General features: G+C 40.8%; 2 protein-coding genes across 6 annotated transcripts; one reads left to right on the top strand and one right to left on the bottom strand.

The window, feature by feature from the left end:
* Positions 1-18,122: 18,122 nt before the first annotated feature.
* On the top strand, positions 18,123-22,194 carry POU3F2 (POU class 3 homeobox 2). The gene has a single exon (XM_059699615.1). The coding sequence runs from the start codon at positions 18,343-18,345 to the stop codon at positions 19,666-19,668; it is 1,326 nt and encodes a 441-aa protein (XP_059555598.1). The 5' UTR covers positions 18,123-18,342; the 3' UTR covers positions 19,669-22,194.
* Positions 22,195-49,067: 26,873 nt separating this feature from the next.
* FBXL4 (F-box and leucine rich repeat protein 4) lies at positions 49,068-106,370 on the bottom strand. Of its 5 annotated transcripts, XM_059700887.1 has the most exons (10): positions 106,222-106,370; positions 99,208-99,288; positions 95,216-95,323; positions 93,990-94,573; positions 83,846-84,212; positions 77,585-77,829; positions 71,017-71,230; positions 56,628-56,699; positions 52,976-53,288; positions 49,068-51,315 (listed from the first exon to the last, which is right to left on the bottom strand). In XM_059700887.1, the coding sequence occupies exons 4-10, from the start codon at positions 94,499-94,501 to the stop codon at positions 51,152-51,154; spliced, it is 1,887 nt and encodes a 628-aa protein (XP_059556870.1). In that variant the 5' UTR covers positions 94,502-94,573; positions 95,216-95,323; positions 99,208-99,288; positions 106,222-106,370; the 3' UTR covers positions 49,068-51,151. The 5 variants fall into 5 exon arrangements, with proteins under 5 accessions (XP_059556870.1, XP_059556869.1, XP_059556872.1 ...); XM_059700886.1 differs by lacking the exon at positions 99,208-99,288; XM_059700889.1 differs by lacking the exon at positions 99,208-99,288 and having other exon boundaries at positions 83,846-84,194.
* Between the last annotated feature and the right edge of the window lie 37,809 nt (positions 106,371-144,179).

Raw genomic sequence — 144,179 nt, 5'->3', positions numbered from 1 at the left:
TCATGACATTTAAAAGAAAATTTTCACAGGAAGTTGTGTATGCAAGTGAATATCAATTGGTATAAAAGCAAATTATAAATTAAAATTAATAAGTATATAAAATAAAATCCAAAACATACAATTAGCCAATTATTTGAATGATGATGATTTCACAGATAATTATATATATGGTGTAAATGTAGACTGGTATAGCCATTTAAGAAAATAATCTGACATAGTATGCAGTCAAATTAAGTATTTGAAAACCTTATGGTACAGGTCCATCTGGATATCTGGAGACAGATAGATACATAGATACAAAGATACATAGATAGATAGGAGAAACTATCACATAAGCTCTTCAGGAAACATGTAATCAGTATTATTTATTTTATTGTAGAATTATTTGAGACTTAGAAGCTCTCTGAGTATGCATAACTGGGGAAATTTAGGAGCAACACAAGAAATGTAAACATAATAGCATAGGTAGATAGCAAAGACATAATATTTAGTGAAAAAAATTCTAATAGCATGATATTATGATAAGATGATCCTTGCTGACCCACACAATTGTATAATTCCTTCCAATTGACTGTGGGTGGGACCTGTGCATATGAAGGGATATTAGTTTTTATGATTATCCTATATAATAAAAACCTAATATGCTAAGTATCCAGTCATCTGGTCAGCCATTCAACCAATCAAAGCATAATATGCTAATGATATGCTAAGGCTGCTCAACCACTCACTATGACGTGCACTGACCACCAAGGGGCAGACGCTCCAACTGGTAGGTTAGTTTGCTACTGGGGTCCGGCCAATCAGGACTGAGCAAGATGGGCCGGACATGCCCTGGAGCCCTCCCACGGTCCCTCCCCAGCTGGCGAATCTCCCGCATCCCTCCCTGGCCCCAATCGTGCACCAGTGGGGTCCCTCGGCCTGGCCTGTGCCCTCTCGCAGTCCAGGTTGAGGGGCCCCCCTACCCTGTGCAATGGGCTTCTAGTCCTATATGATAAAAACCCAGCGACCGAACTGCAGAACGACCAGAATGACTGGTCAATCAGTCACTATGACACGTACTGACTACCAGAGGGCAGACCCTCAATGCAGGAGCAGGGATCAGGCCTAAGCCAGCAGGTGAACATCCCCTGAGGAGTCCCGGACTGCAAGAGGGCACAGGCCGAGCTGAGGGACCCCCACCCCCCAGTGCCAGAATTTTGTGCATCAGGCCTCTAGTCTTATATAACAAAGGTATAGGGATTGTGCTGATGTAATTAAGGTCCCTATCAATCAGTTTTCATTAAATAAGAAAGAAATGAGTCTAAGTAGGTATGGCCCAGTAATCAGAGATTGATACATTTAACACTATAGCTCCAAACAGGAGTGTCCATGAAAGACAATGGTGAAAGGAAATCCTAATAAAAAGAAATGAGAGGGGCCCAGCCAGTGTGGCTCAGTGGTTGAGTGTGGATCCATGAACCAGGAGGTCATGGTTCAATTCCCGGTCAGGGCACATGCCCGGGTTGCTGGCTCCATCCCTGGTGGGGAGCATGCAGGAGGCAGTCAGTTGATGATTCTCTCTCATCATTGATGTTTCTATCTCTCTCACACTATCCCTTCCTCTCTCTGAAATCAATAAGAACATATTCTTAAAAAATAAAGAAATAAATGAGAGTGGTATATTTGCTGCTTTTGTCAGAACTGGATATGGCCAGAGATATGGATTTGACTCATAGGCAGTGGCCAATAGTTTGGTTTGATGGTCAAGGACAAAGTAAGACCAAGACAAAGTAGGGGCAATGTATATAAACAGGTGATTTACAGAAATAGAAACCTCTTTCTCAGCCACTCAGGTGCTTGCTGAATGAATGTACAAAGTGGCCATGAATGAATGTACAAAGTGGCCATGACAGTGTAAGTAGAGGCTAGGCCAGGGGTGGGCAAACTTTTTGACTCGAGGGCCACAATGGGTTCTTAAACTGGACCGGAGGGCCGGAACAAAAGCATGGCTGGAGTGTTTGTGTGAACTAATATAAATTCAAAGTAAACATCATTACATAAAAGGGTATGGTCTTTTTTTTTTTTTTTTTTTTTTAGTTTTATTCATTTCAAATGGGCCAGATCTGGCCCGCGGGCCGTAGTTTGCCCACGGCTGGGCTAGGCTTTGGTTCAACAACATCTCTGACCTGATATTGCCATTTCAGAATGCACAAACTGCCAACCACAAGCTCCAGTGCTCAACACCCAAATGGCACCATTCCCTGAGTATACCAGCCAGCTACTCTGTGATACCTGGATTAATCATCAGACCCCTTCCTTCATGGATGTGGCAACAATTCGTTCTAACTGTAATGTTCATGTGTTTTAGAAATGGATTTCCTTTGTCTTTATTCAGTGCTTCTGCCAGAACCACCATTGTGAGCTTATAGAAAGTCTTAATTCACCATAGTCAATGCAAAAGTGTTAACTTTCAGCCCTGGCCAGTGTGGCTCAGTTGGTTGAGCATTATCCCATGCTCCAAAAGGTTGCACGTTTAATTTGCAGTCAGGGTACAGGATCAGCTTACGGGTTTGATTCCCAATGGTTGGGGTGCTGTTTGTGGGAGGCAACCAAGCAATGGTTCTCTCTCATATCAATGTTTCTCTCTCTCTCCCTCTCCCTTCCTCTCTTTCTAAAATTAATAAAAACATATATTTTTAATTGTTAAGTATCACACAATATTACTTTTGACCAAAACAACCTAACACAACAAAAGAAGTACAATAATGACCTCATATCCATGGAATTCATTGGTCTTACCACAATCCCCCATCACTTAGATATAGCTGATCTAACAAAATAGTGGAATGATCTATGAAGAATCATTACCACACCAATTAAGAACATCCTGAAAGTTTGGAGCTATGTCTTATAAAATGTCATCATATGCTTTAAATATGTGACCAACACATGGTGCTGTTTCTCCCATGGCCAGAATACAGGGATCTAGAAATCTTTGTCACTATTCCAGCTGGTAACCCCCTGACAGAAGTTTTTCTTTGCATCCCCACAACTTTGTGCTCTGTTGGTTTAGAGGTCTTAGTTCCCATGGAAGGAATGTTTGTACTAGTAGGCATAATTGTTCCATTGAACTGAGAGTTCACACAGACACTTGTCCACTCTGGGTTTCTCAGGCCATTGAGCCAATAGGCAAGGAATGGGATTACTCTACTGACTAGGATGACTGATCCTGACTAACAAAAAGAAATAGGGCTGTTGATAAATAATGCAGGCAGTTAAAACAGGGGACCCATTGGGATGGCTCTTAGAACTTCCATTTTCACAAATAAGAATTAATGGAAAACTAATTGTATTTTTTAAAAGGAAGAACCACTAAGTATTAAAACCTTTCATAAATGGAAGTGTGGGTCTTTTGGCCAAGAAAAGAACTAGCTGAAGTGCTGGCTGAAAGTCAAAGAAACATGGAATGGATTGTGGAAAAAGAAAGTTACAAATAACAACAATAGTTCTAGAAACATTGACTAATATGTTTTCTTCCTTGATTATTAAATGTACTAGAGGCCTGGTGCACGAAATTCATGCACGGATAGGGTCCCTAGGCCTGGCCAGCGATCAGGGCCGATCTATGGGGCAACCAGTGAGGCGACTGGGGGGACCCCCACTGGCACCCGCCTTGGCCGACCTGGCACCACCCGCTCGCCGGCCCCGGCCCCCCACTGCCATCACTGGTCAACTCCCTCTGAGAGGCAACCAGCTGGGCAATTAGGGGACCCCCACTGGCATCCCCCTTGGCAGGCCTGGAGCCTGTGGGCTGGGGGCAGCTCCTGTGTTGAGTGTCTGCCCCCTGGGGGTCAGTGCACATCATAGTGACTAGTTGTTTTGCCCGTCATTCCGCTGTTCAGTTGATTTGCATATTAGGCTTTTATTATATAAGATTTCTATTTCTCTTTTACTACTATTTTATATAATGAGTGTTCGTATTAGTTAAGTTTATAACTTAGTGTTTAAGTAACTGAAATATAAGAGTAATTAGTTGTGCATCATGGAAACAATACCTATTGGAAAACTGGGTCTCCTTTGGAGGGGAGGGAGAATCTTGTGAAGGATAGTTGCAACTTACTAGGCAGAAGCAAAAAGTTCTTGTATAAAAGTTCTGTTATGTGTAGAAGAATATTATGTTATTATCCTTTAACTCCAAATTTCATCTTTAGACCGTGCTTTGGAAAACTAGCGCTGAGACTCCAGACTATTTTGTCAGCTGGATCCTTATTAAAATCTGTCATAAAGGGGTCCTAGAGGGAGCCTGCAAGACAGGGAGAGGGCAGAGGCACTTGCTCCTTTTTATTTGCTTGTTCTTCCTGTCAGTGTCACCCAAGCACAGGTACTTGACCTTGGCAGCAGCATTGTGTTTCAACCTCCAACTGTTTTTGGCACCCGAAGCAGCCTCATCAGCTCCCCCTGCCCTCAGAAGCACCAGCAACAGCTGCCAATGCCTCCCAAGGTCTGAGTCTCAACTCTTCAAGACCATTCCTCTGATTCTAGGTATTAGTACTAACTGAGTAGCACTCCCCCTTCAGAAGTCTGAGTCCCAGCTCCCTGGGACTCCTCTTCTTAACATCAAAGTTTTAATCACCCAATCTTTTCTATTTGTTCCATTAGCCCTATTATTTACTGCAATTACTTCTATTTTTCTTTATGCTTTAACTTCTGTATTTTCAGCTGGGTAATCAACTCCTTATGTTAAATTCTCTCTGCTGAAATACCAAGTGTGTTTTTGTTTTTACCTACTGGAACTTGGTTGGTACACACATGATGGAGAACTATGCAGCAATTAGAAGCAACAGATTAGATGTACACATAGCAACATAAATATATACTAAATACATCGTACTGAGTGAAAAAGCAAGAGACACACAAGATATTCAATGCTATGTAATTTAAATAAATTAAAAATAATTCCTTTAGAAAAGCAATATGCATTTTAAGAATACATACAAACATATTAGAATGGTGACAGAGACAGAAATTGACATGATATCTACATTATAAAAGGCCAATGGCCGTAACGCCGTAACAACCAAACGACCGGTCACCAGGAGGTGCATTGATGGGTCTCACAGCGCGGCGGGTCTGGGTCCCACCAGCGCAGCGGGTCTGGGTCTTGCTCGATTTCACGCGCTGGACCTCTAGTATAAGAATAAAGGAAGAGGAAGAAAAGGAAGGGAGGGAGGGAAGAAGGAATGATTGAGAAGGGTTTTGCATGAACCAATGATGATAATGTGCCATGAACTGAGAGGTATGATTAACTCAACCCTTTGCCCTTAAGAATATGAGAAACATATTCTTGGCTGTTTCAAATTCAAGTGACAGAACTCAAACTAACTTCAGGGCAAGAGAAGTGATTTCTTGGCTTACAAAACAAAACAACAACAAAAAAAAAATCCAAGGGTAGACTTTAGGCACATCTAAATTTAAGAGCTCAATTATATCATCTTTTATTACTCTGCCTTTTGTTTTTCTTTGTATTGGTTTATCTTAAGCATATTCTCTGTACAACAGAACTCCTAGATAATGAAGGCTTATACCTTAATATATGTGGTAATCAGAAGTTTAACTTATTTTTCTTATCATTCTGGCCAAAATTATGAGGCTAAAATTCATTGGCCCTGATTGGCCTGCTTAGGTTCGGTGCACTTCCTGAACCAATCACTATGGGATGCAAACACTTTTGTTGGCCTTTCTTGGTCATTTTCCCCAGAGAGTAGGGTTAGATTCATGGAACCTGTTACTAGAAGTAAATTCTTCAATACAATAAAAATCCCATTAAAACATTTCCAACATTGCTCAATTACTAATAAAAAATTCTACAGTGATACTGTTTTCCAGTAGAAATGTTACATTCGGGTGGACTACTGAGGTAGAGCTGGTCCTTAAAGAGAGGCCATGTGACTATATTTTCGGAGTGCCACAAATTCCTTGCCTAAAATATCTTCCCCATCTGCCAACCACGGTCTTAAATTCCAATTTGAGATTCATTGTGTTGGGCCTATGATATGGACCCTCGAAGCTGCTTTGGAAAACATATAAATGCCACTTAGCATTTATCAGCATTTAAGACCTTGGCATCTGTAGATTATCTTATCGGATTGATGACAACAAGGAAGGAAACAGTGAGGAGTCCCTTAGGGGAAAGATTCTAAGCGGGTTAAAATGTCACAAAGGGCAGACTAGGAACTTGTGTGGTCAGGGTGATAGGAAAAAGTGAGAAGGATGGCAGTTGATAGGACACTTGAGATACAACCTATGTGATTCACAATTCCTCTTGGTAACAACAGTACACACAACACCACTTAATTACATCTTAGAATGGGCATCCTGTGAGAGGATGTAAGAGAATCTAATCCCTTCCCCTAACAAGACAAGTTTCATTTTGGAAGCATGGCTATAGAATAGCATTTGTCCTGGGGTTTGAAGGGAGAAGGAAAATTGTTTAGATAGAAGGTAGTCACCTGGAAGAACCTGTGACTCTAAGAACTCGCTTGAAATATTTCCAGCTTCTAATCATCTAATAGTTAAAGAAGAATATCCCTAAGACCTTTGTCAATCTTTTTTAATGACATGAAAGTGCCTGTCATTAGCTTTTTTTCAGCTAATGCAAAACAGAGATAGAGCTATACCCCAAACTAGTTTCCCATATGTCCTTCTTTATAGTGTCCCAATTTTGTATTTTTTTTACGTTTCCTATCTCACCAGGCCTCATCTTTCTAAAATTAATTATAGCAGTGCATAACAAGAAAAACCTTTCAAAACCTTTAGTAAGTAGATAGAGAGAGGAAAGAGGAAGGAAGGAAGGAAGGAAGGAAGGAAGGAAGGAAGGAAGGAAGGAAGGAAGGAAGGGAGGGAGGGAGGGAGGGAGGGAGGAGAGAAGGGAAGAAAGGGGTGGTGAGGGGAGCAGAGGAAGGAAGGGAGAAAGAAACTCATTAAACTATTAGCAATGGTTATCTATGGGAAGGGGAAGGGGATGAAGATGAAGGTAGTAAAAAAGAAAAAAAAATTCTATGTATTTTATCATTGCTTGATTTTATTTACAGTGTTCATAGAATTTAGAATTTAGTAAAATTTTGTGCTTGATTGATTCTACAACTAAAATGAGATTTGTTCTCACATTTGCGATTAAAGTTGAGGGAGACTGTGGCCTAGATAAATGCTGACTACATAGATTTAAAGTGTATTCTACAAATGTTGCTGCTGACTGAATTGAGCTTAAAAATAATGTTCAAATGATATAAGGCCAAGGTGAATACAAAATGCAAAATACCCCAATTCCTCTTACATCTACTTTTTTCCTTATTCAAAAGGAATGGACCGCTGTTCTTGCGAGTGTCATAAAGATACAGGTCGGCTATGCTGCTCCCCTGCATGAGTTTCCGTTGGTAATAAACGGTTTTCTGAGAGGTTGAGTTAAAGCTCTTATGTAAATAGAGAGAGGCTTACATAATGCTCTTTAAACTAGAACTTTGAAGACAATCTGCAGTAGGCATATGAAATCTGTCGGTGCTGCAAATGACATCTGAAAACTAACAGAAAACCTCCAAGATGTGATTTAAGAAAACAGGGAGAATAAATACCCACGGTGCAAGCTTTTGATCATTTAACCAAACCCCAACCATGTCCAAACAGCCAGTACATAAGAGGTGGGTCTTGGGCTTACAGTAATGCTACTAACCAACGCAGCCCTGGAGCGCCGTTCACTGCAAATTTCTATGTAAAATTCTCCAGGGGCTGGAGCCAGGCCTTCGGCCGGTTCCCTCCCCGTAGGGTTAGTGCATCATCTCATGGAAGAAGCTAAACTAGTATTGATTTTCCAATTTCTAAAAGGAGTAACCATTTCGAGCAAAGGCACGCTGGGGGCGTGGGGGTGGGGTGTCCTTGTAAACACCGTCTCACCCACCGCGCGGCGGACGAGCGAGCTGGGGGGGGGGGGGGGGGCCGCGCGGCTTCTCTGACCAAGTCGTGGGGCCGCGCAGCAGGTGCTGCCACCGCAGCCAGGGCGGGGCAGCTCTGCGGAGCCGCCAAAAGAGACCTTCCTCCGCCCGGAGAGCGGCCTCTGTCTCCTCCCGGAAGGCGGGACGGACCCGCTACCCATTTGCCCTTCAGCGCGCCTCCTCCCCCGCAGAACTGCCCTCCCTCGCCCGCCCACCCGCTGGGGCCGAGTGGGGGAGGGAGGGAGCCAGGGCGGGGTTTCCAAAGTCCTCAAACTTTCCAGAAGCCCCGGCCTCCAGCTGACTCCGCGCAGGCGCCTCTCCTGGCCCCAGAGTCCAGCCCCGCTCCCCGCCCCGCGGTCCACCCGCCAGCGAAACGGAGCGGAAACTCGCCGGCCCCCGCGGGGGGGTGGGCCAACTTTCCCGACGGCCCCGAGATGCGATTTCACTGGGGATCGCAGTCCTCTCCGCACCTGCGCCTGAGCGCACGCGGGGCAGCGCGCTGGAGGCCCGTGGCTAGAGGGACCTGCCCGGCTCCGGGATTTGGGGAGCCTCTCCCCGCCCCCGCCCCCACCCCCACCCTTCTCCGCCGCCACTCCCCCTCCTCGCCCCCTCCCCGCCCCGTTCTTGACCGCACTGGGGAAGGGGAACCCGCTGAAAGAGCCCCTCCTCTGCTCGCAGCTGCTACTGCTCTAACACCCCCTTTCCCCGCCACTTACACACGATTTACGACCGCGTGGACTTCGCGCTCACGCCTGTCTGCCCTTTCCCCAGAAGTCTGCAAGTGGCTGAATGGAAACACTGACACGTAAAAACTCTATTCTGAGTGATTTAGCATCTGCCGCCTGGAGGTTTTAATCTCGCCGGGCTCATCCCGCCGGTGCCCAGGGCAGCTGCCGCCAGGTCCCCCGCGCTCTTTGCTGTCCCTCGGGAAGGTGGGGCCGGGAGGGGAACGTGAGAGGTCTGGGGCCACGCGGAGTATCGCCGAGGAAACTCCGAATCCTAATCCCAGGAACTGAAGTCCTCGTGCATTGTTTCCAAAGCCGATGCACACGGCAGCTTTCTCTGGAGTTCTGGGACCCCAAGTCGTGTCTTAGGAACAGAGAGAACGGACGCGCCACCACCGACCATCTGTCCTGGGACTTGCGGCTGAGGCCGGGAGGGGGGTACTGTTCGACCTAATCCTGCCCCTTTCCTGCCCCCTTTCATCAGCAACAAGTTTTCAAATGTGAGAGTCCTCCCCCCACCCCCGTCCCCTGCCCCCCCCCCCCCACACACACACACACTCCTCACTCTGTGGCCACCAAGTGTTCACCCCTGACAGGGTCAGACAGAGGCTACATCGGCCTCACCGGGAGGCGTGGGCGCCTGGTGTGAGAGGACAGACAAACCTCTTACAAACCTCTTCACGAAGGAAATGAGGGCTCTTGTCTTTGGTTGTTCCTTCCCTAAGAAAACTGTTTTTTCTCTTTTCCAAACACAACATGGAGAATCACTTGCACCCTTGCTCTTCTAGCTCAGACATTTCTACTCCCAAATGGTCCATGGTGCGTTTGGGCTGGACTTTCCTCCCTCCCGTCCCGGCTCGGGTCTTACTGCCTTGTTTTCATGGCCTGAGACACTGACTGGCGGCCCTACCTTCTTGGGGCAGGGCAACAGGTCCCTCTAATGCTTCAGGTCTGCTTGGACCGCCCACCATGCTCTCTGCTCTCCGGCTGCCAGTCAGTAGGAAGTAGAGAATGAGCTTAATTCTCTATAATAAAACCTCCAACCTGAGGGCTCTTCACGCTGAAGAGCCAATGGAAGAAGCAAAGGAAAGCAATGGACATGGTGGCTCGACACCCCCAAACTCTGACCTCAGACAAGGAAAACCCTCAACAACTGCCCCTCCCCATCTTGCATTGTATTCCCAAAACCTGGAAATGAAAATGGAAATGATTTGATGTATGAGAAGAAGTTATCTAATTAGGGCGTAAGAAATTTAATCTTTCCAGCATGCAGGTCATATAATTAATGTTAATTTAACGCTCAAATTCTCAGTCATTAATTTTTATTCTCTTAAATGCAGTTTGGCAGGGGCCCCTGCACCATGGCAATGGATTTTACTGGATGTGAGAGCACACTTGGTCTTAGGAGTGACTCACCGCAGACCTTCCCATCCCAATAACAAGATCACATCATGTATGCATTATTAAGCCTTGTAATTGAACGGTCCATAGTTTGCATATCAGACTATTAAAATAATGTGTTTTGCTTTTCTCCGAACACGTATTGTTCAAGCCTCTGCGAATATGTGGCAATTCAGATAATTATCACCAAATTACTGCAAATGTTCTCTTCATTAACATGATTTCTTTCAAGCATTTTTTAAAAATGTGAATATTATTACATTAAGGAAATTCTTACAAAGTTATGTGAACTTTTTTTAAGGGACTTGTCCTTGGGAAGGAAAGGAAATATTTGAATGGAGGAAGAGAAATGCTTTTCAATATGAATTTCAAATGGCTTTCTCTAGTCAAATAAGCTTTCTCTAGTTTTTTCAGGCAGCTTCTAGGCAAGAAAGAGAGAAAGACAGAGAAGAAGAGAGGATGGGGGAGGGGGAGAAAAAATTTAAAAGTCGCAGGAGAGTAAGAAAGAATTAATTTTTTAAATTCCCTACTATCCGGTCCTTTTTTGGTATAGATAAGTTGTCCCCACAAATAAAATTCTAACTTTTTACCTGACCTAGAGTAAACTAATATCCCCCTTTATAAAAGTACCAACTCAAAATTTTCTAAAGCTAACAGCTCTCAATTGACCAAATATTGCTGTTTCCTTCCAGTTGTTCTGAGCCATACAGTTGGAGAAATTATAAGCTGCAAAGAGCCTTTATTGTAAGCTTCCCTTCACACACTGTTTTCAAAGTTGAATAGCAAGACTTAAAAAGAAACAACACTACTGCAAAATAAGAGTCTCTTTTAAATGTGAGAAATTTGCATCTGCACTTCTTTCTAGCAAAAGTTCCTTTGAGTGATATTTAAACTCTAACAAACAGGTCATTCTGCCGCTGGTATTCTCCCTCCTCCCGGGTCCAGCGTGGGCGGCGCTCGCAGGTCGCCGTCCTCGACGGCGCTTCCTACACCCAAACCCTGCCATCAGCCCCACCAAGAGGGGCTTTCACCCACGGGGCAAGTGTCACGCGTTTGAGAAGGTTGTGAGATTTTTCCCTAAATAAAAGATAAAATACGCTAGGAAAAGTGAAGTGTGGGCCCGGAAGCGAATGGGCGAATGAGGAGAGAGAGAGAGAGAGAGAGAGAGAGAGAGAGAGAGAGAGAGAGAGAGAGAGAGAGAGAGTTGTGGCTGGTGCATTCGGCCCACTCCAGCAGTAACCGGCTTGGCCTTTCTCTGCGTGGCGGGACCCCTTCCCCTGCTCGGTGCCGGGACCCTCTGGGCCCTTCCTACAGCCCGCAGTCAGCTGTCCGGGGAAGAGGTGCCAGGCCCCGGCAGGCACTTTTATTTTGGCTGAGAGGAGGGAACACTGCTCCCAGGCCCGAGGGAGGCGAACTGAGCCCTTCTGTTTGGATTTCCCTCCTTGCTATAGCAACCAGCAGCGTCGGGACAAAAATGCGCCCTTCCTGGACAATGGCCCGGCCTCCCGCTTCTCGCCCTCCGTCTTCCTCCCCCGGAACGCAGCCAGGACCTGCCTAGAAGCTGAGTGGCTCAGTGGCCGGGAACGGCTCCACCCCCACCCCGCTGCGGTCCCTGGCTGTCCCTCGGGAGGTCAGGCCGGGGCGCGGGACGCGGCCGCCGCTTCTCCTACCCTGCTGATCCCCCACGTAGGCCGAGGCCGGGACACGGAACCTCCTGACGGAGCTCAGGGCTCCCACTGTGGAGTTCTCCGCGGGATTGTGTGAGTGGTCGCGTGGCCCTGAGTGTCACAAATCCCAGCTTTTTCCAGGGTTGAAAATTATTAGTATAATGCACAAAGCAAACTCCTCCCCCCCCCCAACACAAACACCTTCATGTAAATATAAGCATCCTAAACCAAGGTCCTAGGCATGATCTCTGACTTTCTTTCACTCTCCCAAGGTTAATTAAGTTCCCTTCCAGGAACTGAGCTCCGAGCCTATTCATTATTCTCTCCCTCTGACCTAGGGCATTAATGTGATCAGGCCTGTGACTGGGCCGAGTCCTCTTTTCCTATTTTGCATTTAATGCTGGGACCCAGCTGCCCTAGATTACCCTCGAAAAATCGCAGGAAAGACAAGAGGAGTGAGGTGTTCTCTTTGCTTCATCCTGCCTAAGGCTTCCTCTTTCTGCATCTTCTTTCGGACAATGTCAGCCTCTGCATTCTCAGGATCCATATTCTGGAAATCTGTCTTCAAAAAATAATCATCTCTAATTTCATTCAGTCCAAAGGTGCCTACAATGACAGTTCCAACACTCAGAGACCTTAGCAGACGTCCTGGCCCACAGCTATTACCTCTGTGGTTAACTGCTCTCAAGAAAAATTTTGCCCCGTGCATCACCCTCCCCCGCCCCCCCTCACTCCCCACCCCCCACCCCCGCTGCTGTCCCCAAGACCCCCTTAACAACACAACTGTTAAGTGCACTGGTACACTTTAGAAGAGATTTACATTCGCGTGCTCTGTGCAGCCCTAATAAGAAATCCGAAGTTCAACCTCCACCAAATGCAACCTGAGTCCCCAGCGATGGAAACCCAGTCCTAGCTCTTAGACACCGGACCAAAGAAATAGCTGAGGCCGTCCTTCCCCAGCGCGTCTGTGAGCTGATATTTGCGGCTGCTCTGGCCCCTGGCCTTCTACTTCTTAGATTGCTCCCAAAGATAAGAGAGGGAAAGGACCGCGGCAGAAGCTTCATCTTAGTGCATCTCCCAAAGCTTTAGAGCTAAGGTGGTTTCGTTGAAATCACTTTAATTTATAAGAGTTGTCCTTTCCTCCTGGTGGCCACCCACCCACCTGCTTTCAGAGGGGATAGGGAAATTGGGGTGGAGAGGGACACCTTCATTGTTAGGAAGTCACGTAACTGTTACTACTTTGAAAACGAATTTTCAGGAAGGGAACTAGGAGCCACCAATCGCCGTGAGTTCTTTTCCTGATATTTCAGTATAAACAACTATATTAACTCCAAATAGAATTTATCTTGCACATTGATGAATTATGTCCTTTATGCTTTCTTCCCTAAAAGGCCTCACCACTCAAAATTTACCAGGTTTCCTTTCATAAATTACTCAAAAGAATCTCTGAAACAGCTAGACTGTCTGGGTGATATGATTTTAGAAATCTTCATGCCTTGCCTGCCTATAAAATATTCACCTTTAGACTACAGATGGGGGTCATTTTTAATAATAAGATTCAGAACTGGAATAAAAACAGAAAGAAATTACTATCCACGAATTCAAGAAATTTTATTTCAAATAGTCAACTTACAACATTACATCTCACTGGTTGACACAGTAGTCAAGATAAAATATAATCATTTGTATGTGATGCATGGACAAACAGAAGTGCCAAGCATATGAAGAATGAGAGTTTAAACTTCCAGAAAACTTTTCCTTCTTCAAGACCACTTATAACATGGAGACAGATGCACATTTGGAAACTTGTAAAATGTATGAATAGATAGTAACATATAAACCTATATGGGATATTTTTTAAATTTAGGATACGCTGTGCTGTTACATAGTTAAAGATGTTAATTTCTGTCCTTTTTAACAGTAAATGTTGATTGTGTTTCTCAAAAGAACTGGCAACTTGGAAAAGCATTTTTCATGCTTATAAATGCATCCCAAGCCTGCAGTTCTTGAAGCTTTAAGGAGGTTTCTATTAAAGCAGCCAGCTGCCTCTTTGTGTGCCCTGGCTGTTTAAAGCTGCAGCTCTGAAGTGGGAGCCTCAGTTTGACGTTCTGTAGGCCCTTAGCAAAGAAGTTCCATTCAAATATGGGGGAGCTCTCCACAAAATCAGACAGCTTCTGGAGCCAGCAGGGGAGAAGAAAGATGGAAATGAATGACTGGGACAAGGCAGAAGATGGAGGAGAATGAGAGGGAGGAGAAGGGCTTCAAACAGGGTGGATACATTTAAAAGAAAGCACCAGAAGGCAGTTTTACCTGTGTATACCAGTAGCCACCTCCTAAGAAAATTTCCTTTGTTTCTCTATTTCTATTATCGCAGCAATACATAAATAATAAATAAAGATCTATCAAGTGAATATCATCTCACCTCTATTTTAATAACTGTTCTGTCAGCTCAATGTGTGGTGGTTTTTCTGTCAAATCCTAGGATATAGGAATAAATAAATGACATTTTACATATGGTGTGAGTGTGTTTGCTAGATGAACGGGTTAATAAATTAGAGTTCAAGTTGGAGTGTGCAAATCGGTCCCATTAGGGCTACTCAGGTGAGGTAACGTTAGGGGCCTTGGGTGAGGATGCTGGGGGCTACTGACACAGGCCCGCCTCATTCTGAGGTGTGACAATGTGGGATAAATACGGGTCTTTGGGGTTAAACTCGGATTAGCTGAGTTCTTTCCTCTCCAAGCGAGCAGGAGGGAGTTCTCACCATTTCCTCAGGCGAGTCCAAGTCAGGATACGGGCTGAGTAGAGAAAGTCCACTCCTAGGGAAAGGGAATGGACTGGCACTCTTGCCAAGATCTCCTCTCAGGTGCCCAGAGCCAGTACTTGAGGAAGGGGCTCAGGGGACCTCGCAGTCTGTTCCCGAGGCAGCGAGGCCCGCAGGAACCGCCTGCTCATCCATTGTCCTAGGGAGTGGTCTCGGGGAGCTGTGCTGGAGTGAGGGAGACATGGAGACACCCTGTCAGTTCAAAGCATTTTAGGATTGTTTGAAATCCTCTCCACGTCAGCGTAAGCAGCCTCTGTATTTGTACAGCTGCTTTGAACAGTGAAAGGGAATGAGCTAAATCAAAACCTGGAGATGTCTCTCTGAGACACCTTCAACGTTCTTTTATGCGTTTGGGGGGAAAAAAGCAGGCGGACCAGTCGATTCTGCCCTGGCGGGGTCAGACGCAAAGGAAGGCGCCGGCGCTGGCGCTGGGGGCGGAGGGAGAGCCACGGACGGAGAAGCCCCCTTCTGGAGGTAAAACCTCCTATTGCCCAGGTTTCCGGAGCCCCAGGGAGACACCGAGCGGAGGCAGACTGGAAGCCAAAGCTACTCAGTACCCGCCGTTCGCGCCAACCGGGCCTCCGGCAACTGGCGGGGAGGCTGGGGTGGTTTGGGGGGAGGTGGTACCCAGAGCCTCAGTGCGCGCCTCCCGGCGATTGGCCCGGCTCCCGGGGTCGGGGGTGGGATAAGGAGTCTGAGGCCCGGGGTAGATCTTGCTTCGTGTACTCCCGAGGATTTATGGGGTGTGTTAACCTCATAGAACTACCAGAGTTTACCCGGTTGGGAACGTTTCGGCTCTGTCGCCTGCAAGTAAAAAGAGGCGGGGGTGGGGGTGGAGTGGAGACTCGAGACGTCAAATGGGATGAATCGTGGCACAGTAATCTCCAGTGAAGTCCCATTGCAGACAGGAAGTTTGCATGTACACGTGCAGCCTATTCTTGCCCACCTCCACTTACACATATCAGCGCCCTAAGCCCGAGTTGGGGGCGGGGGTGGGGGAGCTTTTAAACTGACTCCAAGTCCTGCTGCTCGGTTCCCTCAGAGATGCATCTGGGAACCTTTCTCTTGGATCAAGTGTATCACCCCCACAGGCTGCAAAGGGGCTCGTCCCTAGAGAAATGTGAAATCAAATCTAGAGAAAAGCAGACACCTGCCCCGGAAGGGGGAGGAGGAGCTGCTGGGTGTCCGGACGCGGCCCTTCCCGGAGGCTGGATTCTTCAATCTGTGGGAGCTGGAAATCTCCCAGCCGGAGGTGGGGAGGGAGAGGGAGAGGCGTGGTGGGGGGTGGGGGGAGGAGTGAGAAGGCCGCCGAAGGCCACGACCTGACGCGGCTGGCAAGCGGCCAGTGCGCTCCCAAAGCCCCAGGGGAGCCGTGCGCCCACAGTTGGGGAGGCTAGGCAGCTGCCCAGTCTCGTCGCTCCTAGTGGAGGAGCTGCCGGGGCCTGCCGCGGAGTCGGCGCGCTCCGAGCCTCAGACTTTTTTCCTTTTTTTCCCCCAAGCTGGACAAAGTTAACGGATTCTCAGCAGCCCCTAGGCGCGTGGCCAGAGTGGCTCCATGCTTTCGCTGCGATCTTGCAGCACACTGTGTGTGTCCTCGCCTCGCCGCGCGGGTGCGCGCGTCGGGGCTGCAGGTCCGTCCCGCTGGTAGCCCGTGGGCTCGACCCTCCCCTCACCATTTCGCTCTCTCCCACCCACACGCTCATAAACACAGGGCACGTGGAAATTCTCAGCCAACGTGCCTCGCCCCGTCGGGCGCTCAATGTGGTGATTTATAAACAGATCAGCCACTCCCCAAAGAGCTCCGCTCCTCGTTAGTCATGATGAATTCTCTGGTCCGCTCTACTTTGGTGTCTCGATGAAGATGCTCAGAAGCCTCAAAGTGCTCCCCTTGGGCGTTGATTCGGTCTCCTTCACAAACCCATGACTGCTGGCAGCACCGGCATTAGCGCTGCAACGCGCGGGGCCGAGGGGGAAAGGGGGAACGCGATCAAGTTCCTGGAGGTCTTTTTGCCCTTCCCCGGCAGCAACCTGTGATTCGTTTTGAAGAACAGGCGCCGCCGTGAGCTTGGCTCTGCGCGGCAGTCCCGATGCTTCCGCCTGGGTCCGAGCCCAGGCCTATCCTGGCGGACTCACAGGCTCCAAACTGCTGCAGGCACCTGCCCGGGCTCGGTTGGGAAACTGACAGCGCCTCTAGCTCGTGCTGAATGGACTGGCGCCGCTAATGCACCGTCCCGCAGTCTCTCTGTGGAGTTCATGACTGAAGACGAAGTAGGCAGCTTCGCCAGAGAGCGCCTGAGAGTTGAGTTAGACCAACCCCACCCACTGGCGTCCGCAGAAGTTACTGATTAGGAAAGCCCCTCTAGCATCAGCCCATCTTCCGTCACACACTCTTCCTCCTCATCGAAGCAGCTAACGGGCAAGTGGCATCGAAAAGCGCCAGGATTGCAGGGGAGCGCTCACGCCGCACCGAAGGCTCGGCTTCTCTGGGGCGGCCCTCGGTGCCTCCATCACACCGGGAGGCTGAGCACCCCTTGCCAGCGCTCCTGTAGCCTCGCACAAGGCTAAGGTCTGCGCGCAGACTCCCAGTTTTCTAAACTAAAAACTGTGCGCGCGCCCTAGTGTGGGAATCTGACATAGACTTTCAGAGTTTTGTTTTGCTTTCAGTCCGGCCCGCAGCGCTCTCGAAGGCTGATGCGCGGGCTAAGCCTGCCTCTCGTGGGGGCCTCTGGTGGAGGGGCTGGGAGACAATTGGACCTGGGACCTAAAAAAAAAAAAGAGCCTGCGCTAGCGTCGGGGTGGAGGGGGAAAGACCTTTATTGAGGGCAAAAGTGTCCGCACCCCTTGGAGCAAGAAGCACCCGCGCACTGAAATTCTAACCGTGTGGGAAAAGGAAGTCTGGCGTCTGGTTGTAGGTTTAAGAGATGCTGATATGTATATGTCCCAAGGTGAATAAACATCAGACGCCTCCTGACTCGGCGCAACTCAGCCTTTCTCTTCCTCCCTTCTTCTCTTCCCCCCCCCCGCCCCCCCCCCCCCGCGCCTAAGCACTATAGGGAAAAGAAGGTGGACCGACACCCCCTATCCACCCACCCAATCCTTCCAAGTGGTTGTGATCCCTAGTGCGCAGGGGCCAGCCCCTGCCCCCAAACCCCTACCCCCTCCTGGCCAGTCGGCTGGGGAGACAGATGGGGGGCGGGGCCCTTTGGAGAAGGGCGGTGGAGGCCCCAGGGTGGAGAAGGAGGGGAGGTGAGATCTAAGAGAATCTGAATCAGTGGCGAGGGGGCACTGGAGGAGGGCTAGGAGGACTCCGCGCCCGGGAGGGGGCAAGGAGGAGGAGTAGCTCTGCGCCAATCAGCGGCGCCGGCCTGGGAGGTTGCTAGTGGTATCCACGTAAATCAAAGGGCGCGGAGCCAATGGGAGGGGGCGGAGGGGGCGGGGCCCAGGCGCGTGCCGCTGCAAGCCGGCTCTGCCAAGAGAGCGGGAGAGAGCTGGAGAGAACAGGGAGAGGGGGGCGCGCAGAGCTAGTCTGAGAGTGAGCGAAGCAAGAAGGAGGGAGAGGAGAAAGAGCGAGGGCGGGCGAGAGGCAGTGGCGGCGGCAGCAGCAGTAATAGCACAAGCAGCTACAGAAGGCGTCGGAGCAGGCGTCGTCGAGCTGCCCGCTGGGGGAGAGAGAGAGCGAGGGAAGAGAAGAGCCCGAGGCGAAAAAGTAACTGTCAAATGCGCGGCTCCTTTAACCTGAGCGCTCAGTCCGGCTCTGAGAGTCATGGCGACCGCAGCGTCTAACCACTACAGCCTGCTCACTTCCAGCGCCTCCATCGTGCACGCCGAGCCGCCGGGTGGCATGCAGCAGGGCGCCGGGGGCTACCGCGAGGCGCAGAGCCTGGTGCAGGGCGACTACGGCGCGCTGCAGAGCAACGGGCACCCGCTCAGCCACGCTCACCAGTGGATCACCGCGCTGTCCCACGGCGGTGGCGGCGGGGGCGGCGGTGGAGGCGGCGGGGGCGGGGGTGGCGGCGGGGGCGGCGGCGACGGCTCCCCGTGGTCCACCAGCCCCTTGGGCCAGCCGGACATCAAGCCCTCGGTGGTGGTACAGCAGGGCGGCCGCGGCGACGAGCTGCACGGGCCAGGCGCCCTACAGCAGCAGCACCAGCAGCAGCAACAGCAGCAGCAACAGCAGCAGCAGCAGCAGCAACAACAGCAGCAACAGCAGCGGCCGCCGCATCTGGTGCACCACGCCGCCAACCACCACCCGGGGCCCGGGGCATGGCGGAGCGCGGCGGCCGCAGCGCACCTCCCGCCCTCCATGGGAGCGTCCAACGGCGGCTTGCTCTACTCACAGCCCAGCTTCACCGTGAACGGCATGCTGGGCGCCGGCGGGCAACCGGCAGGGCTGCACCACCACGGCCTGCGGGACGCGCACGAGGAGCCGCACCACGCAGACCACCACCCGCACCCGCACTCGCACCCGCACCAGCAGCCGCCGCCGCCCCCGCAGGGCCCGCCGGGCCACCCCGGCGCCCACCACGACCCTCACTCGGACGAGGACACGCCGACCTCGGATGACCTGGAGCAGTTCGCCAAGCAGTTCAAGCAGCGGAGGATCAAACTGGGATTTACCCAAGCGGACGTGGGGCTGGCGCTGGGCACCCTGTACGGCAACGTGTTCTCGCAGACCACCATCTGCAGGTTTGAGGCCCTGCAGCTGAGCTTCAAGAACATGTGCAAGCTCAAGCCTTTGTTGAACAAGTGGTTGGAGGAGGCGGACTCGTCCTCGGGCAGCCCCACCAGCATAGACAAGATCGCAGCGCAGGGGCGCAAGAGGAAAAAGCGGACCTCCATCGAGGTGAGCGTCAAGGGGGCTCTGGAGAGCCATTTCCTCAAATGCCCCAAGCCCTCCGCCCAGGAGATCACCTCCCTCGCGGACAGCTTACAGCTGGAGAAGGAGGTGGTGAGAGTTTGGTTTTGTAACAGGAGACAGAAAGAGAAAAGGATGACCCCTCCCGGAGGGACTCTGCCGGGCGCCGAGGATGTGTACGGGGGGAGTAGGGACACGCCACCACACCACGGGGTGCAGACGCCCGTCCAGTGAACTCGAGCGGGGGAGGGGCAGAGCATGGGGCTCCCCCTCCCCTTCGGCCCACCGCCCTTTCCTGGCCCCCTTGTTCCCTCTCTAACTTCTGATTGTTCTTTTATTTTTAATTATTATTTCCCCGTCCCTTAAGAAGAAAAAAAAATAAGGAAAGCAACGAAGGCACTGGGTTATCCAAACGGTAGCAGGTGTAATGATGTGTTTTGACCTTTACAGGCTAGTACCCAGGCAATGGAGTGTCTCACAGAGTAAGGAGAGAGAGAGAGAGAGAGAGAGAGAGAGAGAGAGAGAGAGAGAGAGAGAGAGATACCTGGCAAAACTAAATAAATTACCAAAAACAAAAATCTACCAAGCCGTGGTAAATACAAAACACAGCTTCCTAATGCCGGGAGTTGGCACATGCTGCTGTGTTTATTTAATGTGGATCCCCATCAGGAAAGAGGAAAAAATACACATGTTCTTTGACGTAGGCAAAATCTAACCACATAAATTTGCACTGCAAGAAAATTGAAGTTTACATGAACAAATGCATGAACACATTTTTCTTTCTTCCACCGTTAATTTTGAAATTGCCGCGGTTTGTGTTTTGTTTTGTTTATTCAGAGGAAAGAGTTGAAGCCAGCTCTTGGCCACTCTCCATTTCTAACCTTCCCGTGTAGCCACTTGTTCTTACTGTTTGTGAACTTTGGTTACCTTCAGATCCCCTCTCCTCCCTTACATTGGTGTAACTTTTATTTGCTTCTTTTACCAAAGCAAAAAACGATTGGCTTCATTCAAAATAAATAATTCTCTGCTTTCAGGAAATGTGCATGGTCTACCCTCTTTAACAAGGCAAAAATCCACTTTGGAATACAAAAATGAGAGCCAAACATTGTTTGTTTTTTTTGTTGTCAGCCACAAAGTAAACTTCGTTTTCAGGCAGTGTTCCTGGGGGAGGTTGCAAAGGGGAGAAGAAGAAAAATTGATAGTGAGTGACCGATTGTTTCATTTTACCAAGCGGGGCCCATTGTGATAGCGCTCGGAGGATATGTGGAGGTTAAGTACATTTTCAACAGAAAGAAAGTGGCACTTTGAAGAGAACTAGGGAAATACATATCTCCAGACACCCCCTGTATAGTTCTCTGCCTTCAGTTTTAATAACTTCATTTAGAAGGAATTATTTGTGCTGACAGTAGCAGTTAAACTTTGTTCCTTTAATAGCTTTAAAAAAAAACATAAAGAAAATAATCTGGGAACTTCATGGTGTATGCCTCGACTGTGTTTCTTAGCACACAAATACCCACATGCATACAGAGAACAGTGTTTCCACTCTAGACTGGTTTCGTTTTCACTAGCTCATTTGTATATCAAATTATAGCTAAGGTCCCATACCTTCTTCTCCTGTAATTCACTACAGAAAATACCAGTTTGACTTGGACAGCCTCACCCACCCTCTCTTTCCCTAAAGAAGCCAAATGTAGAAGGGGGAAAATGCTATTTTCAATCCTTCCCTTTCTCCCTTTGTTAATAGTTTCAAGTGCATTTTTTTTACCTTATCTTGATGGAAAACGGATAACTCCCATAACAAAAGAATCTACTGGGAAGTGGAGGTGGAAAAAAAAAACACAAAACTGTAATTGTATTGAAAATAAATGCCATTAAACTGTGATCAGTTAACATATTTAAACGTAATCAGCACAAAAGGGCGCTAAAAGGGAAAACACTTTTTATTAATCTTAAAAGATCGGGGCTTTTTTTCTGGTTAGGTATTAGGTAAATTTTTATTTAAAAAATTAAATCTCAATACCATAAAATTATGGTTCAGCATCAGATTAGCATTGCACTTAGTAGCTAAGGTTTTAGGAAATATGCTTTAGATTGTCTTTTCAAACACCAGTGATTGTTTCATTTTCAATGTTTTTGCAAGATAAATGATGACTTATAATGGGCATATTTACTTGCCTGTATTTCATTTCCCCCAATGAATGTCACAAGGAGATGGGCATGGAGCTGCTTGGGGTGCATCACACTGCTTGTTCCTGAGGTGTGGGGACTGGCCTTTAGTGAAGCAATCCAGAGCAGGGCAATAGCCAAGGGTAAAGGGAGGAAATGAATTTTCAGATTCTTATTACCAAGTGGGTAAGGTTAGAAGCTGGGGTTCAGGGGATGTGTCTATAGCTTCTCTAACTCTCAGAGGTTTACTAAGATGAAAGCTACCACTGAACCTTCCCACTATGTATATATGTTTAATATCTGTCTTTTGAAATGCAGAAATAGTTTAAATGTTTCTTTGTCTATTTTTCTTTTTTTTTTTTAATGCTACCCAGGGAAATATTTTCATATCATTTTTAAGTGGCCTGCCTCAATGTATATTTATTTCTTTTAAAGCAAAAAGGTTCTGGAAACTGTTTTTCTGTAGCTTTAAATGAGTAGGTGAGCAAAATCTATATGGGATGTAATTTTTTTTGTTCAGTCTCTTTAAAAATACTTTGTTTTGGTACATTTGGTTGTGCTTGTGGGGAAAATAAAAACGCAGAGATCCTTATATATTTATGTTAAAGTAATATTTTATTATCTACATAAAACAGAAATGCACAATACCTTCATAGTTTGTTCTAATTATTGAAATATCTTTATTTTATTTTTAAAAATAGTGCCAAGTTTTAAGGGGAAAAACCTAGACCTTATACTGACTGAGTTGAGTTGTATGTAAAACACTTCCCTTCCTTTATACTTCATAAAGTTTTGGAATAAATTTTATGCATATACTGCCAGGTTTCACGTTAATAACTTTCAGAGGCTTTTTATTATTATTAAGTGAGACTACTATTCTCATTCACTTTTCTTTGCAAACCACCTCCCCTGCCATCAATCCCAAACCATTCAGCTACTATGCCTATAGCATTAAATTGAAATGGTCATTGGGTTTGAGCTTCAATTTGCTTGCCATTTCATGGTCTGACAAAGAGATGTTTGTCCCCTCTAAATAAACGCAGTTCTCCCTGCATCTTCTTTCCAGGTTAGCTTTACCTGATCTGATTCTAGTTTTTTGGAGAGTATCAATGGAACTAGGTGGACTTTAATCTGTACCCACATGCCCTCACATAATTTGGATCTACAGGAAAACGAGGCTGAGTTAAGGAAACTATTCTTCTTAGTGGTTTACAAAGATCTTTCAATAAACAACTCTGATTGTATGCAATATGTGTGCTTACCAAGTGATAGAGGCAGGTCCTATGTATTATTCCTGTTAGGTTTACAGAGAAAAAGATGGATTTTGCACTCTTTTATACAATAGTGTCTATTTCTCATTAGGCAAACAGACAGCCTCTAAAACAAGGAAAGAACCTAGGGCGCACTCAAGACTGTGGTGCTAATAACAGATTGTTTCACAGTGGCAGATGAACATTACACTTACCAAAATCAGTTCGACCTTAGTGAGACATCCAAGCAGTGTTGGGTTAGTTTACAAGTTTGCTGATGTACTTCGAGTCCTCCTTGGAACATTGGTTTTAGTATAAATGTCCATTTTGAAAGGTAGTTTCTGGGCTTATTACATCTGATCATCTTTTCTAACTCCTAGTCAATATTACACAGGTCCCAAACTGATTCAGCCAAATGATCTTATCAATAGCCTGAACGCAAAGTGACAGAAAGAAGAAGTGTTTTGTGACCGCAGACATGCTGATGGGTGAAATGTTTAAGCTGGGTATAGATTTGAGTTCTGGGTCAATATCCTCCTCCATTGTAGGCAGAAAGCAAGCAGCATCTGCCCTCTGCAGGCATTTTAGTGGACCTTGAGAAGGCGTTTTTTGTTCTTAGCCACGGGGGCTACTGACTGGCAACCATCACGTGTTAAACGGACGCGCCATGGTTTTGACCCATGCTTGCCGCTCAGATTCTAAGCTATTCAAGCGGTTTCCATGCCGTGTGGGGGAGTGTATTACAGGCTAAGGTGAAAAAACTCCATCGCTGCCTCTGGGAGAAATTTGTGGGGCAGTCACCCCTAAAATGTTGGCTAGTCACAATGACAAACCCTTTCTTTTCCCTAAAGACAATAACGCAGAAGACAGCCATCCTGAGAGCGCTCCTGTGTTTCCTCAAAATACGTCACTTTTTAAATTGATGGTGTAAGGTGAGGGAGAAAGGATCATGTGGGAGTTATGTGAAGGTCGGACGGAGGGAATGGCCACTAATACTGTTGTGCTTGGCACTTCTAAACATTCTCGGTTCCCACGAAGTTACCTCCTCTATATTTCAGACGCAGCAACAAAAGGACTCCTCTCCTTGCCCTCCTGCTCCTACCAGTGGGAGCCACACACCGGTTGGCAATTATTTTTCTGGTGAAATGGCTTTAATAAAGGCGCTTATCTTTCTACTTATTTCTCCAAAAACAATTAATAAAGAGATGCATCAGCAACAATGGGGGGAGGGGAGGGAATGGCACTGGTACCTGCACATGTAGGTCTAGATGTTGCATTCATTTGCCTTTCATTTGCCTCACTATGGAAGCAGCTCGGAGTGCTGGGCTGCTGAGTGGGAGAAATTATCTTTTGATCATTGGCCTCTGTGATTTGTCTTTGTTGGTTTTTCAATCAGTTTGTAGGACTCTGTTCTAGATTCTATCAAATTCCTAGACAAGTTAAAGAATGAGGTAAAGAATGGAGTTTGTACCAAAAAAAGATGGAAGGATGGTAAAGTGAAGGTCAAAGGTAAAAGTGTTTCTTTGGGCCTGCTTGTTTATTTCAGTGAGGCAAAGGGGACCGTGTCCATTTGAAATGAAAGTAAAAGATGCATCTTGAAATATTGGGAATGAATCTTGACAATAAAACTAAATGAGATGTACAGCTAAATTTTATAGAAACGTTTTCTCCATTCAGGAAAGTTTACTTTTTCAGTGAAACATAATCTATTAACAGGGGGCAGTGGGTGGTAGGAGAGAACCAGGGCTCTGGTTCCTGTTCCCAGCACTTGATTCAGGATGGGGAATAATTCAAAGTGGCAGGGGCTCACCACTAGCAAATCATGGAATAAACTTGCCCACCTTTGTAGAACTTGGGCTGGAGCTATTTCAATACCCCCTTGTCTATGTGGGCACAGGAGTGCCAGAAAATGGCTTTTCTGTTTCCTTTAAGGCTTTGCTTAGTTATGGAGATAAAGAAACAATCAGAATATTTCCACGTTGTTCTTGTATTTGGTGGGAAGCTAGGAAATTTGTTTCTTTTTTTAAAGAAAAAAGTTAATTAACTTTATCATGTAGTACTTTTCCTTTACCTTAATAACAACTCTGCTTGGCTTAGCTGTTAGAGGTTTTAGAAACAATATTATACCCCATCAAAACAACCCTGGCCTCTCTTATTGTTCCTATAATTCTGGTTGTTGATAACATTAAGATGTATTTCTTTTTAAAAAAATGTCTGAAATGTTATTTAATACACCAGTAAAAGTGCACCTATATCTTAAAGTTTATTCCTTCCACGTCTTTCTGAGTTTTTATAGCTCTTTGTCTGGGGTTTGGAGGGTGGGGGATTCCATATGCGGTTCCTGCAGGAAGAGCCCGGGCTCTGGAGTGGTCGGTAGCTGCGGCAAACCGCTCGCTGCTCTCAGAATGGGGAGCTGTCATCTAGAAAAAAGGAAATAAATGCCCCACAAAGATTCACTTGTCACTGATTTTAGAAAGACAGGGGGGCATTAGGACCCCATCTGAGCAATATGGAGAGGATGTTGATTGTTATAAATTGTGTGCGATTAACTCTCGGTGTACAGAACTCCAGCGATAGAAACCTTGCTGTGGAGTAAATTTGAATCTGCATCCTTTTTATTTGGAGCATATACTTTTCCTCCCACCAATGTTTCCTCCGGGTTTGTTTAAAAAGAAAAAAAAAAAGCCACCTGGCGAGTTTGGCCTAGGAGAGTAGGAAGAAGAAAAAGTTTCTTGCGGGTGTGTAACACAAATTAGCCATTGTAAGTCACCAGGCTTGAAGGTTCAGGCAAACCCTGGTACAGAGTGTTGGGAGTTCTTCCCCTCCTCCTCTTGAGAAATCTCATGCCTTAATAAACCTCAATTTTTATCACCCACAGCACATGATTTAGAAGAGAATGATTTGGCACTCATAACTTTTTGTTTGTTTGCTCCCCTAACAAAATATTCTTTCAAAGTTGTTGGAGCCCCTGGCCCAAGCCGGTGAGTGCTGCGGGCTTGCGAACGAGGCACCCCAGCCTGGCCGAGCCCCACCTCGGGGAACCCTGGCCGCTGAAGGAAGTCCCAGACGGTCCTGCAGGCCCGGCCGGGAGGGGAGAGAAGCGGGAGGACCCGGCGTCCCCAGTACTCCAGCCCAGGTCCCCGAGTGTTTGCCCAGAACCCGGATTCTCTGCCGCCCAACTCCTAGGGGGAAGCTGGACAGCCCCAACGTCTTTGGCCATTCCGGCACTTTCCCTCTCCAGGGAGGTGGGGGGAGGGCATGACGATTGGTAGAGGTGGCTGTTGGGACAAGAGTGGAGGCCGTGGGTTTGGTCGCCACCCCTGGGAAGCTGGCTAGAGTCGTGGTGAGCTGGCTGGGCCTCGCTGGGGACACGCGTGACCGGGGGTAGCGAGGCCTGTGGGACGCGCGGTGACTGAGGGCTGAGTCTCCTAGCTTTCTGTCTGCGTGGCTTTTCCGTTGGACTCTGCAAAGTTGGTCCCAGGACAGTGTTTTCTGCATTCGAGAGGCAACCGTGGAGGAGGTGCCCCAGGAGAAGTGGGCAGAGGAGGCAACTGCAGGAAAACTGGGGAGGAAAGAAAACCGGGGCCCCTGGACGCATGTGTCCGGTTTCTGTTTGTTGGGGGCAGTAGGGGTGCGAGGTCGCTGAGGATCAAGGGCCGGGGCGAGGGAGCGCGGCTGGCACGCCAAGTTCCGAAGCCCGTTCCCCTCAGCTCACACCCACCAAACTTCTGCCGCTCGGGACCTCAGCTCCCTGCCCCCAGCGGAGAGGAACCTACCCTCCAAGTTCTGCAGCATGAAGGACCAGGAGCCCAGACACCCTCGCAACCCATCACTCCCTGCTGGGCCTCAAGCCGCTCTTCTGTCCACACTGGAGGACGGGCAGTCCCTCTGGACACCCCATCATCCCAAGTCAGAGCTGGGGGCAGCGAGCAGGGGGGAGCCGCTTCCCACCAGCCGAGGCCTGGGGGTCTCCGGCCTGGGCACTAGCCGCACTGAAGCGCCCTCCCTCCCCCGCCCTCATCCTTCCCACGTCCCTGGGAGCAGGCGCTGGTGGTAGGAAATCGATTCTTAGGACCTTCGCCGGGAGTTCTACGGCGGCCTCTTGCCTCCGGAGGAGGTGAGGCCTGATGGGGGACAAAGGGCTCTTGGGTCCTGGGGTGCGCGGTGGGGCCTCCGAGGCAGGAAGCTGGCTGGGGAGGGTGGGCAGGCGGCCAGCGCAGAAGCAGGGGTCCCGCCGGGGCGCGGGTCTGTGCTGGCGCCGGGCCGGCCTCCGCCCCGTGCGCCAGGCCTCCCGCCTGCTCCCCGCCGAGCCCGCCTACGGCCACTCACCGGCCCCGCGGCCGCCGGGCAGGGACGCGCGCAAACAAGGATGCTTCTATTTACTCGCCTCTGCCGGGAAGATTTCTAAGACATTCAGCAGGCACAATCATTAAACTAATTTGTATTTGATTGTTTGGGCGGACGGAGGGTAGTTTTATTGCGCTAAGCATTCAAGCAGGCACGCATCGCTGATTACCAGTATACATTAAATAAAGTTGTTTGTACACATTGTCTTACCACATATAGGCAGAGGCTTATTATTCTAATTACTCTAATTAGTGCATTGAAATGTTTTCTACTTGATTTGAGGAGACAGTGATTAGTTCTATTACTTCTTTTAACTCGTATTTTATGGAAAACTGTTGGTGCATGTTCAAATTACTTTATTTGCCCCTGGAATATAACGCTGACCCAAACGCAGTGAACTGCGCGGCCCTTGTAGGGCCCCAACTTTGATGTGGGTCTGGGCTTGGAAGAGGCGCCCGTCATTCCCCTCCCCACTCCGAGGTCCCGTCCCCCGGCTTCAGGCGGCAGCCCCGCCCCAGCCCCCGCCCCAGCCCCAGCCCCAGCCCGCACCGCGCACCGGCCTGGCCTGGCCAAGTCCGAGCCGAAACCCGCTGTGCCTGCTGGTTCCCTGGGTGTGATTACTTTTAAAAGACGCCCTTAAGCATATTTTCTGTGAATCTGTTTCTTGAGCTTTAATGTTACTATTAATTGATAAGATCAGCTCATCAAACATACTATTTCGATAGGGAATTGTAATTAAAACCTTAATCCTGTTTGAGACTTTTTCCCTTTAAATTCCTTTTTCTTATGGAAGGGGTGCAAAGTTCACTATAAAAAGTATTATAACAGGGAGATTAATTCGTTATCTAAATAACAATCTTTGCTATTGATCCAACGCACTTTCCGCCACCTTTTGTGTGGGTCGGGGAGGCCCTTAAAAAGAAGAATATGACGAAGCAGAAGATGTGGCCTGCACCCCGCAGACTCCCATCGACTTGGCCGAGCGAGGGGTCCGAGGCCTCCCCCTTAACCACCACCCGAGGAAGCTCCCGCGTGGGTCTGGGTCTGACAGTGGTGCCCCCGGGCAGGGCCGCGCCGCGCCGCGCCGCGGGCTCGAAGCCGGCCGCCTCTCCCCTGGCAAAAGAGATCTGCTCCGTTTCTAGGTAAATATTCCACCGGTTCTGCTTTTACTGTTAATATTTAAAGTCGGATTATCTCGTCTCTAGATGCGCCTTCCTAACCTTTGCCGGTGGCTGGGATGTAATAAACCCCGGTGGGTCGGGGTGTTCAGCTTCCCCTGGTCGCGTTGGGCGCCTCCAGCCCGCACCCCGCCACCCCCTAACCCCCCCAACTCCCCTCACCCCCACTCCGCCGGCCTCCGCCCTCCGCCCTTCGCCACCCGCAATGGAAGCCGCTCAGGAATGAAATCAGCGCCTCCCGGAGCTGAGGGCTGAGCATCCAGGGCGCTCAGGACCCGGGAAGCCGCCCTTGATCCCGGCCCAGGAGTCCTCCGGGGCTGCAGATGGAGCTGGGCAACCCCGCGGCGCCTGCAGGAGAAATAGCCGGCTACCCTGAGGCAGCAGGGAAGACCCCAAACGGGGGTGGGAAGCGGGGACGTTGGGCGAGGGAGCTGCCGTGCTTGTGGGGAGCAGATCCTCTCCAAATCTATGCCCCCTCCTCGCGTGCCCCTGAAGAGGCCAGGGCCCAGTTTGAGAAGCCCAAGGATTTCCGAAGCGAAGAGGAGCATCTGTGCTCCTTGGTCAGCTCAGCGGTCCCGAGTTTCTTCTTTCCTAAGAGCTTTTCCCCAACTCACACCCTCCTTTCCTTCTAACCAAGGCTTCTTCCTCCACGCACAGGCGTTGTTAGATAACAAAGTCTCCCGGGCGACTTGAACTGGAGACTAAAGAACACCCTAGCCCCACCCCTCCTTCCTTGTCCCTCCCCCCTTTCCTCCCCCTGCTTGTCCCCCAGCGCAACTGTTCCCCAGGACTTCAGTCCTGGCACCCAAGACAGCCGCAGGCCTAAGCCCAGTAGAACTTTGGCGCCCCACAGTGGAGTTGGCTCGGAATTACTCCTGATTTTACAGACTAATCTGTTCAAATGTTTTGTTTCGGATTTAAGTGTCCTGCCCCCTCCACTCCCTCTCTCTCCTCACTCCGCATTTCCGCCCCCTCAACTCCTCCTAGACAAATACTTATGAAGGTGACTCTATTCACATGACTCATTCAAAGGTTTCTAAACATCCAGGTCTAGGTGGCTCCTGAGTAGGGATTTGAAAAGCTTTGACTGGATAGACCATACTTTCTACAGCAGAGAAGTTCCCAAAGGTAAGAGGAAAGAATAGCTCCCCCACTCCTTGTTTCCTACCTGTTTGAACTGTGACAGGTAAGTCTCCAGTCTCTCAGAGAAGCCCCAGCTCTTCAGGGGGCATGGAGACCGAATAGCAGGTTAGAAACAAAGCTTTAACAACAAGCAGAACGCTCCAGCGGGAAGAAGGGAGCCCAGGGAGTGCGGCTTTCATTCAGCCCAGGGCCCACCCGTGACTTCTTCCTGTAGAGTAGCTTTGTTCCGTTTTGGGGTTCAAAACGGAGTTTCCAGCTGTCACTGCAGAGGGACCTATCCATGGGAAGAACTTGCCAGAATAAGCGCCCTCCCTCCTCCGCCAACATCTGCCAAAAGTATCAATTCAGCAGGTGGAGCTGAACTTTGCCCCCTTCAGAGCCTGGTTAATTAGTCCTTTTCCCACACTGCAGGCATTCTCACCACGAATGATTTCTCCCTCTGCCTGTATCCCACCTAACATGACAAGGAGAGAGGAGAGAACGAGGACCACAGCGCGCACCCTGCAGTAGTAATGGAACTGGGAACTGGACTACAACCGGAACACCCACAATTGGGTCCCAGCCCTGCACGCAGGTGTGAGGGGGGGGGGGGTCAGCTGACACCTGCAAATTTCAGTTTCTTCATGTGCAGAATGGGGATCATACTTCTTTCTTTCCAACAGTGTTTAAGTAAAGCTCAGGCGAAGTAATGGACATGAAAGCACACAAAGGCAGCCCAATGGGAAGCGCTGTCGTTGCCACCCCCAGTGGAGGCCTCTGCTGTGACTGTCCAGCAAGAAACGTTCTCAGCTTAAACACAATGGTGCTGCCTGGTGGCTACCAGCGTGGGGAAGGAGAAGTGTACGCACAGCCATTTCATTGTCCAGGAAAGGCCCCGGGGGTCCTGATCAGCTTTAAGTCAGGGCTGCCACGCGCGGGATGGTTTGCATGTAGGTTGTCCAGGCCCTGGCTTGCAGCTTAACTATCATCAGCAGTGATTGCAGCGATGGCAGCGCGTCTGTGGTGCGCGGACTAGCCCCATACTCCTGCGAACCACTCCCTTCCTTTTAACTTCTCACTACCTCTTGACGTTTATGGCGTCCCTCGCTGGGTGTCATTTATGGCAGCCTGCATTAGTCCAGAAGGGAATAATGGGACCACACAGTTAAAACCGACCACACACACACACACACACACACACACACACACACACACACACACACACAGCAATGGCCTATCCAGGCCTCCCACCTGTGGAGAGCTCCAGGGGTCCAAGGCCACATCCAGGCTCTGGGCTTGGAAATACAGTTTGGATGCAATAGGCGCTTGGCGACACCCCCGGAGTCGCTCGGAGGGGCGCTGTGGCAGAAGGCAGCCCCTCACTCTTGGGTACACTCCGCCACTCAGGGGGTCCCATCCCACTCAGAGCGTCCTTCCAACGTCCCTCCACCGGCCGGAGTCCCTGCGCCACCCAGAGGAGGAGTGGTTCCCGCCAGCCCCTCCCTTCGCTTGTGCCAAGAGGTCCCCTTCGGCACCTACCCGGGTGCGGATAGAGGGAGAGGTTCTGAGGGTCCCCCCCCCACCCCCGCGGTGCTGAAGCCCTGGACCCCTGCGCGGGTGGGGCGCAGGCGAGGGGAGGGGAGCAGCTACGCGTGAGTCCCCGCGCCGGCGCCCGAGGGGAAGCAGAAATGCAGCGGAGGAAGGGGTAGCCCGGGCGCTCCAGGGCTGACCTCCCTCTTCTGGCTGGCATGGCGGGGCGGCGGGGCTGTGCCAGTTTGTTTCACAAACACGTTGTCCCCCCAGAAGTTCTCCTAGGGAGGCCAAAGGCGGTCGGGGATGGAGCCGCCACACCATCACGGCACCCCGGGACCCAGCCGGACAAGGGACAACGAGGTGGCCCGGTTCGGAACGCCTTGCAGCCTAAGGTCCGGTCCGCTCCACACCGCGCTCCACCTGGATGGTTTCCCTCTGACACCCGGAGGCCCCAGGCTCTCCCTGCCCAGCCGCAACCACCCCCACCCCCCGGGGCAGGGGGAGAGGGCAGCCCCCAGCTTGACTGCCCAGGCTAGAGCCAAGGACGCACCTTCACCTGCTGGTAGGAAACGCCAAACCACCAGCCAAAGGCCTGGAGCCCAGGCTGTGCGGGTGCTGCTCCCCGGCACAAGGCGCTGATAAGGCAGGTACACGAACCCACAGGCACTTCCAAAGGACAGACCCACATTTAATCCATTAGGAATAATCCAAGTTGGACGTTAATTTAGTTTTTTGTGTTTTTTGTTTTATTTTGTTTTGTTAAAGAGAGAGGGAGTACTTTGGCAGGACGAAGAGAGAGGTGGAGTGGGCACTCTCGGAAGGAGGCACCGGCACAATGAGGCGGGGAAGCAGGAAAAGGCCGAGAGTGAGCGGGGTTTGGTCCGCTGGGTGGGAGAACACAGCCGCACCGGCAAGGAAGGCTGCTAAGGGGCCCTGCGTACAGAGTTAATTGGTAGAGGGTCTTGAAGTTTTAATTAGATTCAAAAGGCAATTAAGGGCCATTGTGGAGGAGTGATCCGCTGAAAATCATGCTTCAGGGAGGGAGGTGGTGCAGTGCACCCGGAAGGTTGGCGGGAATGAAAAGCTGGGAGGGTAGGTGAACAGTCCTGACAGAGTGGTCAGGGCAGTCTGAATAGAGAGGCAGATGGCGGTGCCAGGATGGCTGTAGGGGGCTAAACGGGAGATGGAAAGAATGGTGAGACCATGATGACCTTTGGACAGGGATCGAGATGGGAACAAAGGAGAATCGTAGACACTGTACTCAGTTTCAGATGTGGTGGCTTCACTAGTTTCTCTGTTTCTTTCTGTCTCTCTGACACATACACACACACACACACACACACACACACACACACACACACACACACCCGAGTATCATAAAGCCATCATGACAGCAGGTTTTCAGCAACGTTTATCTATTTATTGAACCTAGCTGTAAGGCTGAGCCTAGTAAAAATCAATTTAATTTCAATTCAGGAAATTGTTATTAAGTAGCTACCGTGTGCTAAACCCTCTCCTCAGTGGTGTTTCTTAAACGGGGATGGAGAAAATAGGAAGGGGGAGAAAATGAACACAAACCAGAAGCCACCTTTTTTCGTGTGAAGTGGGCACTGTCCACAGTGTTGAGAAACCTGTAAGAAGGGCCACAGCCAGTCTTGGTGTAACTTCCCAAAAGGAGGCCTGCTTGAGCCACAGTACTTCTCGTTTCAAGTGTCTTCTACCACATATTTTTATCCAAATCTTTGCTTCTAAGGGAGTTAAAGGAAGGAATCCATTTTAAAGAAATTTAGATAGTATACATTAAACTTTCCTTATTTAACATGTCAAGTAAAACTATGAGGGGTTAGATTTTGGGATAAGATACTTGTTTATATAAATATTATTTCCCAATTAAAGTGCAAAACCCCCTCTTTAATATTTTCTAATCTTCAAAAGACCGGAACACTGGATGGTACACTGGATTACTCTGAGTTAGGAAAAAAGGAAGGCAGATGTGAGCAGAGGCCAGTAGAACACAAGTATGTCAATATTCTCTTGAATACAGTGTAAAGTAGCAGACTGCCAGCTTAAAGACAGAGCATGAACTGACGGCATATAATTTCTCTTCTTTGGTATACCACAGATAGTCACCTTGCATTGGTTCTATCTTCTACTTTCCATTTTAAGTCAAGCTAACTAGGGGACCTTGTTTTGTCTTGTTATTGTCTGTTTGTTTTAAAGGTTCCTATGTAGTATTCAGAAAAGGACTTTTCGCCTGAAAATGTTTGTCAGAAGTTATTATTTTTGGGGATCCTGGGAAAAAATTAGAAACTATTTTCTGCAGTAATTGTCAGAATGAGATTTAGCCTTAATTAGTTAGGGAATTAAAGTTTTCTGGAGTCCTTTTTCAAGCATTTTTTTCCCACTTGCAGACACACCACTGCCAGCCCACCCACCTGCCATATTTTACAAAACGTACCACATAAAAATCCTCTTTGGTGCCACAGAGTGGACTGCAGGGGCCATTGGCTCCGAATTAGAAGATGTATGTGAATAGCGGGGGAGCTGCCGAATGCTACCTAACTCTGTGCTTGTTATTATCATAATTGATTTGGAAAGAAGAGAAAAAAGTATTATTAAATGGGCCTGCATGGGGGGCTGAGTTATCAGAACTACCAGTATAGTAAGGCAACATTTTAGAAACCAATAAGAAATTATTTCTGAAAATCTCAGGTATCATAGATTATAATGGTACCTTAATCAGGTAATAAATATGAAGTATAAAATTCTTTTTTATAATTTGCAGCATTTCATCTAAAAGAAAATATAACAAATACCTGAATTCCTACCATACCATTTAAGAAATAAAACATTGTGCCAGGCTGGTATGGCTCAGTGGTTGAGCGTCCATCTGTGAACTAGGAGATCACGGTTTGATTTCTGGTCAGGGCACATGCAGCTCAATCCCCAAGAGGGGCATCCAGGAGGCAGCCAATCCATGATTCTCTCTCATCATTGATGTTTCTATCTCCCTCTCCTTCTCTTTCTCTCTGAAATCAATAAAAAAATATTTTTTCTAAAAGAAGAAAGAAAACATTGCAATCTGTTATTTGCTCCTCTGTTATGGCTCTTTAATGGCTTTTCTCTCCCCTACCAGAGATAATCACCATCCTGAATTTAGTATTTATCATCCATGGATTTCTTTATATCCTTATACATATTTTTATTCTTAAGAGTTTTTCATATTTTAAAACGCTATGTAAGTTACATAAAACTGCTGGATAAACCACATGTCATAGAAACAATGTTAACTATCTCAAATATAAAAGATAGGCATCTTGGATACACGGCTACACTTTTTAGAGCTACATAATGCAATATATAGACTCCACGGCCTGTATGGCTCTTATGTTCTTAAAAACTGAAGCTCTATAGAGGAGAGTAAAAAACACACAACATTTATGTTTTGCCTTTTTCAATAAGAGCAAAACCTAAACAATTATCAGCTTAGTTTTGTATATAAGCCAAAGAAAATAGCCTCGCATATGTGTGTACTTGTAAATGACTGTGTCCTACTACTTGCCACTTCAGAAATATTTGCTTCCAATGAAAACCATTTCTTTTTCATTGTGAGTACTTTTATAAGTACTAAATGGTTCAGAAAGGATTCTACTGTATGCATCAAGAGCATTTGGAAATAAAAGGCATACTGGTTTTATTCTCCAATAATAAAAAACAACAGTGAAGTAGATTGTTTCCAAAGATGGTCACTGTAGCCCTTGTCCTGCACACGTTCTGCAATGAGATTTTGCTACTCCTCTCATCAAGTGGTAGCTATTCCTTCCTCCCCCACCAGTTCTATACAGGGTGGGCAAAGGTAGGATAATAATAATTAATAATACAATAATTAACAAATAAACAATTCAAGAATAAACTGTTTCATGTACTCAAAATTGTAAACCTACTTTTGCTCAGCCCTGTATAAGATGGGTTGGTCCTCACATTCAAGAAAATGCAGCCATAGAAATGAGTACATGCCTGCAAGGCTAAACTTTAAGAGACCTTGAAACTCTATTGTTGCACTAGTGGAATCACTGAGGGAATGGGAGAGACATGCCTCAACCAACAACCTAGCTGAACCTCAGGCCAGCCAACCAGCTAGCTGAAGGCAGCCAGGAGTGAGCACAGGCAAGAACAGCATTGTCCAAACAATCCACAGAATTATGGAAAATAATAAATCATTATTGTTTTAAGCCATACATTTTGAAGTGGTTACAATGCAATAAATGACTGAGGGAAAAGAATAATATGAGACAGGTTTGTGCTGTAGGTTCTGGCATATTTGCACTGTAAGGTGAAGTCATAAGAAAGTGTCCACAAAGGGAAGGCTTAGTAGTTCTGAATCAGTAAAATTTAGTATTTAAAGGTTCATGGGTGCCATTGCTGCCCAACTCACAGTCCCCCGAGGTATAGTATGTCAAATATCAATGAGGTACTTTACACTAAATGAAAAATTTCAAGCAACCAATCCAAATGACACTGTACTTGTTACTAAATATCTGGAGAACCCTGAGCTACTCTGATATCGGTATTATTTATAATTGCCAGTTCATAATCCAAGTATACAAGTACATAACAATTTCCAGCACAACAGAAGCATATGAATATTATGTGTAAGTTGAGTCAATTAGAATTCTTAGTTGGAGGATCAAAGCTGGAAAGGGTAATGCAAGAAAATGTGTTATCAGTGCTTAATAAAGCGAGAAGATGTAATCTGGCAGGAAGAAGAGGGATGGTACTCCTAAGAGCGAACACTGGAATAGATAGAGGGAACCTACCCTTTATAGGAAATGGGTGAGAGAATGAGTTGCTTGTAAGAATATATTTTTAAAAATAGTTGTATATGAGCCCAGCTGGTGTGGTTCAGTGGTTGAGTGTCTACCTATGAACCAGGAGGTAAGGGTTCAATTCCCAATCAGAGCACAAGCCCAGGTTGTGGGCTCGATCCCCAGTAGAGGGTGTGCAGGAGGTTAATGGATCAATGATTCTCTCTCATCATTGATGTTTCTATCTCTTTCTCCCTCTCCCTTTCTCTCTCTGAAATCAATAAAAATATATTAAAACGTTTTCTATGACTAGTAGGACTCTTTCATTTGCAAGTAACTGAAACTATATCTAACAGCTTAACAAATAAACAAAAACAAATAAAACAAAAAGGGAATTCATTGGCTCATGCAACATAAAACTTCTGAAATGACTTGCCCCATGGGGACAAATGGCACCATCAGGACTGAGCCAGGTTCTCTAGATCTCCTGGCAGGTGAACTCTCTCTGGTGCCTGGGACTGCTGGCTCGCTCTTAAGCATGTTAGGTTTGTACTCTGTACTATAAGATGCCCCAGCTTGAAGAGTTCCACATAAGCCCAGAATTAATCTCATTGACCATCTTTTTAAATAACCAGGATGTGCATGTACCTTTGTTTACCTGTGTGTGAGGTTGCAATGCTCTGATTGATCAGTCCTGAGTTCACATGCCAACTTTTAAAACCAAGGCATCAGCTCCATTCAAACCACGTGTCCTGAGAGTTTGAGAGGGGTATTTCCCAAAAGAAAGTGAGGGCAGTGGTTCAAGATGGGTTAAAGAGTGGCTGGATAGGCAAAAAATAATAAATATTTTTAAAAAGAAAAATGTGTCTACTATAATTAATGTACTTTTAATATAGTAATGCTTATATTTTACACACCTCTAGTCTAAGAACTAAAAGTAAGAGTACTTGGGGAGCTCTTTTTCTTTTCTATCTTGACTTAGCAACTTAAATAGGTTATATCAATATTTAAGTGAGCTACAAAAGTGAAGATTGTTAGTCTCAACCTATAGTTCCTTTATATTTTACAGTAATAGATCTTTATAGGAAACTACTCTAAGAAGATTAAAGATTTCATCTAAAAATGTACTTATTTGAAATTCCACAACATTCTTAATGAAAAAAATATTATCTGCATAATTACATTAAATGGCTTCTGGAATACATTACCACTAATGATGCTAATAGAGTTAGACCAGATGCAAACTATAAAAACATCCATTATCTTTTGTCCTTGAAGGAACTTCAAAAATTGCTTTTTTTTTCTTGTAGGAAGCCTACTAATGCTATACTCTAATTTCTTGTATGTTGTGTTGTCGTAAACTGTTATACAGAGCCTCAATATCCCACAGAAGTTTCTGAAACGATCCTGAAAGTATATATCATTTTGTACTTTCTTCTGTGGCCCAATTTCATATGTAATTAATTTAATTAATATAGTAGCCAACATATTTACATGATTTTTCTTTTTCTTCCTGGCTTTGTAGTCAGCCTACAGATACTAGGTAGCACCATAAACAACAAAAACATTTTGTACTATTTTATAAGAAATAAATTATCATTATCAGTAATACATACTGAAAATAGATTTCATTGTGCATCAGTGTTATGTTAACTAACAGAATTTACAAAAATTGTTGTCAGTGATAACGTATTTAATTGAAATATTCTGGGCCTCAAGTTCATAAAAAAGCAAAAGTCCTATAAAAGTTATGTTAATTAAAAAAACAAAGCAGGTAACAGGATATTGAAATCTACACTTGAAGTTCAATGAATGACTAGATCTCTTCAATAAAGTATATGTAATGCAAACTTCTACTAGCTTTGATAAAATGTTTTCAATCCAGTTAGTAAAATCTCTTTATTTCCTTTATAATCTGTAGGTCACAAGGGTTTTGGGCCTTGTTGAGAAGTGTATTAGGGTTCTCCAGAGAAACAGAACCAATAGGATGTATACGTATGCATTTATGTATATATATTTATACAATATTATAAGAGATTGGCTCATGGGATTATGGAGGCTGGCAAACCCAACATCTCCAAGGTAGGCTGTCAGGCTGAAGACTCAGCAGAACGCAATGTTCCTTTGAATCCATAAGCAGGTTGCGGTAGGAACAGAAAGAGCTAGTGTTGTAGATGACGTCCAAACATGGCCTGATGGAAAATCTCTCTTGCTGGAGGAAGGCCAAGCATTTTGTTCTATTCAGGCCTTCAACTGACTGGGTAAGGCCCACCTACATGAGGGAGGGCGTTATCTTTAATTGAAGCCCACCAATTTAAGTGTTAATTTCATCCAAACACAGAATACACCCAGAATAATGTTTGACTAAGTATCTGGGCACTCTGTGTGCCAAACTGACACATAAAGTTGACCATCTCAAGTGCACCCCTTGTCAACTTGGCATTCATACATATCTCCTGACTCCCATATATTATTAACCCCCACATAATCTCCATTATTAGTCTTTAAATAAAGAGAAGAGGGTCATAATTCCACCTAAGATACAACTATTCTGCATACAAAGACAAAAACGCCCTAACCCTTTCCCCAGAAGAGGACGCAAAACGTTCTTAGATGATGTTTACTCTTCTTGATGATCATGATTTAAATACTGTGATGGAAAGTTAACAATATATAAACACTATGATAGGTCAATGCATCTGATTTACATGAAAAGGAGATGAAAAGGAAGGAAGACAAAGATATTTGCTAAACAAACACACGTTCATAACAAAATAAGGAGTAAATATTGATGAGAATCAGTCCTTGTTTTTGTAACTGGTTACATGATCATAGCTGGTATTCATGACTACCTCCTTCCACTACTCAGTGCTGGTCCCTGTTCTTTAACTGGTGAGGTAACCCAAACCTTCATTCCTGACAGGCTACTGGCACAAAGGGCATTTCTAGGCACCAGACCAGGAAGTAAGTAACAAAGTAGGCAAGTTTAGGCCAGGGAGGAGAGAATGTCCAAATAAGTACACTGTTTGAATGTGGTTAAATCTTACTTTACTAAAAATGTTGTAAACAATGCAACAGCCACTTTTTTCCCCCTTTTAAAGTTTTCAAAGTGTTTTGAACCTACTGTCTAAATTACCTCAGTTCTGCTCCAGTAGGCATATTTTTATGGCATAAAAGCCTCTACCTGTACATAAGTTGGTATTAGAGGGCATGTATCAGAGGAGGTTGAGGAATATATTATCCTTTAGCTTTGTTTTTCAATCAAGAAGATTTCTAGTTTGCAGAGGAAATCCTGAATGCTATTGCTTATTCATACACCTACCCCATACATGTATCACATGAAGGTAAGTGCTCTGTTTTATGGGGATGTAAATCTGATTCCTTCCACCAAAACTGAATTCTTAGTTGGGGTTTCATATCTCAATTAGGTAATTAAAACTTGTTGAAATAAAATATGAACTTTAAATCGCCGTAATTCAAAACAAAGTATCACACATAATTTTAAAATAGACTAGAAAAACACGGAAAGAAAAGAGTTTGCAAAAGGGATGATAAATCTGAAAGTAATACATTAAAATGACTTTCAAAATAGATGAGAAATTAAAAGAAAATAAAACTGCCTTTAAAAATATCACTTACCTTGTATATTAAAGACAAACCAAGCTGTAGTTACTTTCCAGAAAAAAAACCAAAACACCTGAGTACCTACTGTTAACTGAATACCTACTATGTTCCAGGTATTCTAAGTCCTGGAGATGTAGCAGTGAATAAACCAAAGTCCTTGTGCTTACACAACTAAAAATTATAAAGGGGTAAACATAAATCAATATATAATATGTCAACTAGTCATACGTGCTATCAATAAAAATATAGCAGTGTACAAAGGCTAATGGTTGATGGGTGGAAGGGAATATCCTATTTTATTTTGGATGGTCAATAAGGGTCTCTCTGGATAGGCAATATTGGAGTAGAGACTGAAGGAAGTAAAAGCCAGCATGGTGAAGACATAAGAACACTGCAGCAAGGAGCAAGGTGTAGAGCGCAAGGAGCAGGAAGGGACAGGATCCTACCGGATAAGGGCTTTTAGGTTTTCAAGCAGAGAGATGACATCTGACTGTGTTTTAAAAGGCATATGAAGGCTGTGGGGCTTAGACGGTAAGGAAACCGTCTTTCCTTAGAAGCAAGGAGACTAGATGTAATAATCCAACTTAGTTCTAATTTTGTAATATTTCATTCTGAGATAAATCCACCCTGTATGGACCTGGAGAACGCTAATAGTAATCAAAGCACTTTCACTTCAAAGGAATACTAAGATATTTTGGTTGCACATTTCTAAAATTTATACATGAACCTAAGTCTATCACTTACAGAGGTCCAATACACTAAATGTGGTAACAAAGAAAAAATCAAGTTTCTGAAGACAAAATGCAAACTCCAAATAAATACATTATTTTTTTTTTTTATAGATTTTTATTGATTTCAGAGAGGAAGGGAGAGGGAGAGATAGAAACATCAATGGTGAGAGAGAATCACTGATTGGCTGCCTCCTGCACGCCCCCTATGGGGGAGGGCTTGAGCCCGCAACCCGGGCATGTGCCCTTGGCCGGAATCGAACCTGGGACCCTTCAGTCCACAGGCTGACGCTCAGGACCTCGTTGCGCAACGGTAGCGCGTCTGACTCCACAGGCTGACGCTCTATCCACTGAGCCAAACCGGCCAGGGCCAAACTCCAAATAAATAATGTTAATTACTGATACAGCTCCATAGGGCATTGGAAACTAAAGAGAAAATAAACAAATGGGACTACATCAAAATAAAAAGCTTCTGCACAGCAAAAGAAACCATCAACAAAACAACAAGAAAACCCACTTCGTGGGAAAACATATTTGCCAATGTCATATCTGATAAGGGCCTAATCTCCAAAATTTATAGGGAACTCATACAACTTAACAAAAGGAAGATAAACAATCCAATCAAAAAATGGGCAAAGGATCTAAATAGACACCTTTCAAAAGAGGACATTCAGAAAGCCAACAGACATATGAAAACATGCTCAAAGTCACTAATCATCCGAGAGATGCAAATCAAAACAACAATGAGGTACAATCTCACACCTGTCAGACTGGCTATCATCAACAAATCAACAAACGACAAGTGCTGGAGAGGATGTGGAGATAAAGGAACACTTGTGCACTGCTGGTGGGATTGCAGACTGGTGCAGCCACTATGGAAGACAGTATGGAGTTTCCTCAAAAAACTACAAATGGAACTCCCATTTGACCCTGTGATCCCACTTCTAGAAATATATCCCAAGGAACCAGAAACACCAGTCAGAAAGGATATATGCGCCCCTATGTTCATAGCAGCACAATTCACCATAGCTAAGATCTGGAAACAGCCTAAGTGCCCATCTGTAAATGAATGAATGGATTAGAAAACTGTGGTACATCTACACGATGGAATACTATGCTGCTGTAAAAAAGAAGGAACTCTTACCATTTGCAACAGCATGGATGGAACTGGAGAGCATTATGCTAAGTGAAATAAGCCAGTCAATGAAGGAAAAATACCACATGATCTCACTCATTTCTGGATAATAAAGACCATTATAAACTTATGAACAAAAATAGATACAGAGGCAGAGCTGCCTCAAACAGACTGTCAAACTACAGCAGGAAGGCCGGGGAGGGTGGGAGGGCAGGAGGGGGGTGGGTAAGAGATCAACCAAAGGACTTGTATGCATGCATATAAGCATAACCAATGGACATAAGACACTGGGGGGTAGGGGAGGCCAGGGGATTGTCAAGGGCGGGGGGGGGGGGAAAGGAGGCATATGTAATACTCTTTGTAATACTTTAAGCAATAAAAAAAAGAATGTATAATTTAAAAAAAAAGAATGTATAATTGAGAAACATGATATTAACAACCAATTTTAAATTATCATACTAAGTGTAGAGTATTCCAGTATGTGGCGCTTTATTATTATTATTATTACCAAAATAATTTATAGGGCTTGTACTGTTTAGACTAGTTTAGACACCTTGGCGTGCTTGTTAAAATGTAGTGTTCTGGGTTCTATATAGTCTCAAAATCTCCAAGGGTTTGGGGACTGGAAATTTACATTTTAAACAAGCTCCCAGATGATTCGAACATATAATGACGTTTAAACCAGCAAATCTCAGAGTAATTGAAGAGTATTAGTTTGAAATTAAGATTAAAAACAAGGAGGATTATAGTCTATTTATCTCAAATCCATTTTTGAAAAGGATGGGATATGAATAAAGGAAAATTAGAATTCCATTGTTCTGTGATAATTCTAAGAAAAACAATGAGTTAAACTATAACAAAAATTGCATAAGGATATGCTTAATTAGATGGCAATAAAAAAAGCACTAGAATAAAAGATTTACAGTAAAACTGACCTTAGGAAGTTGGTAGAACAACTCTCTTATTTTACAAATGAGTAAACTGAGACTCAGAAAAGTTAAGTATCAGTCAAAAAGTAGCACAGTCCTGCTTATGGACTCCTCATGACTCCTGTCTCCCCTCTATTGATACCATGACTACACCATTGATTATCTAGGAACATGTCTATTAGTTTATCATATTTTTTATTCACCACAGAATCAGGTAACAGTGATACTTGGGAAAATCTCTTTGTTTTCCTAAAAGTAAAATACAAAGAGTGAAGAATCTTCTAAAAAATTCTGAACCAATCTATTAAGTAGGTTTATATTCTAAAACCCATTATTTATTACATTAAACGAGGTTTATATTTTTCTTTTCAAAAAAATTAAGAGATTTCCTTTCATTATTTTGACATACTTTAGCTACTCAGAGTAAGCTCAAGTATCTGTGATACCCAGGGTATTAGTGTTCAGAATTATTTTTTCCCAATACCTTTGGCTATAACTCATAATGGCCCCCTATATGAAGAGTAGTCTTGTTGCTCAGTGACTGGGCTTGGCCTCATGATTTGTCTTGGCCATCAGATGTGAACAGATTAGATGATTAGTACATCCACTTAAACACTTTTAGCCCCATTTCACATTGCTGCCAATTCTCTTGCCTCTGCCCCTGCCACTGGAAGGGCTTAGCCAGGTCAGGCCTTCTCTTTCAGCCTAGGTCCTGGATGGAGCAGACCTGACCTGGAATCACAGCAACCAACCTCCAGCAGCCAACAGGCCACATGAGTGAGAAATATATGTTACTGAAAGCCACTGAAATTTTGGAGGTTGTTACTCTGCTCTCAAATCTGGACCAAAAATCTGGTACCTGAGCCAGAAAGATATCAAAAGTAAAAATTCTGAAGTCCCCAAGCCAAGAATCTTTGTTATAAAGACATGTAAGTATCTTATCAATGTGCCTGTATAAACATTAGTGATAGAATGTTTTTATGTGTTTTAGACTTTGGTATATGACAGGTATGGATTTGAGTTATGGTCATTTGTGGTTGGAAAATAGAAGTAATGAATCTACATGACAATTTTGTAATGTAAAATTGCACCAATGTGCAGAAAGAAAATGTCACAATTTATCTAGGGATGTAATTTCAAAGTCCACAGAAATATATGGGAATGTGTTTTAAAATTATAATCCCACAAACACATATTTGGGATATCTATCAATTTATGAGCAATGTCAGATTTACACCAGCAAATATAATTTACTTCCCCTTAATTTTTAAAAAGTTTTTCTTCTTATTAGCCTTAAATTTTCTACTAATGATTATTGAATATTTGTTTAGGAAAATTAATTTTATTCTTTTAATATATCCAGTGGCAAGGAAGAATTTCATATGATGCTGAAGGACAATTTGACTACAGATAACACAAACTCGGGGAAATCTAGCTATAGATTATTATGCCTATTTTTTTCAGAAATTATGCAATCAATGTTTAATAATTTCATCTGGCAGTGGTGAGCTAGAGCCAGTTCCTATCAACTTGAAAGAGCAAAGTGTGTGCATCTCATCCCAACTCAGCATTGACTGACTTCACATTGGTAGCCTGAAACTGGTCATGGAGGGAGAATTTACACAATAATTGGAAGGCACACAAATTAGGGCTCTTTCCTCCACCAGAGTTGGTGGTTCAACATTTCTCCATGTACCAGTAGGCTTCAACATTCACCTTCTTTAACATTTGATACTTTAACATCAAAGCATAAAAAACAGATGGCCTAATTTGATTCATGAGGGAGGAGTTAAGGCTACAGAGGTAAAACTGGGGCTAAGTGGCTTCTTAGAGGCCGAGAAGGACTGAAAGCAAGGAGGAATGAGGCCTGGTGCTGGCGCAGGAACACTGCTCTGCTCAGACTCTAGTCTAGGCCCAGGTAAAACAGATGCACCTACAGAAGGAAATGAGACTCTTGGCTTTGGCAGGAGCGTTAGAGATGGCAACTCGGAAGACTTTTGAAAGGCAGAAGCAGAACAGCAGTCAGAGTTGGACAGTGTTTCTCTTCTCTGGGTAGTTACATGTGGTCAGACACAATGCTGACAAACTGCAAGGATAACAAGCGAGGAACACACATTTTAAGGTTTTTCAGCTTTTCTCTTTATAAAGACTTATAAATAGTTTAGGTTTTACTATGTAGATTTTTTCTAGGACTTTTATTTATTTATTTTTTAAAACATTTTTATTTTTATTATTATTATTATTTTAAATATATTTTATTGATTTTTTACAGAGAGGAAGGGAGAGAGATAGTTAGAAACATCGATGGGAGAGAAACATCGATCAGCCGCCTCCTGCACATCTCCCACTGGGGATGTGCCCGCAACCCAGGTACATGCCCTTGACCAGAATCGGACCTGGGACCCCTCAGTCCGCAGGCCGACGCTCTATCCACTGAGCCAAACCGGTTTCGGCTCTAGGACTTTTAAACAAAGAAAACAGGGCTTCAATACTATCAATCCTTTATTTGAAGTATCTATCCACAAAAACATCTCGAGTAAGAAAAACGGTGTGCTAATATATTTGTTCGTATTAACAATTCTCGAGCTTTTGTTGTAATCTCAGCAGCAATTTATAAATATTCTATAGCACATATTGCAGAAATGTGTGCAATAGAATTTGCACTTAAAATGTTTAACAAAATAAATGAAACACATTTATTTGAGAGACTGAAATAAATATATATGTATGTATATATATATGTCACTACACATCTACAGGGTTCACATAAAAGTATGATTCTTGTACTAAATTAACACTTTCCTTCATTCACAGACTTGAGAAAACAAATGCTAGTAATATATTGTACTTACTATACCCATTTTTAAAAAATTACATATCAAACAAATTTAAAATAGTCACTGATCAGAAGTTAATTTAAAATTTTTTTAAATTAATTTATTAGAATAGTTGGTGGACTAGCACAACATATAAATAATAAAGCAATGTGAGACTGGAATCCTACAAACAAATATTAAAAATCACCAGATGGTACAGCTGTTCCTTTAGGCATTCCCAATGACTAGAAATGGTTCATATTTCAGAGAAAAGTAAGCACAAATTCTAAAAGTCTAATATAAGAATAAAAGATGAGTTAGAAATTATGGGCCAAAAAGAGTAATCATGCTCAGAAATATTTTTTTTAAATCACATCACTGAAGTATCATTTAATTTCCTAATCTTCCTAAATAAAAAATATCTGTTAGGAACAAATTACAATGCATAATCTTTAGCAAGTACATTAAAAGTCACTGTAGTGAATACCTTCCATAATATACCATATAGTATTTCTTAGCTGCATTTTCCAAATTGTGCTCTGAGAAACTAAAGTTTTCCAAAGCACATTGACAGGCATTCCAGCAAAAATTTAGGAAACACTACGGACCTTAACTCATCCCACCTTCACAAAGTCCATTAGATATTACTGGTTCTAAAGTTCAGCAGTAAAGAAATATGCCTAACATTGCTGAGTCCATTGCATCCCATGCCTATTTCACCAAAACAGGATTTTTTCTTGGCACTAACAATTTTTGAAAATTGCTGTTATAGATATGCATTCTGTAAACCCACCCCCCATCCCAATCTGTGCCTAGACACAGGTGTCAATACTTATTTGTTGTCTGTATTATTGTGAACTAAATGGATAGATGAGTGTGTCTTATCTGTTGCCATTTATTCCACACTAGCTCCCCAAAAGCAAACTGGGCATGACTAAGAACTGTGGGACAACTTAGGAGCTAATTAGTAATGAAGGAACTGGCTTCTACAAAAAGCAAATAAACACCACAGTACATGATACCTTACAAGTAAAAATAGGAAAACAGTATATCAAACTTTGGTTTGTTTTATGTGACAAGCCAAACTTTAAGTCAATAAATCCCATTTGGTGGAATTACAGAGAAAGGAGAAAGAAGTGAGTAACAGTGGGAACTCAGTTTAGTTTAATTGCAGACTTGTGTAATTTTAGATTTTAAAATGCATCTCAGCTGATGTCATTTCATAGCATGAGGATGGATTGTTAGTGTTCAGCCCACAGATGATGGCTCATCTTCCAGGCTTATCCTCATCTCATTTCATAGAGGCTGTGACACAAACCTATTTACTCAAACCTTCCATTATATACAGCAGTGTCTTGACATGATCCGTTTTGAAAGTGAGCTAATGAGATACTCAAGCTTATCTTATTATTCTAAAGTATAAAATAATACAAACAATGAAGACCATTAGATATGGAACAGCATTTTTATACAAATAAAATTTAAAACACTGTACAGATTCTCACTTTTAACAGAAAGACTACCTACTCAATTTATCTGCATATGACTGCTTTGCTTTTACATTTTCCTTAAAAATTTTATAGTCAAGACTGCACTAATTTACTTTACCAAATACATTGATGATAATCTTCCTTCCTCTTAAAATGTCATATTTCTTCCTTTCTTTTTTAAAGAACTATTTTTATTAATTTTAGAGGGGGGGGGGCAACGATGTGAAAGAGAAACATCAATTGGTTGCCTCTCCACCAGGACCGAATCTACAGCCGGACATGGGCTCAGACCGGGAATTGAACCGGCAACTCTTCAGTGCCCAGAACTATGCTCAACTGAGTCACACTGGCCATTGCACCTTTTTTCTTTCAAACCATTAGTAGTATGCAACTATACTAAAATTTAAGCCAGAAATTCACTTATAGGCAAACATTTTAAGCATTATTTCCACTGTGACCAAAGAAATATCTTGGTCTCTATTCATATTTATAAAAAAATGTGTATCATTATCTAGATTAATTTATCTTTTACCTTTTGACTTCTAGCTATTGCTACCAAACATCACCTCATTTGTTTATTGACATTAATGTACTGCTAGAGAACTACGCTCCAAGTATAAAATGATTGATAGATGCTAAAATAGTGTTTTGGCAATAGCTAATATTCTGTTAAGGGTCAATGACAAAATTTTCAGTGGCTAAAAAAAACCAATGCTCTTCTTAAGTACCAATATTAAATGTGCTAAAAGGGATTGGGGGACTAGATGAAGCACTGATAAATGTGTGTAAATGGCTTTGAAAATGACTGTCATTAATAGTATTCTCTTAATACCTTAAGTAGAAAATGAAAAGCCAAACATTTATTAATAATATATATGGTAACCAAACATAATTTTTATTGACTTCCTGGTTAGTATTATTATACTTGAAAATATGAGTTTTTGGTATTTAATTAATTCCTGGAAAGCACCAAAAAAATAAAAATAAAAATACTTCCGCAAATGCTTTGTTATACATTGGCTCAAAGCTAATCACTCCAAAGGGAAGGGAGAATATTAACTGTCTAAATGTATATATTTTAAGGTCTTATTTCAAGCAGTTTAAATTGAGAGGATCCTGTAATTATACTCACAGAGTCAGGGGCATGTTGTTATCTATTACTAGCCACTGGGAAGATCATTTATCTTACCAAAATGCTGAGGTAAAAGAATTATAAAAAACTAAGTCAGTTGACAATGCTAGTAACAATGGGTCATCTGGCTTCAAATTTTAATGGCTAGTCTGTATGTTCTCTCTTGTTAAGGAAATCCTGGTACAATGTTGGTGGGAATATAAACTGGTACAGCCATTATAAAAAACATTATGGAGGTTCCTCAAAAAATTAAAAAGAAAATACTATATGATCCAGCAATCGCACTTTTGGGCATACATATATATATAAAAAAAATAGGATCTCAAAGAGACATCTACCCTCCCACATCAGACATTTAGTTATGTAAACAACCTAAATGTCAGTCAACAGATGAAGGGATAAAGAAAATGTGGTATGTGTCTGTGTATGTGTGTATGTGAATACCATTATATATACCATTATAATGGATTATTACTCAGCCTTAAAAAGGAGGAAATACTAACATTTGCAACAATATGAAAGAGCCTTGAGAACACTGTGCTAAGTGAAATATACCAGACACAGAAAGACAAAGTGTGATCTCAATTATATGTGGAATCTAAAATAGTCACATGCATAGAAGCAGAGTACAATGGTGGTTACCAGAAACTGAGGGAGGGGGAAATGGGGAGATGTTGATCAAAAGGTACAAAGTTAAAAAAAAAAGGAGACATACGTAATACTCTTTGTAATACTTTAAGCAATAAAAAAAAAGAAAAAAAAGGTACAAAGTTTCAGTTATGCAAAATGAATAAGTTCTGGAATTCTAATGCATAACAATGTGGCTATTGTTAACAATACTTTATTGTATTGAAATTTGTTAAGAAGGTAGATCTTAAGTGTCACTACAAAAAAAAAGTGATATCTATCTGAAGAGGTAAATGTTAATTAGCTTGAATGTGGTGATTATTTCACAATGTAAATGTATATTAAATGATAAAGTTGTATACCTTAATATATACATTAATAGAAATGTATACAATATATACAATTATCAAATATATCTCATAAAAATGTCAAAACTCTTATGTTATGGTAACAAGTTTGGTTTTTCTCTAAGTCAATAAAACACTGTACTTCATTTTAAAATCTGAATGGTAAAATGATAGAGAACAGGTTTGAATATGGTTTATAAAATTAGGAATGGACAAACATGGGTTTACTAATTGATTTGAAAATATCTTAGAACAGGAGTTACAAATTCATTCCACAAACCAAACCCAGACTACCCCTTAAATATGTTTTTTTTTAAATTTTCTAATGGCAAAAAAAAAAAAATCAAATAAAAGGAAGATTATTTTGTGATACATGAAAATTATACAAAATTCAACTTTTCGTGTCCATAAGAAAATAGACCTTTATTGGACCCTGGGCACACTCATTCATGTATGTATTGTCTATGGTTGCTTCCACACTACAATGGCAGAGCTGAGTAACTGCAACAGAGACCTCCATGGTGCTCTCATTGCTTTGCATTGCTGCCTAGCACATTACAAATTATAGAGATGTAGTTTATAACTACTAGCATTTTGAATGGCACATAGATTGTCATACCACAACATTTTAAAGTTTTCAGTACATACCAATAATGTCAGAATATGAGAGAAAGAGAGAACTTCAAGTGTCATGTGTTTAAGGCACAGTGAACAATGGATTATTTTGTTATTGAATTAGATGGCAAAGCATTGTTTAACATGCAGTGACACTGTAGTTGTTTTGAGATATATATATGAATTACCAAACTAAGTATTCTCAATTTATAGAATGCAGTGACCAGAGAAATTAGAAAATTAAAACAAGGTATCTCATCACAGCAGAATTTATTTACAAAAATGAAAATAAAGCTGTAAAGTAAGTTTTGGAGTGGCTCATTTGTTAGCCAAGCAAAGAAAGCCTTTTCACCAACAGTGAGTTCATTACATTATTTTTGATTCATCAGCTGAAGAGATGTATCCAAAATAAACTTGCTTAAGACTATTAGCTGTTTGTCAAGAACAGTTGCTTGAAAGAATTGAGAACACTGGGAACATCAATGTAGTCAATAAAAACAAACAAGGCAAATCAAATGATTCTGAGTGGTTTCCCATGGTTCTTGATGAATCAAAGACGTTACTGATACTGCCTAGTTATTTGTTGTTTATTTGATAAATCAATGTCAAGGTTGAAGTGTCTGAAGAGTTAGTGTCCATGAGTACTATGTGTGGAATAATTAAAGGCAAGAATATTTTCTAAGAAGTTAAGAAAACCTGATTTCAGGACAATCTGAAGAACTTGCTAAGATGTGTTAGAACTGGTGATGGTAAAAATATGTGTGGAGCAAAAAGAAGACTTAGTTGGTCAAATTTACAAAGCTTGTAAAAATATAAAGTGTTAAAATCCATGGTTATTTATGTATTATTCATCAGCAGGTACTTTGTGGAATATATCTGACTCAATCTTTTGTTATTGAACTAGTATTGTCATCTAGCAATTTGCTGGCTTAGCAGTGGTAGTTTTACTGTTTTTGAGCTCAGAGCTGATATTGAAATTTTTCTGAAGAAGAAATACCCTCAACCACTATTCTGAAACACTAAAGGGCTTTGGAATTTAGCTTTTGTTGCAGACTTGACAAATGCTTTTTTATGACTTCAACCCAAAATTATTTAACCAGTTCAGCATAATGAGAACAGTTATCCCCAATGTATGTGGGATTCACTGGGATTCAAGGAGTCTCCAGACTCAAGGAAAGTTCTAGAGCCATGATTCTCAAAAGGGAGCCCTCAGACCACCACCACCAGCAGCCACACCTGTCTGACTACTTATTAGAATCGCAGATTCTACTGAATGGAAAGCTCTGGGAGTGGAGTTAAACAGTGTTAATATAGGAAACATACTTATGCAATTCTGATGACAACTACATTGTTTGAATTATGAAGTAACATCAAGCTTATCTTATCAAAAGGTGAGATAATAAGCGAGCTCTCTGTTTTCACATAAATCTGCAACAGATTTTCTAAGCTCAAACTATAGGTCCAAGTGGATTTTTTTGGACCCTGATGCAAGTATAAAGGAAATTTCCATTTCCCAATAACCATTCAGTTGTGCAATCGAGGAGCCTCCACCTAACATTCAATTGGAAGTGATTAATCTGCAATGTAATAACATGCTAAAAGAAAATTATCAGGAGAAGAAGGAATGTAATAGAATTCCATCAATGCCTTCCAAGTGATAAATATGCTAAATGAGAATCATATTCTTCTCATGAATTAACATATGTATTTGGCAATACCTATCTGTATTTCATATTTTTCTTTAAAACCTACAAATGTCTTAATGGGTTAAGACATTTCCACCATTATAAAAACCACACAACACAAAACAAAGTCAATTCTAACATATAACCCCACAAAAGCACACTGATTTTATTATAGAACATACATTAAGTCACTGAGTAAAGCTCTTTTTTATGAACACGTTTGGAAAGCTTCCATTGAACTCGAGCACAGCTCTATTGTCAATTTGAGAGCAGAAGGACACATCAAGTAGAGAAAGATCTTTGCATGATTCCAGGAGTTTTCTTAAGGACATCGGACTTACCATTCTTGTTCCTGTTCAAAAAAACAAAACCGCATAAAATACTTTAAATAGAATGTTTATATAATGTTCTAATAAAGAGTCCCTTTATTACTGATTGTTTAAAATACACTTCAAATAAATTGCCTTTTAAAAATTAAAAGCATTTCTTAAAAGACTTCATTTCTTAAAAGAATTATAGTCCTGTAAACAAATATGCACTGAATTTTCCCAGCCAATTTGGCATCTCCTGTCAATACTTTACCCACTATCTTCATTCCCACCTCCTGCCCCTTCTAATCAGCTCCTCCAGACTTTCCTATTTCTGTCACCCCAGTTCAAAACCATTTGAATCTCTTTTTCTTAATCCATGGCAGCTATGCTTACAACCTCTAATTAGATTCAACCTCTAATTCCATGCAATGCAATTACTGAATAACTACCCTGGAGAAACTTGTTTCAAGCACTGGAGATTCAAGAAACTCAGTGACCAGGGTTGAAGGCTATTAACTACAACACAACTTGGTAAGTTTATGGCAAGTGGTGGGTGTAAAATGGCAGTACTGGAAGACAGATGATGGATGATGAGTACTAGTTAGCCCATGTTAAATTTGAAGTAATTATGGGATATTCGGATGGAAGATAAATTATCACTAGGCTATAAGATGTCATCTGTTGGAACATACCTTTCTTTAACTACAGCTTTACTAGGGGAGAAATATCACAATTGTATTACATAATACATCTACTGGGATGGGGATTAAAGTTTCTGAAATGTTAACCCATGACTTTTTTCTGAGAACTCCTTTCTCATCCCCTCCCTGACATGAGCTGTGGAAGCTGTAACTACAACTGCTACCCAGGCTGTGACTGGCCCCCCACCAAACCAATATAGATTCTCCTGAAAATTTATCATTGGAATTCAGTAAAGCCTTCAGTGTCCATTTATCCTTCAAACTAAAGACATGAAGAACTGGGTTGGGCCTGTTATATTTGGCCATGTCTACTTAGAGAAGCAGAGATAACATGCATGATGAAAAACAAGGCAAACCAAAGCGAGAACCAGACATAAAGACTGTGAGCATACAGCTGCAGAGGCAGGGATAGGGGGCAGGAAAAGGGAAGGGAAAACAGAAAATAGCTTCTTTGCTTTTTGATGGTTTTCCAGTCCCTCCTGAGGATGGACCATAGCTAGCTCCTACTGATGCTGGACTTACCATTGCATGATTCTGAGGGAGATGGGATCTGAGGGAGACACCTGTATCTTCATAATAGTTTTTTTTCTTATGCTTAAGTTATCTTGAGTAGGTTTCTGTTATGTAAGACCAGAGAACGTCAACTAAGACACTTGGCTATGTGGTTTTTGATTTTGTTTTGTTTTTACCTAGGATCATGATTATTTTATCTTTGCCAGTCTTGGTCATTACAATCTGAGTTTCCTGGTAAGTTAGAAGTTCCTTAGAAGTTCCTAAGAGAATGCCAGGGAAGGAAGTTGGAGAGTGAAGATGTAACTAGGCTAGGGTCCCCATCCTAGGTTTCCAAAGCACTTCCTATCAAACCAAGTAGTCTTATCAGGACAAAATTTTTATTGTATCCAAGTTTTATGTTTTTTGGTGTGTGTTCTTTTTTTGTAAAATGTCTGAGATCAGCTCTAATGTCAAGGCTTTAAAACAAACTGATATACTGCATCCTTACCTAGTATGTCCAGTTGCCGTAATCTGGTACAATTACATGCCAGTTCCTCAATGTCTGTGTCACACACAGACCTGTTGGCCGTAAGAAAGAGTTTTTGCAAGTTTGGGAGGTGGCGTGCCAGTTTGGCAAAGCACCCGGTGCTGCTCTGCAGAGTAGGACACCAACCGAGGTCAAGTTCCTCCAGGAGCGGACACCCAGATGCCAGCTCTGCTATCCCATTCTCAGTGATGTTCTTGCAACGCCACAGATCCAGGGTGCGCAGTTTTTTACACTTGGCCCCTATCATGCTGGCGATCACATCATAGTCTTCAATCTGGAAGTTAAATAATTCCCATCTTTTACATATTATGCTCAGAAATACGAACAGTTTAGAGAGCAAGTTAAAACATTCTTAATCATCCCCTGTTGTTTGCTTCCATGTAAATAAACATACCCACATTCTCATTAATATAGATCTGCCCACTCATCTCACAGACCTGCCACTATTTCATAAGACAGCAAGAGTAATCACTTACTTAAACATCTATTTAACAGAACTCCAGACAGAGGACCTTAATGAATGAAATCCCAAAGCAGTCTGAAATCCTCAGTCTCTCATGAAGAACCTGACGATTCTGAGCTGCTCCTGTATGCCTCCCAGTTTGATCTTGCTGCTGCTACTCACTGACAAGGTCTAGATTCTTATATTTTAGATATAATTAATCAACTCTGGGAGATATATAAGATCTCCCTGATAAAGGTGTACACTTTACTAGGCTCTAGAACAGTATGTGAATAGGTTGTTAGTACTAATAAGGATATTAGTTTTGGTTGAAAGTAGACATTTGGGGACTGAATATACAACACACAAAACATTTAGATTATGTATGCTCATTACTGTCACTTATAGGAGGTATCCAATGATTTAGCTCAAGGTCACAGGATAAGCCTTTACTAACCAAGGGTTAAACATTTAAGTTCATGGGCTTTACATGCTTTAATACTGTTCCTTTAAATAGGTGCTTAAATTTTAAGAGGTTCATTTGATTTTGTAATCAGGTATCAAAATTGTCACCAGAAGTCAAAAGGAAACAAAATAACAAGCACTCAGATAATTTCCTTTTGTTTATTTGTTAATCATATTCTCCATTACTACTCGCCAGCACCACTCCAGATGCTAGGAACAACAGTGAGCCAACAAACACTGTGTTCACATTTTTAGGAAAGACATACAAATAATGAGCAAAATAAACTCAGAGAGCGGTAAGTGGCATGAAGGTAGTAAAGAGGGGGGTGTGAGAGCAATCGGAGAGTCAGGACTTAGCTGAGGGAGGGCGAGGTGCTGCTGTGATCTCCAGGGTGAGCGCAGTGCATTCCAGGGACAGGAATGAGATCAGCGTGGGCCTGGGGAGTGCAGGACAGGACAGGCTGGGAGGGCAGAGAGTTATGCTGGGGCCAGGTCATTAGGCCATGAAAGCATTTGATTTTTATTTTAAGTGCTAAGGAAATCAATGGAGGGTTAGAAACAAATGTGATTTATATGAAAACAAACAAAAATCCCTCTTTATTCTATCTGAAAGAGAGCCTATGGTGGGTAAGAATGGGGGAGGAGGCCCAGTGAAAAAGCCTGCACTAGCTTAGAGGAGAGATGACAGGGGTTTGGGTTAAGGAAGTAACAGAGGAACTGGAGAAGTAGACAGATTTGGGGCTATATACTTTTTTTTAATATATTTTATTGATTTTTTACAGAGAGGAAGGGAGAGGGATAGAGAGTTAGAAACATCTATGAGAGAGAAACATCGATCAGCTGCCTCCTGCACATCTCCTACTGGGGATGTGCCCGCAACCCAGGTACATGCCCTTGACCGGAATCGAACCTGGGACTTTTCAGTCCGCAGTCCGATGCTCTATCCACTGAGCCAAACCGGTTTCGGATGGGGCTATATTTTGAGTCAGAACCTAAGGCTTATGGATTTGATATAGTGGTGATAGTCTCTGGTCTTTAGCAACTGCATATGGTAGAGTCATGTAGAAGCCATGAGAAACAGATTGGGGAGGATATAACTACTCACATCAGTGAGTGTACCTGAATAAGAGAGACCTGTAGTGCAGCCAATTTGCTTCTTTAGAAAGAAACATTCAAAACTTTCTGAAACCCATGATTCTGATTGCTATTATTTTGATAGTCAGAAATAAAATAGCAAGTTAACCTTTTGGTAAACTGACAGAAAAGAAACTGAGATAAACATAGTATTAAAGTATCAACAAAGAGTTATCTCTGTTGTTGTCCTGGTAAACTCTGGACCTGCTGTGAAGTAAGAACTAGGGCAGGCATGAAATATTTTGATTAGGATGGTAGTAGCAATATTAGCATTATTTCTGAACTTTAATGTCAAGTCCTTAATATTTAATTTCCTGACAACAAATATCAATGGTAACAATATTTTATTAGAGATTACATACTTTAAATTAAAAGTAGCTTATTTTTCTAAAAGAGCATTTACCATAGTGTATTACATATTAATAGAAGGAAAATCTAATGCTGAATTAGTGGGCTCACAACACCGTATCCAGAGACCAGGGTGGGCCTGAGCCCATAGTTAGACTTTAATCAGGCCTAACCACCAGAATTTAAAACTACAGGGACATGGAGACTAATATGTCATTTTAATTGGCCTCTCCAGCCTACCTTGCCAAACCTTGAGGCATCTCTGAAGCCACTGCTGAGCTCTAAAAGATGTTCAATGGGATCTATTTTCTGGTCAGTGACTGTCCCTGTTGATTCCAAGTCTAGGAACCTCTCTGGAATCTTGCAATCATCCTGCTTATTCTGATCTTCCTAATAAGTGGGTGCAAAACTGAAATAGTTGGGGATCCTCTAAATCTGCCTTGAAGAGGAATGGACTGCTTACAACTATACTGGGAGATGCATTTCCTGGAAATGTGAGCATACATGCATGACACACACACATAACGAAGAATTCTATAGTCCCTTGAGTGTCAATATTATTTATAAGTCACGTAATTTAGATGAAAAAGACTTAACTCATCCCATGAGCTCTTTCAATGACGCCTAAAGTACTAATTTTAAATCTGGAAGGACTGTAGAGACTATCTAGTCATACAGTCCCTAGGCTTCTGGATTTCATGGACCAATAAAATAATAATAATAATAATAATAATAATAAAAATAAAATACCTGAGTTCTAACACAGAATATCCACCTTTTTATCTCACCCAGTAAGGCTAGTAAAACAAACAAACAAAACACAAAATAAACCTATCTACTATCATCAACATTTCCAGAAATAATCTCAGAACTTAAAAAATTAATTAAGCTTTGTGAAAAACTCACTCAACTACTGACATCTGAGTATGATTGATCACTTATTTTATAAAGAAACCAGAGAAGTAGATAACTTGTCTACATCTCACTTGAGGCAGAACCAAACTCTTTCTGCCACACTATACTTCTCTTCTTGCTCTCATGGCTAAATAATGTCAACATTTCAAAGATATACTCTCCACTTTAAGAAAGATGTTTGAAAGTGGGGTTCAACTGTAAATCAGAAAAGCTGTGGGTGGGGGTGGGGTGGGATGAGTCAAGAAAAAATTCACCGAAGGGAAAAAAAGAGAATGAGCAACTGAGAATAACGAATTTTCAAATACTTACCATTACACAACTACCCAAACTGAGGTGTTGAAGCTCTGAGCAGAAGTTCAAAATGCTGAGCAGGGCTGTTTGCTGCCCCAGGGACCACATCAGAAGCAAACACAGAAAGTGAAAGAAAGTGAAACAAAGAGAAGAGGTCAATTAGACATTAAAGGCTGTCACTACTTCTCCTGAAACAGAGCTCAAAATCCAGGTTACAGACACCACAAATGCCATTTAATGAGTCCCCAGGTGCTCCCACCATTGATTGGCTGGGAGTCAAGGTAATCATTACCAGTCTCCAAGTAAGTTGTCACTTTGCATGTGGTTTTGCATGCCCTAAAGATACCTATATTCCCCATGACCTCTCATTTTATTTCCCAAACGTAAGCAATTTGAAAATCTGGTTAAGGCTGAACAACAAGACAAGCTAAACAACCTCCCCCTCCAAAAACAAACCAATAATTAAAAAAAAAACCACAGTGGGCGGGTGACACTCTGAGGAACAGTGGCAGCTCTGACATTCACCGATCAGCAGCAGCCTGATGGAACTGCCAATAGAGTTGCCTGAAATCAGGAATGAGCTGGTGACTTTAATGTCAAAGGATTCTCTCCGCTGACAAGGATCCCAACAACCATTGAACACCTGTCACTAGCAACATGCTGACTGAAACGTATATAACGTGCACTTTCTAGTTATGTTCCTGCCATTTCAGCCCATCTATCCTGTGCAATGCAATGAAACGCTCTCATCACTCAAGAAAGCCAAAGAAATGCTAGGCTGTGACATAATCCTGCTAACTAAAATATTTCTAAAGTCATAACTTCATTTGATGACATGTCTGCCATGAAAACTTGTAAAAAAAAATGCAGAACATTCAAATTTCTAATTTTTATATTCTAAATGAAGAAAAAGGCTACTCCAACTTTGTGGCAAAATTTCTTTCTACATATTTGAACTAAAACATATCTAAGAAAGTTAAGATACTATAAAACCTATGTTTAATCTGTTGCAAGTGTCCAGAATCTGAACAATATTAGTTAGGGAGAGGTTGACAAATATGTCAATGACAATACAAAACATCTGTTCAAACCCAGGTAAGATTCTCAATAAGAAAATAAAGTAATGAAATATTTCAGATAAACATAAGGCAAAAATAAAATAATCCTAGTTATAATCGGCCCTAGAGAGATACTGGACTTAAGACTGGTTCACTATTGAGTGTTTCTTTAAATTTAAGAAAAAAGTTTATATTGATTTCATGCTTAAGTTTTAATACAACTTATAACATAAAAAGCAATCCCATGTAGCTCTCAGAATGTTGGCATTAGAAGAGATATATGAAGGTAAGTTAATTTTCAGATTCTCCATAATACTTAACTATTTTAACTTATTAATAGATGGGGAAATGACATGGTTTGTTTTTATTAAAGTATCAGATCCTTACAACAAGATGCTTTGTAAGATTTTCCCATGAGCAAGATCCAGAATATATTAGAGAATTTTTAGAGAAGATTCCATATATTCTTGTAAGAAATTTTAAATTAACACAAACACACACACACTTTATCATAGAATTTGTTTGGTAATGTATTTTTAAATTACTTACTACAAATAATTTCAAATATACAGACAAGTATAGAGTCCATAAAACAAACATCTATTTTGCCTTCTTGGCTTATCTTTCTCTATTTGTGTATCTCTCCATCCATTCGTATACTTCCTCAGAGGTAACCTTTATCAGGATTCATTGTTTAAAAACATGCCTGAAGATTATATTTTATTACACAGTATGTGTCCATAAATAGCATATAATATTGTTCTCCATGGTTTTTATACAAATGGTATTTTATTATGCATGTACTTCTGCATCCTCCTTAACAGTGTTTGTGAGGGATTTGTCCATGTTGAAACTTACAGCTTTAGTTCTGACTTTTTAATTGTCTACTATTCCATTATGCAAATATACTACAGCATAGCCCTAGCTGGTTTGACTCAGTGGATAGAGCATCGGCCTGTGGACTGAAGGGTCCCAGGTTTGATTCCATCAAGGGCACATGCCTGGGCTGTGGGCTCAATCCCCAGTAGGGGGCCTGCAGAAGGCAGCCAATCAATGATTCTCTCTCATCATTGATGTTTCTATCTCTCCATCTCCCTTCCTCGCTGAAATCAATAAAAATATATTAAATATATATATTTATTATATATTTATATTAAATTATATATATATATATATACTACAGCATACACTTTCACTCAAGGAATATTTAGTTTGCTTACAAGTTCTACCATAACAAAGAATGTTAGAATAAACATTCTTATAGTGCTTCCTGTGCATTTATAGAAGAGTATTTCACTAGAGCACATACTAGAGGAAGAATTTCCAGGGGTTTATGTATGGCCGACGTTATTAGATTTTCCAAACTAGCACTCCGAAGTGATTGTATTAACTGACACTCCACCAGCTGTGTAAGAGTGTGGGGTCCCCACATTTCTGCCAACATATAGTCTTCTCATTCTTTTCTATTATCTGTCTGATGAGTATGGAATGGTATAATTTGCATTAGTATAATTCCTAGTGAGTTTGAAAATCTTTTCATGTTTATGCGCCAGTTATATTTCCTCTTCTGTGAACTGCGTAATCATATTTTTTTATCGTTTAAAGTTTTATGTATGTTTCCTTTTCCCCCAATTGACTCGCCCCCCGCCCCTCCCCCCCCCCGCCATTCCTTAATCATATTCTTTACTGATGTTTCCATTAGGTCAGTGGTTCTCAGCCTTCTGGCCCTTTAAATACAGTTCCTCATGTGACCCAACCATAAAATTATTTTCGTTGCTACTTCATAACTGTAATGTTGCTACTGTTATGAATTGTAATGTAAATATCTGATATGCAGGATGGTCTTAGGCGACCCCTGTGAAAGGGTCGTTCGACCGCCAAGGGGTCGCGACCCACAGGTTGAGAACCGCTGCATTAGGTTGTTTCTTCCTTCTTGACTTGTAGGAATTCTTTTTTTTATGTTGAATACCAATCTTTGTCAGTTACATGCATTACAAATATATTCCCTAAATCTAAGACTTGTCTTTTTGCTTTGTTTATAGAATCTTCTGGGACATGAAATTTTAAATTTTAATAGTCACATCTATCTTTACATGTGTATTCTGTTGTCTTTTCAAAAAAGTCCCTCTTTGCCCACAGAAGGATATTCTTCTATTATTATTTTTTGAATGACAACTTTAAAATTTTTCTTCTTTGCACTTAGGTTTTAACCCAACTGAAATTGATTTTTATACATGGTAAGGTACCAAATTTCATGCTTTTCTCCTTAGGAATAACCTCTTGTCCCAGTTCAATTTACTGAAGAGTCTATCTTATTCACTGATTCGTGATGCTTTCTGTCATATATCAAGTTCCCTTGTATGTGTGAGTCTACTTCTGGGTCATTGTGTTTCACTGGTCTACCTGCCTTTTCCGACGCTAACACTTCAGTCTTAATTATTATACACGCAGGCAGAAGAAGGGAGGCCCACGAAGAGAGAAACAGAGGCCTCTGGCCAACAGCTCTAAGAGGAACTCTGCCAACAGCCACATGTAGGAAGTCTATAAATCTAGTAAGGAGAATACCCTTTATTCATTCTGTAAAACACTAAAGAGCCTTTTGCTCTTTCATATTTTAGGATCATCTTAAAATATTTTAGTTTACCTTTTAAAAATATGAAAGGTTCGTTTTTCTTTCTTCCCCCACAATCATTATTTAATTTACTGGCACTTTATCAATTTCTGTGTCATTATCATTTATTATATCTGACACCCTCTTCCTGAAATGTTCTTGTTGAAAACTATTTTTAATAGTTCTTTTAGTGAGCATCCATGAGTGGTAAAATCTTAACAACAAACATATACTGAGTAGTTATTAACATGTCAGCATTGCTGTAAATTCTTTTTCTTAAAATATTCTTTAAATGGTTGACAGTATTACAGATATCTCCCATTTCCCCCCCTTTACCCCCCTCTGCCCAGCCCCTAGCCCCGTCCCCAGGGCTTCATCACCCTAATGTCGGTGTCCATGGGCAGTGCATATAAATATATTTGGTTTATCTCTCCTCATCCCCCCACCCCTACATCAAGGTATGCCTCCCTGCCTCAGGTCTTATTTTGCTAGTCAATTCATTTTGTTCATTAAACTCCACAAATAAGTGAGATTAGGTGATATTTGTCTTTCTCTGATTGGTGCTATAGATTCTTTATACAAAATTAATCCTCACAACACCCTGTTCATTTAATAAATATTTACTGAATGCCTACTATGTGTTAAGTACTGTTCCGGCACTTGGGATATATCAGTCTACATGGCAGAAAATAACCTATAAGGTACACATCATTATTCTATTTATAGATAAGGAATCTGAATCACAGAAAGTTAAATAATATATTGAGCCTTTATATATCTCCTCAATCTTGAAGGGAAGTTTAGCCAGGCGTAACATGGATTCCAGTTATCTTCTTTCATCATTTTGAAAGTTTTGCTCCATTACCTATCAGCCTCCATTATTTTGATAAGAAGTCTACTGTCAGTCTAATTATCTTCCTCTGCAAGTAATGTCTTTTCTCTCTGATAGCTCTTGTCCCTTTCTCATTTATATTCTGCAATTCCATCACATGTCTAGGTAAAAATTTATTTAATTTATCCTGTTTGGTATCCCAAGTGAACATTTATTTGAAGACTTACATCTTTTTTCATAAACAATCAAGATTCTTAACAATTCTCTCTTCAAATATGGCTTCTCCATCATTTCTTCCATTTTTTTTCTTCTGGAACTCTAATTAAATGAATTTTGGAGTCTCCCAAGTATCAGTGCCTATAAGTGGTGTTAAAAATTTGTCCACAAATTGTTCTATACTTCTTCCTCCCAGAGGTGAAATGTAATTCTTCCCCCTTTGTGGGTGGGATGGACTTAGTGACATACTTCTAGCAAACAAAACATAGAAGTGACAGTATGTTAGGTTACTATGATGGCTAATATTACGTATCGATCTGATTAGGCGACAGGGTTCCCAGATATTTGGTCCAACACTATTCTGACTGTTTCTGTGAGGGTGTTTTTGGGTGAGATTAATGTTTAATCAGTATACCAAGGAAAGCAGAGTATTCTCTAATGTTGGTGGACCTCACCCAATCAGTCAAAGATCTGAATAGAACAAAAGGCTGACACTCCCCCAGGTGACAGAGAATTTTCCCTTTAAATCGGGACATCGGCTTACTCCTGATTTCAGACTCAAACTGAAACATCAGAGCTTCGTGGGTCTCAGTCTGTAGGCCTTCACACTGGAGCTACATCACTGTCTCCCCTGACAACGAGTCTCTGGCTTCCCAACTCACTGTGTAGGACTTGGGGCTGGCCAGCCTCCGTAACCACATGAGCCAATTCCTTACAATCAAGATACACACATACACTCCCTCTCATTCTTGTATTCCTGGAGAACTCTAATAGTTATAAGAGGGCTGTGGCTCCCTCCCCCATTGCTCATTTAGGAAAAGCCAGCTGTCATGCCATGAGAACACGCAGGCAGGTGAAGGGAGGCCCACGAAAAGAGAAACAGAGGCCTCTGGCCAACAGCTCTAAGAGGAACTCTGCCAACAGCCACATATGTGAGTTTAGAAGCTGATCCTCCAGGTGCAGCCAAGCCCTGAGATGACTGCAGCCTTGGCAAAAACGGCTGCAACCCTATTGGGAAGCCTGAGCCAAAACTGCCCAGGCAAACACTCCCAGACTCCTGACCTACAGAAATTGTGTGCCATCGTGAACATGGGTTTTTCTTTTAAACCACTATGTTTGGGGGCAACTGACAGACTGCAATAGATAAAAAAATAAGCTATAAACTACTTACAGCAGTGCCTGATATTCAAGGCTTTTATAAATTTAAGTGCATTCCTCAGACTTCTCTTCCAACTTAACAGTTTTTTGTATCTAATTTAGAATTTATCAACTTACTTTTTATTATAATGACTACCGTTTATTTTCTAGATTTCTAATCATTCTTTTCCACAACTACTAATCTTGCTGTTTTAGTCTATTTATAGTCCATAATTTCTTATGTTTATTTTAAAAAATATTTTTCCTTGTTCTGTTTAAAAATATGTTTTCATTTACTTATTTGAACTCCAACCCCTTTCAGTCTTTATTCTTCCCTGTTTAGGGGCCTCGCAGATTGCCCCACTCAGAATCAGGACTTATGACAGTTTATGTCTTTCGGAGGAAAGCCCAGGTGCTTTTCATCAACAGGCAGGGTGGTTTGCATTTTTACTTACTTAATTTATAGATATGCATTCTGCCAAATAAACTGTCACAGAAAGAAGAAAATACAAGGGCAGTGTTGATAGCCAACAGAAGTAAACATCAACTACTTTTGTTGTCTTCTGGTTCATGAAGATGAAGGCAGCAGGGTCCTTGAAACTGTTGTCCCAGCCAGTAAACAGCTGCTAAACCACATTTAAGGATTACTGTCATATACTAGTCCCCCACAATACCTGTAATCAGTTTTTTCACTTCTTCAGATTCTTTCAATTTATGCTCTATCATTCTTGAAGTGAGGCAATCAAAACTAGATGCAGGTGTTCCATTTATAACTCCAACTTTTAAAAAAACACTCTTGGTTTTCTTGTCTGCTGCTAAGCAACAGAATAACAATCTTACTGAGTTACCTGTCATGCCCCATCTCACCCCCACCCCAGGTTTTTTTCCAAACAAAGAAAAGTTAAACAGGCTCCAATGTCTAACACTAATCCCTACTGGTTTAGTAAAAGCACAGGACTTCGCTTAAAGGCACTTTTTAGGCAGTATGTTAAAAAGTTACTCTTATGCCATCCTTTACAAGTTATAATAGTTTGTTAGGGCTGATAGAACAGAGTACCATAGGCTAGGTAGCTTAAGCAACATTAATCAACACTAATAAAAGAGAAAAATGGTAACTGGCGTACGAGCTACCCTTTTCATTGGCTAATCAGGGCTATATGCAAATTAACTGCCAACAAGATGGTGGTTAATTTGCTTTTGTAGGCACAATGCAGGGAGGCGAAAGGGAAAGCAGGAAGAAGCCCCCTGCCACTGACAGTGATCGGAAACCCAGGGGGGAGCTAAGAGCTGGGGGGCAGGGCAAAGGCGCCGCTGGGGCCGCCTTTGCCCTGCCCCGCAGCCATGATCGGAGAATCAGGTGCCTTTTCCGCCCTGGCCAGTGATAGCAGGAAGTAGGGGTGGAGCCAGCGATGGGAGCTGGGCACGGTAGAAGCTGGCAGTCCCAGGAGCTAGGGGTCCCTTGCCTGGGCCTAAAGCGAAGCCCACGATCGCGGGGCCGCTGCAGCTGTGGGTCCCCGCTGCCCGGGCCGGATGCCTCAGCCAGAGGTGTCCTGCAGGGGTAGAGGCGGAGCCCGCACGATTGCGGCACCCCCCGCTGCCACTGCAGGTCCCCGCTGCCCGGGCTGTACGCCTAGGCCAGAGGCTTAAGGCCTGGACAAGGGGCCGATCCTGCGATTGGAGGGTGATGGGGGTCAACGCCTGAGGGCTCCCAGTATGTGAGAGGGGGCAGGCTGGGCTGAGGGACACTCCCCCCGACACACACCCAGTGCACGAATTTCGTGCACCGGGACCATGGTTTTTTCATAATTCTGAAGGCTAGAAGTCTGAGATCAAGGTGTCAGTAGGGTGAGCTTCTTCTAAGGCCTCACTTCTTGCCTTGAAACTGACCATCTTCCAGTGTCTTTACGTGGTCTTCCCTGTATGGTATCTGTGTTCTGATCTCCTCTTCTTATAAAGACACCAGTCATATTGAATTAGAGCTTACACTATTGACCTCACTTAACCTTAATTACCTCTTTAAAGACCCTATCTTCAATACATTATGAGATATTAGGAGATAAAACTTCAATCCTATCTAATAATAGGCAAACATGGTAATTGACTGTACCTTCGCTACACCTCCCATTGGCTAATCAGCAAGATATGCAAATTAACTGCTAACAAAGATGGTGGTTAATTTGCATACATAGGTGCAAAGCAGCGGAGCGAAGCCTGAAGATGGCTCTGGCCGGAGCAACAAAGGCTTGAAGGCGGCTCCGGCCGGAGCAGTGAAGACTGAAGGCAGCTCCGGCCGGAGCAGCGAAGATGGAAGGTGGCTCCGGCCGGAGCGAAGGCCTGGGTCCTGGGTGCCGGAGGAAAACCGGTGCTGGCAGCCAGGGGAAGGGAAGGCCTATAGCATGAATCTTTTCGTGCAACAGGCCTCTAGTATATGAATATTAGGGTAACACAATTCAGCCCATAACACAGTATTTAAGAGTACGTAGGTTGCAGACATATGCCCCCATAAAGGTAAAGGACAATTATATCTTCTACTTATTTCCAAATGGTTCAGGAAAAAAAAAAATGAACATAGTAGGGGAACCTACTTTTTATGCAACTTTTTGCATGAAACATTTTTTTTACTTTTTAAGTCAATTATTTCAAAATAAAAGCTTTTCCTTTTAAGTACATAAAAGTCTTAATTGATGAGTTAAATTTTTACAGCACTCCTCTCATGAAAATACACCATCATGCATGACTAGAGAAGTACTTGCAATCAATGTTTATCATACATAAGAATCTTGCGAATACAGATGTAAAGGACCAAAGGAATTTAAACAAAGTCCTTCCAATCATTATACATCTAACGCTACTATAATTACTTCCTTGTCACAGTAGAAGAAACTAAGTACAAAAATTTTTTTCTTCTCTGTTCTAAGTTCACATCTTTTGCCTAAAGTGTTGCCTATGCAACCCTAAAAGATCCCCAAATTCAGTAAAAAGGAAACTACCCTATTTACCAACCCATTTCACTAGTTATTCTGGGATCACACAGTAAACAAGGCCTAAATCTCAGCTCTAGGGTCATTTCTTCTAAAATGTTTTCCCAACATGGACCATTCTCAAACCAAGTACAAACCTGTGATATTGTTAACATGTATTGGGCTTCTTATAAAAACAGTCCACACATCTCTCTTTAACGTACTAGTACCTTGTTCTTTACTAGGCATGTATTTACTGCTCTGCATCTACCTAAATTCTATAAATGAATACCACTAATTCTGCAAATAACTTACCTAGTGATGACATTTTGTTTTGTTTGATATTATATTAAGACATTTGTTATTGCTCTGATAAAAGCGATTTTTCAGTAATCTTAAACACATCTAAAGAAAAAGATCTCATGAAGTAAATTAACAAAACTATAGTGAACTATATTTCACTGCCTTTTAAGATTAAAAATTCTGAACAAATACAGTTCACATATTTTCTTACAAGTTTTTCAAGTTGCTGATCCACCCACCCATCTGCTTAGTAAATGTGGTTATTCTGTAGAAAGACAAACTTATCTTATAACTTAACTAATAATGAAAAAAACACGTTTGCTAAATATCTACTACTATACACTATCGTGAATAACAGACTCTGTTCTATGTACTAGCTGTAAAGAAGTAAACAGTCAAACATGATCCCTCCCATTATGAAGTTTACAATTTAGGAATGAACATTTCTTTTACCAGAAACAAATCCTAAGAGTGAAAGAGATAATGAAGCCTAAATCTCTCTTAGCACATGACAGAAAATATATTCCTATTTAGGAAGATCTATAAGAATACTTTGTGGAGGTGAGGATAATTGTGTAAAAATGTACTGAATAAATTCTATACTATCATTTTTGCATTTACACAAATCAATTTAATGTATAAAGTGGTTTGTTTTTTTACATGTTTGACCTAATTTGGTCTTCTCAATAGCCTATGTGAAAGGGCAAGGTGTGGTGTTTTTATTTTAATAGACAAAAAATTTTTAACTTAGTATAACCCAAGCACATAAATCTTGGAAAGCCAAGATGAAGTGCATGGGTCGACACTCAACCACTGAGCCACGTTGGCTGGGCTGGGGAGAATACTCTTAATGATCTAGGCCACACCATAAAATGTTGGACCTAAAGTTGGTGACAATGACACCTGGGACTTGTTTTAAGGTTTCTCTTATTTTAATAAAGCACTGGGATACATCCCCAGTTCCTGACAAGGTTACACATGAGGCTCGGTGGTCAAAGCTGCAGCCATGTTGGTGAAATCTATCTAGAGAGAAGCCCAGTCCCCTGCGCCCAGTGCCGTTTCACCAAAGGAGCCACATCAGCATGCCAGGTCTTACCTACCAGCATATAAGGCAATTCGGACCCTGCTACTACATGTTCACTCATATCAGGTAATCACACTTGCCAATGCCGGCCATGCCTAACCACTTCAGAACATACCACCTAGACATCAACAATACATTATTTTACAGACCAATCAAAACATGGACTAACATTATCTTTACCCTGGCATCCAAGGTCAACAGTTTTCTCATTTTACACATAAAGAATCTAGGAATGTCAGAGACAATGTGACTTAATCTAGATCATTAAGCTTGTTACTGGCAGGGTCATTACTAGAATCAGTCTTCTTTCCACCATACCAGGTTAAACTCTAGCTAAACATTTTACCCCAAATCAGGAATGCTGCATTACAAAGAAGCTCTTATACTCACACACTTTCAGGCTTCCATGGATTAGAAAAAAAAGCTATGCCTAGAAAAAGGTATCTAATTTGATTTGCCAAATAAAAAAAAAAATAAAAGAGCTATACACCAGGTGGTTTTATAGGTAAATTTTATCTAACAGGTAATTCCCATTTATTCAAGTTATTAGAGATCAGATAAAAATATGGGCGTTTCCCAAGTCATTTTGCTATGCTGTCACAATCCTAGCCCCATATCTAATAAGAGAGCATGGAAAGGAAAACCACAGTTCAATCTCATTTCAGGAAGCAGATGAAAGTATTTTTAAGTGTAAACCCTTAAAGAATATTTACTATGGCCTTGGCTGGTGTGCCTCAGTTGGGCATCATCCCATGCACTAAAAGGCTGCTGGTTCGATTCCCAGTCAGGATACACACCTGGATTGTCGACTCAATCCACGGTAAGAGGCGTGAGGAGGCAGCCTATCAATGTTTCAGTCTCATATCGATGTCTCTCTTTTCTCCCTTCCCCTCGCTCTAAAAATCAATCAACTATTCTTTTTTAAAAAAAGAATATTCACTATGAATCAGACACTTTTATAGACAATTTATGTGTATTAAATAATCCTCACAACAAATCTTTGAGATGCATACTATTATTATCTCCATTTTATACTAGGGAAAGCTGAAGTACAGGGGATCAAGTAACATCCAAAAGGGAACATGATTAGTAAGTGATAAAACTAGAATCTATATCCAAATAGTTTGGCTCCAAAATGTTGGGAAATTAACCTAGCTATGTATTATATTAAAAATATGTAGGGATTACTCCAGGAAAGCAAGGATTATTCAACACAAACAATTATATTTATAATAATAAAAGCATAATATGCTAATTAGACCAGACATCCTTCTGGAACGAAGCTGGGGCTGCAGTTGCCATGGCTGCGAGGGAGGGATCCAGGCAGCTGGCAGCGGCTGCAAAAGAGGGATTCAGAAGGCCTACTCTAGCACAAATTTTGTGCATCGGGCCTCTAGTTAATAAATAAAAGAAGAAAAAAGATAAGTGTATTAACAGAAGCTTTAAAAATTTAAAAGATACATTTCTTATAAAATATTCTTAAATAAGCCCTAGCTGGTTTGGCTCAGTGGATAGAGAGTCGGCCTGTGAACTGAAGGGTCCCAGGTTCAATTCTGGTCAGGGGCACATGCCCGGGTTGTGGGTTTGATCCCCAGTGGGGGAGGGATGTAGGAAGCAGTCAATTGATGATTTTCTCTCATCATTGATGTTTCTATCTCTCTCTCCCTCTCCCTTCCTCTCTGAAATCAATATATAATTTTAAAAAATATTCTTAAACAAGAACAATAAAGACTACTTATACGCAAATACCATCAAACAACAAATGAAATTAGTAAGCTGCATGAGGAGTTGTCTGTTTAGTTCACTATTGAAGTCCCAGTGCCTAGTAGCCTGGCACATAATAAATACTAAGTACCTTTTGGATAAATATAAAAAACATAAAACATTGCAGACATCCCATTATATTAGAAATAAGACCGGTATACTTGTATGTCTCTATTATTCCACATTATCTATGAAGTTCTATCTAATGTAGTAACACTTTAAATATTGGAAATGGAAGTATATTGATTTCCAGATTATATAACTGCATGATTAGAAAATACAAAAGACATAAGTAAAAAGTTATAACAATTATAAGTATTTAGTAAGGTGAGCAGATACAAGATAAATACACAAAAAACTAATTTTCCTTTATACTAACAATAATAAGTTAAAATTAAGTAGAAGAGAAATAAGTTTCTGAGACTATGAAATGCAAGAAATAAATTTAACCAGGAAGATATAAAATTTAGGTGAAGAAAACTATAATATGCTCTTGGACGTAAAACAAGACCTACACGAACAGATAAAAAGCCTTACTAAAGAGCAAAATGAAATATAATGAATGTACTTTTAATAAAATTCTTGATGAGAGATATATCTGGAAGAATAATATATAAGGATTTATGAAAAAAACAGCATTCAAAAAAACTAGAAAGGAGATTTCCCCTACTACATGGCAAAACATACTACAAAACTGCCATGATGATATATCACTACTACTACTGCTATTAGCAGCTAATACTGAGTTTCCTATGTTCTAGGCACTCTGTAAGCACTTTATATGTAATGTAATTCTCACAATGACGATATGAGATCTGTATTTTTTATTATCTACATTTTAGAAAAACTGAAATATTAAGAGACTGAATACTTTGATCAAGGTAAATAAACATTTACTGAATGGCCAATCTTTACAAGTCTATTCTAGATGCGAGAAAGATGGCCATTAGAAAAATAGATAAAAGCTCTTACCTTCGTGAAACTCACCTCTTAGTGTAAGGAGACAGAAAATAGCAAGAAAACAAATAATTTCAAAGTAATAAAGGTGCGGGAAAGAAAAAAAACTGGGCGACACAAAAGAGACAACCTAGATGGGGGAGTGGGGGAGGAGCCTACCTTTTATCAATGTCTAAGAAGCCAACTCTGAAAAGAACAATTTAAGTTGAACATCAAGCTAAGAAGAGGGCAGCCATGTAATAAGCTTGAACAATATTACAGACAGGCAGAAGAGGAAAAGCCATGAGTTGGCACCAGATCAGAACGTCAAGGTATAGAAAGAAGGCCAGCAAGACTGGAGTAGAGGGCACAAGCATAGAACAATTAGAGGGTGTCGACTGCAGGGACACCCTGGCAATACCTCTTACAGGACTCTATCCCACAGCAGTAATAGCTTGTACACATAAAATTTTGTGATAGTTTGTAAAAACAAATGACTGGGAAAACCTAAATGTTGATCATTTGGGGAACAGTTGAATAGAAGATTGCATAACATATACCACACAGTTAATGAAAACAGTCAGCTGGTAATGAAATGGCCTGGAAAGATGTCACAGATATAGTATTTGGAAAAAGCCAGATCAATATATATGACATAATTCCATTTTTCTTTAATGAGACTCATGAGCTATGGCATCAGGAATTTTAACTCTAAGTCTGGTCCTGGAAAAATTCCACTTTGTTTCCTCCTGCTCCAAGCAAATGTCCTCCTGCATACCATGCTCCCCCTCCTTTCTCTAACTCATTCCCTGCCAGCATTTCAGCTCACCTCAGCCCACTGCTTGTTTCTTTACCTGGAAACATGAACAGCATTACAAAATTTTTTTTTTTTTTTGCACATTAGGCTTTTATTATATAGGATATGCATAACACATGGACACAGACAGTAGTATGGTGAAGGCTTGGGGAGGTGTGGGGTGGAAGGGGTCAATGGGAAAAAAGGGGGATATATATATAATATTTTCAACAATAAAGATAAAATTTTTAAAAGTAGCAGAGGTCTTTTTTTTTTTTTTTTTTGAGAATATACCAAAATGGTTTTATTTTAGAAATATTGGATAGGCCTTTTAATTCTTTTTTTTTTTTTATTGCTTAAAGTATTACAAAGGGTATTACATATGTGTCCATTTTTTCCCCCCGCCCTAGACAGTCCCCTAGCCTCCCCTATCCCCCAGTGTCTTATGTCCATTGGTTATGCTTATATGCATGCATACAAGAGCATTACAAAAATTTTAAGAGCACAGAGAAGAACATTTTCTTATAACTAAAAAATTAACACAAAAGATGCTAAATATTTTGAAATGACTGAATCAGTTTAATGATTTTTGAATAGCCAGGTGGCATCATAAACTTAATCTATTTAAAAACCAGAAATCACATTATTATGATTAACTAAATATTCAGTTGCCTGTGACACTAGCAAAGATGTAAATGAGTTATTCTTACCTCTACTTTTGTTCGATAGAGAACAAGTCGTTTAAGGCCACATAATTTGGCAATATGGTTGAAAGCCTGAGGTGGTAGCTTATCACAGGATGAGAGATTTAACTCCTGTAGATGTGGACACATCTCAGAAATAATCTCCAAGCAAGTTTCATTTAAGAAGTGGCTGCAAGATAATTCAAGGCGCACCAATTCGGATCCACAAACCTTCAGAAACCTGTAAAAATAATGTTCTCTGTGAATTTTATAAAACTAAAAGTATTTCTGCAAGTATTTGGAATTATATCAACTCTAAGCAGACACCTTCAGAAGAATGGATTTCCATGAGGAAAAATGTAAAACTTGTTTCACTCAAATCCTCACTTACTACATACTAAAATAGGCATGGTTAGGCTAAAATAAAGCAACCTGAGAAGATAAAATGGACTCATATCACAAAAAACTTCAACTAATGCTAAGAGAAAAATTAAGAAAGCAGAGTATGTGTTTCTCCATCGTACATGAAATTAGCATCTAGGTTAGTAGAGCCAAAAAACAAAACATAACAAAACTCTAAACTCTTAGAAGATATTTCCCCCCACACAGCACCCATTCAACACTGGATAACTTATTTTGCATGTAGTACGTACAGTGACAGTTTTAATTAAATGACCTCAAAACAAATCAGACTAGCCTACTCTTACTGGGTTGGCTTAACTGTACTGCTGTGATATGTTCCTTGTAACTGTTACTATTTAGCAGTTGGACTTACACTGAAATTATTACAAGATATTCAATTGCAGCTTCACATAAAATACACAGAAACAATTCAACCTGGAGGACCCAAAGTTCCTTCTCAGAATAAAAATAACAATCTTTATCTTAGTTACATTACAGATAGGGGAAAACAGTCCTGACCATAATCATCATCTGAAAATAACCTAAAAGTAAATGTGAGTCTAGGAGTATTTGAATCCATGAAACTATCAGCTAAGCAAATTGAGTCCTTAAACAGTGCACCAATCAGCCCTATCCAGATCTCTCGACATCCTCTTGCCTAGTCAGTGTCACATTAGTTACATACTATTCATTTATTTATGCCAATCTCTTTCCTAAATGATTTAATGATTAAAACACATACAAAATAAAGCTGACTAAATCAATCACTTAAGTAAGTAAAGGAAATAACACTGGACTTCTAAATCAAAAGTTGGATTTTTTGTCCCGTTCCCCTACTTCCTAGCATGTAACCTTGGAAAATGCACTTACCCAGCATTTCCTCGCCTGGAAAAGGCAGACTAGAATTATGAATAGCACTCACCACACTATCTCATGGTTTTGAGCATCAAATAATATGTGAAAGCAGTTTGGAAAGGTCAAAGCACCCCACAAACACTAAAATAAAAGTTAAATCTTGGACACCTCATAATCAAACAATAAAAACAGTTGCTTCAAATTTATTTGATCAGAACTGTTAAATGAATCTTCCAATTATGAAAATTCACTTGAAGAATTTAAGTTCCCCCTATGCTTGGATAGACAAAGTTCTACGAATTCAGGGTATTTTTCCCTCAATAGGGTCAAATTACTCCCAAGGAATATGACAAAATTAGCATTTTTACCTTTTTTTGAGTTATACTTAGTTTTGGGTAGTTCTTCATCCTATCTAATAAAGAGGGAATATGCTAATTGACCCTCAGGCCATCACAAAGATGGCGGCGCCCACAGCCAAAGGAGGGAATATGGGGATTGAGGGGACTGCAAGTATTTGGAATTATATCAACTCTAAGCAGTAGATAATTACTGCCACACCCTCAAAGATGGCGGCACCCAGTCCCCTCCGCCCCGCCGGGGCAGCAGGCATGCGACAAGGCCGGGCCTGCCTTATGCGCCTGCCTCCGGAGAACCTCAGTCCCCTCAATCCCCCAGCCACCCAGGGCCGGCCCGAGGTACAGGCAAGCCTTGGATGGCGGCTGCCCAGCTGCCCGGAGCTGCCCGAGGACCCAGGGCCGGCCCGAGACTCAGGTAACCAGGGCTGGCCGAGGCTTGTGCTGCCGGCAGTGCAGCAGCAGAGGTGTGATGGGGGCGTCGCCTCCCACCCCTGAGGACTCCCGGACTGTGAGAGGGGGCAGGCCGGGCTGAGGGACCCCCCCTCCAGTGCATGAATTTCATGCACTGGGCCTCCAGTTATTTATAAACTAGCAATCTAGACATAAATGGACATAAAGTTTCAGAGAACTAACGATATCCTATTTTGATTTGATACTTCTGAAATTAACTGCAGGTCACAGAAGTTAAATGAGTATATTAACTCTCTTAAAATTAAAATGTTTAAGCATCTGCCGAAACCGGTTTGGCTCAGTGGCTAGAGCGTCGGCCTGCGGACTGAAAGGTCCCAGGTTCGATTCCGGTCAAGGGCATGTACCTGGGTTGTGAGCACAACCCCAGTAGGAGATGTGCAGGAGGCAGCTGATCGATGTTCCTCTCTCATCGATGTTTCTAACTCTCTATCTCTCTCCCTTCCTCTCTGTAAAAAATCAATAAAATATATTTTTTAAAAAAAATAAAATAAATAAATAAATAAAATGTTTAAGCATCTTATCTCTTAAAGGTCTTCATTATTTAGAGAACAAAGCACTTTGTCCTACAACTCTTTTTCATATTGGATTTGGGATACTTTAACATCCCTTTTCTCCTTGCTCTCATTATTGAACTTTTCCCTCTAAAGAATTTACAGTGACATCAAGCCAATCACCAGAAAGCCAACAATAAAGAGACTAGAAAACTTGCCAAACTGATGTAATGAATGACAGGATTTGAAAGCACAATAATAGCCACGCCTATACTGCCTTTATGTCTCTCTTTTCCTTTAGTGCATATTTTTACTCTGAGCAGATTATTTGGTCAACATCCCCAGTCACTCTTCCTAAATTTACAAGATCTACATTACCTACTTTTTCATAACATGTCCATTCCGAGAAGGCAGAAGTAGCAGCAGACCCAATTAATTAGCTGAATATAACCCATTTCCTTCCTTAATGCTGCTCATGTACATCTTATTTTAATGGATAATTACATAATGTTTTTGCCTTGATCCTCTATTTATTCATCTCAATTGTGATATTGGTCACCTAAACAGAGAACTACAGCTTCCTTAATTCCTACAGTCTATTCATTCCAGGTTATGAATTCTCATAAAGTATTTCTTGATTTGAAGGTACTATGAGAAGACCTAGGTTCAGATAAACAGTCCCAAACTAGGTCTCCTGCTATAAGAAAAGGAGTCTCTGGAGAGAGAAATAAATTGCTTATCCTTATGAGGTGAATTAATTTGTCCAGAGTAATGCAAACACCTAAGAAGTAATTTACTAAATTGTAACTTGCATCCTAAAATAATTAACATCACATGAATGAATGATTTAATCTGAGTTTACTCATCACAAAATAAAAGGCACTAATCCCCACAATCCTCCTGATATCGAAAGGTAAGGGGAGAATTAGCTACAAATATCCATCACCCCTGATTCCTAATCTTATGCTTTGTTAGCTGACCCTTATGGAGTTTTATAAAATAGCACATTTAAGATCATTTTTAATCTCAAATAACTTGGAACATTATTTATTACATCTGGTTCAAAATAAAGCCATTAAAAACAAGACTTCCTGCCTAACTGTGTATGGTATTATCTGGTAATAGTAGAAGAAAGTCAATAAGTAATCTCTAATCTCTAGATATTGACAATCAAAAACAGACAACTGTTTGAAGTACAGGCAAGCAATTGAATAATACGTAAATAGGCAGTAAGTTCTTTATCCCATAAAACTGTAGCTCTGTGTCAAACATCTAATAAAGTTCTTGAATCTAGAAAGTGTTCAAGAATGTTTCTGAGGGAAACAAGTGGAGGGTTAGGGTAAAAATCTCTGCCTAACTGAGGTGGAGATCAAGGTGATCAGTTTGGGTAACTATTTGAAGAAAAACAGTACCTAGGCTTTTGAACATCAGAATGATATGATTAAGGAATAGCCAAGACTTTAGGGAACTGTATTATAAAAGAAAAGTAGAATTATAATATATGTGATTTTTATGAATAATAATATGCATAAGCAGTACTTGAAATTGCAAATCATAAATCTGTAGCTAGTACAGGATTTTAATAACTGATTAAAAGTTTTAAATTCTTGTTATTCCAATTTAACCTATTTCCCTGCTATTTTGAATAATATGAATTCCTAAAAAATTCTTTAAAATCCAGTTAAACAGTTCCAACTTTTGAGGATTAGGTTTTTAGGCAACAAAAATAAACTGTATCAAACTTTTCCCAAAGACTTGCTAAAATAGCAGCTCATCATCACTGGTCTCTAGTCTAAAAATGTACTTTTGTCTTTAAAGTGTTATAAATAAGTCTTCTCCACAGTAATGAGCACAAATAGGCCATACTTATTCATAGGTTACTCATTAATAATCAAGCCATGAATATTTATTGTTTATTCTGGGAATGCTGCCTACAAGCCATAATGACTATCAATTCAGCAGTCAAGTCATGGGGGCCAACAGCAATCAGGAGGCAAAACTCCAGCATCTTCCGCACCCCCAAAAAGATCCCCTCCCTGTTATTTAAACATTTTTTTTCTTATGGGAACAATGACTATGCTTAAAGGAATGCCATCAAGATTTATGGTTTTACTGGCTGAAAACTACAGTAAAATATGGAAAACTTAAATTTATGTATGTGTACTTTTGTGATTATTCAAACAGCCCCACAGCAACTAACATGGCTGGATTGAAAATGAAACAGAAATTGCTGGTGAGAAAGTAGACTGGAGCTTTAACCTTGTAAAAGAAGATCTTTAGTCATTATGAGTCTAAAATTTTAAAAATAGCATTCCTAAGTTTTCTTCTCACAATTTATGTTTCTGCTCATGCATCAGAATGAGTTACAGAGAGTTTTTAAAAACTGATTTAATATTACCTTTACCTTTTACTCATAACATTTTTATAGGCAACATTTTGCCAAAGAAGCTGGAGTTTAGCCATTCACTACCAATGTTTCCTTTAATGTCTATTTAAAATACCAGGAAGGTCCTTATAATGCAAAATAATGCTTACTGACACCAACTGTTCTATCTGCTCTCAGTTTGTTGGTTTATAATCCATAGTGTATGCTCTAAATACCCATAATCATCATTAGCTTCAGTTCTTCTTGATTCTATTAACAGAGAGGAAAATTTGTGAATGAAGTGTGTGTTTGGGCAAGGGTGAGTAGAAAGGACTAAAGAATGTTCCACTAAATACTTGTCATTGTCTAGCAACTTAAAAAAATTCACCGAAACCACATTGCTAAAAAAATGCTTTATTTTTCTACTATAGATATTTCCTCCTAATGAAAAAGAATTTGGTAGACATAGCATGTTATAAAGTCTTTAGAATCTCTCACCCACAATACCATAATATTTTATCAAAGAACCCCTTTCCCTGGCTCTATTTATGGCAGAAAAGACAGGCAGTCAGTACATCCATGGTTTCAACATGTGTTAATAAGCTATTAAATGCTTGTGTAAATTTTTCACTTCATTGCATAAACTATCAATATTAGCATTTTGAACACACTTTTAGTATTTAAAACATTATTATTGTATGTGAATATAATGGTATCAAATATTTTATTTTATGGAACTTCATGCTTATTTTTATAATGTAAGTCAAGGGGAAATAAGGCTCAATATATAAATTTCTAATTCATAAACCACTGTTCAAGAATGTGGCCACTAGGGATGTGTGTCGGGAGAACTGAAGTTCATTTTTAACTTCGAAAAACAGGGTAGGAGAGTATTCATTAATAAAAAATAATAGGTAGTTTTCCCAAAGTTTCTACTTGTTCATTATTTAGCTTAATGAAATGATGGGATTAGATTGTAGCACACTCTGAGAATAACCATCATCACGGTTAAGAGAAAAACACCTATTTGTACCATAAGAAAAATTACCATGGCATTACTAAATGAATATGCACTTATGCAAGCTTTACCATGTTTAACAGGTGACATTTAATAGCAAAGAAACTAAATGCTTAAATAGAAAGGAGCAGAAACACCTGGGCAGGTCTGCAAGTGTGGTCGCCTCGTTAGCATGCAATTGCATTTTCAACATAATTAGTTTAAATGTGCTTCTAAATTTGGGTGATGTATTGCACATGTAATTAAGATTTAATTAAAAATGTTCTATAATAAATTGTTTTCCATTTCTGACAAATCACATTAGAGAGGTGGATTTTGATTTAGAAATAGTTTTTTAAATGTGTTAATCATCTGTGCTGGAAATATGAGAAAGAAAAAAAAGGAGCTCTGTTAAAGTTATTTGGGATTTTAAAAATATGAGGTAAAGGGCATAGTTTCCCTTCCTATTATCATGAAGTGTAGCTGAAAAGGTGAAACTCATTCGCTTTTATAAGCAGAAGCATTCTGAACAGGATGATGGACAAAATGTATTTCTTTTTTATTTCTGTAAAGTATATGATTTCAAACTTAATTGTGGAAACTACTACATAATAAGTACAGCCTGCTGGTGAAATAATCTCAACAACTTGGCACTAACCTGCTGAATCCTGCAACAGAGATGAAGCCCCTATTGCCAGTCCAAGATAAGTTAAGCCACTGGACGAGAGTGCAGCGAGCCTGCAGAAACTCCAGGGAGGTGTCATTGAGTTTTGCCCAGTAAGGCTGCAGATTGAGGTGGATGTACTGGAGAGGATCGTAGCAATGCTGGTTCAGCAGTTTGCAAGTCTGCGCTAATCTGCACAGGTCTGGTAGTGTAAGATGATTCAGAATCAGTTGAATGAGCTACATAAAAGAGAGAAACAAATATTATCAAGAATGAAAAAGAGAACAACAGTATCATGTATTTTATAACACTATTTTCACATACTAAAAAGATCAACATTGAACTGAATTAGCCAAAACAGAAGAAACCATACCTACTTAAGACTTAATTACATTTCAAAATGTTCAAAGTACACTCAGCTCAAGTCGACTAATTTTTTTTATAATGCAAAGATGTATTTTGGAAATCTGTTGAAAAATACAAATTTTCATAGATTCAATATTTACTAAACATCTACTATACATCAAACACTGATGATAGAGAGAAAAGAGTTCCCACTTTCAAAGTTTTCAGAGTCCAGTGGGGACTGGTAAATACAGTGGCATGTTTCAATAGCTTTGATAGAGAGAAGCACAGGCTGCCACTAGCAGCCGTGGGCAAACTACGGCCCGCGGGCCGGATCCGGCCCGTTTGAAATGAATAAAACTATAAAAAAAAAAAAGACCGTACCCTTTTATGTAATGATGTTTACTTTGAATTTATATTAGTTCACACAAACACTCCATCCATGCTTTTGTTCCGGCCCTCCGGTCCAGTTTAAGAACCCATTGTGGCCCTCGAGTCAAAAAGTTTGCCCACCCCTGCACTAGAGCCTAACACAAGACAGGGGCCTCACCACAAAATGAAAGAGGACTTGTATCAGGAAGGTTCAGCTTTAAAGGGTGAGGGGCAAATTAGGTGAAAAGACAGACAGGTCTTTCTCTGACTGGCTTATTTCACTTAGCATAATACTCTCCAAGGGGAAAAGTAACCTAGAGATAATTTAAAATATATAAGAGGGTGTGTTTAGGTTACATGCAAATACTATGTCATCTACCTATATAATAGAGGTATATGCAAAGTAGCCCGGACACCGTAATGTCATGACCAGACAGCAGGGACCTGAGGCTGCATGGTGCCTGGACAGAGTGAGGAACCTCAGGCCACGCCCCCTGCCCTGGCACCAGGCCGGGAGACATCAGGCTGTGTCACCCACCCCAGCCGGGCTAGGGGACCTCAGGCCACACCCCCTGCCCAACAGGGCTTGATGGGGGACCTCAGGCCGCGCCCCCTGCCCTGGCACTAGGCCAGGGAACCTGAGGCTGCGCCCCCCCACCTGGATGGGCTTGATGGGGGTGGGGCCTGCCGGGTCTGGGTCTCCTGTGTTTTTGAAGCGCGTGCAGGTGGTGGGTGGGGACTTGACTCTAGGTCCCGTGGCACGCCCAGACTCTGACAGGAGGGAGATTTTCATATACATTTTACTAATTTTCTTTCATCTCTGACACTTCTATTATAGAAGAAGGGCAAATAGCAATATTAAAATATTTCCTCTAATTAATTCCCTTTTAATGTGCACGAATTTCATGCACCGGGCCACTAGTTTTATATAAGAGACTTGAGCATCTGAGGATTTTGGTATGGAGGGGTGGGCTGGGGGCTGGAACCAATCCCCAGAGGATACTGAGGGATGACCACACAGTCTACAGTTTTCTTTTTATGTGCTATAGTGTTAAACTGGCTTCATTAAAAACAGTGAAACTTTTATTTTTCTTTATGTTATAAAAGAGTTGAAATAATATAGATTTATCTGTTTCTTAAATGTTTGAAAGAACTTATGAGCTACCTGAGCTGCAACTGTAGGACCTTAAATATTTGTAAAATGAATTAAAAATTTGTTTTAACCACAGTATTAAAAGTTAATTCAGCATAATTTTTAAGCAGTTAGCACAGAGGCATTAAAAGTTAAGTATATCCCTGTATCAGAGGATACATAATTTACTTTTTCCAGATGATTTGTAATTTAAATAACGCTCAGCAATTTCTGGCATTGTTCCAAACAAAAGTCACCAATATTAAAAGATGTGTACTATGTGAAAACACTCTATGACAATTAATATTACATTTTAAGCAAATATCAGAATAGAAAAAGAATAATGAAAAGTCACTGAGACTATGACATTGACATGTGACATGTGAAAAAACACTTTTGGATTTTGATTAAATAAAAGATAACAGGTTTCAGGTCTACAAGACAACATCCATTAATCATTACTAATCTAGTGTCTGTCAAAATGTGCTTTTACATTGGAGTGTGCCAGCATAAAGTACCATTTGATACCACAGTGAATGTAGGACATGATGTGTTGGGAAGGACTCCCAAAACACAATTTATCTGCCCTCAAACCCACTCTACTCATAATACAATTATTTTCAACTATAAAAACATTAGATCCCTTGACATATTTAAATGTGATTCTCCCCCTTGAAATAATTTGCATTACCTTTAAATAATTTGAGTAACATTTTTTTTAAAGAGCTTCTCTTTTTATTCACCGTGAGATCATTCCCTCTGTACATGGCACGCTGCTTTCATCATGGCTAATTCATGACCTCAAGGACTACTGCTTCTATCTCCGGGTTTCCTCTACCTGACTTTGTAGTTTCGATTAAACCCCCTGCATGTTTGGAAAGCTTTCCCTCTCTATTACTCCTTCCTTTCAGCATAAAAACACGCTGAAAGCTCTCCCAACCTGCATCACAAATGGAAACTTTCTCTCTGCTGCATCCTTTACCATACCACTCACCTATCTTCTCTCCCTTTAAAAGGTAAGTTAGAAGAGATATACCCATAACTACATACACTCCCTCATGTTGATATGCCCTTTTTTGAGTGTGACACAAAAGGGTGGAGTGTTAGCATGCCAGTATTAGTCATTATTGGTGGACAGTCTTACCCTTGTTACAGCCCACAGTTACAGTATATTAACACAACTATTTTTCTGCTTAAATGTAGGGACTTGGGACTTTTTGTCTCTGCTCCTTCCTCCCTCCTTGATGCCTTAACCAAATATGGTAAGGTTTTCTCATTCTCACCCTATGGCATGGCTCCATTGAACTGATCATGGTAAAGGATTATCAAAGACCCCTCAACAGCCAAAGTCTGTGGGCACTTGTTTTCTATACTTAGCTTCCTAGCATTTTGTTTTAAAGACAATCTCATATTTCCAAAGTCTTCACTTGTCTTCCTCTATGTGATTCTTAGATGTTAGTATCCCAGAATTCTATTCTTGGTCCTTTATTCACACTTTACAGAATTTCACTGGTCAATTTTATCTACTATTAGAGGCCCGGTGCATGAAATTTGTGCACCAGTGGGGTCCCTCAGCCTGGCCTCCGGGATCAGGCTGAAACCAGCTCTCCAACATCCCCCAAGGGGTCCTGGATTGCGAGAGGGCGCAGGCCAGGCCTAGGGACCCCACCAGTGCACAACTGAGGCTGGGGAAGGACGCAGGAGGTTGGCCAGATGAGGAGAAACCACGGAAGGGCTCCATGGCATGTCCGACCTGTCTTGCTCAGTCCCAATCAGCCAGACCCCAGCAGCAAGCTAACCTACCACCCGGAGTGTCTGCCCCTGGTGGCCAGAGCACGTCATAGTGACTGGTCAACCAGTCGACTGCCCCCTGGTGGTCAGAGCAGTTGAGCAGCCTTAGCATATCATTAGCATATTACGCTGTGATTGGTTGAATGGCCGACCAGATGGACGACCAGACACTTAGCATATTAGGCTTTTATTATATAGGATGGTGCCCCTCCCCTCTCTTGAGTCGAATCACTCAAATATAAAATCAGACCTTCCTCCTGAGTTTCAAACTATTGTCCCCAACCCGAAAAGCCTGCTTTGATGAATCCCAGGCACCTCAAAGTCAGAATGTCCTTCCCACCTTCACCCACTGTTTCGTGATTAATGGCATGTTCACCCACTGAGTCATTTCAACCAGAAACCTAAAGTCCCTCTGTTGTTCTGTTTCATCTCCACATTCACTAGTTACTTTTGATTTCTACCTTCTATATCTCTGGAGTACTTCTCCCACTCATCTCCTTTCTAAAACTTTCAATACCCAAGGCTTCATAATTTCTTGCCCAAATTACTGCAGCACCTTCCTAACTGGTGTCCCTGATCCCCTTTTGGTCTATTCTTCATTTACCAACAGAGTAATCTAAGACAGAAATCTCATTTTGTTATTCCCCTTTTAAAAATAAATAAAACCTTCAATGTTTCCTACTGACTACAGAAAATGTCCACAATCTTTTTTATGTCATGACACATATGAAACACAAAGTTTACATGATGCTGAACTCCTGGGCAATTATCTAATTGTGGGCCAAAGCATATGCAAAAATGTCTGCATAGTAAAGATAATTCCTGGAATGTTAGTTAGCATTCTACACTTTCTCCTTTCTCTCCCACTCAAAAAAAAAAAAAAAAAGAAGCCCATGAAGACTACAAAAGAATACAAGAAAGTGAGTGTGAATGACTTCCACAACTAATGTTGCTGTGTACTGGAATAACAGGGCACTCTGAGGACCCCTGGCTGAAGGGAGAAAATACAAACCTCTTGGTAAAACCCACAGTGCTCTCTGTGATACAGCAGAGTAGGCTGGACACGGCCAAGGCTAGGATGTCCCAATCACTGTCTTCGATGGGAATGGTGTCCTGTGGAGTTCTGCAGGGAGGCAGCCCTGAGCCTGCATCCAATTTCATCTCTTATAGCTTCTGCTGTCTAATCCTGATCCAGCCATACTGAAATGCTGGAGTTCCCAAACAAGGTCACACACTTTCACTTCTTACCTCTGTGCATTCTTTCCCTTCTCTCTGAACTTCCTCTCACTTATTCATTTAAATACTATGTGTCAAGCATTTTGTTAGGTCTGCATAAAATTCAATAAACTGTTTAAAACAGATTTGCTGAATTTAAATTTCTATTTTGTAGTTTTAGGAAATGGGTAACAATCAAAGAAGTGATTTTGTTTCCTCCAGATGAACTGCTTCCACTGCTGCCAGGACAAATCCTCCTGGGAGCCCTGAGGAACAACACTGTCACTGTCCCACACTCCTCTCCTTCCCCAACTCAACTCTCCCTTCATCTTCCCAGTCCCGTTTAGGGCCAGAGGGTCTTGTCCAATCTGTGAAGCTTCCTTCCCATAACACAAAGCTTGACCTAGAAGGCCTGGTTGGATCCTGGTCCCATAGCTTATGGACTGAATTATCTTGGACCCTTTAATTCACCTTTATGTGGAAACTTTAGCTACTTCTCAGGAAGTAACTGTAAAATAGCATTTTAATTGTAAAATGTTATACAGGCATTATAGTTACTGAGAGGCATTCAAGAGGCTATCTTATTGTTCTATACAAGTTAAGCTACTTGTGTCATTACAATGAAACCTGAAATACCCACCAATTTGGGAGATAGTCTGAATTGGTTAAAATTTGTGGTTATAATTTTTTCTTTAAATTTTTTTATTATATTATTTTTAACCACACACAGCAGTTCTCAGCTGGGGACCGAAATGCCAGGCCCTACTCCCACCCCAAGAGGGTGTGCTACTGGCATTTGATTCCTGGGAGCCAGGGATGTTAAATATACTGCAGAAATGCCCTTATAGAGACACACAGAAAACAAGACTTTAGGTAAAGGCATTCTGTACCTGCCCAGACCAAAAATTATAGCTAGTTAGAGGATACAGAATAGAGTTGGTATAGAAAAATAAATGACACTTGGAGAAACTTTGCACTATTACATAGAATAAGCATTCCTCTTACAATCTTATTAGTCCTCTTATTTTTAATTGCAAATCATCTTTAACTTAACTGGTATAAAGTTAAGCACATATTGTCCATATTTATATTGTATAATTATGAATTGTAGTGGAGTATAATTTATTGCTGGTTTATGTAGTTTGCTTATTTTTAATCAGTGATATAACAAAGTATTTTTAATAGTTTATCCAAAATTATTAAAGTTAATCCAAAACCAAAGTGGTGAAATTACTCAACATAATTTTGTCTAGTTTTTTCAAAATCAAAATATACATCAGGTTATGTACACCTTACCAATACTTCTATTTCTCTAGTATCCAGCAAAATAAATATTAATACCTAAACTTTAAAAAATTATTGTGTTATTTGCAAATTGCTACTGAATAAATTTGACTTACCTCATAAGGTAGTTTGTCAAAATATCCATTATTTGGCCCTTCCCTGAGGGCAGTGCTGCTAAGCTTTTTGTTAAGATTGTCCATTCCACAATCATCGTTTTCTTCATAGTCATCATCTTCTAGATCATTCATGTCAATAAGTGAAGTCTTGAGAGAAAGTACTGGCTTGTCCTTCATACCATGCAATACAACTGCATCTAATTCAGTGTAATAATCCAGAAGAGAACTATTTACTTCCAGCCGTATAAGATTTGTGGGGAAATTTATCTGCTTAATACAAGGTTTAAACTGGCGAGCCTGGGAAGCATTCACCTTCGTAGGTCTCTCTGACCAAAGAATCTCCCATCTGCTAAAGAAAGAAACTTCCCTATAATAGAGTTTAGAATGAGATTTACTGTTACCTTAAGGTTATGGTCCCATGCCCAATATGTTACAGTGTGAAGCAAAGACATTAAATAAGGTGAAGAGAATCAAATACAAGTACTGTTTCCAGTACATGGAAAAAAAACTTTAAAACTAAATGCCATAGACCTTATTGCTTAAATATTTTTACTACTTAAGTTACTTTTACAACTCCCTGGAAAGTCTTTTTTGGAGATTTCACATTGGAATAGGTAGTTAGAAGTATAGGAAGAACAACATGCATTTTTCTAGAAAAAGCAAAGCAAGAATAAAGCACACAGGATAAATAAAGCTCTCCTGAGTGCATATCTTCAACCAACTGTGAAAACTAAACTGATCATCTTGCCTCACAAACGTCTCCTTTTCCAGCTTTCCCATTTCTGTTACTAATATCATACAAAATCAAAACTTTCATTATCTTTGATATTTTTATCCACTCATTGTTTTTTTAAATTTCCATGAAATTGTCTTACATATGTCCTTCTAAATTGCCATTACCTGAAATACCCACCAATTTGGAAGGGAGATAGTCTAAATTGGTTATACAATACTAGAGGCCCAGTGCACGAAATTCATGCACTCAGGACGGGGGTCTCTCAGCCCAGCCTGTGCCCTCTCACAGTCTGGGAGCCCCACAATCGATCGCCCCAAAGAGGCAGGCTCTGCCCACCTGGCCAGGGCTCCAAGATGGATCGCCCTGCAGAGGGAGGCCCCGCCCACCCACCGCAGCCCAGTGGTCAGTGGCCTGGACCTCCCTCTTTGGGGTGATCTTGGGGCCCCCCCAACTGATCAATTGGAAGGTCATCCGACGGTTGTTTCACTAGTTCGGCTGTTCAGTCGATTTGCATATTACGCTTTTATTTTTATAGATCCTTCTAACTAGCTGTAAATTTTGAGTTGGGGAAATGGAGGAGTGTGGAGTAACCAGGCACCCTGAGGACCACTGGCTTAAGGTATAAAATGCAAACTTCTTGGTAAAACCCACAGAGCCCTCTATGATACAATATCCTACTAAACTAGCTATAATTTTTGGTGTAGGCAGGTACAGAGTGCCTTTACCTAAAGTCTTAATTTTTCTTTTAGTCATACTTATACCCACAGTACTTAGCAAGTATCTAACACATAATGATGAATAACATTTTCTCTGATTTCTCCCAAATGAACCCCTTCTTTACTGCTAGATTAATCATTACTTTCCAGAAAATAAACTTATTTCCAACTTTGTGTCTTTACTCATGTTGTCTATCCCCCAGTGAAATACCCAACCTACAGATTATCCTATTTTTCAAGGCCCAACTCCTATTCTATCTCTTCATATAAGTCTTCTGGTTTTTTAAAATTTATCTTTATTTTTGAAAGTATTACAGCACATAAGTCTTCTTATAAAACTATTTTCCAAAATTACTTAAAGATTTCTTATAACATATCATCATTAAGTATATACTAGTATAATATTTTCATATTTATGCCATATGTAACCATTTCTCTAATATTGTTTTCTAATATATCAAAGAAAATTAGAAATATAGAACAAAATACTTCAATAAACACCTTTCCTTTATTTCTAATTTACTTTAGGTAGCAGAATTTTTTAACACAGATTTTATGTCAAAGACTAACAATCTTTTTAAGTCTCTCAATATATACAACAAACTGCTTTCAAAGAAGCATATGCCAATAGTATATAACAATGACCAATGAAATCATTATTTATGTTTAAAAATAATCTCTACTTTCATAGAGAAATAGCTCTGTATTACCTAATAAACTGTTTTATACACTTATTAATCATATGAGGATTTTCCCCTTTGGTATACTGCCTGTTCATTTAAGGAAATGACCTATTAGATCTAAGTAAAAACTGATTATGGAAAGATGTTTAGGAAATTAAAATATAGAAAAAAATATGAAACTCAGGGGAGAAATCTACAGAAGTCATCCACATACAGGAATTTTGATGGTCTTCAGGCCATGATGGGAGCAAGAAGGGCAAATATGGTAATTTCTAACTTTAAGAATAAAAGCTTAAGACAGAACCTCAATGGGGATTTTAGCAAAGATGACACTAATCATAACAATAGGAACTTTTGCAGTTTCCAGAAACTTTATAAGCCCCCATATTTGCTAGTTTTGTTGATTCTTTACTGAAAATTAGTAATAAACCCATCAAACATAAAGAACCTGTTACTATTTGTATTCAGAAACAACATTTGTATCCAGAGATTGTTCCCACTCAAAAACCAGTGTTGAGAGGCAGGGGAAGAATTCTAAGGAACAGAGCTGGTTGTGGCAGATTTAAAGAGAAAAGGAAAGCAGGCTAGGCATTTTCTTCTTCCTGTGACAAGGTAGGAAAGCAAGTTTGGAATGCCAGTCTAGACCTAAGACATGCTCCCAAATGCTAACTGCAAAAATCTTGAGGGTTCTTAACAATGCAATTATTTGAACACTCTACTGTAAATCTCCGGGGTTAAACAGAGCGAGCCATATAGGTATAAGGGAACAGAAGTATTAAACATTTAAAACCATGTTGGTGGGAAAATGTATTCCTACTTCTGGACAGTGTATTTCCAAGAATCGTGAGGTAAATGGTGGAATATATGAGAAAATTCAAACTTTGGTTTTACGCATCTTTTTCTTGCTACTGTAAAATGGTATCAGATGATGCTGGAGGAACAACTCATGTCCAAGAAATAAGGACCACTCAGGAATCTGAAATAATTGCCTGTACTGGTTCACAGTACATGTGGACTAAACCAGCCTAGTTTCTAGCTTCAGTGAGTTTTTATAAGGCTTAATAGAAACACTGAAAATTTAATACAGAAATCACCTCTGCCAGGTCCTCTGCAATAAATACATGAGCATGTTCTTCATGTATAGCTTGATTTGCAGTATAATGTAAATTACATTATAAAAATCACAAATATAAGCTTAAAGAAAAGCAGTGATTAGAACAGAAATAAGCTATTTTAATAATGTATTAACCAAAATAGTCACGGGGATATAAAATACAACACAGGGAATATAGTCAGCAATAGTGTAGTAACTATGTATGGCGCCATGTGGTATTAGAAATATGGGGGAAACACTTTATAAAGTAAATGATCGTCTAACCTCTATGCTGTTCACCTGAAACTAATACAAAATAATATTAAATGTAAAATATAACTGAAAAATAAAATTTAAATTAAAAAAAAAAGCCCAGGCTGGTATGCTCAGTGGTTAGAGCCTTAGCCTGCACATGGAAGAACAGTGTTAGATTCCTAGTCAAGGGCATGTCCTTGGGTTGCAGGTTCGATCCCTCACCTCCTTCCATCCCCCATAGGGGTCAGGGCACATGCAAGAGGCAACCAACTGATGCATCTCTCTCAAATCAATGTTTCTCTTTCTCTTCTCTCTCTCTCTCTCTCTCTCTCTCTCTCTCTCTCTCTATCTCCTCCTTCCCCCCTCCTTTACACTCTCTCTGAAAATCAATGAAAAAATATCCTTGGGTGAGGATTAAACTAGTAATAATGTACTAGTCCTCTCTATCTATCTTGTAGAATAGACAATGTGAAATGATGGTTTACTTTTTAACATTTAAAAATAATTTTTAAAATTTTATTTTTCAATTATAGTTTATTTTCAATATTTTTAAAAATATATATTTTATTGATTATTTACAGAGAAGAAGGAGAGAGATAGTTAGAAACATCGATCAGTTGCCTCCTGCACACCCCCCCCCTCCATTGGGGATGTGCCCACAACCAAGGTACATGCCCTTGACCGGAATCGAACCTGGGACCCTTCAGTCCGCAGGCTGACGCTCTATCTACTGAGCCAAACCAGTTTAGGGCATTCAGTATTATTTTATATTAGTTTCAGGTGCACAGCAAAGTACTTAGATAATCCTATACTTTACACAGTGTTCCCCCTGATATTCCTAGTACCTACTGGCACCATACATAGTTATCACAATATTACTGACTATATTGACTATTTTATGCCAAAGATTAAGAATATTTTTAGGTCTCTCAATATAGACAACGAACTGCTTTCAAAGAAGAATATGCCAATAGTATATAACAATGACCAATGAAATCATTATTTATATTTAAAAATAATCTCTAATTTCATAGTGAGCCATATACTGTATGGTAGAAAGAAGTGTAGGGATTAAGAAGTACAAATTGGTAGTTACAAAATAGTCACAGGGATGTAAAGATGATGATTTAAATAGACTTCCTTAACATGTCTAGTATGTCAGAGAGTTAATGTTATTTTAGCACCATTCTTGCTTCTGACTTCTATATAGCACGAACATTATATACAGGGTGAGGCAAACATAGGTTTACAGTTGTGAGTATGCAAAACAGTTTATTCTTATATTATTATTAATTATTGTATTATTTTCTATATGAACTCTAAACCTACTTTTGCCCCCATCCTGTATTTAATTATACACATATCATAAATTATAAATATGATATTTAGAAATATTTAAAATTGCACCTAAACATAAAAAAACTTTCAAGTATCATTAGTTTATTTATATATTTTTTGAACTTTCTTGATAACCTACAAGTAAAGAAAAATGATTTAAAAGATGGAAAAATTATTTTATAGGTTTGTGGCAATTTGATTAAATTAACTATGAGACAAAATAGAAATTGATTTGGGAATACCTGAATTAAAGTGAATTTTTGTTTAAAATTCCCTGATAGAACTGGAATATATTATTTCAAAGTTATAAAGAGAAAGGTATCTATTTTATCAAACAAGAATGTAACAGTATCTTTTTATTCCAGAAAACTCAAGTCAGAATCTTGAAGACTAGTGAAAACAAGCAAGCAAATGTACAAATGCGCACACAGATACATACATACACTTTTCTATGAGAAAGCACCAACTTTTTAAATCAGTGTTGATATGATTTAACTGCTTTAAGTCATGACCGTTGTAGTCTGTACATTTACATGCTTACTATATATGCTCACATAATATATTTATCTACTGGACAAACCTGCCAAATTCTAATGTTCTATGTAAGTATTTTAAATCTATAGTAACACACATGCAGAACTCAGCTTGGAATCCCTTTCAGGCTCTGCTTCAATCTGCATTCTGGGCACTTAACTCTGGGATGATAACCAACAGCACTCTCTTCACCAGCACACCTATTTCTCCTCCCGTTGGTTGCACTAAATGCCTACTATGTGTCCAGTGGTTGGAAATTAAGAAACAAGCCACTCTGTGTGACTCCTGACCTGTTGTGATCCCACTGAGAAAGTCTCTCTAGGGTTCACTGGAAGCAGCAGGTAGATTAAAGAGGAAGAAAGATGTTGATCAGTAGAAACACATGAAAGCAAATTTCTATGTATTCAGGTTGGAAGCCAGGCATATAAATGCAAACAGCTTCCCTATAACCAAACGTTCTCCTGGTTAGTAAGCATATCTAGTAGCCAGCACAAAGAAAGTTCTCTTGCCAAAGCTCTTCTATTTCACCAGGTGCAAGTGAAAGCCACTGGAAAGGACAGGAACACAAAAAGGAAAAAGGAATAGTATTCTGATGGGTGTACCTACTCACTCCTTGCCTCCCAGCCCATCTCTAATTAGAACTAACAAACTGGCAGCTGCTTTAAAAAGAATCAACCAGTAAAGGGTCTGGTCAACTCTGACTTAAATGGCAAAATCATGCTTGTTGGCCCACAAAGTCAATGAGATCAGCCCATTACCAATAAGTGAAATCGTTGCTTCATTAAGCAACTCCTTTCGGCAGTACATTCTCTGCACAACAGCCACTTTCTTTCTCCTTGCTTTCTTAACTTCACTATTATATGGTTAAAATGCTTTTAATACTAACAAAATAAAATAAAAACACACACAAAAAAACAGAAGAGATCCACAACACTAAATTTTATCCCCAAGTAACTTTATTCCCATCAGTTTTTTACTGACCTCAATTAGTCATTTTATTCCTCCTCTGTATCTCTCTTCCAGTGTGTAACCTTGCGCTAGCCTATTTTCTGCCTCTTACACCAGCACCCATTAAGATCTTATCCTCAGGACCAGGATATTCTATACTACCTTATTTTCTTTCCCCTTAATAGGGCACTAGGCAAGAAGTCAGAAGACTTTGAGACCTTACAGACTCTAACTTTTCTACTTCATTCTTTGAACAAAGAATTGCAACTGGATGAAATGAGGAAAGGCTGCTTTTAAATTCTTAATGTCCTGGGACTACAAGTCCATTTTCTGCAAACAAACTCCTGAGCTACTCCAATCACACTCTCAGTTACTACCTCCTAAGGATGGCATAAAACCAGGTGCTCAATTAATAATAGGCAGTATAGTCCAGCAATTCCCAAACATGATGGAGGCTTCCATGGCTAAATGTAAAATAAATATATATATATATGCACATATATACATGTAAAATTGCCAACTGTTCTTCTTTTGAGATTTTGACAATTTCTCAGTATAAACTGAGATTTTACTATGAGATGATGGTGATAATAAATGATGTTGATATTTCATTTGTTTGCCTTTTTAATATGTGTTTATTTAGCTAAGTTAATAATCTGACAACCCTGTATCAGTTCTCTAATTTTTATTATCATTACTATTAGGTTCACTATCGTAGCTGACTTTCCCTACCTGTACTCTGCTTGCTTCAACTAAGGGCTTCCACGTCCAGCCTTCAGAGAACTGACTGGGGGGGGCTCTTCACCCAGGGTGTGGTATGTGCCTGAAAGATTTCCATTCCCATAGCCTATAACTGATGACAGACAGGTGCAGCAGTGTGAGAACCCATCTCTCTAGCAACTTTGCCTCCAGGCTGACTGGGACTGCACACATGAAATTGCATCCTTGCCTGACTTCTTCCCTTCCCCAAAGCGCTTTCCCCACTCCCATACTGGTCTCTCCAAGAGGATTTCCGTAACAAATCATTTGCATAGGAATAGTCTTCTCAAGGTCTGCTTCTGGGAAACTGGACCCAAGCGCTCTATGACATCCCAAAGTCTGGACGTCACTACTCTAGAGCTTAAGAATGGCACTTCCATGCTTGTGACCCTTCAACAGTTCATTTCCTACACTCTGGGACTTCCACTTCTTCAAACACCAAGATCTCAGCTCATGATTTCACCTTTGCATGTGCTCTTCTCTCTCCATCTTTCCTATCCAAACTTAAGCCTCCTCAACCCTCAGTCTCAAAGTCACTGCCGCGGTGAAAACTTCCCTGAGCCCGATGAATGAGGCTCTTCCTTCCACCAACACATGCTCCCTATAATCTCAGGGTCCTCTTCCATGCTGGCCTGTAAACTCAGAAGAACACAAGCCATAGTTGTCTGGCTCTCTGTTTTGTTCTCAGACTGAACTGGCAGAGCAAGCCATGTTTCTGACTATCCAAAGAAATTCACCAAAATGAGAACAGCTACTGAATCCAGGCAGAAGATTGTGAAGTGGTTTTATCCCCCCGGTATATTTTCTTTTCTTTTTTTGTATTTCCTAACAAGCTTTTTAAACAATGAAACATCTACTGATTTCATAATCAGGAAAATTAAAAAGACCCCTTTCTATTCTGCAATAGTAAATGTTGGTTAGATTCTTTCTCTCCTAAAATGTAATGGTATTTTCTGTAGAATAAAGCTAAAAATGAGTTAAGTACATTAGATTTCACTGTAAATAAAGCTGTCACTTTGGTCACTATCACACATTAGAGCTCTCAGCTAGAAACCAAGAGTATAGCTTATACTCACAATCAACTATGCAGACATAAAGTGTTAGATTAGAGGAAAGACATTACATGTTTCATAGACTTTTATCTCTAAATTTGGTCAGCATTTTAAGACAAAGGTGGATAACTTTGTAGGAAAGAGGCAAAGAATGACAGAGTTCAAAAAAAGCAATTCTTATATAAAAAAGGATTCTGCCCAAAGTACTTTTATTTCCTCTCAGAAAAAAAAAAAATCTGTACATTAAAAGATGCTGTTTTTTTGTGTTTAAAATAATTTGATTCAGACTGTCGAATCTCAGAGGGAAGGCAGGGGTGGGTGGGTAGGTGGGAAGAGACCAACCAAAGGACTAGTATGCTTATATGCATAACCCATGGACACAGACAATAGTGTGGTGAAGGTCTAGGGTGGGGGGTGGGAGCAAGCTGGAAGGGGTCAATAGGGAAAAAAAGGGGACATATGTAATACTTTCAATAACAAAGATTTTTTTAAAATAATTTGGTTCATTAATAATATTGTTCACAATGAATTATCAAGGCAGTTCTAAAAGAACAATAAAGATCATACCGGCAGTCTCCAGCTTGAGTTGAGCTGTGCTCTACCTTTGTTTCCTGGGTGGCTGGGAGTTGTTCCTCGGAGTTGAGGAAACAGGGAAGCCAAAGAAGCAGTATGTCAGGTGGCAGCTGATCCCTGCCCCCCTTACTCCTCCACTGGCACCTGGGATCCTACAATTTAACAGGTGCCAACAAACTGCTCTGGGGCCAGAATAAACTCAAGGGCAGGGATTTTATCTATTTTGTTCTCTGTTGTACCCCTAATAACTAGCATAATGCTAAATACATGGTAGACACACAAATATTTAATGAATAAATTAATAAAGTGATATAAAGATCTAAAAAGTGATAATATCAACAAGTAATAGAAAAATGGGCAAATAATATAATCGGATAGCTCAAGGAAAAGGAAATATCAACAGTTCTTAAACATGAGAAGATATTCAATCTCAGGTAATAATTTTAACTTAAAATTAACATGAGACAACATTTTTTACTTACCAAATTGACAAAAATATTAAAATGTATTAACACACTCTGTAGGAGGGGTTTTGGCAAAACATGTATGCACATACATTGCTATTGGAAATATAAATAGGTAGAGCCTCTTTGGAGGTAGAGTTCACACTATATATTAAAATTACAAATGCAGAGAAACTTGGCCCAGCAATCCCAAGAATTTATCACACATGTGAAGTGACTCATGACAAGGTTATATACTGTCTTAAAGTTTATAACAGCAAAAGTATGGAAACAACTGAGTGCTCATCAATAGGGGAGTGGTTAATAAGGTGGGGTACACATACATTGTGCATTACTTGCAACTGTAGAAAAGAATGAGTAAGCACTCTTTGCACTTCTATGAAAAGATCCAATATGTACGACTAAATGAAATAAGGTACAAAACAATATGAACAGTGAGCTTATTTTTGTGTATAAAGAAAATATGACTATATTTGTATTTGCTTATATTTATGTAAATAAACTCTGGAAAAATGCAAAGGAAGTGGATAAAAGTGACATTTTTTGTATTTTTTCAGGGAGGGAGAGATGAGTTCTAGGCTCATGGAGAACAGGGTACTTTTTTAAATTATGCACTTTTTAGGTTAATGAAACATGTGAATATACTAGTCAAATAATTATATGTTAAAAAACCAGCAGGCTGAACTACAAAAACAAGAGAAAGAGAAATAAAGAGGCACTGCTATGCAAAGTAATTATGTAAATAGTAAATTCTGTGACACACAAACTTCACAATCTCTGAATATTATGATGTGAGGTGTTAAGGGTATGAAGAATGTATTAAATCTTCATATATGTGATCTTTCTTTTCCCATCATAAAACTAAGGAACATTTTAAAAATCAAATCTGTTTAAATTACATAAGAGAATGCTTCCATTAAAACAAGCCCTGCAACATTAAAACAACCAACACCTTTCAGCCATATGACATGATCATTACAAAATGAGTCTTACCTTACTTCGGCCGGTGGACTTGGGGAATAGGGATTTGCAGAGCAAGCTAGGATTCTAATGACCGCTCCAGGATGATAGGTTTCCAGAACATGAACAGCTGTAGGATACACCTGTTGTTCAAAGGTAAGTTCCACATAGTCTTGGCTCTGAAAATTAGGCGGCGTCCTCTTGAATGGCAAGGAAGCACTGGGACACTGATCCCACCATGTTCCATAAGTTCGAAACACAGCTGTCTGAGTGAAGTCACCAGAACTTGGGAATACATTTGGGACACCTGCCAAATTCCACATGGTATAGGACATACTATTTTCACTTCCATAATGGGAACTGAAATCCACCACTTCTTTGGCATACTGGACCACCTCTGCATTCAGAGGGGAAGTCCGGCTGTTTGATTCTATGGCTCTATGGCTGTTCATCATTTCTCCCCTCGCAGCTGTCCTGGCTCGGCGCCGCAGGCATAGATAATAAAACATGGTCAGAACTGTTAACATGGGGAAGACTGGTGACATGCAGATGTGAGTTATGAAGCTTCAAAAGGTCAGGTGTCTTCCATAAGATGCATAAACTCTCTGAAGGATATTCTAAAAAAATCGAATGGCTTGGTAAAATAATTTAAATAAGCAGAAAAATGCATAAAAATGAGGTAATAAGCAGGCTTTTTACCCAATGTAATATCCCAGAATGAAACTGAAAAAAAATTCACTGTAAATGTGAATCTCTAGTATAATCTATCTGATGTATTTTTAAGAAATCTAAATAATTGAAATGGATACAATTTTATGCTATATGAGAAGTAAAACTAATATTATAAAACAATGGAAGATGTATCATCTCAAAACTCCCATTTTATACAAAATTTTAACTATCCTTCAAGAAATACTGAGTTTAAACTTTAAAAATTAAAATTATTTAAAGTATATGGTAAACCACTAAAATACTGCTGTAAATTCCAAAAATCTTAGACATTTTTAATTTCACTTTTTAACAAGTGATTCCCTATTGTTAATTATTATTCATGCCAAAACATGCGGAGTACAGATCTCACATTATGGGAATATAGTTTTCTGGAGCTGACAGTTAATCCAGACCAACTAAATTAACTGCCTTACACATCACAGATCACCAGACAGTGCTTAATTTATAACTCTTAGCATTATTTGTTAGGGTGATCTATGGCTGGCTGGCATCTGGTTTGTTGCCAGCCACTCTTAAAAATCACTCACCCCCTGATAGAAAGGTCACAGGATATGCAAAAGTTGGCACTCATCCATGCAGCCTGAAAATGGCATGTTGACTTCAGGTACAAATGTTGACATGTGACATTCTTTTACCTGTAAGATGAGAATTTTAAAAAATATTTTAATTTTCAACTTAGGAAGTCAACTATCCCAAAAGATTTATCATTGATAAACAGCTACTTGTTAGATAGAACTTTCAAACTGAATAGGTCACACTTTTCTGAATTTGTGGACTATTATGAATAACTAATATACCTTGTTAATTTTATGAAAGAATATATAAAATATAATAATGAATCCTTTCTAAATAGAGATTGTAAACCCAGAGCTTGTGAGTCCAACTATGCTACCAGGCATTTTATTGGGATCAGATAGTGTTTTTTTAAATTTGACTAGTTTGTAATTTTTATCAATCAAGAGGACCCCATTTAGAAGAGGTCTGAGCTCTCTGCGTATCTGCCATTATTCCGGGCCAGCGCTACCAGCTCACAGCCCAGGCCTGACCCCATTCACACTGAGTAGCTAACCTCTCATCTACACAAACAAGGAAATCAAACATGATTTTTGTACCTGTAAAGTCTGGAGCTTAACTTCTTTTAAGTAAAAGAAGAGGGATGTACTAACGTCTCTTTAGTAGAACAATGTGCTAGCCTTTTAAAACTTTAGTGCTAAGATTATAAAACATTACAATTTATAAAACACATAAGTAGGTTTATTTTCTGCTATCTGCTGGTACCATCTTTGTATCAGATATATAACCTAGTTTCACAAGGGTCTACATAGAACTAAATTTCTTGAAGGAGGGAATCTAGCCAAAGATCTTCAGTTCTCAAAGTACTCAGCACATGGTAAAAACAAAGTATCTGACTTGTTGACAGAAAAGGTAATAAGCACACGAAGAATTTATGTCTAAAATAATTTAAAATTACCTAACAGCATCCTTCTATTTCTCAATCCCAGCCAGACCCAAACCCAGTGAAATGCTTGACAAAATGTAACAAGTAAAACAGTAAATAAATAGCTGAGCTTGAAATAAGTGAGGAAAATCCACAGTTGTGAGAAACAGAGAAAGTCAAAGACAGAAAGCAGGAGCTGAAGCTAATATGACTCATGGCATCAATTACAAGGCCTTAGTGGTTATAAGGAGACTTTCTGACACTCACACAAAAATGGCATTTCAAGCCACAGGTGCCATTTGGAAAGCCAAAACTCAGCCAAGATCACCCTATCCATGAAACCAGGAATAGGAAAACTTAGCTCACTGGCCAGGAAGCCCAAGATGCGATATCAACCTAGGAAATGGGGGAGAGTCACCAGAGTAAAATCAGACCCTTATTAGGCATGTACTATGCACACAGTGTGAACCTAAGTTCATATTTCCTTCGTGGTTTAGAATCCATACTCCATCCCCAAGTCAATAACTTTAAAAAGAAGTAGTCCTGACCCGGTAATGCTTTAGGGCCTGTTAGGGGCAGATGGGAACCATCTTTGCAGGGATGCTTCCACAACACAGGACAGAGGTTAAACCCTTTCTAAAGATTTACAGTGCTGAATAATAGGTCATGTTATAAATGTGGGAAAAAATAATTACATAGTAGATCGCTTGTTTATGCAAACATCTCACCTACCACAAGTATAAATCTGTCAAGAAAAAAAATTTTTACAACTGCACAAATATCAAATTTTTTACACCAAGATGTGAAATGATACAACTCTTTCTTTTACCATATATATTTTATTTCAAAATAAGCCCCCAGGTAAATTAAGAGGAATAATTTTCCAAAGAAGTTACTTAGTAACTCTCTTTCTTTAAAAAAAAATATATATATTTTATTGATTTTTTTTTACAGGGAGGAAGGGAGAGGGATAGAAAGTTAGAAACATCGATGAGAGAGAAACATCGATCAGCTGCCTCCTGCACACCTCCTACTGGGGATGTGCCCGCAACCAAGGTACATGCCCTTGACCAGAATCGAATCTGGGACCCTTTGGTACTCAGGCCGATGCTCTATCCACTGAGCCAAACCAGTGAGAGCAGTAACTCTCTTTCTTAAAAGAAAAAAAAAAAAAGTCCCCTAACAGGTTTAGCTCAGTGGATAGAGCATCGGCCTGCAGACCAAAGGGTTCCAGGTTCAATTCCGGTCAAGGGATGTACTTTGGTTGTGGGCACATCCCCAGTAGGGGGTGTGCAGGAGGCAACTGATCGATGTTCCTCTCTCATCGATGTTTCTAACTCTCTATCCCTCTCCCTTTCTCTCTGTAAAAAATCAATAAAATATATTTTTTTAAAAAGACTAGAATATGAAAAACATTCTAGAAGTGTACATAAATTTCTAGAGCATTTAAAAAAAAAGAAAAAAGTAATGAAATAAATTTAAATTATAAAAATGTAATTTAGGAAATAAACAACAATGTATAAGTATCCAACTCAATTGACTGGTCAGCTAATTTGGGAGACTGGATGCTTTATTCCTAGAAATCTTCAAGAGAAGGAAATACCATCTGCCAAGGTGGATGGATGCATTTGACTGTATAATCTTTGGACATCACTGCTTACTCCACAGCCTATAAATTGCTCACCCAAGCTCTTTTCACTCTCTTTATAAAATGGCATTTATCAGAAAAAGTTCTATAAAACCAAAGAAACATTTGCAAATTAGATATCATTCATGTGAATGTTCATATTCTTGACGAAAAGATTGAGACAAATTGTGAAAGTCAAATTCTATTTGACATACAAACCACAAACTTTATAACTGTTTCCCAGCTAGCTTTTACCACTATAGAGATGGGATACTAGCAAAAGCAGCAAGTGTCATATAAGCAATGTCATTTTAAGGCTTTTAAATAAAATTTTACATTGAGGCAACATATATAAAGGTGAGTTACAAACTATAAATATATGTATTACATGTTCAAATATCTTCAGTGTATAAGAGAAATGTAAATGAATGTTTTATTTTTTCCAATAATAAATAATCGTTAGAGTTAACTTTTTGTGAGATAAAGCTAAAAATAACCAAAAAAACGAAAAAGCAAACAGCAACACTATTCAAAAAATTTAATAAAATTAAAAATGTTTTTAAAAATAAACAAGGCATAGAAAAAAATGTGCAAACCCATTGTTATTAACATCCTTCATTGACTCTAAACTCCTTTCTAACAACTAAGATGACACATAAAAGTGTTTTGGTGGTGTAGAACATATGGAAGAGAAGGGATAACTCGATCTACTTTTCCCTGGGAAATGAAGCTGAAAAGGGGGGATAGAGCCATAGTCTCGGGACACATGTGGACAGCAGTGACCACCGCAGAAGTCCAAACTGTCCATGTACTGTCTGGACCTTTGCCAAGGAGTGGAGGTGATTTGTGATAACCAATGAATATCCTAATGGGCAATAAACCAATGCACAAGATACAATAATTTTATTTTGTGAGGAGAATGGGATTTAAAAACAAAATTATTTTTCCCACCTGGTGCAAATAGTAAATATTAGTCTGTAAACTAAATTTTTCCAAAAGGACACTTATAAAAATGTATCTTTGGGAGACATTTTCTTTTCAGTTCATTCAAAATGCTTCTTTAAAGACTCTTGCAACATATAAAAAATATCATTTTCCATTTAACAAAAAGTCTGAATTAAAAATAGGGAGACCTTTATTTTATTAGTTATTTAATCCAATCATTTATCTGCAATGGTTTTGAAGTGCGAATTTCTCGGCAACACAATGAACTTTTATACTCACATCATCAAGGAATACAAAACAACAGCCATTTAACCTGTATCCTGAGACCTTCACACTCCCTGGGAAACAACTTGCTTTATAGGACATGATTTTATTATAATGCTTTATTTTCAACTACGTCTTTCATATTATAAACTGCTTACCAAAGTTAAATAATACCATTACAGAGAAAGCAGTAACAGTGGGAAAGAGAAATTAAGCGGTACAGACAAGGGAGAACATATGTTTACCACTGAGATTTGAAGTGAGATGGGGAGTCGATGAGGCGGAGAGAAACAGGATGGCAGCAACTGCAGAGAAGACGGCTTGTGCTTCGGTAGAGGAAAAGGGAGGAAGGAAAAGGACTTTTCATGAAATAAGCAAAAGGAGGCAATGGGAATGAACTTGAGCCAGGGCCACACAAAGGCTAGGTTCATAGTGTGATAAAGGAACTTGGAAAACAAGATGAAAACTCAAGAGGATTCTCGACTTAAATTGAAAAGACACAGAAAAAGGTAAAAAGAACAGGCAATAAGGCAGTGTCATATATTGAAGGCAGTCGTAACACAATACTTATTGCAAAATATCCCACAGAGATATGTCGATGAAGTGAGAGATAAAAAGAGCATTGAGGCAGCCTTGTAGCATAGTACCAAAAGGTAAGAGTGCATAATGTGGTACCAAATCAAGAAAACAGGCTGAACCTTAATTGTTATTTCTGTATACTGCTGAAACTGATCAAGAGACACTACGTTGAAGAAAGGACTTTTCTGGTTAAGTCTAGAAATCAAGACAAGGGCAAACTGAGGAAATGATCAAGAAGAGTGGATTAGAGTTGAATTTGTGCAGAGCTGACACTCATAACCAGCCCTCCTTGCAGGCCTGCCCCCTCTCTGGGTTTCTATGGCACCACATGCTCTTATATCTCCTTCCATCAGTCAAATAGCTGCTTCTCAGTCTCCTCTTGGGTCTTCTTCTTCCTCATTCTTAAGTGTATTAAGGTACCATTAAAGGAAGGCTCTCTTTCTGATAAAATGATACACCACACATTCCACCTGCCTGGCACCAGTCTTCTCCCACCCTTGCTGCAACCACCAGACTGCACTTAGGCTTTGCCACTAAGGCTGGGTTCCCCTGCAACACCCTTGCTCTTCCTCAGCCTGGCACCCTCTTATCCATCCTTTAGTCAGGTTTAGACCTTATCTATCACCTACTTTTTCATTGCTCTTGCACGTAGTGTATCATTCCCTATATGCTGAGGTAATTTTCTATCCAAGCAGACAATAAATTCCTCAAGTTCAGAGAATGTGTCTTAATTATAACTATACCCTTAGGGCCTAGTACATGTCAATAAACATTTGTTCTGTGTTTTTTTTTTTTTTTTGGTTGTTGTTTGTGTTTTTTTTGAAGACTGGCAGAGTAGATAGCAAAAGACAGTTAAAATAAACATAGAAATAAAACCAGTGACTCTTCAAGATAAGGCACATGTAGACCAAAAAATGAAGCAAAAAAAAGTTCTTGATATAGAAAAAAGGGGAAACATCTATAATAATAAAAGTGTAACATGCCAATTAGACTGGATGTCCTTCTGGACGAAGCTGGGGCTGCGAGGGAAGCCCGGGTCCCGGGTACCAGAGGGGAGCAGTTGCCGGCAGCCAAGGGAAGGAAGGCCTACTCTTGCACAAATTTTGTGCATCGGGCCTCTAGTTTAATAATAAAAAACAAAGCACAGTAGGTGAGAATCAAATGTATGACCTTCTTTGAACCCATCCAATAAGTAATAGTATACACATATTGTTCAAAGAGAAGGTAAAAAAAAAAAGTAGTAACTTCCCTGATTGAATAAATAATTTTAAAAGGGGAAGATAGAATATAAAAAGTAACCAGTGACCTTATAATTAAATCTAAATCATCACTGAAATAGTAGCGGTAAAGTTGAAAGGGATGGTTAGAGAAAAACAGAAGTAATGTACAAAGGAAATAAAATCAATAGAGCCAAGAATGGGGGAAGCCAAGGAGTCAAGGTTCACCTTATTAAATGAAGAAGTGAGAGTAACAGAAAGTCAATTATACACGCTTCTAGATTTGAAAACTTGCAGGGGAGAAAAAAAAGTAAATATGAATAAGTGAAAATCTCCTATTAAAAGATAAACGCTTTCGCACAAGGGGTCCTTGGGATAGAATGGCTCTGTGTTTTGGCTTTGGGAGTCACAAGATCTACATAAAATTGCTGAGAACCAAACACATGTGTGCATATAAAACTGATGAAATCTGAGTATGGTCTGTCAATTGAATCTGTATCAATTTCCTAGGTATAATATGCTATAGTTTTATGCAAGATGTTACCATTGGAGGAAACTGGATGAAGTCTACACAGGATCTTTCTGTACTATTTCTTATAACTGCATGTGAATCTATAATCATCTTTTTAAAAACAGATATTTTAATAATGCAAATAAATAAAGGCATACTTTCAAATTGGGAGGAGTGAAGATTAAAAGGATAATGAAAGTCCAGCTGTATGATGTTTGGTGTATAAGAGAGGCAAGTAAAGCAAAACAATACAGAAAAACTAAAAATCAACATATGGGCAATAAAGACCTATCTGGTATACACAAAACTGACACAGATGGCAATAGTAATATCAGACAATGTAGACTCCAAGGCAAAAATCATTAAATAGGGCAAAAAAGGACATTTTATATTTCGTAAGATTAAAATTCACTAAGAACAAACCACTACATATAGTAATCTATAAGATGGATTCGATCAAATTCATACTCACTGTAGGAGGCAAACATTTTGCTTACTGATTTGTCAGTTTTGAGAAAATAATAAGGATGTAGTATGTTATACTGGATATGTCAAATCAAAACAATAGGGTGATGGCTTATCAAAAATGTCTTAGAAAAATGCCCAGACATTTAGACAAGTAAATTTAGAATATTATCATAGCAACCATTTTTTAAAACAAATCTAAATATGTAATACAAAATATCCAATAAAAGAAGATATACAAAGAATATTTTAATAACCTTGCAGGGGAAATTCAGAGCCATACAGAAAATAGCAGAACTGACAATATACATAGTAAAGATTTCCATGCAGCAAAAGCTCCCAGAAACAGCATTAAAAGAATATACTATAAGAAATACTAGTAAATGATATACCAAGTCATTAATAGCCACTACACATAAAGATCTATTACAAATCAGTAAGTAAAAGGACACTTCCACAGAAAACTAAGCAAACAATATAAACAGGCAAGTAATACAAATGGCTAATATTTACAGATATTCAACTCTGTCAATAAGCAAAAAAATGCACAATTAAAGCAGTACTAAAATAGTATTTTTCATCCATAAAATTACAAAAATGAAAAAAAAAATGATTGTATCATCTTAGCAGCAATGATTCTGAGACAATTCTTCCTGGTTTTTAAGCAGGGGCACTGAGAGCCTTTGTCCCAGACTATGTTTTTAAGGGTATTTCTACAGCAAATATCCTCCAGAGATAAAGAAAGGTCTCCCTGTGGAGGCGAGGGCAGGTTTGTTCACTATCCAGCATAATAATGATAATGTTTGGACCTACGGCAAAGGTTAGGCAGGTTTACTTGCAGCCTATTATGAAAGATGCAGATTTCCTAAGCACAGGGTTCCTCTCCTCATCTACTGCATGTGCTAGAATCATCTGGCCCTCATCACATCACCCAGTGTTAATTAGGGCTCAAGGAAGCAGCACAAGAAAATGATGATCCTCTGACTACTTTTATTTCTGTGCATTGTCTCTGACCCAGGAGTCTCATGTCTTTCCAGCATCCATGAGATTGTTAACTTGTATGTAGAGTAAAATCTCAGCCTTGACCATTCTTGGCAATGAGATGGCAGCAGCACCATTCTCATAAATTGCATAAATTTGTTCTTAAAACACCCTTTCAAAGAGCAACATGGAACAATCTATCAACATGTAAAAATAGCCTTTGAACCAGCAATCTCACATCTAAACATTTACACTAAAGAAATAAACAAATGTGCATATGTACATACAAAAACGATATCTGTAGTTTTGTTTGTAATAGAAATAAATTTGGAATTGGCTAAATATCAATAGGGAATTGGTTATATATTAAAATTTGGGGGTTATTCCTACAATGAAATACCAAAAAAGTTTAAAAAGAATGTTATATGCAGTAACATAGATTGTCATCAATTATTACTAACTGGAATTATAATTATACACTGCCATTTATGAAACATGTAGACTTATATACATTTATTTCTAATGTCTGGGAGAAGAACAAATGAATGGTAATAATCTCTAAGGAATGGATTTACTGGCTGATGGACACACAACATATTTACTTTCTCTTTTAGCTATTTCTGTACATATTTTTGACTTTTTAAAAAGTATACACTTATTTATGATCTCGTAAAGTTTCTAAGTATCTATTATAGCAACCATTGAAAATTTATTATATTGAAGATGTCCAGTTGGGACGGTTAAATACATATAGACATGGGCTGTTCCAGGGATCACTCTATAGAAGTTTATCCCTCAGAGTTGCTGAAACTAGGTACATAATGTCCTGAGTCAGAGCTGATGAGGAGAGAAACACAATGCTTATAACGCACAGTGCAAATCAAAAGACATGCTTCTCCATGTACAACTCCGAGGAGCAACTCTACGTGGAGAGTTCTGCGTTAACAAGAGAAAGGATTTAACAACAGTTAATGATTCAATTGACCAAAGAAAAGCAAGCTAAAATATTATTTCAAGAATAGGCAAGAAACTTCACAGAAAGGGTTAAATCAACTTACCCCGTTAAATGCACTCATTCCAAAAATATTTAGTGGTGTCTACAATATGCCAGACATTGTTTGAATCCCAAGACATTAAAATACATTATAAAGCCAGAGTAATAAGAGCACCATGGTATCAGCAAAGGAAGTCAGAGATCAATGAACAATTTAGAAGTTCCAAGGATAAAGAAGGATTATGATCTAGGATAAATATAGTATCTGTTATCAGCTGGGAAAAATAGAATTCAACAAATAATGATGGGGTCACTGGCTAACAATTTTTTTTGAGGGGTGTGTGTGGGGGGGAATTAGAGCCTTACTTTCTTTCTTACCCTAAATATTGTTGAAGTAGATTAAAGATTTAAACATGAAGAATAAGACCATTAAGAAATGCTAGAAGAAAACAGAGGCGGATATACACAATTTACATAACAAACAGTCTAAAGATATCAGTTAGAACCATGAAGTTAAAATGGGTTATGTAAGAAGAGGAGGCAATGAAACTAACACAAAAAAAGGACGGGCCGAAACCGGTTTGGCTCAGTGGATAGAGCGTCGGCCTGCGGACTGAAAGGTCCCAGGTTCAATTCCGGTCAAGGGCATGTACCTGGGTTGTGGGCATATCCCCAGTAGGATATGTGCAGGAGGCAGCTGATCGATGTTTCTCTCTCATCGATGTTTCTAACTCTCTATCTCTCTCTCCCTTCCTCTCTGTAAAAAATCAAAAAAAAAAAAAAAAAGGAAAAAAAAAAAGGACGGGGCAGTTTTTGTTAATTGACCATATTTTGAAATAAAAGATACCCAGTTAGCAACATTTTAAGATGTCATTATACAGAGGGCTATGATAGCATTACTGGATCAAATCCTAACAAAAAGGAAGAGCATGAAAATACAGGGTTCGAGAAAAGCCAAAATTTGGGATAGCAGTTAAAAAACTTTTTAAACTTGGTACTCAGAAAAGAGGTGTGGAAAGGAGAGTCCAATTCAATGAACAATTAGAGTGCCTACTATGAGGTGATGCACATTGCCACTGGAAATATAAGTATTGTCCCTCCCACCCCCCAACTTAATCTATATATATAAAAGCCTAAGGGACCATTATGACCAAACAACCAGTTAACCAGTCTCTATGACAGTGATGGCGAACCTTTTGAGCTTGGCGTGTCAGCATTTTGAAAAACCCTAACTTAATTCTGGTACCATGTCACATATAGAAATTTTTTGATATCTGCAACCATAGTAAAAACAAAGATGTATATTTTTTAATATTTATTTTATATATTTAAATGCCATTTAACAAAGAAAAATCAACCAAAAAAATGAGTTCGCGTGTCACCTCTGACATGCATGTCAGGTTCGTCATCACTGCTCTATGATGCACACTGACCACTAGGGGGCAGACGCTCAACGCAGGAGCTGCCCCCTGGTGGTCAGTGCACTCTCACAGCCAACCTCCCTGTCCCACCCCCACCCCATAGGCCATGATCACTGGCCAGGCCCGTGGTGAGGGACCACACCGCTGCACGAATTCGTGCACCAGGCCTCTAGTTTCTAATAAAGGACTATAGGAGGGCTGATGTATCAGAAAATCTCCCTCTACTCAACCAACAGATACAACATGTAACTGTGACAACAGAAGCATAGTGAGCTTTAAGGGGGGGAAAAAATGTGCCTATGATCCGAACTTAAGAAACCTAGGCATGTACGCCAGGAAGTGGTAAAGGCAGCTTGCGTCCTGGAACAGACCAGAAGCAAGACCCCACGCCTGGTGTTAAATGAGGCCGCCAAGGTTTAAAGTCAGACACAGACCCTGCCACACAACTGCCTGTTTACAGGGTCTTGCCTTTCTAATTATGTGTATATTTCAATTAGTGAACGCACCCCCACACTGTGGCAAGGAGTGCCTGGGAAACCATCCAGGAAACCCAACACCGCGCCCCTTGCTAACACGTTGACAGGGAGGCAGGGTGTCCACCATCCCTGCGCTCTGGGACACCCCTAGACACAGACACGAGGCTGCTGCGGGCACCTCGTGGCAGCCCGAGTGAAGACATGGGCCTGGCCAGGCAACCACCATCGGACGCCAGAGGAACGCCCAGCAAGCGCACACACAGCAGCAAGCACAGGCGCGCAGGCGGCGGCCGGGGCTGCAGGCTCCCAGGGGCCGAGCCCCAGGGCCCGCAGACGCCGCGGGGTAAACAGCTCTGCCCGCTCGCCCGCCGCGGCGACGCTCAGCCCTGGGGCACCCTTGTGAGACGAGAAGCGCCCGGGGCCGCGGGCTGTTCTCAGGGTCCCAAACCAGCCCCGCCGGCGCGGCGGGGGCGGCAGCGGAGGGGGGACGGGCGGGGACCGCGGCAGCGCACCCAGGCGCCCCAAGCGCGGCGCTCCGCCCGGCCAGGCCCAGCCCCAGCGGCGAAAGAAGAAAATGGAGACCCGCAGGAGGGGGAAGTAAAGAAAGGGCCGTACCCTGCAGGGTCCGGGAGAGCGCGCGCCGTGGGCTTCGCCAGCGACCAGGCGGCGCGGGGAGGCCCGGGCGCAAGGGCGGCCCCCAATCTCCCGCGCGGCGGCACCACCGCGGCGGGCCGGCCCAGCGCGACCCGGAAGGAAGACACGGAAGCCCGGAGGGGGCGGGGCCGAGAGGCGGGGGGCGGGCCGGGGCCAGGAGGCGGGGCCAGGGGCGGGACGGTGCCGGGAGGCGGGGCCAGGAGGCGGGGCTCTCTCTGGGGTCCCTTGGAGGCGTCGGGACCGCCCTCTCCGAGGCGGAGGGCTCCCAGTCCTGGGCGTGCCCTATATATTGTACAGTTAGTTACTCGCGGGTGGGCAGCGGCTGCAAGTCCACCGCGGGAATGACCGCTTCCTCCCACCGCCCTGCCACCTGTAGTATAGGCCTGCTAGGGCTTCCTCAGTCCAGGGTGGGTGGATTCGGTGATGCATAGGGATTGCAGGAGGTAAGTCCTAAGAGGAAAAGTAGAACAAAGTTACGTTTTCTACCAGATGCATACCCTTTACTCCTCTCCAAAGTTATGCAAATTTCTACTCCCCAAATAAAAATCAATCCTGCAGGCTCACTTCCCTCCCAACATTCAGAAGCCCGTGATCATTACCTCTGATGAAGATGCTCTCACTGTCTCCCTTAGTCGTTTTTTATTTATTTTCAATATATATAATATTACCTTTTTAAAAGTTTGCGATATTTATCTTAGGACAAGGTTTCTGTTAAGATAGCAAAACATTTAATAATGACGAGATGTTGAACTACACATACTTGTTTTCTGATTGCTCCTAAAGAGGCACAATAATGATATTTATTTATAAATTATATATATGAACTGAGCTGATATATGATGTGTAGTATGAACTGTATACAAAACAGTAAATTTTAAAAAGGAATTGAAGCTTAATCGCCAACCTCCCTTGAGTGAGGGCAGCACTTAGTGACTTGCTTCCGAAGACTATGGAGGAGTGGAAAGTAGCTTTATTGTGGAGAAACCTGGCAAGCACCTAGGCCAGATGAAAGTGAACAGCATTAGTGATAATCCAAGTTGATAACATGCACCCTGACATGGTGTGATGAGAAGGGCACTTCCTCCCTGCGATATTCTTCCCTAAAACCCATAAACCCAGTCTAACCTTGAGCTAACATCAGAATACCCAGATATCCTACCAAATGCCTGAACAAATTGTCAAGTTAATGAAAAAAAGAAAGAGGAAAAGAAAAGAGAAGAGAAGAGAAGAGAAGAGAAGAGAAGAGAAGAGAAGAGAAGAGAAGAGAAGAGAAGAGAAGAGAAGAGAAAAGAGAAAAGAAAAACTGAGAAATTCTCAGACCAGAGGGGGACTTAGGAGACAGGACCAGTAAATGTAATATGGTACTTTGCATGGGATCCTGGAACATGAAAATGACATTGGTGGGAAAACTAGTGAAACTGGAATAGAGAGTGGAATTTAGCTAATAGTTATACCAATGTTGGTTTCTTAGTTGTAAGAAATGTACTATTATAATGTAAGACGTTAAGAATAAGGGGGAAATAGGTGAGTGGTATACATGAACCCTCTATGGTATCCTCATTGTAACTTTTCTATAAATTTCAGTCTATTCTAAAGTCAAAAGTGGATTACAAATAATAAATGAATTTGTTAATAAATAAATAAAACTGACCCTTTATGGTTGCAGGTGAGACTTAATTGAGTTGATGCCTTCAGGGCACTCAGACCCAATCTACCTAAAGCAGTTTCTCATTTCTAACATAATTCCAAATAAACTTTTCATTGAAGTATAAAATATATTCAGAAAATGACCAAAATATGAGTGTAGTTTGATGTATTCAGCACTCAGATTTTTTTTAAAAAAAGAGAAGATAACTACTAACACCCAGAAACCCCCACGTGCTCTCCTAAATGTCTACCCTTTACTCCTCCCCAAGGGTAACCATTGTCCTGACTTTTAATACCAGGGATTAATTTTGCTAAGTTCTTGCCTTTATAAAGATGGATTCATACAATATACATTCTTTGGAGTTTGGCTTCTCTCTCTTTCTCTCTCTCTCTCTCTCTCTCTCTCTCTCTCTCTCTCTCTCTCAACATTAGTCTTGTGACAGTTATGTCATTGAGTGTAGCGGTAGCATCTTGAGTTTCTATTGTATAAATAGACCATAATGTATTTATCTATTCTCCTGATGGGCACTGAGCTGTCTTTAATTTCGATTATTACAATCAATGCTGCTATGAACATTTTTATGTATATCTTTTGGTGCATGACCCTCCATCCATTTTCATCTCTGGTGTTTAAGAGATGTAGTAGTTGATGCTGTTATTTTATTTAGTGTGCTTGTTTAGTTTTTGTTTTTAAAGGCACTTAAAGTGCTGCTCAGAAAGTATGCAAGTTTATATTTAAGGAAAAGAAAAGACTAGGACAAAGTTACATTTCTGCGACTAAATGGAATTTGGGCCATCATTGCTCAATCTACCCTCCCGCCAATGTTCTTGTCTCAAGGTCTGTGCCATTGCCATGCTTTGTTCACTGGGCAGAAGAGTCAAGTGAGGCCATGGAAAAGGGCGATACTTATCAGTTAGTGATGGCACTGATTTAATGGGGAAACTAATGCCTAGTTATTAAAAGGAATGTTGTTTGCAGCTGAATAGCATCCCACGCCTTAACAGCACTATTACAAATAAAGTAAGTCCAAACAAAGCTTAATTGTGCATAAAGTCACCAGCTCAGCAAGCTGGTTATGATCCATTCTATGTTAGCTTCAAAAGTTACAATGGTCTACTCAGACGGGAGGCGGGCAAAGAAGGAGCAGGTTCAAAACTCTTTGTTTCTAATCTCGAAACACTCATCATCATAACCTTTCACTATTTTCAAATGCTTTTTTAAATTTTAAAATGAAATGTCTACCAATTAGAAACTTTCGGGGTAAGGAGTATGCATGACAATAAGATACTATGTCAGAGGAAGGAGATACCATCATTCAGCACACTGCCGGAAGGGCCAAAAATGTCTTCACAATGAGGTTTTCTATCATTGGTTCCCAAGTAAGTTTTTTCTATCAAGTCAAGACCTCTCAGAAAATGCAACTCCATGCATTTCCTACATAACTCAGTGAAAATAATTTATCTCTGTGTGAAATTTTAAGTTAACTAGTTTGTTGGAAAGCGGTCTTCCGTCTGTAATGTTAGTTCAAGGTTTTTAATATGCCAGTGGCCAAAAAGCATGAATAATAGCTAGTACGAGTGATCTTGGTGTACTTTTTTAAACCTCTTATAGTCAATAAAAAAGTTTCATTTTAATATTGATCTATCATAATATTAATCTAGAAACAGTTACAGTCATGAAGAAGAAAATAAAAATTTTAAGCGAGAAATAAGCCCAAAAGTCATGAAGTCCAAACACCTTTTTCACAGATGAGGAAAATGAGGCTCAGACAGGTTAAGTGACTTCCCCAAATCAGTGTTAGAACTGTCAATGAAACCTAATTCTCTGACTTTAAATCATATTACTTTACAAAATGATATCACATTACTTTATGATTTAACAAAAACTGAACTAATCATGCTCCCATTTTCCCATCACCTTGAAGTAGCTGAATACAGTAGAAAGAAAATTGAACACGGGGGTAGGAGGACCTGTCTATGCTGCTCTGCCATGTACGCAACTCTGTGATCTTGGATTAGTTACTACTTCTCTGAGCTTGTTCTCAGTTCTGTGAACTGTGCTCAACTCATAGGCACAGGAGAGATTTAAAAGAGATCATATATGTGAAAGCACTTTGTGAGCTATAAAGTAGTATGCAAATGTATGAATATTATTACTGTTACTAGAGGCCTGGCCTGTGGAATTGGGCCCAAACCAGCTCTCTGACATCCCCCGAGGGGCCCCAGATTGCAAGAGAGTGCAGGCCAGGACGAGGGACCCCACCAGTGCACGATTGGGGCCAGGGAGGGACACCGGAGGCTGGCCAGTTGGGGAGGGACCACAGGAGGGCTCCAGGGCATGTCCAGCCCATCTTGCTCAGTCCTGATCGGCCAGACCCCAGCAGGAAGCTAACCTACCGGTCAGAGCGTCTGCCCCCTGGTGGTCAGTGCACATCATAGTAACTGGTTGACCAGTTGACTGTCTGCCCCCTGGTGGTCATAGCAAGCGGTTGAGCGGCCTTAGCATATCATTAGCATTTGATTGGTTGAACAGCCGACTGGACACCAGACACTTAGCATATTAGGCTTTTATTATATGGGATTAAAATGTGTTGAAGATCAGAAATTGAGTCTTTCCAGCACAAATTGTCAGAATAGAACTTTCAAGTTTATTCTAGTCTAATCCTTTCAATTGTTACCAGAGAAGAGAAAATCCTAGAAAGACTAGATAATTTACCCCAAAATTTATGGCAAGTTGTTTGCAAAGCCAAGACTCAAATGTAGGTCTCTTAACTTGTGGCTTTCAATGAATAACGTCTAATATCGTTGATAAGTGAGTACAAACTAGAAACCAAATATATGGCTTAAAATAATCTGAAAAAACTTTAGACTGAATTAGCACAGGTCTAGTAGGAATATCATGAAATAGTTTTTAAAATATTTTAAAAATAAAAACTAACATAGTTAGTACTGTTTTGACTTGTACTGTTCCTTTTTTATGTAGCTTGGATCATTTACTTGAAAACTTAGTATAATGAAAGAGTTTCAGTGGTCAAGAATAATGTAGCAGAAATACTACCTGAGACAGTGGGCAGAATAGATCTCTTACTGAAGTAACTTCATGCCTATCGTTCTTTGATGGCTGGAACACATAGCCGTGAAAATGAACCTTGTGGCCATTGCCCAGGTAATCCCTCTTCTTAATACTTTTTCATTTTTCAAGTGAACCTTTTGTTGTTGTTAATCCTCACCAAAGGATATTTTTCCATTGATTTTTAGAGAGAGTGGAAGGGAGGGGGAGAGACACAGAGAGAGAAACATTGATATGAGAGAGACACATCAATTGGTTGCCTCCTGCACGTCCCCCGACCAGGGCCGGGGATCCAGCCTGTAACCAAGGTATGTGCCCTTAACTAGAATCAAACCCAGGATCCTTCAGTCTTCGGGCCGACGCTCTATTCACTGAGCAAAACTGGCTAGGGCTCAAGTGAACTTTTGAGAGTTCCTGTGTATCTGTATTAGGCAAATCCCTATAGTCTACTCACAGAGTGACACAATAATCAACAGGAAAAAAAAGAAAGCAAAGATATTCTATCCATACAAGTAAAGCAAAAGTGATATGTGATTATCTGAGAGTTTCAATATTGGTGTTCCATGTAATTCAAAGCCTTCAATCTCTCATAATTGTTTCATCCTCTGAGGAAAATTTAAGGGAGCTAGATTATCCAGATAAACAAGCAATATTCACCCATTTATTTGCGCTCTTGCACAACTGTCACTGTCCCTTCCCCATTGGAAGATAATCTGTATATTTAAAACAAAAAAAAGTTTGATAATAGGATTTTCTGGGTAACCCATGTGCTTTGGAACATAAGTGTTTCCAAACAAAACCCTTACACTTGCTGTCAACAAGACACTCACTTCAGATAGAAAGACACACACAGACTGATAGTAAAGGGATGGAAAAAGATATTCCATGAAAATGGAAACAAACAATAGAAAGACATTTAAAAAGAAATATAGAAAACAAATTTAAAACAAGGCTTACCCCTCCCTGCCCTTGCTAATAAATTGATATAAATGGTTTTCTCAATTTTGAGGAGAAATTGGCTTTCTTCTCTAATGGTTTCTCAAAATGTTACCAAAGATAAAGTTCCCTATCATATACTGTTCTCTGGTTATTTTTCCTTGCTTATCATTTCAGCCTTTAATGTTGAGATAATTGATTGCTTTAGAGGAAGGGTCTTTTTTTCCAAATCAAATGACTCACAAAGAAAGTCACTAAGAGCAGAGGGTGAGAAGCCAGGATGGGCTGCTGGCAGCGTTCCCCCTTCCGCCCGCCTCCTGGCTTCCTGCCCCCTGGGAATGCCTGCGGCTGCCAGGACAGCACAAGCAACTTGGAGGTGGGCCAGACAAGATTTAACAGTGGTCAATTGGGATCGATCTGTTATGGAACTGGGCACTTTATTTACTATTTACTAAATAGATTGCTACTCAGATGGTGTTGGACTATTTTATAGGATGAGAGGTCTTAAGCCAATTTCATATTTGTGTGTCCTATTTCCCTAATAATGAATATTTTTCCATAGCCTTTAGTATAGCTAGAAAGCAAGCTTAATGCAATCACTCAGAAGTATCTCTTTAGGGAACCAACACAAGTATTTGAAATTCAGAAGAGTGGGTGTTTGAGATACTTTCTTTGAAGGTCATATTTTGAGAATGGGAGGGGCCATTTTTTTTTGTAAGGACAATATCAGTATTTTTCTCTCCCTCTAATAAGAATTTATGTTCATTTTGATCAAGAGTTGGACTTCACATAACAAATTGTGTTTGTTGTTGTTGTTTTTTTCTATTCCAATTTTGTCTGTACCTCCAACTACAGATGGGAATCTAAGCAGGTATTCTTTTTTATTTTTTTTAACTTTTAAAAATATTTTTATTGATTTCAGAGAGCAAGGGAGAGAGATAGAAACATCAGTGATGATAGAGAATCATTGATTGGCTGCCTCCTGTATCCCCTACTGGGGATCGAGCTCCCAACCTCCCTCCCACATCGGGAAATGAACCATGACCTCCTAGTTCATGGGTTGATGCTCAACCACTGAGCCACAGGGCTGGGCTAAGCAGGTATTCTTTTATGTGGAATACCTGACAAATACTACTTACAGTAAAAAATACTAGAAGTCATATGGGCCAATACTTCTCAAACTTTAATGTGCAATGGGATACTATTCAGGCATGAGAAAGGAAGAAATCCTCCCATTTGTTACACCATGAATGGACCTTAAGCACAAGTGAGATAAGTCAGATAAAGACAAGTACTGAACATCATTTATATGTGGAATCTAAAAAAGTTAAATCTGTAAAAAATAGAGAGTAAATGGCAGCTACCAGGGGATGGGAGAGGGGTTAAAGTGATGGTGTTTAAGGGTAAAAACATGTAACAAGTAGTAAATAAGTCAGAGACTTAATGCACACTGTAATGAATATAGACAATAATATTGTACTGTAATCAGGCAATGCAATAAGTATCACTACATGTAATGCAAGCATATTACAATATATACATGTATCAAAGTAATATGTTATGTACTTAAGCTTGCACAATATTACATGTCAAATTTATTCAATTAAAAAACAACTTTAATATGCATATGAATCTCCTGAGAATTATGTTAAAATACAGTTTCTGTTTCTGGGTTAGAGCCTGAGTTCTGAACTTTTAACAAGGTTTCAGATGATCTGGATGCTACTACACCCTGAACTATACTTTGAGTAGATTTAGGCCATTTCACTTGCAGAATATTATATCTGAACTATGCAGATTTATCGTGAACAGTTACTAATATTACAAAGCAAAATCTCAACTTTAACTGGAGGCTTGAACTAAGTAAGTGAATAGAATCTTTATTAAACATTTGTGTTGACTTCTTTGGATAATTTTAGATTTCTTTGGGACTAGAAGGAGATAATCCATTTCTATTTTGGTTTTACTGAAAAGGCAGGTGCAAGAGAAAAATCTATGGCACAAGTGGGCATCCCTTTAGTCTTAGAAGACTATTGCTGGCCCATCTTTCAAGAGAATCCAGCAGTCAATACTAGAAGAGTTTGGGGGATTGAATTCTAAGCATGTGCCAAGACTACATGACCAATTTAACTTTCTATATGTCAAAGTTCGCAACCAATGTGTCATGTCTCCAGCCGCTATTCTGCTCCAGTCTGCCTTTGTTTTCACCAAGTGCAAGTGCAGCACAGAAATGAGGGCATAAGAAAAACACCTGATTTGTTATTCACAGCAGCAGTTCCAAGCCCAGACAGCTCCCAAGAAAATCCGCGCAAGGTCTTGCTGTGACTTTGTGACCAAAGACTTAATGTTCTCATACCATTAGTGGGCTCTGGCACTTTATCAAACCTGTGATATTGACTAACTACCAGTAATTGCTGATTTATGGGCAGAATTTTCTCAGCCTTGTTTTCTTCAGGACTCTAATATAACTTCATCTTCGGGAAACGTGTTGAATCAGTCTGTTCATGTGCTCTGTGAGCTTTGCTGTTGACATATCTAAATAGAGGACATTTTGCTCTTTTACCTGTTGCTGTTAAAATGACCTTGTAGTACTTTACCTGCCTTATCTCCTTTAAAAAACAACCACACTTCTCTGCTTTCAGGGAGGGCAATGAACAGAACATAGCACGTGGGAAATACATTTTTATGTTCTATAATTTTCAAAAGCTCTTTCCTTAAGCAGGATAAGATAATGCCATACCATGAAGGATTTCTAAAGAGCACCTAGTCCAGGATGACAAATGGGTGTCACTTCCAGTGCCCTCCAACAGAGGAACGAGGGCAGATACGCCTTTGATTTTTCCAGTCCAGATCTAGTATCAACCCTAACTTCTAGTCCATGCTTTCCTATTCTTTCTATCTATTTTTGCTTTCTTTCTTCTTCCCCCCCCCCCCCATTATCTGGCACCATCAACATAGATACAAGTACCAATCAGGCTTCAAAATAACATCTGAAGAAGTATTAGAGTCATATCAAGAGCCTAAGACAACTCTACTAATTGCACGTTGCCTTCAAACTTCCTGTGCCCCTATTCTACAATTAATCAGTACCTGGAACCCCAGAACCACAGACACGCAAACCTTTGTCCTCAAGCATTTCCAAAGCAGCCAGTGTGTGCTTTGTGCCTAATTCCATGTTCACGAATGATCATGTTATGACAACCCTGGAAACCATACTACGGAATATCTATGACCAAGCCACAGTTCATAATAGTTGAACACATACATGTGTCTCTGGTTTCCATTTATACCATTTTCCAGAATTAAGGCCTCCAAACTCCTGTCAGGTGCTACCTCCATCTCTCCTAAACCTCCTTGCTCATTGCATACAGCACTGGGAGGGAGGCAGAGGCTGATGACAGCACCCTTGGAGACCATAGACTATCTTGTATGTGTCCAAGAATAGAAATATATTTTGTCCTGTTTATTTCTGGATTCAGGAGAGCACTAATTGCAGCCAAAACGTCTAGAGCTGATTTAGATTTCTTTCTGGCAGCATGACCTTGGCTGAGCTACTTCACCTTCTTGATATTTTGTGGATAATGGCATCTGCTCTCACACGTGGATAATCAAAGAAGAAATGCAAAAGAACTTTGCTCTCTCCACAAGAAAGGTTCTAGTCTATATACACACAAGGAATTATTAAGATACAGATATTTTCAGACCGAGTTGGGTGTGATTGAATTTTACACCATTAAATGTGCATGTTCAGTGATTTTGTTATTGGTGGGATTCTTGGTATGTTAATGAAGACCTATGTATAGTTTTCTTGATTAACTCATGGCTCAGGACTTGTTACTTCAAGCACTGAACAAGATTCAGTTTTTTGAGGCATTGCAGCCAATATCTCAATTATTTATCTTAGGAATTAGTGTAAAATTAACAGAGATCCCTGTTCATATGGAAATAGATGAGTATGTTAATTGAAATTCTGTAGCTGGAAAAAATCTTGCATAATGAAAGGATTGATATTAATATTTTTAATAGAAGATGTATATCATATTGTTAATAAGGAATAATCCATTCATGTGTACTTGTTCTAAACAATTATTTTATGTAGTTTATCTCAATTCCAAAGTAGAAATTATTCAATATACTTAGCAACTATTTTGAAACAGAAATATGCTAACACACTTTTTAATTTAAAGTAAAGCTATGTTAAAACATTGAAATTTCCTTCTTGCTCCTTCTTATCTATTTTCTACCACCTTCCATGTTCAAATTTTCACATTCGGTTGCTGTAAGAGTTTATTAATTCTTAATCAGAACTGAATAAATAGGGTACACTTCCACTAATCATCTAGATTAAACACTAGGTGTGTGATAACTTGCCATCACTAAAATCCCCTGGTTCTCCCAGGTAGATCCCTTAGAACCTTTTCTGGTTTTACATATAAAGTTAAGCCTAATATATATGTATATATGTACACACACACACACATACACTGAACTCAAGATGAGGCCTCTAATCTGTTTTAAATTTCTGATGCTTCATATAACATAACATAGGCCCAGCTCAGTGGTTAGAGCATTGGCCCTCACACTGAAAGGTTGTGGGTTTGATTCCCGGTCGAGGGCATGTACCTGGGATGCAGGTTAGAACCCCGACCCCAGTCCATGCCATGGAGGCAACTGAGGTGTCTCTCTCACATTAATGTTTCTCTCTCTCTCTCCTCCCTTCCTTCCTTTCCTCCTTCCCACTCACTTTAAAAGACAATGGGGAAAATATCCTTGAGTGAGGATTAAAAAAATATTTTTAATACACATGTAATATAACATAAATTATAGTAATCTTATTTCACTTATCCTTTCTATAATATTTCACCATTCATTTTCATTTAGAAATTTAATTCAGAAATTAAAGAAAATAAGGGTGTATTGAGGATCTATGATGGGAAAGGCTGCAAACATAGGTACAATTCTAGGGATTTTCAGGCAAAGAAAAGCCTTCAAGGGGAAAAAAAGGGCAGGAACTGTTTTGGGATTGGTGATGAGAGGGTTGCAAAAAGTATAGCAAAGAATCTCCTGCCCCTTCTCTGCCCACAGCACTTTATGATAATTTTACCTCCTTTTCATCAATGCTGTGAAAATAGTTTTGAATACAGATTGATATGTGAAGAAATTCTAAAGCAGAAGGTAATTTTCCATAGAAACATATACAATAATTTCACTGCTTCAAATTGGCCCAAACAACTGAGGATGGCATTGACTAACATTTAAACATTTACTGGGGACCTAAGGAGCACCCAGAAGGATAAAGGAATCATTGGTAAGACAACGTTGGCAGCCACCTGACAAGCAAGTGCACAGTGCAGATGGGTGATAGGGCACAAGAGGCCACTGGGTGACAGTCGTCAGCAGAGATTGCAAGTTCAGGCACCAAGTATCCCTTCACACTCGCCATAAAGAAGGGATTTGGCCTAGCTGGTGTGGCTCAATGGTTGAGCATCAACCCATGAACCAAGAGGTCACTGATTTGTCTCCCGATCAGGGCACATGCCCGGGTTTGGGGTTTAATTCCCAGTGGGGGGCATGCAGGAGGCAGCCTATCATTGATTCTCTCTCATCATTGATATTTCTATCTCTCTCTCCCTCTCCCTTCTTCTCTGAAATCAATAAAAATATATATTTTTAGGAAGAATGGGATTGGGAGTTTGGGATAAAAACATTGAACAAATAATCCTAAAATGGGGGGCTTCTCCAACCATTTCTAACTCAAAATTATGGGAGGAGAACCCAAAAACAATCAATTTATCTACGTTTTTGTCCAAAGGGCCTGATCCACTTACTATGGCTGCATAATAAATTACTGCAAAACTTAGTGGAGAAAGGTAACAACTTATTATGCAGATTCTGTCAGCCATGCTGAGCACAGTGGGGTCCGTCTGCCTCTGCTGTAACCAGTCTGGGCCTCAGCAGCAAGACTCAGACTCCGAAGCGGAGGCTGTCGTCGTCTGAAGGTTCTCTCACTCACATGTCTGGCAGTGAACTCCGGGTGGTCAGCTGCGGGCCCGAGTTCCACTCTAGGTGGGCTTCTGCATGAGGTCTTTCTGCAAAATAGCTCGTTTGACTTCATTTTCTGTGGGGGCAAGCATCCTAAGGGAGAGAGCCCAATGTAGGCGAGCACTATCCTTCCTACGCCCTGGCTTTGGAAGTCATACAGCATCACCTCTGTCATATTTTAATGGTGGAAATTGTTATGAGGTCCTGCCCAAATCCAAGTGAGAAAACAGAGACCTCGCCTCTTGGGAGGAGGAATGGCAAGGTTCTGAGGAGCATGTCCATCCAGAAATACTGCCACAGCCATAGCTGTAAAATACAACCTGCCACAGGGCCCTAGAGAGCTCACAGCACAAATGCTGTGCAGCAATCTCGTTCTGCCCCTCTCCTACCCTCGCTTATACCCTCAGTAGCTGTTGCAGTTTTATTAATAAAGAGAGAGACTCAGGGGACTTAATAAGAAGCCTGGACTTTGCTTAGGGAATTATTAATAAAGTTTATTATGGGTTTTCAATATTCAAACTCAATGTAGATTAATATATCCCTGGAGCATGGAAAAGATAAGTGTATTTGGAGTGGTGGTTTGGTGTAAGTCCTTGAGGACTTTAAGTGCCATGTTGAGAATTTAGGTTTTACCCTGGATGCAGGACTTTGCTCTGTGGCAATAGAGAAGTGGTCGCATGGTTTTGATGAGGTGAGTGGCATAATCATTTAGGAAGATGACTCACTTTGAAAGCCCTAGGCAGAATGGCAAGAGATTAAAAAGTAAGAGAAAACTGAAATTCTCTTAAGAGACTGCCTCTCAACCGAAATGCCTCATTAATTTCTGCTCTCAGTGCTGTCTCTAAAATCCATGGACTGATTTGCACCCTGGAGGCTGAAACCAGTAAGGCACTCTCCAACGCTCCCTTGTATTCCTACTCCTTTCCCTGAGTTGCTTGCTTACCAATGGTCAGAATGTTTGCCCCCAAATCTCTTTGTTATATAATTTAATTAAATATTTTTAAACACAATTAATTTTGAGAGCAAAAGGAATGAGGATAGTTGTTTCTGTAAAAACAAATGACCTGCTTTGGAAAGACAAAATGAAGATTTAATAAGTGCTGCAGGAATAAGAGTGGGTGAGACTAGGGTAAAGGATTGGGAACAAATGAAAATCTGGAGGGATTTCGTAGGCAGGTTACTTGTAAGAGTCTTGGACTTTATAATAGACTAGAGGCCCAACGCACAAAATTCGTGCAAGGGGCTTGGCCCTCACAGCCCTAGCTTCGTCTGGAAGGTTGTCCAGAAGATTGTCCGGATGGTCATTCTGCTGTTCGGTCTAATTAGCATATTAGCTCTTTATAATATAGGATGATACAGTGTAGCACACTGGTTAAGAGTCAAAGAGCTAAACCTAAGGAATCCCATTCTAGTTCTACCATTTGCTATCTATATAACTTTGGGTAATTTACTTAGCTTTTATGTGCTTCAGTTTCTTTATATGTAACATAGAGTTACTAATACTATCTACCTCATTGTTATAGTGAGGATTAGTAGAGTTAAAAATTTTTAACTGCATAAAAGAGTATCTACTACACAGAAAGTGTTAAACAAAGGCTAACTATTAGTAGTAGTAGTAGTATGCACTATGATATGGCTTTTTAAAGGACAGTGCAGCACACCAATAAATAAATAGGAAAATGCTATGGCTACATCAAAAGATGATGAGTGGGTATATGTTTATATTTTCATAAGGTATGTGTGTCATAATTTTTATAATTCCCTGCTTACACAGACTTAAAAATAATATTGATAAGCTATTGGTCCCAATGATAAGAGAGCCTTCTATGTCTGGAGGGTTCTTGCCAGATGAGTGATGTTAGGGGTCAAGGATAAAGACAGGGAGAATGGAGAGTAGGGGGCAGAGATGAGAGACCTGAAAATTGTTTGTGCACAAAAGGAGAGACAGGAATATGGCCCCAAGGCTTGAGCCTGAGTACTTGAGAAGATATTTACCAAGAAGAGAAGGCCCAGTTTGGGAAGGGAGGATGAAAACACTTTATTTAAATACGATAGTTTTTAAACTTGTTATTTTCCAGGCTTTGATCCTGAACCCTCCTTAGTTCTTCTCCAAAACACTCTCTCTAGGCAAACGCATCTCCTGGCTTTGGCTAACATATTCTAACCATGCCAAAACTCATGAACAAGCTCAAACCTCTCCACTGAACTTTAGACTAGTATAGACAGCTGGCTCCCAAACATAGCTCTTCTTGAATGGCCCCTAGAATATGCATTGAACATTCAATATGTGCAAAGTAATTTATCATCTTCCTGCTAACACCTGTTCCTTCTCCAAATTACCTTAACTAATGATGCCATCATTTACCCAATTATGAAGGCCATGGGTGAGCTGAAAACCAATCTAAATGTCTCCTCTTACCTTACCCCTCACACTTAATTGCTCTGTGAGACTTGCCATTTCACCTTTTAAGTAATATTTGAATCTGTCCCTCTGCCTCCCAACTCATCTCCCTGCCTTCCTTACTGGTATCTCTGCCTTCATGTTTTCTGACTTCTAATCCCTGCTTTACTTTGCTACCAGAGATACATTTATAAAATGCAACATGACCATACTACATAAATGGTCAAAACTTCAATAGTTCCCCATTGTCTAGAGGATTTAGCCCAAAATTCTACAAATGGTACATAACATAAATGACACATTGTGATGTGCTTTCTGCCTTTCATTTCAGATGTATCTTTATTCCTTGTAACTTATAATCAGCCACATGGAATTATCATGAAAATAACCCCACCTTCCAGAACTTACTGTTCAAAAACTACACAATGAAATTTTCAAGGAGAAGATTTTAACCGGATCAATGAAGAGCATCTCTATTTGCTTCAAGGAATCTTTTACGAAAAGAGGAAAAAACAAGCTCAACCCAAACTTTCTGAATTCATTTTTAAAAAGCCTACCTAGTATAATTTCACAGAGAAAAATCCTCACAAAGGGATGTTTTGCAGTCTATATTTTCTTCTAAATATTTGTTTTATGAATCTATAAATATGCATATAAATATGCACTTTTGGTTAACAACTATAATTTGTATTTTCCTCGCATTTACTTCTATGTAAATTCAAATTTTTATAGTATGAATAGGACCAGAACTCTGTTTTATAACATTGTATGTATGGGACAAAAAGAATTTGTCTAATAATGAGTTAACATCTAACAATCATAAAAGAACCAATTATACCGTCAGAAGTGCCCTATACACAAAAAGAAATGCAAAAGAGAACAGAGAGGATATTAAAAGAACTCTAAGAAGATACTTTGCATAACCCTATAATAATCAAATCTACAAGAAATGAACAGTAGTTTAAGAAAATATAAATTACCAAAATTGGCCCTTGAAGAGATAGAAAATCTAAGTTAATTTTTATGGAAAAAAAAATAAAGTTGTTATAGAACCACTCCTCAAAAATGTGTAGAACCCAGATGGTTTTACATGAATTATTTCAAACTTTCCAGGAACAAATTGTTTCTGTGTTATATAAACTGGCCCAGAACACAGATAAAGAAAAACTGTCTCTCTTCCTCATATGAAGTTAGCATCCATCTAACAAGGAGAGCACAAACTTCAGACCAACAGCCCATAAAAGCACTGACACAAACTCCTAAGTAAAAAGATAAGCCCACTTACTTTAAATATTTTCAAATGTTTAAAAATGACTTACCGCCGAAACCGGTTTGGCTCAGTGGATAGAGCGTCGGCCTGCGGACTGAAGGGTCCCAGGTTCGATTCCGGTCAAGGGCATGTACCTGGGTTGCGGGCACATCCCCAGTGGGAGACGTGCAGGAGGCAGCTGATCAATGTTTCTCTCTCATTGATGTTTCTAACTCTCTATCTCTCTTCCTTCCTCTCTGTAAAAAATCAATAAAATATATATATGTATATATATAAAAAAATGACTTACCAAAATGAATTTTAAAAATGCAAGAATAGTCCTGGCCCATGTGCTCAACGGTTAGAGCATCGGCCTTTGCACCAAAGGGTCAAAGGTGTAATTCCCAGTCAAGGGCCCATACCTGGTTTGCCAGTTTGATCCCTAACCAGTCAGGGTATGTGTGGGAGGCAACCAGTCAATGTCTGTCTTTCTCTCTGTCTCCCACCCACCTTCCCTCCCTTACTCTCTGAAAGCAATGGGAGAAAAAAATCCTTAGGTGAGGATTTTAAAAATGCACAAATAGTTCAATATTAAAAAATGTATTAATAGGTCCCAAGAGGAAAAGCCATATTATTATTCTACTAGAGGCTTGATGCACGAAATTCATTCAAGAGTAGGCCTTCTTTCCCCCGGCTTCCGGCACCGGCTTCCCTCGGGCACCCAGGACCCAGGCTTCCCTCTGGCCACCAGCAGGCACCCAGGACCTGGGCTTCCCTCTCAGCCCTGGCTTTGTCAGGAAGGTTGTCTGGAAAGACGTCCAGTCTAATTAGCATATTATGCTTTTATTATTATAAATATTTCAAAGGGGCAGGTTTTTTTGTGTTTGTTTTTTTTTTTTATAAATTGGGAAAACGCACAGATTCTCCATATTTGGCATGACTATCACCTACTCTTAAAATGGCTATAAAATGGTTAAGCAATAACACCCTGAGATGCCACAAGGTATCATAAGTTCTGATGATGGATTAATAGAATACAATGTATGAAGGGGGGAAAATGTGTTAAAGATGACTCCGGTTTTCCAACTTTTAATTCCTGGTTAAAGTCCCAAAGCTACATAACTGGAGTCTCATGGATAAATAATATTAGTTCTAATAAGAAACTTCAATTTGAATTTTTATTTTATGGCTAAATTATTTTTCTTCAGTTGGCACAAAAGTCTCATTATACTTAACAACTATTATCCCATTGGGAAAAGAAGTTTTCTTGCCCAGAATTAAGCTGATTGCCAAATTACCATTTGTGCTGACGAAGTTGAAGTGCCACCGCTTTTGTTTCTACCTTGCTCTTGCTCCCTGATGAATGGTGATTTAGTTTGTGTAACTGTTTAACACACCAAGTTTTAAAGACTGATTGTAACTTTTAGTTTGAGATGTTTGACCTTTTATCCACATTTAAATATCTGAAAAACATTTGGAAACCTCAGTTAGAAGATCAAACAAAATTCGGTCACAACAGTTCCTGACCTTTCTACATTTTGGAGTAAAGGAATTAAGACCTCAGGCTTTCTTAATACACATTTGAAACCAAGTTCATTGATTGAGAGCTTTCTGTTCTGCATTTGTCTCCTCAGCTTTACCTAACGTCAGTGTGAAATCTGTGGCACTCCATCCATTACTTCCTCTTTGTTCCTCTAACCTCTCTAATGTTCAAGTGACTTTCAGCTGAGTGAATACTAGCCCAGGTTTGAGTATGTATTACAAAATTGGTCAGAGTCTTACAGTGGGAAGCTAAAACAATAATCCTAATATTGGCCAGCAAAGGATTTGTTTTCATTTTACAAAAACGAAATGTTTTCTACTTTTTCATTTATTCAATCAATGGTGTTTATTGGGGCATACTGTGTGCCACGGCAGTGAATTAAGACCTTTCATTCATAAAGATTATAGTTGAGTGGGGATATCTATACTAATAAAAGGGTAATTAGACCGGGTCGACCAGCCATCTTCCAGATGTCCAACTTCCTTCCAGACAAAGCCATGGTGGTGGGGGCCGAGGCAGAGGCAGTTAGGGGTGACCAGGCCGGCAGGGGAGGGCAATTAAGGGCGATCAGGCAGGCAGGCAGAGGCAGTTAGGGGCGATCAGGCAGGCAGGCAGAGAGGTTAGGGGCAATCAGGCAGGCATGCAGAGGCAGTTAGGGGTGATCAGGCAGGCAGGCAGGTGAGTGGTTAGGAGCCAGCGGTCCCAGATTGTGAAAGGGATGTCCGCCAAGGGGTCCCCGATTGGAGAGGGTGCAGGCTAGGCTGCAGATCCAACCTTCCCACTCCAAGGGCAGATCAGAGCTCATGCTCTCTCCAGGCAGCCAGGCAGGCGCACCCCAAAGTGACAGGCAGAGAAAGAGGCACCAGCCAGAGAAGCCACTGAGTGATGGGTAGGATGCAGGCCAAGGGTGTGCTCCCAGACGGCCCGCTGTGTAGAACAGTGGTTCTCAACCTTCCTAATGCCGCGACCCCTTAATACAGTTCCTCATGTTGTGGTGACCCCCAATTTCATTGTTACAAATTGAACATAATTAAAGCATAGTGATTAATCACAAAAACAATATGTAATTATATATGTGTTTTCCGATGGTCTTAGGCGACCCCTGTGAAAGGGTCATTCGACCCCCAAGGGGTCGCGACCCACAGGTTGAGAACCGCTGGCATAGAAGGAAGCAGCAGCATTGGGAATGAGTATTCTCCCCTAATAACCATATTCTCTTTTGTGACTGCAACTCATAAAAGTGGAAATATTTCTGTGGAGAAAGTTTATATCCAAGGTGATATGACTTTAGTTGAGAACCACCACTTTTACAATCATACACTTAAAGGAAGAATATTATATTTCTTTTGATAAAATGCTCAAATTATATTGATAAAAATGACTAAATTTATTTTTATGGTTAGGGTCATAACATTCATGCATAGAAAATATGTCAGGTTAACTGAATGAAACACAGTGGACTGACTAACCCTCAGCTTTCATTAGCCAATGAAATTTCATATTGGAGTCTATGCTAGGAAAATATGCCACGGTTATAGGTTTGTTAGAACTTCTAGTGATTGTAGTTACTTCCTGACTTTTCTAAATGAACAGTTATATCTTAGTTCTAAGAAAGAAGAGGCACTCAACTCTAGCAGTGGTGACAGCCTAAAATATAGCAACAAAGAAAGGAAAGCATGTGTGGGAAGACATCACTTAAGTGTCTCCAAGGGAGGCTGTCATATGATGTATGTCAAGATACAACCTTGCTTACAAGTTCTGTAAGCTCACACATCTGCCTGGCATGCTTCTGTATTTTCAGGTATACTTACTTATACATACGAAGTGAAACACACAGAACGTAAGCCACCAGACACCAGAAAGGAAACGTGTTGAGCCCATTAGAACGAGAGATTATATGAGGGTACTGTGGCTTTAACTGCAAGCCCTGAAACCCTGGTCGTGTTGTGACACTGTTGTGACATTTAAGAAGAGTTACACCAGACAATTTAGATTTCACTGTGACATATGCTGTATAAATTCTTTAATGTTTAACTTATCTTGCACTAAACAGCAGAGGAATACTTAGTAAGTGCAAGTAGGTCAACATCACTTTAATTTGCATTATCAGTGCAGAAGAACATTTTACACTATACGTGTTGTGATAAAACACTGTGTCATTTCTGTCACCCAATGCAGAGTATTTTTAGTTCTCTGCACATTGTGTGTGGAGATATTTGGTATTGCCTTTAATGTAACTTGCCATCTGTGTTCTAGTTTCCAAGCATTGGCAGAAGTGAGCAAAAAGCACTGGCCAAACTTCAAGGGGTTAAGGTTTTTGCTAACAAATATGGACTATTTGATATGAAAACCATCATTGTTTGATATGTCAAATAAAACATTTGTCAATCAAAAGTCTTTAAGCACCGGGCTATGTGACATTTACTCTTTTATAAACCAACAAAGTCCCTGGTGGCATGCCTTTTTTCCTCTCATTTAAATAGTGGTAGGAGAACAAATCATACTTCAGGGCAAGTTGATAACTGCCAGTCACGATTCCTGCCTTGTTTACTATAATGAGGAGGGTAATAAATGCATCTGACCATTTCGGCTGGCATTTGCATAGATGAATGATTTGTCCAGTCAGTCGCTCTCCAGTGATTTGGGTCTTTTTGTCAGCACAAAGAGCATTCAGTCTCTCTGGAATTTACAGCAGCCAAGCTCTCATTAGCAAACATCCTTTACCATGAATGATTCAAATAATTACCACTGAAATAATAAACTGTTTCACAAAAACATTTTATTTGATGGCTCCAAACATCAACTTTTCTGAATTGTTGACATTCAAATAAGCCAGAGAGCTGCATTGTTCAGGAACAATGGCCCTCTTGTTAAAGGGTGGGCATTGTTTTACCTCCAATAGACCTTTCAACTTGGCCAGCTATCAAATTCGTCCCTCAAACTGCCTGCCAACATTCTGGGCGATCAGAGGGCATGTACCAGATGGAGCTGTTAAAACTTTACATATTCAAACTCCAGGAAATATTCTTTCAATGTACTTTTGAGGTTGCAAACCTAGAACTCCAGATTAATTAGCAGCTGCTATTTGTATCTCTTTTGCACCTACTGGAGCCAAATAATATTAAATGTCCTCACTTATACTGAGCTATTCAAGTGCGAGTTCTTCGCTGTAATGGTATTCTATGTGTATAATTAAGTGTTATTTGATATAGTTTTGGAGTTCAAACAAATGAGCAAGCAACAATTATACCTTATTATGATCTTCTCTAGTGCATAGCCATAGGGTTGCTCTCAGTGCATTACCAAGTTCATAGCGGCAGGCAAGCAGCAGTTCCTGTTATCAACTTTTTTCACCCTCTGCGCCATGCATAATTTAGAGAGTTTTATTAATTTTGAGCTGGTTTAATGTATGCGCATGTTCTGAAGATCTAGGTAGATTGTATGACTAAGTTTAGCTTACATAGTGCAATTGTTTATGCATGTAAATGTCTGAAAAATATTTCCCCTCAAAGCTTAAAAAGCTACGGTTTCATTTAAATAGATTAACTTGCACATTGCACCTTCTTCCTTACCTGCCAGGGGAAATTCAGGAAGGGTACGAATGGAATATATTTTTTGTGCTTTGCAAATTTCCTCATTACTTTGCTTTCACTTTCAGACTTAGACATATTATATATAGCAAGAAGGGAAAACCTCAATAATAGTAAAATACCTTGATGTTCATACAAAATTACAACACGATACAGGAAAACTGTGGTCATTGGTAAGCAAAATTTTTAAATGTTAACTTTGAGGAATAGCTTAAGGCTATTAATAATACCAAGGAGATTTTATAGACCCTGTAGCCACTCTCTCATAGAAGTATCCTTCAAGGTTGCCTGATATAAGTGGCTACTTAAAATGGCATACGCTTTTTTAAGCTTCCATTTCTATCTCACAAGGATAGATGCAAATTAGAACCATAATTTGTCATAGTTAAAATATTTCACTTTATTGGGACGTTGTGTCCAAATTCCCAAGGTTCTCTTTTGCCACCAGCTCAGAACCTTTGACTTCGAATGGCATGGCTTTTTTATTTCGCCTTTCTCCTGCTGCCTGTGTGGTTGGTAATCATGGGCAAGACTACAGAACCCATTTTTCATTTTGTTATTTGGCTTGTCAAATCAAAGGTCAAGAGATGATGAAGAAACCCCAAAATAGCCCAGGATTGGCAGATTTTCCCCCAAGTTTTCTAACAGAATTTGGTGCTTATGAAAGTGAGGGAATAAAGAACTGGCTATAGCCATAAATCATGCAGGCAAGAGCTTTCCAAGTTTTGCACAGTTTCACTGCCTAGTGCCCAGAGGCCCAGAAAAGAAAAGCAGGTGTCCTGCCATTAATAGTGCCATTCTCATGATCTCAAGGCTGGGGGCAGGTGAGGACAGCTTTCTGACATCGGCTCATCATTTATGATAGGAGACGGGGACAAAGCATAAGTGCCGCCTTACCTCTTTGTCTGTGATCCCTCTCAGGCATGACTTGATATTCGAGGGGTGCGGCAGCATAGAACGTCAGTGCCGGGGGCCACATCAGGATCACAGTAAGCAGCAGAACTTGTACTTGAACCCAGTCCCTTGACAGCACAGGCAGAGGTCATTCTCTGAGAGGTAGACACAATGATATGCCCCTAAGGCTTGATCTTTCTCATGATAGTTTACACAGGCGCATGCCCTACACATAAATGAACTTTCCCTCATGTTAATAAAAATGATTCCACACAATGTTTCTCTTAGTCATCGGGTCTTTTGGTGATGATGTCACTCTAAGTGCTAGGACAAGGATCATTCATAGTCCTGTTGCCAGTTTTCCCCCAGGGACCTGAAGGGGAATTGCCTGGTATTGTGCTAATAGAGTGAGGGTTCTTTTCAAAAGGCAGGGATTTTTATTTGTTTGTTTGTTTAACAAAATATTCCAGGGACTGCTCCTTTCAAGTTGCTGAGAAGTTTTTAGGCCCGGGTCTTCAATGCATGTGGGCAAAGTATTGTTTTCAATTCCTTCGGAGGGTAGAAGAGAAGACCCTGTAGCTCCTTCCAAAACAATGCAATCTCTTGAATTGTCCCAAAACCCTGATGTGCTCTGTATTGTGGATTGGTCAGAGAATATATGCAAGTATTTATCTTTAATTGGTGCTCTGATAACATTGCATTTGGCTTTAAGCTCTGGTATGGGCTGAACTGTGCACCACCCCCCTCCCAAATTTACATGTTGGAACTATAATCCTCCAGCATCTCAGGATGTGATTGTATTTGGAACAGAGCCTTTGAAGAGGCAATTAGGTTAAAATGAGACTGTTAGGTTGGCCCTAATCCAATTTGACTTCTTATAAGAAAGGAAATGTAGACACAAAGAGAGACACCAGGGATGCATGCGAACAGAGAAAAGACCCCTTGAAGAGGCAGCAGGAGGGCAGTCATCTGCAAGCCAAGGAGAGAGGCTTCAGAGGAAACCAACCATGCCAGCACCTTGATCTTGGCTTTTCAAGCTCTGGAGCTGTGAGAAAAATAAATTTCTGTTGTTTAAGCTGCCCAGTCGGTGGTATTCTGTTAGGGCAGTTCTAGCAAACTAATACAAACTCCTTGACTGTACAACCTTCTCTAAACTCTAAAATAGTTCTTGCTGAGCCCTCAGCTGGAATGCATTCCTCCCGTCCCTTGCCTGGCTACTTCTACTCATCCTTCACCTCTCAGTTTAGACAACACTTCCTCCAGGAAGACTTCCTTCACTGTGCAGCCCTGGTCTGGTGCCCTCATTTGGGTTCAATTGCACATAATAGCACTTATCACATGGCACTAAGCAGTAAACCCTAAGGCTAATCGGTTTGGCATTTGAGCCTGCCTTGCCTAATTTTAATGGAAAAATGCATTATGTTACACATCTTAGTGGCAGTATTGGTTTGTTCCTCTGTAAGAAAAGCAAGGAAGTTCCAAGTACATGTGCCCTGTACTAGGTTTTGGTGAGACATTCCTTAGTTGGGGTTTGTTTAAAAAAAAAAAAAAGTATGCATCAAAGACTTAAAGTTAGGGTAGGCAAGAAAAGTTTCAACCAAAGGGTTTTATAAAGCAAGAAGACATGTGCTCACGCATAAGTGGGAACAATATAAGTTTGGGAGAAATTTGGGGAAGTTCTGCTGTTAGAACACATATGCAATGGAAAATCACCAACTTGAGACATAGAATAAATAGTAGTGCAAATGTAGGATTGTTAAAGTCTTGGACTTGGGCCCTCAGACTTGCAAAATCCTATGCCATGCTGACTGCTGGTCTACTAGAGCCACACATTCTCTCACAAATACACACCTGTACGCACATATGCATGTACAAGCACACACCCGCACATGCATTTGAGGAAGAAGCAAACTGGACAATTCCAGAAGGGAGCTGTCACTCATCAACGCTACCTAACAATGTGCATTTCCCCTGCTGAGAACTTTCTTAGCTGCTTTGAGCCTATTTTTCATATCCGATCTGATGTGGAATGTCTTCTGATTGGGCAGTACTTAACTAAAGGAAGAAATTCGTATAATAGAAGTTCCTTGCTACCCTGAAGTTCCCTGAGATCAGGAATGGCTTCCAACACATCCTCAGTGCCCATGGGCACAAGACCTGGAACTCAGAGGGTCCCCAAGCAGTATCGTTCTTGGAGTGGAATGAACTGAGTGAGGGAGAAAAAAAAGAGTAAAGTCAAGAGAGGGGAAGAAGAAAGCAAGCTTTCTTATTTTTGTTCATTCCTCAACAATTTGCCTCAAACCCCATAGCCTTCAGTATTTGCATTCATTTATTTTGTACTTGAACCTCTATTAAATGACCATTTTAACATTTCTTTTTCATTTTGAAATGGATCTGAATCCAAGTTTTCTGAGTTAGAATGACTAGCTTACTAGATAAATATACAACCACAACCCCTCCGATCCTTCTCCTGCTTGACTCTAAATAGTTATCATAAAATAATTATAGATGCTTTCTCCTGTTATGTGGAATAATTGCCTCTCCTACCCCCATCCTGAACTTATTCACTAAGCTTTAATCATCACAAAAAATTTATTTATGCAAGGAAATGTCAAGTTATTCACTCAGCTCATTTTATTCACCATTGTCTTCTGATTTCTTCACACTACTTAATTTAGCACGTCAAGGTGAAACAATTAGTTTATCTCACCTTGACACGGCTATAGTCCACTGACAAAACATGTTTGTCACATTCCTGTTGGACTTCCTCTCTAGAAACAGCTATTTCCTGAATTCCTTATCCTTGACTGGTATTTCCAAGTCAAAATACTATGTGACCAGCAGGTAAATCTGGTCAGTAGTAAATCAGAACAAATAAGGGCATCAAAGAAAATGCCATTTCTTTGGACCACTGCACATGGTAAGTGGTTGCTTCAGACCAACATCTGCTTTCACTCCTCTTGATGATAAGAAAAGCCCAATTAACACCCGAAGTTTAAAAAGATGCAACTTTTTATTTATCTAAGACGCCACTGCTAAAAAACCTTGCCAGATTTACAATTCTAAAGACAACAGCTTTTTGGAAATGTGTTTTATTTGCAGTTATAATATCTATAGTTAAATCAGTTAATTAAAAATAGAGTTGTAAACTCTCTCCCAAAATGCCATATTTGAGTGTTTAAAACAAAATGATTAAATCATATGCTTGCACTGCATTTGTTTAGAACTGTGAAGTCTTCTAGTATACAAAATCATGTCCTCAGCTAGGAAATCCTTTGTTAATTAAGATAGAGGTTAGGACCATGTAATTTTATATTATACATCTAGTCACTCAACTCAGAGTTAAATAAGCATTGTCAGAAGAAATTCTTACCATTTGCAGCAGCATGGATGGAACTGGAGAGCATTATGCTAAGTGAAATAAGCCAGGCAGTGAAAGAAAAATACCACATGATCTCACTCATTTACGGACAATAAAGAACATTATAACCTGATGAATAAAAAGATAGATACATAGGCAGAGAAGCATCGAACAGACTGTCAAATTACAGCGCGAGGGCTGGGGAGTGTTGCGGGGCGGGGCGGAGGTAAGAGATCAATCGAAGGACTTGTATGCATGCATATAAGCATAACCAATGGACACAAGACACTGGGGGGGGGGGGTGAGGGCATGTGTGGCGGGGGGTGGGGGGAGGTTGGGGAGGCCGGGGGAAGGTCAATGGGGGGAAAAAAGGAGATATATGTACTACTATTTGTAATACTTGAAACAATAAAATAAAATTTAAAAAAATTTTAAGAGGAAAAAAAAAAAAGCATTGTCCCTAAGCACTTTACCATGGTAGTATTGGCTACATTTAACTTCTAAAAAGCTGTTACCTGTGTAGGTCTCAGGGCAAATGAGCAACAGTATATAATCAATGGAAAAGGTGACACCTTCTTAAGTCCAGAAATAAGTATGTAATATACTCTGGCTGCAAAGCCTTCAGTCTGCATGAGAGCGGGCTGTATTTTGCCTTTTGAATTATATTATTTCTTATGGCCCTAAACGGCTTCAGTCTTTTCACAAGAAAGCTAAGGGACTTTTTCTGTGAATAAGAGCTGAAAAGATACTAGAGTTTCCTCGACGCTCTGCTGTGGAAAAGTCCTGTGAGTGAGGGGCCAGGGCAGAGGAGGACCTCCGGGCCCAGAGTGAGACCTGGGTCCCAAGTGCAGTCCTGCTCTGCTAATTGTGTGATTTGCGTTTGTCTCTTAATCGCTCTCTACCTTTATGTCTTCATTGTTAAAATAGGAATACTAATGGCTGCCCTGCCTGCCTAGTTGTTACGAGGATCAAATGAATTAATAAATGTGAGAGCGCTTTGGAAAAGTTAAAAGCGCCTCTCAAGCGTTCGTTATTCTTATTTGGCTTTCATATTCTCCGGACACCCCGTTTATAATAAGGCTCTCCTGGAGAAGTGGCTGTTTCTTGAAATCCCGTGAAAGCTTTGTCTTTGTATTTTCTCTTATGGGTTCCTTTGGAAGTTCAGCACGTCTCTCTGTTCCCTACTGTGCTGTGCATACATTGCCCAAAGCAATTCCAGGACCCACCTCTCCATGGACCGCCTGCTCTGCGCACGGTGGGGCTCCTTGGGGGTTGGTGCTACGACAATAGGATTAGAAATACATATGCTCTTTATAGAGTTTTTCTGATTACTAGAGTAATACATTCTTAACTGAGTATTTTGAAATGACAGAAACTCACAAAGAAAACAAACCTACTACCTAAACATAAATATTGTTGATATTTTGATGCATATCATATATATCCTTCAGGCCTGTTTCCATGTATATGTAATACATCTTGTACATTTAAAAATATACATGTTATTATAAGCTGGGTATTTGTCCCCCCCCCCCCCCCAACTAATTCATGTTGAAGCCTTAACTTAGTGAAGGTTAACTGGGGCCATGATTCCATAGGATTAATATCCTGATAAAAGGAGGCACCATAGGGTCTCTTCTCTCTCTCTCTCTCTCTCTCTCTCTCTCTCTCTCTTTCTACCATGTGAGGACACAACTGTGGTAGGCAGCTAGACATGAATACTAGTAGAGCAAGGACAATAGGCCAGGTATAGACGGTCACCAGGGTGCAAAGCCCCAGGTGCCTAGCAATGGACAAAACTGAGAAAACAAGGACCTCACCCTCAGGGCAACTTTCTTCTCCTAGTTTATGACTGGTCATGTGGTTTAGACCCCCTGACCTTTCATATTGTTGGTCATGCAATTCGGACCCACATCTGACCAAGTTTCTTCCCTTGGTTTGTCACTAGGCATGTGGTAGACCCCCTTCAAGGAGGAACAAGGGGCTGAAGAGTGGCCTCATGCAACTTCCATGTGGTCCCTTGCACGAACACTCCCTTAAGTATTAACCCCAGGTGATAGCATCTAGGCCTCAGTTGTGTTTCAGCTCCAGCTTCAGAAAAACAGCAAAACAGACAAGTGATGCCATGGCTGCCTCAAAACCAACTGCATTGACTAATGATCCCCTGCCCTAGCACCTGCAGTGCTGGATGAATATTCCATTAAGATCCCCCCTGGGACCTCCCCTGAAATCCCCATCTTTGGTGAGCAGATAAAAGCCTTCAAGATGAAGAACCCAATGGGGCTCTCTTAATGAAACACACCCATACTTTTCCCTAGCCCCTTCCCCCAGGAGCGTTTTCCTTGCCTCTCTCTTTCTCCTAAGCTTCAAGAGCTCTTCCTTTGCCTCTGTAACTAGTTTCCTGAGCCCATTTCTCCTATGGCTCACTTCTTCTACCTCTGTGACTTATAGATAAAATTTCTCTTATAGTTTGAGTCCTGCCTCTGAATTCTTTCATAGCCAGAACTCCAGCACTGAGGTTGCTGAACCAAGGTCTGGTCTGACTTCACTGGTCTAACACCTGGTGCCATTTTGCCACCAACACAAGAAGGCAATGGCCCTAACTGGTTTGGCTCAGTGGATAGAGCGTCGGCCTGTGGACTCAAGGGTCCCAGGTTTGATTCTGGTCAAGGACACGTACCTTGGTTGCGGGCACATCCCCAGTGGGGAGTGTGCAGGAGGCAGCTGATCGATGTATCTCTCTCATCGATGTTTCTAACTCTCTATCCCTCTCCCTTCCTCTCTGTAAAAAATCAATAAAATATACTAAAAAAAAGAGAAGGCAATGGCCTTTTGCAAGCCAGATGAAGAGTTCTCTCCAGAAACTGAACTGGCTAGCACCTTGATCTTGGTCTTCCCAGCCTCCAGAAAATTGGGAAATAAATTTATGATATTTTGTTATGGTAGCCTGAGCAGACTAATTTATGTGTGTTCTACACTGCCATATTATTTGTAAGTTTTTTCTCAACAGTATATGATGAACATTTCTCCATGCATTAGCTATTCTACAGTGTGATTTTAATGGCTTTTAAATATGACAAAACATAAATGTGACCTAACTTTTTAACAATCCTTATTATTGAAGATTTTAATTATTTTTAATTTGGTGTTATCACACATCCTATCTAATAATAGCCAAACATGGTAATTGACCATACCTTCGCTACACCCCCATTGGCTAATCAGTGAGATATGCAAATTAACCACCAACCAAGATGGCGGCTAATTTGCATACTGCAGGCAGGGCGAGACAGCGTGAGCTGCCAGTGCAAGCCGCCATCCAGGCCCCTGTGGGCGATGCCAGAAGCCACCTGCTTGCCACCCGGGACTGGATCCGGTCCCTGGCCGCAGGCAGGCAGGCCCCAGAAGCCCCAGAAGCCGCCAGATGTGGTAGTAACTCTATCAGTAAGCACTCTGAAAGTCAGTAGCTTAAATGCACCAATTAAAAGACAGATTATGAGGGCGAATCAAAAACAAAACCTACTTTAAATATAAAGACACATATAGATTAAAAGTAAATGAATTAAGCTGCAGCCTGTTTTGCTCAGTGGATAGAGCATTAGCCCTTGGACTAAAGGGTCCCAGGTTCGATTCCAGTCAAGGGCCTGTACCTCAGTTGCTGGCTTGATCTCCAGTCCCTATCAGAGCATGTGCAGGAGGCAATCAATCAATGTGTTTCTCCCTTTCCCTTCACTCTCTCTAAAATTCAATGGAAAAATATCCTTGGGTGAAGATTAACAAAAACGAAGTAAATATATTAAGTAACATTAAAGAGATTATAAGAAAAATATATTCCAAATTTTGTTAGTTGTATAATGGTTATGTTTAAATTATTAACACCTAAGAAATTGGGTGAAGGGTACATATAATATGCTGTAGTACTTTATAGTTTTTTTTACATGGATGAGATTATTTAAAATTAAAATATTAAAAAATTAAAAATTAAAAAAATATTAATTGAAATGTATCTGCATTACATGAAAAATCTCCTAATTGCTTCTAGCATAATTCATTAAATTGTGCTAAAATTTACAAGGGTTCAGTTAAAAAATATCTTAATTCTAAATGATATAATAGAAAATATATAATAGTGCAATTATAAGCACTTATCTGAAAATACAAATTTAAAGAAGTGAATTTAAAGAAGGGATTAGCCAAAGAAAGTATATACACAACCCATGAACACAGAAAACTGAATGGTGATGGCTAGAGAGAAGTGGGGGGCAAGAGCTGGGTAGAGGGGACAAAAGGGGGGAAATAGGGACATCCTATATAATAATAATAAAAGGCTAATATGCAAATTGACTGAATGGCAAAATGGCCAGTTGCTATGGTGCACTCTGGCCACCAGGGGGCAGACGCTCAATGCAGGAGCTGCACCCTGGTGGTCAGTGCACTTCCATAAAGGGAGTGCCACTCAGCCAGAAGCTGGCTCATGGCTGGCCAGCGCAGAGGTGGTGGCAGGAGCCTCTCCCACCTCCGTGGCAGCACTAAGAATGTCCAACTAACAGTTTAGGCCCAATCCCTTGGGGACCTAAGCCTTTAGTCGGACATCCCCCGAGGGCTCCCTGGCTGCCAGAAGGATGTCTGACTGCAAGCTTAGGCCTGATCCCCTGGGGAGTGGGCCTAAGTCAACAGGTGGACATCCCCCAAGGGGTCCTGGACTGCAAATGAGTGCAGGCCGGGCTGAGGGACTCCTCCCCCACCCCCCGGAGTGCACAAATTTTTGTGCACTGGGCCTCTAGTCTAATATAATAAAAGACAAACATGCAAATTGACCATACCTTCGCTATGCCCCAAGCCACACCCACCAGCCAATCAGAGTAACTATATTCAAATTAACCCAACGAAGATGGCGGCCGTCAGCCACAGAACTGGAGTGAGCAGGAGGCTTGGGTTGCCCCTGGTGATGGAGGAAGCCAAGCTTCTCACCAGCCCTGGTTGGCTCTCAGCTCCACTCAAGGCAACAAAGTTTCAATTACAGAAGGTAAATAAATCTCATAATAAGAAAGAAAAAAAGAAAAAAGGAGAGGCTGGGAGCTTCCATCACTGGGGGGCTTGGCCGGCCTGAAAACAGCCATCAGCCCCTCACCCAGACTGGCCAGGCAACCCAGTGGGGACCCCCACCCTGAAGGGGGTGTGACCAGCTACAAACATCCATCAGCCCCTCACCCAGGCTGGTCAGGCACCCCAGTGGGGGCTCTCACCCTGAAGGGGGTCTGACCAGCCTGCTAACACCCATCAGCCCCTCACCCAGGCTGGCCAGGCACCCCAACAGGACCCCCACCCTGATCCGGGACACCCTTCAGGGTAAACCAGCCGGTCCCCACCCAGGCACCAGACCTCTATCCTATATAATAAAAGGGTAATATGCAAACTGACCCTAACAGCAGAAAGACTGGGAATGACTGGTCACTATGACACACACTGACCACCAGAGGGCAGATGCTCAATGCAGGAGCTGCCCCCTGGTGGTCAGTGTGCTCCCACAGGGGAAGCTCTGCTCAGCCACAAGTCAGGCTGATGGCTACCAGTACAGCGGTGGTGGTGGGAGCTTCTCCTGCCTCCTCAACAGTGCTAAGGATGTCCGACTGCAGCTTAGGCCTGCTCCCTGCTGGCAAATGGACATCTCCCAAGGGCTGCCGGGCTGCCAGAGGGATGTCTGATTGCCAGCTTAGGCCCAATCCCCCGGGGAGCGGGCCTAAGCCAGCAGGTGGTCATTCCCCAAGGGGTCCCAGACTGTGAGAGGGCACAGGCCGGGCTGAGGGACACTCCCCTCCTCCCCCCGCCAAGTGCATAAATTTTTGTGCACTGGGCCTCTAGTCCTATATAATAAAAGCCTAATATGCAAATAGACCTAACGGCAGAAAGACTGGCAGAACAACCAGTCACTATGATGTGCACTGACCACCAGGGGGCAGGCACTCAATGCAGGAGCTTCCCCCTAGTGGTCAGTGTACTCCCATAGGGGGAGTGCCACTCAGCCAGAAGCCAGGTTCATGGCTGGTGAGCACAGCAACAGTGGCAAGAGCCTCTCCCACTGCTGTGGCAGCACTAAGGAGCAGCAAACCAAGCAGTAAGGAGTAGCAAGCAGGTAGGCAGTAAGGAGTGAGGGGTCCTGGACTGCAAGAGGGCACAGGCCGGGTTGAGGGACACCCTCCCTCCCCTGTGCATGAATTTTGTGCACCGGGCCTCTAGTAATGCTATAATGAATATCCTTCCATTTGGGATGTATGCATTAAAATGTCCTCCAGAAAGACTGTGTCAACTTACAATCCTATTGATGGTGATTTGAAGTTGTCTGTTTTCAAGAACTCCCACCAACAAGAGGCACTATCATTGTAAAATATTTGTTGATTTGAAGATAAAACACCATCTCATTTCTATTTTAATTACCAAACCAATAATTATGCTTATTTTTCATTTATTCTTTAAACATGGAAAGTAAAGATGTCCCTCTTAACATATATTATTACTTATTAATAATTTTATTACTAAAAATATTAATTTTTCAATGTTAAATACTTTGTTGTATGACATACACTCTACCACATATATCATACACTTAATGTAATCACTAATCCTGCAATTTCCAACTTCATTTGCACAACTTTACTGCTTCGCCTTTCAGAATTCTTAGAAAACCCCCCAAAATGGAAATTTTATAGATTTTATGGGAGCTGGAATTTAAGTTTGAATTAGCCTTAATTAAGCGTCTAGGAATCCTTAATACAGAGGACTATGGAATATTTCAAGGGAATGATATGCTGGTAATATGATAATAGGATCTTCAAAAGAAAGTTAGTTGAATTTTATTACCTGGGTATTTTTTTCTATGGGCCTTGGTTATCCACTTTTAGTCTTCATTATGGCACATAACAGCTGCAAAATAAACACTTGTTAGATGTTTGAATGAATTACTGGAGGAAATTATCTATCATTTTCTTGTTTCAAATAGAAGCAGAAAGAATTTAATTCTATCCCAAACCATTTTAAATCAAAGAGTATAACCCTCCTTCACATTTTTCTGTTATGATAAATTTTACCTTTTTCTTTCAAGATCTCCTGCAAGACCTTTCTAGACATTATTGAGTGGCTAAAGGTTCAAGGAATTGTTCTTCCAATGTTTTAACTAAATGACCGAGTCTTTAGCTGAGTTTCAAAGTAACAAAGGGACAAAACTGGGGGAAATATGTTTCACAATTACTCAAAGTCAGATAGAGAACAAATGACATGTAGCACTCCCAAAGTATTCTTTTGTTTAATAGGCAATTGCCATAGAAAATTTGCCCTGGATTGGCCTTAGAAAATCCTTTTATTTTTCCAGCTCATTACTCCAAAGATCACAACAAAAGTTTGATCTTTGTTTTCTTTACTGAGACTAACCTTGATCTACCCTCCACTTTTGTCCACTCCCAGTGAAAATACCTTTTTTTAAAAATTAGTGTCTATTTTATGGTCGTTTGTGAAGAAGCTATTGCTGAGAGATCTGTCATAACATTTTTGATACAGTTAAAAAAGAGTTAAAAGTCCTTTTCTTCAAAAAGACCAGTACAAAAGTACTCCTACATGTACTAGGCTTTCGGATGCCTCGAATATTTTCATGAATGAACGCCCTTTTGGTTATTTTCATTATAGAAGAAATTCTTTTATGGAAAATTCAAACCAACAAAGGAAGCTCAGATTGCAGTTCTAACATTTTTCAGCAGAGTTGACTAAACATGAGTCCTAAATTGACGTATTATGAACACAATAAATAAGGTTTTTAGAGACCGGCTAACACTGAAAGCTTTTTGAAACAGACCTCTCCTTTATGTATCTATCTTTCTGGGAGTTCATAGGTCATGAGAGGACATGGAATTTGAAGGCCTCTGGTTATTCCTACAATAGCCACAGCTAACTGACAGCTAGGCAGCAAGGCTCAGTCACTTCCTATAGAGTGATCTGTGATGAACTGTCCCTGTTGCCAGCTTGGAAGTGGGGGAAGTCCTTATATTGCCTGACCAGGCAGAGTTATTAAAATACTCCACTGGCATTATGAAAGGTTAATTGCTAATGGATAAACAATTCGTCTCAAACAATTTCTGTTGAATTTCTACTTTGTACAAGGCACAATGATGGTAGTGTTAGAAGCTCTGGCCTGGACAGTGGTGGTGATGGTGACAGAGATGGGGCGTATGCGTGTGTGAGGGGGAGAGAGTCAGAAAGAGAATGACCTAGTCCCTACCCTCAAGTGTGGAAAATGTCATAATAAAGACTCAGTGAAGGGTTGTGGGAACAAAGAGGCAGGAGACATCTGTTCTAAAGGTGGAAAAGAGGTATGGATTACTCAGGAGGAACTCAGTAGTCCTAATTTCAGGGTACAAGAGATCAAAATTAAACTCACTAGAATAGGTCAAGGGCAGAGTAGTTTTACAAAGAAGGATCTTGTAGGTGGCCAAAGGAATATACCTTGGACATACTAAGGGCTAATGAGAGAGAGAGAGAGAGAGAGAGAGAGAGAGAGAGAGAGAGAGAGAAAGAAAGAAAGATTCACATTGTAAAACAACCAGAATCTGGTACAGCTCAATGAATTCAGTGAGATCCAACTACTTTCAGGTTCTTATCTGTGATAATTTACTGACATATAAAATGTTTGCTTCTTTACTAGAGTAGAAGATCAATGAAGGCAGTCAATTTGTCTGTTTTGTTCATTGCCCCAAAAGAGCACTTGCCACTAGTAAGCACATAAAAATCTCAGCAAAAAGAATATATGAATGTATGTGATGGATGACTTATAGAACCATAAGGGAGGCATTTGTCCAAGAAGTTGGGGCAGAGGAAGTGCCTATGCCCCTTGATATCAGGTGGTCGCATAAATCTGTGAACAGCGAACTGCCATAAATGTATAGGATATAACAAGATATTGATTAGAAATTATTTTTATTCCCCTGGAATTGGTATGCAGGACCCAAGGCTGACACTAAAGAGGAATCAATTACCCCATATTACAAAGAGAACAAAAAACAATGAGAAACAAATATGTCTTCAGAGCTTCCTAAGAGTTGGGCACATTAGTTCTGCAATTACAGTGAGTCAAAGGGATCGCTGGCGTCAGAAGTCATCAGTTCAGTGGGAATGCTGTCTGGGTTTTCTTTTTTCTTCAGTCTTCCTAACAGCCCTCAACTCTGCTGCCAAGTTAGGAGGAGTACTTTAAGAGAGTGGCCTGTGGAGACTGAGGCTGTCTGTAAGAAGAAACGGGCTCTCGTTCTCTGATTGAACATGTATTACGCAGCACACTACTCTGGGCAACTATTTGAATAGAAAGAATGAGGGGAATGGCAGAGTGAGAGAGAGGACTAAAGACAAGTGGCCTGACTGCCATCATTGGGTGCGGCAATGACGGCCGAGTTCCCCAAGGGTCAAAGAGAGGCCACAGAAGGCAGGTGAACTGGAGGACAGCAAAAGCAAGAAGTAGCGTGGCCTATGCTTACGGATGAAGGTGGAGGGTTAGAAGCCTTTGAGCTGAGTGGACCTCCCAAGTCAGGGCACTGTGCAGTGGGGAGGTGTGATACCCCTGCAGGGCCTCCCTGAAGAGCTAGAACCCTGATGTAGAAGACCCGGGACACCTTTGTTCCATGAAAGAGATAGCATGTGGACACCTGCCATGCAGGGAACCTCATGGCCAGGCACTCTTGGCTAGGAAGGAGAGACAGCCATGAGAGGACCAGAGGACCTAGTTAAATAAGAGTTTCTTGTTCCTTTCTACCATCCTCCTATCTGTGCCAACCCATGGCGGGAGAGTGAGACCCAGTGAGAGAAGAAGCCAAGCCACTTTAGCAAAGCCAGGATGTTTCGGGAGAGAAGAATGGAAGAACACTAAATTGGATATGAAGCTAAGGATTTCAATTACAATAAACATTTTCTTTTTAACTGAAAGAGACTGTCATAGATGTTGTTGTGGAATAATGAAAAAGGAGGATTTGCCATCATATAGTGAAAGACTGTGGTTTGGAGTAGGGGTTGGGGGCGGGGGGGGGGTTATGTTTTTACTCTGTCAACACCAGACTGTTCAACAATTAGTTATAGGAATAATCATGGTCTTTCATCACTAGAAAATCAGTGAGATTTTCAGCAAGGAGGAGGTAGGTTGGTGTTGCTCTTCTAATGCTGTTAAGAAGTCTTAACTTTCATTATCCTGATTCTGCATCATTGTTTAAGATGCCCATGACTCATTCAACACTTATTTATTAAACCTATAACACTATGAAGTAGGTCCTATTCTGGGCAGTGGCTATAAAAAGGAACAAGACTGGTGGTGGTTGTGTTCAAAGCCAGTCTCTGCTCTGAATCACAGATCCATGGTGGGACATGCGGGGCTGCTGTCTCCTTGGATAGAGGATTAGACACTAATTGCACTGCGTTTGCCCTCTCAATGTCTGCAAAGGTTCAAACGTCTAGGTTTTAAAATACAGAGACTTCTTTTTTTTTTTGCCTTATATAATATAAACATTAGGGCATTTGTATTATTTTTAAAATTCCTTTCTGCTATTACATAGCTTCCACCAATGATGATAGGCTAGAGTAGAACTCAGCAAATTTTTCCTGTAAAGGGCTAGTTAGTGAACACTTTTGGCTTGTGGGCCATACTGTCCCAATGTAGCATAAGAGCAGCAAGAGACAATGCATAAGTGGGTATGGCTGTGTTCCACTAAAATTTTCCTTATGGTCATTGAAGTGTAAATTTCAGCTGATTTTCATGTGTCATGAAATATTGTTCCCCCTTTGGATTTATTTTCAACCATTAAAAAATGTACAAACCATTCTCTTAGCTTGTGGGCTGTAATAGAACAGGAAAATGGGTATATTTGGCCCACAAACCATAATCTGCTGTACCCTGGGCTAGAGGCCTGATCTTTGTCTGCAAATTCATTTGCAAATGCCTCCTACAAAATGCCGCTTCTCTTGTCCATGGATGTCTGGAGTACCAGCGATGAGAGGGGATGACTCTCTTGGCTTTAGTTTTATGTATTTTCTGAGTTGAGCATGATTTGGAACACTCCTCCCCTTATTCAGTTCTTCCTTCTGGACTACCTCCCAATATTAATTGGTTTTCGCTTGGGTAAAAAGTATTCTGCTCTCTCACTTGATGTTCTCCTGCTTCAGGCGAACATAACATTCCCTGGAATGAGCCGCGTTCCTGCTCACCTCCGGGCCTTTGCTCATGCCACTTTCTCTGGCCTGGGATGCTCTCCCTGTGACTGCTACCTCTTCTTCATCAGGTTAACTTTGCTGGTCTCTTCAATCAACTCAAATGTCATTTCCTCAGAGAAGTGCCAGACCATAATTATTTTGGTAATGCTTTGATGAATGCTGTATTCCCAAGGGGCAGGAGCTCCCTTGTTTCTCAGTGCCTGGCTAGGAGTTGCCTGGTGGTCAGGCGGCCAGCTCAGGGCGAGACGGCTTGTTAGGATACTGGTGTCAGCATCTTCTGCCGGTGTCACCTCTCTAAGCCTCAGGCTCCTCTTTTGTAAAATGGGGTTAAAAGCACATTGACTCTGGAGGGTTATTGTGAATATGAAGTGAAATAATACATGCAAAATGTGTGGCTTAGCGCCCATCACATTGTTATCATCCACAAAATGGCCAGCTATTGTTTTTATAACTGGCATCCAGTAAATATTTGCTGAACTGAATTAATAACAGGAGTCAATCGTATTGGGTGCTCACTATAGGCCAAGTGCTGTTGAGACTGTTTCACATTTATTATTTCATGTCACCCTTCAATCCCCCTAAGAAGAGGGTACTAATATCAACCCTATTTTACTGATTAGGGAGCTGAAGTAACTTGCTCAGAGTAACACTGTGATTAAAGTGGTGAAAACAAGTTAAGGAGCTTCCCAGATAATGACAATATATTATTGGTTTTCAAGAGGTTTATTGTAAATGCTTTCTTATCTTTAACACCCTCTTTTCTGGCCAAAACCAGAACTGTTAGCAAACAACACCATCTTATATGAAAACATGTATTTTATATAGATAGGTACTAAAAATAGATCATTTTAAATAGTGCAATAATAAGTGAAGAAAGCTCCTCTGTAGTCATATATATTATTTCCCATAATTTAATAAAGTATATCATTTACATCAAGGTCAGTTTGTTATTTACTTTATTGCATATGCTAGATTAGAAGATTCCTTAAAATCTGCCAGCTTTGAACTGCATAAACATCACTGCATTGATGTAAATATAAATTACTTAAAATATATTAAAATAGGAATTCTAGGAAATGTTGGAGGTAAAAAAAAATCATAGACATCTATATTTGGCTATGTTCTCTACCTATGTAGATAAGTAACTGTCTACTCATACTCATAAATATTTAATTCATCAATATTTTAAATTTGGATTCTCACCTCTGAATGGAGCTTACACATTGCTCACTGAGTAATTTAATAAAAAAAAATCTTTAGGCGAGTAATCCAACCTGGCATCACACATCAAGGACATTCACCGAGTGGCGTTGGGGTGCAAAGCTCTCCACCAGTTTCCTCCAGGACACAGAACACACCTTTACCCAAGACATTACCCCGAAATATCAGCTCAGACTAATGACCTCATTCAGCAGCCGCTCAGAGGGCGGGTCCACAGCCACTCAGCTGACCAGGATGGGCGGCGCTCCCACAGTGGGCCAATCCCTACAGGCCACGCCTCCCACCAGTGCACGGATCCGTGCACCAGGCCTCTAGTCATTAAATAAGATAATAGTTTGTGAAGTGTTCAACAGGCTAATAACTACACCTGTTAATCAACATTAAGGAAAATAATTTTCACCTATGTTGATCAGTGGCTCCCAAAGAATACTTAGTTTAAATGATCACTGTTGAACTGAAGAAGAAAATTCTTATTTTCAGAATTCAGAAGAAAACTTTAAATTCAAACAACATAGTCTTAGTATGAGTTGCTATTTTATCTTTCCCCAACACATTCAAAGACTGGTTGCATGAGACTCACCCTGAAAGCTTTTGAAAGTTTAGGATTGTGGCATTCTGAAAATTCTGAGTCAGTCAGGGAGAGACCTGCCTAGAGTCCTGGATGCCTCATCACATTCCCCTGCTGCCTGACTACAGTTATTTATTTGAATTTTGGTTCCCTCATTTTCCCATC

Source organism: Myotis daubentonii, chromosome 6 (assembly GCF_963259705.1).
Source record: "Myotis daubentonii chromosome 6, mMyoDau2.1, whole genome shotgun sequence".
Classification (NCBI taxonomy): Eukaryota; Metazoa; Chordata; class Mammalia; order Chiroptera; family Vespertilionidae; genus Myotis; species Myotis daubentonii.
Note: the sequence above shows the minus strand (reverse complement) of the source record. Positions and strands in the feature narration are given on the sequence as shown.

Bases quoted from the DNA above. Each gene is read 5' to 3' on its own strand.
- POU3F2 (XM_059699615.1), top strand. From the start codon at position 18,343: ATGGCGACCGCAGCGTCTAACCACTACAGCCTGCTCACTTCCAGCGCC.
- FBXL4 (XM_059700887.1), bottom strand. From the start codon at position 94,501: ATGTCACCAGTCTTCCCCATGTTAACAGTTCTGACCATGTTTTATTAT. The intron at 77,830-83,845 runs GTAAGTCAAATT...TCTTTTATGTAG, and splicing joins TTGACAAACTACCTTATGAG to CTCATTCAACTGATTCTGAA. The intron at 71,231-77,584 runs GTTAGTGCCAAG...TTATTTTTACAG, and splicing joins TCTGTTGCAGGATTCAGCAG to GTTTCTGAAGGTTTGTGGAT.